Genomic DNA, 112,915 nt, shown 5'->3' with positions numbered 1-112,915 from the left:
ACGTCCCTGTAACTCATTGTCCGATGTGTCATTTACAACCAGAGACCTGCAGGGTTTTGTTTTCTCTCAAAGCTTTAGTGATATTTCAGTTTGTGACTAGAAGAGCTGTAATTAGGTTTTTAAACTTTTTAAACCTGTGAGAACTGTTTAGGTAACCATCTGTAACTGCAGTAAATGTGTATGTGCAACTTAGGAGCTGCATCGCCTTAGAGTGGATTCACTGAGGTCAGGCACAGACTGATTGATTTGTAACCAAAACACCTTCGATCTGTATTGAAATCTTGTCTTGGAATTTTGCATTACTAATCTATCTGCCTGGGACCTCAAATGCTCTTATTGTATAATAGGTGATGGAAATATTTTCTCTTTAAAACCACCAAAGTGGAGAAGATGGGTAAGACTTCTGGGCTGTTCTAGAATTTAGGTGACATTTTTATATGGGACACTACAAAATCATGTTAACTACGCTCAGCAATTGTACTCTTCTTGAGGCTTCTCTTTCCCTTCTCTTCACTGCCCTAAAGCTAATAAGCCCTTTCATTTACAGGTATTTTTGCACTCTAAAATCTAAGTTCCATGCCTTTGGAGATCAGTGTGCTGTGCAATGTCTTCTGTCTCCCTGCAATGCCAGCTGTTCTTACGTGGTAAATGTGATTGAAAACAGAGTACACGGGTACTTGTCTTTTGTGAACCTCTGTCCTAGAGGTGTGCAAGAAAACAAACACCTGTAAGACAGGTGTATAATCTGTGTGAGGGAGCTAGATATGCATTGCATGGCCTGATTACTTGAAGAGCCAGTGTTACCAACTGTTAGTGCTTTTGCTTTTACAGACTCATCTGGAAACAGTTATCTTGGATATTTTTTCTTGAATGGACTTCCATGTTTTGTATTGTAATCTTGTGAATATTTTAATACACTTTTTTTTTTTCCCATTACTGGTTTGCTGGATGAATTTTACCTGGGTGAGGATTGGGAAGGGAGGGGGACTGAAATACAACACCTCTGTCTCTGGCAATGTTCTTCAGTCGCTGCAGTCCGTGTCCACTCAGCAACAACACAGCTGGAGAGCTCACCCTTGGAATTCACACCTTGTGTTACTGCTCCAGCTGGAAGAGCCAAGGAATGCAAGTGGAATTGTAGCAGAACACTACTGGCTTCACTGTGGGACAGCCTTTGAAGAAGGGGAGCTGACAGAGTATCAGGTGCATGCCTTGTAAGAATGGAAAATGCTTTCCTTGGAGTGTCCTGCACAGATGCTTTGCACAGGATAACATAACATTGTACAAAGAGTGAAAAAGGAGGGGACCATCGGTGCCACAGCGAGGTGCAGTTCCTTTCCACCACTGCCATGCTGGAGTGGTAACTCACATGAGGCTAGGGGAGAGTAGGGGTGGAGAGAGACATAAAATAGGACCTTGCAAAACTCCAGTGTTTCAAGGCATTTATTTTCATGAAAGCTCAATCCTGAAGAAGCTACCTGGTCCCTGTCATCTTCTCCCCTGGATATAAATTCCTGAGCTCTGGTACTTCAATGCAATGCTCTTCTGCCTCGAGTTATAAAGGATGACAGAAGCTAAAACACCAGTGGCACATACTAGTTTGTTCTCCTTTTGTTAGAGACAGCGGTGGCTGAGAAACAAATGAAGATACACATAACTGAAGCTGAAAAGAATGTCCTTAGCTACCAGGGAAGAGCATCACAGGGAACGAAATACGAATGCTACTGTTGGTTTCTGAAAGTGTGGTAAACCCCTGCCCAGGTCTGAGTGTGACAGGAAAGATCACTTCAGTCTGAGGCTCTGGCTGTCACTCCTGGAGTCAGATAAGGTGAGACCCAGCAACTCATTCCAGGCACAGTCCACAGTCAGTGTCTCTTTAAAGAGACAATACAAACACACGGGTTTGCTTTGATTTAAAAGGTCGCCCTTTATTTAAATGTGTGGTGATACTTTTGTTATTTGCACTTAGAAAACATTTGCTCTCTAGGCATTTAAATTTCCTCTTTGATTTTTCTCTGAGGAAAAGCACATTAAAATTAGTGAAGCTGGGTCCCATGGGGATGGGTTTGTGCGTTGTTAGATTTGACCTGTTGGGTTAAGCATCTCTTTACTGCAGCTGCTCTTGTTGTTTTGCTTTTAGCTCCTGATTGTACCTATAGGAAAAAAAATAAAAGAGCACAGGCTAAGAATAGAATAGTTACAATAACAGTGTCTTCCTAACAATCTGTTCAGCAGAGGAGGTTTAAAATTACAATGGACTTGAGGGTGGAAACTCAGCATAGGATAGCTTAATTCATGTAAAAAGTTCCAAAGTAGCTAAGTTTGCTGCATTCCTGGCCAGTCCTGAAGCCAGAAAACTCCAAAGTTTCCCTCAAGAAATAATTAAAAAAAATTGAAAAGTGCTGCTCTGCTTACGAATCCTTTGATGCAGCTGGAACTGACAAGATTCAATGCTCAAAGCTGATAGAAGTGCACAGCTTATGAGGACAAAGTCTAGGCTGTTTGTCAGTCAGAACCACAGCTTTTAAATGCCTTAGACCCAGAAACTGCAGCTTACATGGAGCATTCCTTAACATGTGCTCTAGTTGGACTGCAACTATTTAAATCTTCCCTCCGACTTAACTGGAAAACTAACAACGTAGCAAAAGAGTTGTGCAGTGTTTAATTAATCATTCAGTCCCTCTTGCCTGATGCACTGACATTGAGGCTGGCAGCATTTATGAACTCCTAGTCAAGAAGAGGTGGTTTGAATGCTCAGTTAGAGAATGTGGAGAAGCCCTTCTTAACACCCACCTCCATATCCGGAAGAGCTGAGAGCCACCGGCACAGCCAACAAAGAAGTTCACAGCAAACAGACTCCAGTTTTTAGGAATAATAACTAGAGAGTATCGTGACCAAATAAGGCCTGTTGAATCAAATGGAAGGTTTAAAGATGTTAATCCTTTAAAGCAAAATACTCGGACATTTCCCTAAGTTTGGAGACTGATACGTGGGCCACTTTAAGTAGACAAGTTTTACAACTTCATGTTAGACAACTGCTTTTTTCATAACTACCTGTTTCTCAGTGATAAGTGCAGCAAGTGCCACTGGGGTGGCTACAGGTATGTACTGCATTTTCCCAAAATAACTAGACAGTAAGGTCAATTGTAGTCTGAATATCAAACGAAAATCTCTGTACTCTACAGAGTAGAGACCTTAATTCTCCAGCACAATTGCAGGGTAGTGGTATTTTGCTGTAGTATGTCCAGCTTGGATAGTTTAACCTGAAGAAAAGGAGGCTCAGGGGTGACCTTATCACTCTCTGCAACTCCCTGAAAGGAGGTTGTAGCCAGGTGGGGTTTGGGCTCTGCTCTCAGGGAACAAGTGACAGACAGGATGAGAAGAAATGGCCTCAAGTTGCACTGATGGGGTTTAAATTGGATATCAGGAAAAAACTTCTTCACTGAAAGGGTTGACAGCATTGAAACAGGCTGCCAGGGAAGTGGTGGAGTCATAAGATGTGTAGATGTGTCATTTAGGGACATGGTTTAGTGGTGAGTTTGGCAGTGCTGGGTTATTGGTTGGATTCAATGATCTTAGAGGTCTTTTCCAACCTAAATGATTCTGTCATTACAGACTATTGCTTCTGCCAGTGTGAACATTCTTGGCAGATAGCAGTGCAGTAGTCCATGTACCACTACTTCCAATTCCTTGTAACACTTGCAGATTCTTTCCAGTTAGTGTAAATACCCTACCATTCTTTAATCCCTAAAGTCTGTTTAAAAAAAGTCACTATATCCTGGCCTGATTTCAAAATTACTTGATCTGAAGCAAAAGAGGTCACTTAGAGGAATGAGTGGTCTCATGGTAACTTAAGGGATGAAACTCATGTCCTAACTCTTAGCAATCTGGTCTGGACAATTCCAAATTAAGACACATGTAGAAAACTGTTACATGATTACAGAACACTTACAGGTTTGATAAAAAGTGTACAGCTGTTCCAGAACTATCATCTAACAGCAATAGTGAGAGCTGGCATGTTATAGTTAAAGCCTTTCTGTAGAAATGGATTAGTGCTGATGGAGGATTTGGAAAGGAGTGTATTCAGGTTCAGAGATGGCAAAAACATGGAGTAACTGTGGCTTTACCTGTGGCCATTAGTACTGCAGACTGTGCTGTGCTGAGCTTTTCTGCTGGTCTGGCCATGTCAGCCAGTCCAGCACACACCAAACCCTGTAAAGAGAAATTCAGTGAGCACCAGTCCAGGACCTCCTGTAACGGGTCAAGGGATTTACAAGGGGAAGTTGTTTCACAGGTACATGCATTATGCAGGAGATGGGATGCATTGTGTGAGCAATTAGACTCTTGGAGACACCACCCACTTCCAGTCCCTTGTGGTAGGGATAAGGACACAGTTATGAGGGTTTCAACTGGCTGGCAGTAAAATCCCAGGCAGTGGCAATTTTTTATTAATTCAAGAACAAGGTTAATTTTAGCACAGCTGCTTTCTTAACCAAACCTGGTTTTTTTGCTGTAAGCAACAAGTAGATGCTTATCTAAATAAGGCCCTTCTTCCTACAGTTCAGGCTAAGATATTGCTGGTAAAGATGTAGGTGCGACACCATATAGTCTTCACTCAGCTTCATTTACAGGGGATAAAAGTGCTTCTTTTTAAATATAATTTCAGTAAAAGTGGAAAACTTCCAGGTGAACTGAGAAAGGGCTTGGCTGATCTACTTGACAACATTAGCAGTAAACTGCCTGATTTGTTTGTTGTGTTATTGCCCTCTACTGGACATATAATGTCATAGTCATGTTACAGGAGTTCACAAAAAAAATCCACAAAAATACCCCCCAAACCAAAATCCCACAAATAAGAGAGTCCTAATGCTTTTAATTCCATGACTGCCAGTAAGGACTCCATTGGCTCCAACCAAGAAACCAGTTTTCAAGGGAAGAGACTCCTGTGTCCTGCCTCACTTATGGGACTGGTGCCATGGGAGGGATGGACTTTTAGCACTCCTGGCTACCTGCAGTAAATGTGCCTTGGCCATCTAGAGGGAAAGTCTTTTTTAACTTCTCAGTGGAGACACCCACTGTGAGCTTAGAGAAGTATTTCTGTGTGCTCACAAGAGAAAAGGCAGCTGTGTATCAGCTCTTTTGACACGGCAGCAGTTGACACCAGCCTGCTGCTCAGGCTCAGGAAAAACCTCTGAGGAAGGGGAGGGTTTGACCATGGTTACTGCAGCTCCAGTCTAGACTGACAAAGAAACCAAGCTGTTGCTTAGACCATAAGGCAAGGCCTGTGGCCTGTGAAAAGCTGGAGTTCACAATGGCAAAGTGAGGAACCAGCTGGCAGTAGCAAGAGCAGGGGACATCCTTGCCGGTTATCAAACAGCTTTGTGGGCTTGGAGGTCGTTTGTTTTATCTGTGCCAATACAACAACTAGGAGGAGTACAGCGAATTAGGAGGAGGCAAATACTTCACCTGGGCACAAACAGAGCCCAGAGGTGTAGCCAAGTGGGAAGTAGAACCTCACGGGAGGCAGAGAGCCACTGACAGCCAAAATGGCAGCTGCCTTTTTCTTCTGTTTTCTCAAGACTACCTTGCACTCTGACATGCTTTAACCTACCTTCAAGCTTAGGAGGCCTAGGAATTTAGCTTCCCTAAGATCCTCTTCAAATTCCTCCATCTCTGAAGAAATACATGCTTTAGGAGTTTTGCATTATGCCAGCTCATGCCTACCTGGAGCTAGTGTTCCACAAGAGAAAGCTTTTGTGAAACTTGCAGTGAAAAGTACAGTTTTTCCACAAAGCATTTTCTCCCTGCATGTTGTGCTCTGGGTTACCAAGGTTAATTTTGTTCCTCCACATATATTAAAAATTAGAGCCTCAGTGTTAAATCTTTCCATAGGCTCAGATATCTGCTGGGAAACTACTGCTTTCTCAAATGGATTGCTGCTGATTGACACCCTGACACCAGCTGGGATCTTATACTTACCCATTTCATAACTGGTGCCCAGAAAAACACTGTCTTGGGACCTGAGGGAGTGGGGGAGGAAAGAGAAGAGAAGTTAAATTATTCAGTGAGATGTAGCTATTTTAATACCCACAGTAAGTTTGGGTTGTTTTGGGGCTCTTTTTAATAATGAATTGTGTGTATTAGCACAATTTCTACCACTGTACAAGCTCTAGCACCTTATATCCATAGTTCATCAACTCAGTGCATCAACCTTCAGTTGTGTAATCACTTCTGCAACAGGTGAGTAGGATTTTGCATGTCCATTTTTAAGCAATCAAGGACACCAGAGCAGGCAAAGTTGATTTATGAGTGAAAAGAGTTAGGATAAGGCCTAGGAATAGTGAAAACAGTTTCCAAAGAATGATTAAAACTTACTTTACAGCTGGACTAACAGAAATAGTATTTTAAATCTTTGCAAACTGAATATTGTAAACTAAAACTCAAAAATATTTTATTACTAGGACTGTAACAAGCCAGTCCCTCCTTCCTTTCCGAAATCACAGTCCACCTCTTCACGCTACAGGCATTAGATGGTTCAAGTGAGAGCACAAATCACAAATAGAAGCAGCAGTAAGTGTCACAAGGAGAGTGTTCTCTGACCTGCACCTCTCAATAGCCTTGTCTTCCTGGCAGAAATAAGGCTTCAAACCCACACCCCAGGAATCTCCCAGGAGGCAATGGAGGATTATGGGGGAAGAGTTAAAAATCTCCAGGAGAAAGGGAGAAAAATCAATGCAATGGGGTCTGGGGGAAAACAGCTCTCTTACAAATACATGTATCTTGCAGTGGTGCCGAAGTGGCAACTGGTTGGTTAAAACAAAGCAGTGTAAAGCCACAGCTACAACCATGCCAGAAATCATTAATCCAAGACTACTGCTCCAAGTCTTGAATGGGAGCCCATGACCCAAAGCACTAGGAGACAGTCAGGACACTGGTTCCAGTTCCATCAGAACACGGGGTTTAGGTCTCAGTGTGCCACTGTTCACCACTCTGGTAACATCCAACATGAAGCCAAGTTTTCACTGTAACATGTAACAGGTGTAAAACACGTTATATATGAGTAACCACCAGGACTTTGCTTGCTTTTTATGTGAGCTACTTTTTCACTAACAATTCAGCCTTAAAAAGACCTTGCAGCAACTCTTTGTGCTCCCTGTTTTAAGCACCCTCAAGTTTAAAACTGTGACTTGGGGAAAATGTGACCGCTGGGTTTCTATGGCAGGCACCTTGTGAAACAACTAATAATTTTGGGGGGGATAAGACTGTTAAAAATATCACCTGCTCTGTCACCTTAAAGGCAACTAGGACCTCAAAAGGGCAGGGCAGAAAGCAACAAAAACTGGCCTGGCAGCTTCGTATAAAGCCCTCTTTAACCCACACTGCTTGCGATCAAGCTTCACGCTGCAGTTAATAACTACTACCATGTTACTTTTTATCTAATATTGCTGAATAAATACAGTATTATCCTTTAAAGATACAAACTTAAGTTGCTGTTCTCTTAGGCAGCTGCTCGGTGTAGCAGTATCAGGCTGCAAATACAGATTGTAACAAATCAGTCTCACAGAGGCCCTCCGTAAACGGCTTTAATCCCTATCGGTTCATTTATTCTAAAAGACAAATTCAGATTTGGAGTACTAGAGAATGTGGGGTAAGTATAAATTATTAAACTGACATTCCATAAACAGCCACTAAAGTTCTCAAGAAGACTGACGTTAATTTTTATTCATAATAGATAAATAACTTGATCATTTAAAACTGCTGACTACACAAGTAAGAAACAGTGCAAGAAGGTACAAAGGGAAGGTACCAATCCAAGCTGGTAATTAGGGAATACTGTCAAATGCCTGGAGCAGAACACCTCTCCTGGAAGCACTCCAGCAAGCACCCAGCCATGGAAAGCTCTTCCCTGGTCCCGACATCCAGAATTTCTCAAGGAGGAATTCGACAGCAGGGGGAATAGCAGAGGCTCACCTGGATATCACAGGTGTGACCAGTTTATAGGATTTATGACTTCTATTAAATGCAAGAAGTCTTTGTGCTGAAAAGTTTGGTTTAATCAGGCAAAGTGAACCCAAAAGGCCAAAGGGGAGGGGAGACAAGTTGAGCCCAGGCTTTCCTGTGGCAGCCTGGGGAGTTGTTGTGCCAGGCCCTCCACTGTCCTCCAGCAGTGCCAGCCAAAGAAACAGATTTTCAGACCAGGCATCAATTATCTCACTGGAAGCTTTCTTTGTGCCAGGAAAGAAGAAAGCACATTCTCCATCCCTCACAAGTGATTCATAATTCCATGACAATGACACTTATATTCCTAAATTAGACTAGAAATCAGGATATCACCAGAGATAAAATGCCAGCCTTTCATTTTTAACCTACTTTTTTTTTTTTTTCTAGTCAGAGTGACATCTATTGCATAACTTTCTCACAGACACACCTTCAGGATGTTCAGAGCTGAATCAGAAATGGCAAAGGTTCAGTTTCAGGACCTGCTTAGGGCTATTCTCATGCAGATAGATATGTGTGTGTGCGTGTGTGTGTGTATATATATATATATATATATATATATACATACATACATACACACACACAAAGAGTCCATAAGAAAGGATTTATTAATTACAACATTATGGTGGTGAACAAAAGTGGCCCATGGGCAGTTCCATGAAGTGAAAAGCACTGCAAGAGAACCCCCAAAGCCTTATTCAGTTACTACTGCAGGTCTGGTGAACAAGGAACACAGATATTCCCAGTGCTTTCTGTGCCTTGTATCCAATAAAAGCAGCTTCCAGCTGCTTTTCTCACAGATTGAATGTGTCTCTCAGCACCTTTACAATGGAAGTGTTGGATATATTGACTTTTCATATATAAAAATACATTAATATTAAATATATTGGCCTAGTGAATTCAGTATAAGCCAAACATTTTGAGAACTGCAGTTTTTTCACTCTTTGTGATTTCTGTAGAGAAACAATTTTCCTCTTGAGAAAGAGCCGTTTCAAGAGGACAGACTGAAAGCCAAAGTCCATTTTCACAGTGCATATTCCAGATGGGTCAAGAGTCAAGGATGCCTAACCCATAGACAGGAAACAGTGGGAACAGCAGCCTATGGAATTCCAGGATTTTATCGAGCACTGCTTTTAATTGCCCGACACAGTTTGTTTACAGGACAAACACCACGTAAATGGCACCGAAGGAGATCATTTTACAAGAGGCTTCTCCCTAAGTCCCCCCTGTTTGCTCATGCAAAGGCAAGTCGTAGGTCAGGCGAGGGGAGCTCATTCCAGGGAAATTCCTTACCCACATCAGCCCTGTCAGCGCTCTCCCCCGTCCCTGGAAGTGTCCAAGACCAGGCTGGATGGGGCTCCGAGCACCCTGGTCTGGTGGGAGGCGTCCCTGCCCTTGGCAGGGGGGTTGGAACGAGATGCTCTTTAAGGTCCCTTCCAACCTGAACCATGCCGTGATTCCACGAGCCTATTTTCCATTCTGTTTCCCCAGCACATCCACTTGGCTGCGGGGGCCTCCAGGCTCCTTTGGAAGCATCGAATTCCCCGGGACGGGCTCTGGCGGCGCCGCCGCTCCCCGCGAGCGCCGTGACAGCGACACCCGGCTGGGACCATCCGTGTGGCGCCCGCCTTTTTGTATTCCCCCTTCCTAGACACATCCACGTCCCCGTTAAGGAGCGGAGCCACCGCACCCGCGTCCCCGCTCCCGCCCCCCGCCCAAGGTGACCCCCCGCGCGTTACCCGCCGGGTGGTTGTAGAAGGGCCGGAACCGCGGCGGCAGCATGAGCTCGATGCGGTCGAGCAGGCGGTGGTAGGAGGCGCGGAGCCCCGCGACGGCGGCGGCCATGGCGAGACGAGCGGGGCGAGCGGGGACCGAACGGAGGCGACCAAAGGGGACCGCGGAGACAGCGGGGACCGACTGCGCGTCCTTCCCCCGCCGGCCGCGCCCCCGCCGGCCCCGCGCGCTGATTGGATGTCCCCGCAGGGGGTGGGGCGGGGCGGGGCGCTGAGCGCAGCGCCATTGGCTGAGCGGGCTGGCCCCGCCCCCTGAGGAGATCTGGCGCGCCGTCCGCCCGCGGGAAGGGCACCGGTGCCCGGATCAAAGATGGCCGACGACGGGGCGGCTTCACTCTCTCGCTCAAGATGGCCGGCGCGTTGGAATCCTAACCTACCCAAACCTAAGATGGCGGCCTTGAGGCTTCGCCCCGGTTTGACTCCATAGAGCCGGTTCGGCGGCCGGCCACGCCCACGCCTGCCCTCACTTGGGGGCGGGGTGACGTCACGGTCTCTCGCGAGACGCACGTCAGTCCCGGCGCCCCCGGTCCCCCCCCCGATAGGCGTGTCCCGCCGCGTGCCCGGTGGGCGTGTCCCGCTGCCGGCCCCGCCCCCCGGCTCGCGGTCGGCGGCGGGGCGCGCGGCGGGCGCGGGGCGCGCACGGGGCCCGCTCGGCGGTTCCCATGGTGATCGCGCGCGCCGGCCCGTCCCGGCGCTCCATCGACCCGACCCTCATCCCGATCCATCACCGACCCGCTCCCCCCGACACCGCACGGGGCCATGTCCCGCGGGCGCTGCCCGCACCTGCTCTGGGACGTGCAGAAGCGGAGCCTGGGGCTGGAGGAGCCCGGATTGCTGCGGAGGCACTACCTCGGTAAGGGCGGGCGGGACGGGGGGTGGGAGCCCTTCCTGGCGCCCCGCGAAAGTGAGGAGGGGGCCGGGAGCCCCTTCCCGGCGCCGCCGCTCCGCCCCTCGGCCGCGCTGTCCCGCGGCTCCCAAGTTTCCTTGGACACCCCCCAACATTCCACTCGACCCATCCCATCCCACCCCGGGGGTGCTCCGGGACCTCCGTCCCCCGCCCCAACCCCCGGCGGTGCCCCAGGACCAGGCGGTCCCTCCGCTTCCCGGAGGAACTGTTGCACGCGGGGATCCAGCGGGGAACTTGGGCGGCGGCGGCTCGGGATAGCCCCGGGATCACCCTCGGAGGCCGGGCAGGGTCCGGGTTTGCCGGGAACAAAGCGCGTGAACGCCCGTGGGATAATGGCGCGGGCGATCCCGGGGTGTTCCCGGGGGTTCGGGAGCCGGGACGCGCCCGGTGCCGCCCGATCCAGCCGGGATTTGTGTCCCCGGCTCTCCAGCCCCGCGCTGCCCTCGCTCCCACACCCCATCCAGGTTATTTCCACTTTGGAAGTTAAACCCAGCGCTACTTTCAGTTCGCGAGGCCGCGGGGACGTTCCCGTGGTGTGGAAGGAACTATCGGTGTGTTCTTTGTCATGGCGCAGGTTTCGTGCGAAACGTTACCAAAAATATTTAAAAAACCCCACTCCACAATATTTATTCCCGTGGCTTTGGAGGTGTGGCGATCCATCGTAGTGCCGCCGTGGGTTTTTGGGGAGGGAGGGGGTTGCTCTCCGGGGAAAATGGGTTGTTCTTTTGTGCTCGAGTGGCAAAACAATTCCTGCCTTTGAGTCGAAACCTCCGAGTGCTCGAGATGGAGCTGATTTACAGCGCTGTAAAACGTGTGTCTTCTTGTGCCTCCCAGGCGTCTCTGACCGTGGACGGTATTGGTTTTCCTCTTGTTTCGTGGTGGAATTTAAGGTGGGATATCACATTACCGAGCCTAACTCGGTAGTTTTCTGCCCGTGGTCCCTGAGCGCTCAGTAATCCACCGAAGGAAATCAAGGTCATTGCTGGCTGGTTTTCACACCAGCGAGGGGGGGGTGTGTGTGTGGATGTGTGTGTGGATGTGTGTATGTGTCTGTAGCACCCCCATGCACAGAAGTCCCTTGGAAAGGAATTTTGAAGTCCTAAAATTAAAAAAACCCTAATGGTCTAACTGCTTTTGACTTTCGTTATGTCTCGACAGCTGCTTTTGGTCAAGTCTTAGCTGAGGATTGTCCTAACTTTTAGTGATCAATCCTTCTGACTGAATTTGGGTTTTTTTGGAGGGGTTGGGGTTTTTTTTAGTTTTGTTTTTGTTTGATTTGGGTTTTTTTTTCTGCTCCAGTCAGAGTAGAAAAGCTCAGTGTTAAAATTAGGACTGTAGTGTGCAGATTCTGAAGAAGCGCTGTAAGACCTTTTTGGTCTTTTCCCTTTTGCTATTGCATGATTGTGTCTCTGACAGCTGAAGTATTAAGATTTGATCAGTTGAAATCATCCTCCTGGATTTACTAAGATCTCTTTTCTGGATGCTGCTCCAATAAAATGTACATAACTTTAGCTAAGAACAAAATTCCTCTGGTGGCTTAAGGTTAAGGTCTCGCATTTACTGTTTTTCATTTAACCTAAACAACTTCAGCAGCTTTATTGCCTTGAGAAAATAGGACCTGGGAGAGCCTTCCCACTGAATTATGTTGAGATCCATGTTGGTGGTGGCAGGAGATGCTCAGTCCTTACTGACTCCTGCTTTTAAAGAAGAGGTTGGTACATGGTGTGCTTGTCTTATGGAGCCACTGCACTTTTGCTCAAAATGGTGTTTATGGCCTTAATAAACCAGATGTAGTTGCTTGTGTGCAGACTTACAAGACAACAGGCCCATTGTTGTGCCTTTTTGTCTGTAGTTTAGTGTATATGTGGGTCTTTTCCCTTTCAGACTTTGGCAGTTCCACGTAGGAGCTTTGTTGTTTGGATGGGTAGCCCTGGTTGTTGGTCATTGCTGACCTGATCTGAACGGGAAGGAAGGTTTCTTCCTATTCATAATTTTTTTAATAACGTTTCAGCAGTGTGGCTGACAGAACAAGTGCAAGTCAAGCATTTCATTTTGACTTAGAAATAGTATTGGGAGACTTGAGGCACTGCCCACGTGCATTTGTTTTTTGCTTTTTGTTTGTTTGGGTGGATTTTTTTTGGTAAATTTGTCAAAGCCATTATGGATGTCAGTACAAAATTAAGAAGTTTATGTACATCTTCATTGTCTGCTGCTGTTTTTCAGCCACCAAATCAGATGAAAACCCTTATAGCAAGTCCATAACGAGCAATGCAGTTCACAGTGTGTTGGAGGGAAGAGGTGTCTGTGTGGATGGTGACGGCATAGTGAAACATTAATTGGGATAAAATCAGTGTTATGCTGCGATGCAAAGTACCAGAAATATTGAAAGCGACTCTATATTGAAGGAAGACATCTGAGAACTAATTGCTGTTTCCTATTTACTCCGTGTTTTAGTTTCATGTGAACTGGCAATCAAGTGACACTCTATTTATAGCCCCTTTCAGCTTTTGAAAACAGCTGCTCCAGGAAGGATGTGTGCATCGTATTGTACCTTTCCGTGTGGGTAATTCACCCGCAGAATTTATGTCCTTGCAAAACTCTGTCTGATTTTGCAGGATCCCTAAAGAATTGCTCTGAATCCTAGTCAGTTCTGGGCGGAGTTCCACAGAAACACCTCGAGAAGGTGGGGCAATCCAAGCATGCCTGGGATGTGTCCTTCAGAGGTTGTCCCTTGGTGAGAATTCCCGCTGTGGTGAGAGAGGGAGAATGTGGGTCTTAGCAATGTATCTGTTAGCTACGTTTTCTTCAGCATTTGTAGGCTAATTAGTCTCAATTTCAGACAGTGCTTGTGTCTGTATCTGAAGTCTCCAGAGAAAGCCAATCCTCAGGGAGGGCTGTCAGTAACTCTTCTTCTCTTGGATTCAGTTTGGGCGTCCTCTTAGCCCAGTGCTCGTGGGAGGAGTCCTGCTGCTGGGTCACGGATGGAAACTGGGTATCGGAGGACTCGCAGTTGTTAAAAACATCACGTTGCTTTTACACTGGAAAACATTGATAGGAAACTGTAGCACTTAAATTAGTGAAGCACTTAAGTTCTGCTTTGAAACTGGCAAATGTAATTATCAGCAGCGATACTTTCAGAAGACTCTCAGAACCTTTGTTGCAATTTTGCATCGTTCTTTCAGTGACTCCTGGACTTGTAGGTTCTCATAACAGGGGAAGTGTTCAGTGCCAGCACAATAAAAGGCCTCTACGTGGATTAAATGCAGCATATAATTATTTGATTGGAGAAATGGTAGCATGGGTTTCTTGCAAGAAAGAAGGGATCCATAATTTCCCTGAAGTATTTAATGTGATGGTATTATTTATTTGTATTTATTTGCTTTCCTGTGAAGGGTTGTGCTGGTGAGAGTGGCTCTGTTTAGCCAGTAGGAACAATGAAGACTTTTCCTTTTCTTTTACTCTTTTTGTTAGTTTGTTTTGGGGTTTTTGTTTGTTTGTTTGTTTGTTTGTTATTTTTCTTATCTGACATATCAGGTTATCCAGAGAAAGTCTGCCAGTCTAAAATAGTCTGTAGAGAGGAACTGATGCTGGTTTTTAGCTTGGAGTTGGAAGTAGTGGTGCTTGATAGAATGGAAGCAAATATCAAAATAATCAGTTCTTCCCAATCTGTGATATCCTTGTTCACATACTATATTCTGAAATCTTCTTGTGATGTGAAATTTTTAAGCTTACCAGATATCTTAGAGATAGAGCTGTGATGTCTGAGCTTCCACTTCCCCCTCTTTAAAGATTGTTTCATATCTTACTAAGTTTTTATCATCCTGTTATTTAAGATTGGGGAAAGGTTTGAAATGTACAAATTCGCTGTAAGAAAACCAGTAGTGAGGTTCATCGTGGTCAAATTTTGTAAAGTTTCAACAGTTCTTACTAAAAAGACAGCTGTGAATACATTATGTAGGTAGGGAGAACTTCCTGGGAACTACTTAGGTTTCAGTAGTTCCTCCTCTTTACAGAGATGAACCTTAGTGAAAGCAAAACTAATTAGAGTTTTAAAGTAAGTTGATTGCCCGGCTCACGGGCAGGCTTGAAAAACAGGAAAAACAGGCAAGAGCAGCTGTTTACATGCATGGACAACTGATTAGTTTTGATATTGACTGTGTCACATTCATTAACATATTAGTTTGTAAAACCAGTAGTGGTTTGTGGAATGTAGATAGAATTTGGTTCTTCCTAAAATATATTGCGCTGGGTGCTAGAGTGAAGTCAGTTCCTTAAAGTGCTGTAAACTTTCATTCTCTCTTTTGCTTTTCTTGACCAAACAAACAAACAAACACAAAGCCCAGCAGAATGGAAACTAGAACGCTAGGGAGAACAACCAGAAAGAGAGGTGCTGTTTTGCCCAGTTTTTGCTCCAGCTATATTTGAACATGTGGTGTCTTGGTCTTTGAAAATAATGCAGAGTAAGAAGGGTTAGACAGCTTTGCTATGATCAGCTTTGTAGCTGGTGCTCTTGCAGACTTGGCAATGGTCACAGTGTATTTAATCAACCTTTCTTCTTTAATTCTTTGCATAATACCTTTGGTGTTTAGTTATTTTCAGGTGGACTGTTACATTTCGTATCCTAAACCTCCTGTATTAATTTTCTCTTCCAACATGAGTTAAAACCACTCACCTATCACAGCTAAGCTCCAGAGGGGGTTTATGTTATTTTTTTTCTTCTGCAAGTCTATCAAATTAACTTCTGCTTGAAGAAGGACCATTATAAATTAGCCTGATTGCCTGATTATGAGGACACAAATCTGCTGTTTCAATGTAAACAGTGTAACTTCCTGATGTGCATCATTTTCCACTGCACTTCAGGGTGTGCCCAGAAACCAGTTCTGCAGTGATATATTCTGTCACACACCAAATGGGAAACTGGACTGACTGAAGATTTGGGAAAGATATAGCTCAGCTATATCTTCTTCAGATTTTTTTCATCAGAGATGTTTTCTGAATAATAGAAAAAGGCAGAGTCAGAATTGAAATTCACGGTGTAATAAATGAATTAGAGGAAAATACATCTGTGAGACATCTTTAACGTGCTCGATCTAATTTTGGAAGGAGGCAGGAAACATGAGGAAAGCAGGAAATTTGGTACAGTCATTGGATTTTCACTGGTTGTATAGAAAAATTTAAGACATATAAGAGCATTGCAGAAAAGAGATGTTACTTCTTAATTGAAATAAACACAAGAGAGTACAGTGATCAAGTATTGCCTTAAACTGGATATGTTTGGAGTTTTTTCCCTCCCCTGTTAATAAAAGCAAGACTTAGTGACTGCAGTCCTTAAAAAATTACAGATGAGCAATTCCAAGAACAATGTGTCATCGGGACCTGTTGATAACAAATTGAATTTGGAGGAGTTTAATAAAGAGACTGTGTCTGAAACGAATTCCCTGATATTATCTCGTTTAAATTGGTACCGAGGAACAGAAAGGCACAATGTGTACATCTCAAACAGCTTTTGGGAAAAAATGTAAGGGCTGATCCCAGCATACGAGATTAATGATTTTTTTTTTCCTCTACTTCAAAGTAAATCACCTTAGATAATAAATATGCCCAGGTTAAATGCTTTAATATCAGTAAAGGAAAATAAAAGCATAGCATAGGAGAATCATCTGGACAAGGCAACAAATCAATGCTGGGTGGTTACAATTTGGTACATAGCAGAAAACCAGAAAGAGATGTGAGCTGGGAGGGAGGATTAAGGTTGGATGAGTATTCCTGGTGCCTGAGTGCTGAATACTTAGTTTTAATTTCAGTCTAATCAGCCTTCTGTTATCTTTAGGATTATTTCCCTTGTAGACTAACCGAGCTATGGAGGTGGAGGTGCAGGAGCCAGTTGGACCTGCAAGTAAATTTGGACCTCTAAGTAAATTTGATAGCTTGTTTTGCTATTATCTCGGAAATCTTTGCTTGTAGTTAATATCATTGACCTTTTCTCAGTTACGTCTTTCCTGTGTGTTTTGTGGTTTAATTGCTATGGTTTGTGCTACTACTTTTGTCTTCTCAGTGTTGTCCAATTTTGCTACTTCTGTGACAACATGTTGATGATCATTTTTAGGTATTTTTTTTCTAAAAAAAAATACATGCAGGATCTGGGATTACTCGGTGCCTTCTGTCACTCTGCCCTGAATAAAGAGAATAAATTCCAGTGTTTGTTTTTAGGATGCTGGGGATTGATAGGAGTACAGTTTCTGGTTTTTATGTATTAACATCAATTTGTAAAAAACTGTAGACCCTTACAGATCGCATTTTTATATTCTTCAGTGGCACTAGTTTGCAGAAACTTGGTTTTGGGGTTTTGTTTTTTCCTTTTCTTTTTTTTTTTTTTTTTAATACTACTGTGTAGATCAGATATTGTTATCAATTAACTTATTGAGTTTTGATGTTTTAATTTAATAAATGACCAACATTTTTGCTGCTGTTGTATTTTGACATATGACAACAACATTAATGGAAGGTGGATTTCTGGCTTTGCATTCAGCTGGAAGGAAATGATCAAAAATTGGTACAGCTGTTTGAGATTGCTGTTTTCCGTCCCTCAAAAATTCAAGAGGCATTTTGTGTTTTTGCAGTTTTGCTTGAAATGGGCTGAAGTACGCAGATGTACTTGTGCTTTTTGATTTTAAGGGATTAACCTTACGTGTAATGTCTGTGCACTGAACATTAATCATGTGTGTTAGTGGCTGCCAAGAAGTGTGAGTGTGTTGTAGGCCTTGTATGTATAATTATAATATTTGAATTAGTCTCAGGATGCAAATGTATTTGCTTTATATTCTTTGGAGCCTCAGTGTTCTCATGCAAACAGCTGGAAACTGCAGAGATTTGTGTGCACTTCAAACATATTTTCATTTTTGATTGCAATATTTCATTGAATTTACATTGTGTGCTATTAAAGACAATCTTTGTACCAGGAATGTGCTTACTTTGTAAACAACTGCCTGTGTCTTGATCCTGAGTGTTTCAGACAGCTCTGTAGTTAAGTTGTACCTTGATCTTCTAATAATGAGCTTTGGTTACATGAAAGCTGTCTCCTGCTGCAAAAACAAGTCGTGTACAACGTGTACTGGATTTGTATTTCAGGATGAGGCAGTGATGTGAGAGATCCTTCAGATCTCTTTCTTTTATTTATTTATTTTAATACCCCCTCCCACCCAGTATCCTTCTTCCAGTTGGATTGCTTCCATTAACTGCATTAGGGTAGGCCATTAAACAAATCTGTGTTCGGTCTCTTTTAAGTTGCTGCACTGCAATACTATGAGTTCTTGTGACTTTGCATGTGATTTCTGATCTTCTATCCTTGAATGTCCCCAAAATAGTCTGGTGGGATATAACTGATCATGTATCAAGAACCTGTTGACACTTGAGACTAGTCCTGTCCCAGCAGTAAGGAAAAAGATCAGTCCAGACACAAAGTGGGCCAGCCTTCAAACAAAGGTCGATTTTTCACAGTTTAAGTGCAAGTCTTACTGTTTTCGTGTCTTTGGGGCTTAGTGAGTTGCTGATTCAGACATGTCCCAAATGTTTTAGCGTGTGTTGAATCGTTAAATATTGAATGTGAGTATCGTGAGTCTGATCTGCGTCACATCAGTGAATTTTAATATCCCCCTTTTTCCCTCCTTTTGTTCTTCAAGGATTTACAGGCTTTCCTCTGGGGAAATGGAATGTGTCATTAATGCTGACTGCTCTCTACTTAGTAGATATCATGAGGCAGATGAGGATCCAGCCTTCTCTTCCCTGTGAACTGAATGTGTTCAGACTCATTAGTGACGTTTGTTCAACACTTACTAAATTATGAACCTTCACTGATATAGAAATTAAAACCTTTATATCTAAAACCAATACAGAAATTAAACCATTAAACCAAACCCACCTCTCTACTTAGGTTACATGGCTTTGTTGTTACTGTTATTGCGATGTGTTCCTGTTATTTACCTTTCCCTGGAAATGAGGAAAAATGTGGCTCCTTTTCAATTTCTTTTTATTTTAGAAACACTGTTATGTCCTGAAAACTCTCTTCAGTGGAAAAGGAGTCCCTTGAGTTAAACAATAGGGTTATTTTGTCATCTAGGATGTTTAAGGCAACAAGCAGTGTAATTTTTAAGAACAAGGGTGGTTTTTTTTCCTATTTGTTTTTAAATGCTCAATGATAATTTAACCTATGTCACAGTGTTAACTTAATAGTCATCTACCAGCAAGACTCAGCTTTCTACTTGATCTCAACTTTTGACATCATCTATCTTCAAACTCTAATCCTGGGCAAATTCCAAGTGTTTACACTTGGAATCTTACGGGGTTATGACCCGTATCTGTTGTGGTACCTAAATCTCTATTTATAATTTCTCATGTTCCCTCAAACCCAGCAGTGTGCAGTGCCTCTAGTACTCAGGGTTGAATGGTATGTTTAATTAGGTGGGTGTGCAGAATGGTAAATGCTTTAATTCAGTTCCCTGTGTCCAGGTTCTTGTTTTCACTGGGACACCTTTGTGGGAAAGGCAGGCCCTGCTTGGTTTTTTTTGCTAGAAGACATGTCTCTCTAGATACCTTGGTAAGCTCCTGTATAATCACTTAATCTGTTTAAAAATGAGTATCCAGTGAGCTTAAACAACTTTAAATAGTAGGCTTTTGTTTATCCCAGAGCCTTTGTCCGAAATTGGTGTGAGTGGTCCTGGTGGCTGACCGGGAGGATCAGCAGCCTCTCCCGGACACTCGGAGGTAATGGAAGCACTGCAGCAGTACTGGACACACACCTCTTCAGCCTGGACATGCCTGCTAGGAATGTGCCCCTCTTAAAAGCAGATTCCAGTAATTTTTCCTTCTGCTATGATTTTCCAGACCCCAGGACTCATTTTGGGTGAGAGTTCGCAGGTGACAGATCCTGGTTCTGCTGTGAGCGGTTCAGACTTTTGTGCTGGGGTAGAACAATCCCCCTGTTCCAGCTTCTTGGAATCATCTTCTCTTGCTGGAAAGTGGAGCTCCTAATTAACCTGGGGTGTTACACAGATAGGTAGTGCTTGAGAACACGTACCTGATGGGTGTTACCCAGTGTTGTAAGGATTGTCTGGGTTACTACGTTGATATCATTTTTATAAGAAAATATTCCACATACATTGCTGTTCCATGTAACAGTTTCAGATGAAGACTTTTCAAAGTCAACAAAAAGAATTTCCAAAAACATGTTGAAACCTGCAGTAATGCTCCTTACTCTGATTTACAACATTCTGCATAATATTCCTTTTTTGCCTTCAGTTAGTGGAAGCCTCCTTTGATTCTTTTTGATGAGAAGAAAGCAGGGCTCAAGTGTATTTTTCTTCATCTGGTGACTCTTTGGTTTTGTGTTGCCATCTGTTTCAGAATTTCGAGGTGTTTCCTTGGGAGACATATTTTAGTGCTGGTGGAGAAAACAGAAGAAACCTTTTGCATGTGGTTAATCCTGGATCCAGTTAATCACTTGAGCTGTTTCAGATAGTTTTGTGTTGAGAAGTGTAAGGTGGTACGTGTTATCTTTTTGCCTTTGGTTGTCTTTTACATAGATACAGCTTCTCTTTGTTTTGTCACATGAATAATGAATTTTGTCCTCTGCTCTGTAGAAATTAGAAATATTCGTGACATAATATAAAAATTTCAAGTGCCTTTATCTCAGTGAGCAGTTTGTATATGATCACTGGACTACTTTAAGGGATCCACTAAATATCAAAATTGCTGAAAACTGGCATTTTTTTCTCCTGTTGCAAAACCACACCTGTTTTACCTTCTGCTCAGCTGCAATCTGTGGCAGGAACAATACAGAAGAATTTACTATGGGCAGTGTGAGGGGGCAGGAGAGCTGTCAGAATATGGTGTACTTGTGAATGAAATCCACTTAGCACTAGTCAGCACAGCACACTCACCTGACAACTAGTGCTTGGAAAGAACAGATAAAATGCCTCCTCTGAGACAGGGAGTTGTACTTTATGCCACATTTCTGTCACTGAGAACACATTGAACAATTGATATTAATACAGTTGGATTTTAAGTGTTGAGTATCTTTCGGGCATGATAAAACATGGCAAATATCAAACAGAAATTAAACACATTGGTGTGTGTAGCTTGTAGCATGTAGTTTTGGAGCCCAATGGGAACTTATATTCAAGAGTGAACACTTGATATCTGAAATGTGTTTGCAACTTAATTACAGCCTTTGCCACAAATGCAAACAAATCTTATCTGATGTTACAGCAGAAGCAAACCTAAGCAGGACTATTTTTCAAAATGCTTTTTAATTACCCTAAAATGTATAAAACATTGCTGAGCTGCCTTTTTTTTGTTGTTGTGGGTTTTATTTGAGGTAAAATTTTGTATCAATATATTCACCATGGGATATTACAGGCTTGCTGGGTTGCAATTGAGGGCATAGCATCCTGTCTTCTGTAGTTTCTGTCTTAGTGTTGAGAGCTGAAGGTTTTGTGTTTCTTAACACATAAAGCTCATTCCTTAAGCCTGTCTTAGGATTTGAGTTACCAGCTTGATTAACACCAAGTTGTTTGATGCTGGGTGTTTAGTAGCAAAGCTCTTACGTATTAAAATGATGAGTCTCTTCTGAGACACTAAAATATCTTGTGTTTTCTCTGTAGTGTTCAAATTTTCAGACTGTGTGATGTATCATTAAGAGCAGAGAAAAAATCAGGTTAACCTGTTTTGAACTTAAACCATAGTAAAGTAGTTGTTCATAGTCACTTGAAAGGTATTCTTTTAAACACTGGCAGAGCCAGGATTATAATTTTTTGGCATTTATACAGTAGTACAGAACAATAAAGAAATATAACTCAGGGCCTTGTTCAAAGGACTGGAGGTCACACCGATGGATTTGGTTTCTGGCAGCACTGCTGGTTCACTCTTTCCTCTGATAAATTGCTTCAGTTTCCCGTGTCACAGTTTGAGTGACTATAAAATGGGGCCACTGTCAGCCCATACAGCTAACAAATTATTTTCAGGATTTTAGTTCATCTTCAAGAATTTTAACGTACCTCGATGAAAGTTAATTCAGTGCATATTGTGTGTAGTCCTGCTTACTGTGTGGTAGATGGAGAATTCTGGTTGCTGAAAAAACAGCCTGTTGAGGTGTGGATCAGAAGTTATATTGGATAACGATGTAGAGTTTGAGCAGAATAAACTGTATACAGAAGAACTGGACTTGCCATCTTTTCGTGGAGTTGCTTCAGAAACCCGTAAACTCTACCCTGAAAAATCAGGAGTGGTTTTGAAATGCACTTAGAGTGCAAGATAACATGTGCTCTGCATTGGGAACAGATGTTGGCTCCATTTCAGTTTTAAACTAGGGCATTCCAAATGTCACAGCAAGCCAGCGCTGAGGGACTTGGCCTTGGAAAGAGCCAGCTTGATATAAATGAGTGTTCATTTGATAAATGGGATCTATTACTGAATAAGGGTTGTCTTTTAGCGTCTCATGCCACGGTGGTGCTGCTTTGGATCAAAGTGTAGTTGTATTTCTGTAGAGCACAAATGTACTTTAAAGCTAAAATGTACTTTAAACCTTCATTGTGAAATGATCTGTACTTCTTCAGTGGGAAATTCTGGAGCACAGTTTTAAATATAAGAAGGTTTTACATGCTCAAAGCATTTAACTTCTCTGCTGTCATCAGTTCCAAAGCAGCTTTGACTCAAAGTTGCTTACAAAAGAAAGGCATGTGTACCTCTGCCAAAATAGCCATGTAGAAAGCACCTGATCAGCGATTCCTGAACTGAGGATTGTGACCTAAACGGTGCCATAAGGATGGTGAGCCGGGAATACAAGGGACACTGTGGTATTTTGGTGTTGCTCCCTGAAGCGAGATTAGAGCTGTGAATGCTTCCAAACACCCAAGTTAGGTAATTCTCCAGATGGGAGCAGCAAGGCAGCCTTTGGTTTGACCTTGTGTGTGCAGTGGATGTTTTGTAGCAATAAAGTTACAAGGAAGCAGCTGCAGTTTCTCTTTTGCCCGCTTTTCCATCTTTAAATTTATATTATGAATGACTCAAGGTGGTGCTTCTTTCACAAATAGAACATGGCCTTGGAAATGGTCCTCTAGTCTCTAGATCAATATATACTAAAAAAAAATACTATATTGAGGGTTTCACTGTACCTTGAGGCTTCAGCAGTGCATAATGTTTGGTGAAAATGGGTAGATGGATAAAAACTGAAAGTATTATTGATCGTTCTGCTGAGAGTGGTACTGGACCTTGAGGCTTCAGCTGGTGCACAATGTCTAGTGAAAATGGGTGGGTGGAGCATTAGCTTGATAGCTTTCCAAATTTCAGCTTCGTAAACACTTCACAGGGGGCTCATCATTGCCATTTGAAATTTAAGAGGGCTTTTTTTGGTTTGTTTTATCGGATTCTTGTCCGTAGCTTTACCTGAGCAGTTTCAGAGCAAACCCCATGTGTGCTCCACTGTCCAGTGAGATAATCTTGGTGATGACACCTTGGTCACTTGATCCCTGTCTTAGAGAGGCCCTATTTGAATATAGGAAACGATATATTGAAACACCCTCACAGAAAGAAATGATTCTGTTTCTAGTGGCAGTTCTTAGTTAAGGGGACAGAGGAATAGTTTCTGGCTCTCACAAGAGCCTGCACACAGTATTGGGTGGTGAAAAACCAAAACATGACACAGGTCTTGATGCTGATTTTGAAAGAAAAAAGTACTCTCTGGGGTTTTGTCAAAGACTGGGGTCTCCTCCATCGTCGTAGTTCAAAGGGGAGCCAGGAGGGCTCAGGTATCCGTGGGATTAATGGGAATGAGAGTTAAGGATTGTGAAGATTCTTGTCACCTGTGAGAGCAGAGTCTTTGGCAGTCCTTTGACTGTTAGAACATCCAACAATAACAGTTGTGATGCACCTGAAGAATAAAACAAAACAACCCAGAAAGGATTGGGTTTTTATTTTTTTTTCTGTGATAAAAATGGGTCAGTGACAAAAATAATCAAGTGAAAAGTACTCTAGTACTTATTGCTGAGCTTTGTTAGCAAACCAGTGAACCTGTGGAAGTCATTGCTGAAGTACAAGGAACACAAATTCACTGACTTTACTCAGCTTTTAACAACAGCAAATGCAGAGGCAATATTTTCTTCAGGTCAGTTTATTAGAGTACTTCAGTTTTTTCTTTCACGGTGGTTCTAGTTTTAAGTGATAAGACAAATTAGAAACAATCCATTCAGTTGTCTTATGGTGTTTAGTACTTAATCAAATAGGTTTTTGGAGGCAAAACATTTTAACTGTTTTCTCCCTTGCCCCCTCTTTACTTTAGGGAATAAGGAAACCATAAGTGTTGTAGTTTTGCTTGTATTTAATTCCTTCCTCGAAACAGTACTTAGATAGATGGTGATCAAATGATAAAAAGCTAATCACATATATAACAAATAACATATACTAGCATGTGCAATCCCAACACATGTTTTTAGTGTTTTTGAAATGGGCAAGTGTTAAATATATGAGTCACCTTATGTCTGCATCTCAAGTTAAACATTTACTGAAACTTGTATAGGTACAGTGTCCTTATTAAGACCAAAAAATCCTAATCTAACAATGAGAGCAAGTCAGTTCATATCTAATTTTGTCAACAGACTTCTCTAAGGAAATAAAAATTGCAATTGAAGATGGGATTGGAATACAGCTATTGCTTCTCACTTGCTGGTTTAAGTGGTTTGGATTAAGACTAGAGCACACAGTAAGGAGAGAAGAGTCTGTTGCTCTGCTTGTTTTTAAAAATTAATTAGTGATCTTCAGTGTGTGTGCCCAGAGCATTCTGAGCAAGCACACCTCACATCCAGATCTGTGATATGCAGTGCCCAAGAATCACCCACTGCTGTCAAATGTTTTTGTTCTGCAACTGAAAGTGTGATGGGACTGGCAAACACTGGATTTTTGTGTTGGCCTGTGGAGTATGCCTTTCTTAATGAAGTTATGCTTCTGGGGGTCATGTCTTACTGTATTTTGCATTACAGTAGCAGCCCAGCAGCAAATTGTTGGGTTTCTGTCATGCAGAGTGAGATACAAGGATGCAGCAGGTGATATTTCCCACCTCTGTATTCACACTTACTTACAAACAAGTGAAATCAAATTAGCCTGAAAACAGAAATCTTCATTGAAAATACAGAAATCATTCTGTGATTTGTAAAAATAATAGGATTTAACTGAAAGGTGGAAAACACAACCATTAAGAACCTATGGTCAAATCTGTTCCTCCAGGGGAAAAAAAAAATGGATAAAGAAAGAATAGTGAACTAGAATCACAGAATGGTTTGGATTGGAAGGGACCTTAAAGATAATCTAATTCCAATCTCCCTGCCATGAGCAGGGACACCTTCCACCAGACCAGGTTGCTCCAAGCCCCATCCAACCTGGTCTGGGACATTTCCAGGGATGGGGCAGCCACAGCTTCTCTGGGCAACCTGGGCCTAGGCCTCCCCACCCTGACAGCCAACAATTTCTTCCTAATATCTAATCTAAACCTGTTCTCTTGCAGTTTAAAGCCATTCCCCCTTGTCCTGTCGCTACATGCCCTTGTAGTTCTTTTCCTGATTCGGTTGTTTCTTCAAAGGGAGGTCAATTTTGAGTGAATTCCATAGTTTCATATTTGAAAACAATGCGGCCGAGCATAGATCTACAATTTGATATTTTTACCTGGAATTTTGTTCTGACAGTTGTACAAACACAGAGAAAAAAAGTTTATGATCCTTGAGTTTAAATGCTTTTAGGATTCAAGTAAAAATATCAGGTTCATCAGTATTTCTGAAAGTGCTTTCAAGGGAATATTAGGTTCATTATAACTTGCTTTCATAGAATGGGGGCACTCTGAACTAAATGAAAGCTGTGTGCTTAAACATCTAGTTCAGGAAAAGACCACATTTTTGTCAATATACTTTATTTTTCCCTCTTCATGTGTTTTGTACAGTGGTGCTTTTAAGTGCAGTGGTAAATCAGTTTGTATATGGGGAATAAGTACATAAATTTCTGGGGGCCTTGCCTTATTCAATATGCATTTATAGATTTCTTGTTTCCCCTTCATTTCTTTCTCTCACATTATCTTTCCAAAAGTTTCCACTGCATTTTATCCCTTAAATATATGGGAATGTTACTGGTCTTAAATGTTACTTTTCCAAATGCAACGTTAATAACAAAATTGAAGCTGGGTTTTCTCTGGTTGAAGAGGAGATGTAGATTTGTAGGCAATGTTTGGAAGATCACCTTTCAGTTCTTTACTGAAATAACGATACCATATGAATTGTTTCAAGATTTACGTTTATATTCTAGTTCTTTATTTTTAGGTTTTAAGCTGTGAGTGCTCATTAGCAGGGTCTTAATTACTTCTTCAGTGTTACTGTTTTTAAAAAGTAATTAATTGGTGTTTTTCTTTACAGGGAGAAGAGAATTTATCCAAAGATTAAAACTTGAAGCAACCTTGAATGTGCATGATGGATGTGTAAGTCACCTGTCGCTTTTTTCTTTGTTGAAAGACGTTAAATTTTGATTTTGTTGCCATGGTAATAGTTCCTTAACTTAAAAATGCAAATACTATGCATTAAAGCTGAGCAGGACAACTCTGTTTGCTGAGACCTATATCTGAATTCTCTAGGTATTTGTTTCTTAAACATCTGACACTTTATCTTTGAACCAAAGTGTCTGATCCTTGTCTGTGTCTAGCGCTGAATGAATTAATACCCAGTGCCAGTAAAACACATTCGTGCCTTTTCAGTTAGGACTCATGTTAAAAGGTATTTTTAGCAGTTTCTTGCTATGTTGATATATTTTGTATTAGTGTTTTGAGTGATTTATTCTCCAAGTCTAAAAAGCAAATGATCAAGTGCTACATGCTTAGTTAAAGAGACAATGAAAACAAAACCAAGCCTCCCCTGAAAGGCAATACCATAACTCGAAATATTGTTTATTTGAGTACTTAATTATTGAAAGTGGTCCAAATATTTTAGATCATATTCCTTTAAATAAAAGGTTTCACTTAAACTAGGTAGAGGGCAAAGAGGTTGCCATGTTACCTTCGATGAATAGAGCAGAAATTCATGACTCTCTAAGTCTTTGTTGTACAAGATATGTGAAAAGTGAAAGTATGCTATAAAAAAAAAGAAAATTTAAGGGTAACTTTCATACTTTACCATCTTTATTTCTAAAGCTATTCAAATGTAAGGATTATTTTAGCTTGAGTTGCTTGCACCTATAGTTTTAAATTAAGGAATGTTATAATTGCTAACTGGCACAGGAGTGGTTTTAAAGAAAAAGTGTTGTTAACGGATGTTAACAACATCCTTCTTGAGATCAGAAGGATGATTTGGATGTGCCTATATTTTTGAGAGACTAGAGAGACTGGAGAAGGCAAGGATTAGAATTGCTGTGCATAAAATGTCAGCTACTTCTCCTGTACTGGCTACCACTGTAAGTTTAATGTTCTGGTACAGATGGTATTGACGTAATGAAACAAATGCATTGATTTCTCTTTTTTTTTTTCTTTCAAGAAATGTTATAAGAATGATGTAAGGCCTCTTCCAACCCAAACCATTCTAGGAATCTATATGTAGAAAGTTTTTTATATATCAATTTTTTATATTCAAGATTGTAACAGTGTTTTTTTTTTTACTTTACAATTTCTCTTCTGGTAATTTTTCTTCTCCTCAAATACTTAAGATGAAATTTTTCAAGTTTCTTTTCCTGAAATTGATTGGGTTTTTTATTTTTTTTTCTTAGTTGTCTTGTAAAAATAGTATTTTTTTCCTCTAAAAACAGAGGACAGGAAAATAGGGTTGCTTCACTACCTGTTAAAAATGGAGTGACTGATCTCTATTTTAATTTACATCTGTTTCATGTAATGAAAATTGCAGATTTGGTGTTGGCTATTTGGTGTTTCTTGGATCTATCTGGTGGATATGTATTTGAAAGCTACTTTTGATTTGACTGTCCTGGCTTTTAAAAAATGCTTTAACATGTGGCTTAACTTAATTGTTTCCACGGGAGGAAAATGTTTTAATTGCGAACTTACAGCATCACTTGCAGGTGTTTAAAATACTGCTACAGTTTGAAAACAATGTCTCTAGAAGGTGAATTTGCTCAGAACTCTTCACCTTTAAAGAATGGGGTATTGGGAGTTCTGATGTCCTTACTGTGTGGTCTTTTGTGAGGAATAATCTTGTATGGCCAACAACCACTCAGTGTCATTTCTTACTATTTGCTTAAAAAACATCTGTGAAATAAAAGTCAGAGATATTACAATGCTCTTACTGATTAAAGTCATTATACAATCAATGGTAATTAGGGTCTTTTATTTTTTTTATTTCTCACAACTGCTGAGTCAGTATGCATTTCAAATATGGGGAATAAATGCCTTATTGTCTTATTAAGGGTGTTCCTGGATTTGGGTTTTTTGGGGTGGTTGGGGTTTTTATGAGGGTTGGATGGCAGGGGTTTGTGGGTTGGTTTTGGTTGCTGTTTGTTTGTTTGGATGGGTTTTTTAGGAACTTTTGCATTGTTCTGTTGGATAAGTTGTGACTTATATTTTCTATATAAAGCACACTGTATAATTGGACAAGGTGGACAACTTACTTAAGGCAAGGAACTTTTCTACTAATTGAGGATAAAAGTAAAGCCCAGATTCCTCCCTGCCATTTGGTCTCTTGTTACACAAAAGAGAGATCTGATGGGAAATACAACAGTATAGTCACACTCAGGTGGGGATATCTGTGAAGAAAGGACTAGTTGTTGGAATTACTTCAAGTATACTTGCTCTTGTAGCACTAATATTACCACAGCACCTTCTTGTTTGAGGTGTATTTTCATCTCGCAGTTTAGGTACCATTATCTTTGAAACAGTCCAGTTTTCCACTTGGTTTGAAGTCACAGTTCCTAACAGCAGTATGTGAGGTAATTGAATTACTTTACTGATGTCTGCTTGTAACCTTACCATCCTTCCAGGGCACGATTTCCCTCTTTCAACAGGATTCACATTGTCAGATTCAGTGAAGTCATACGTGTGCCAGAAGTTGCCATTTTCTAAGCTCTAAAGGGAGCTTAAGGTGATGAGGGAACATATGGAGCTACGTGAGCTGTTTTCTTCGTTAAGTAATTAAATCCAACGGAGAAACATTAAAAGCCAATCAATTTGGACCACCAGCAACGAAGCCTGAGGAAAGTAGAGGATAAAGCAACTCTGAACCATATTGAATTGCATTTAAAATATGGCTTATTTTCTTCCTGTTTTGGCCCTTTGAAAGCTGAGGAAGGTAGAGATGCAGAATGTAGATGGAGCCTTTGACATGATCAAACACTACATTTTTAAAGTAAAGAGGATTACCTGGAAGAATAATTTTTCATTTCTTTGTATAGACATTTAGATCAGTAGCAAACAAGCATTCTTTGTGGCACACATCTCCTTCAGGATGGCACTTGGGAGGCATGACTACATTTTTAGATGTAGTCCTCAAAGCTGTGCTTGAATTAGTACAGGAAGTTTGTATATTGTTAGAATGTGCAGTTTTTACCTTGTCCTCCACAGATGAAAAGCACTGCCTTTTCCACCCCTTTCCTTGCTTGGGAGATCTTCCTGGTATTCCGAATATCTACAGTCATTTTTATTTCCTTTCCTCTATTTCTTGTATTCTGTTAATTCATCCTGTTCACGAAAGAGTTGATTCTCCTGCCACTTGGCATAGAAGTGAGGACTTTGCTTTTTCAGTTTTTTTAAGATTGGCTGCACTGCCTCCTGCATTGTCTTTGATAATAAATTTGTATTTGATTAATTGACTAATGAATCAAAAGTGCCCAGTGCAAGGCTAGATGAGTGACAAATTAAATTAGATACAATTAATAACGTGGAATACTTAATAGAAAAAAGCTAATTACACACACTTTCTTACCTTGTTAGTAACTGTCTGCCATTGGTGATTAATCTCTCCTTTCTTTTGGCTCTAACACCTTTTCCCAAGAATTCCAAACCCTTGGTGGAGTTACTGTTACATTATGCTTTTAGTTGGGTGTTAAGTGGCTGTGAAGGCAGCACATATGTAGCTTTTCTACAGGGTTTTGAAACACAGACCAATTTTCTAGCTAGTCCTCATTTTAGAGGATATTTTAAAAGTGGGTTTGCTACCAGTGGAACGAGATGAGAACTTTTATTTATCTGCTTTTATTGAGCATCTCTTTTTAGTGATCCTTGTGCCATTTTATTTGGGTTATTCAGAGCTGGTCAATAGGTTGTCCTGAGAGCTGTGTATATTGACTGATCACTTATTGGAAAGTCAGTGTTGTCTGGAAAAAAAAGATCAAGCTTATCCCACTGAGAGCCTTTGTTATTTTTTGGTTTATTTATGGACAGCAATATCGAGAAGGTGACTGGGTACAGAATAAAAAGCCTGTTTAGTTATAGAGCTCTAGTACACATCTGGTCATGTCATCTCACTTCAAGATTTTTTTTGCACCAACTTTGGCCTGGGTAGAGTGTGTTGAAATTGCTCCACTGAGGCAATCATTGCAAAGAAATTGGAATTTAAAAGGAGAATGATTGATGTCTTGAGTAGGCTTGTGATGCTACAATTTATATAATCTTGTCTCCCCTTTGCATCTTCAATGCTTTCTCTGCTTTCCTGTCCTTCTGATTTTGATTTTGTACATAAATATACACATCCACCCCCTCAATTTGTTTAATTCCTTTGCTAACTCTTCTTTCTCACATCGTGTTTTTAATTCTTTTTGGTAGCTTCCTCGTTTTTTTCAGTATTTTGTTTTGGTTTCTATTCCTGTATTCCTATATTAGCATTTTGGTTTCTTTAGGGCAATGATAACATTTTTCTGCCTGAAGGGAAATGTAGATGAAAACAAACATTCTTGGGTTTAGTGCTTGCTCTAGCTGTAGTAGTGTGCTATGTTTGACAACACTTTCAGAGCACAGTCGCTGTCAGGACAGGTTATTTCGATGGCAGATGGTTCTGGGGGCTGGTTGAATGAGTGGTTCTTGGTGATTGACAGCCAGAGTTATAAGATCATAAAAGTGGCCATGCAAGGTCACACCAATGCTCAGTTGAGCCCAATAACTTGGCCCTGAGAGTGGCCAGTACATATTTTTGAAGGAAGTTGAGACAGGGGAAGCAGACAGTGCTTGATGGGTATTTTAGAGAACACATCAGACTTCAATGGATAGATGGAAGTAAAGACAGTGCATGCTTGTTTCTGATAATTTTTCATTTTTCTTTGATAAATATGTATATTCTTCCACTTCTGATGTTTAGAACGTTCCATGACAATGATTTCCAGTTTCATTAAAATGCCAAGTGTGTCATGTGATGGTTTAATTTAAGGCCTTCCATTCCTATACTGTAAAGATCCACAGAAAATTATTTCTTACTTTTTCCCTGTCAGTCAGGATTTCATAAGCATCAGGGTAGTACAAATTATTTTGTTCTTGCAATAAAAGTTGTTAGATATCTCTGAGCACCCTGGTAACTCTTCGTCACAATTTCTCTTTTCGAAGGGGCACTAAATAGAAAAGGAGAATATGGGAGCAGGACATGAACCAAAACTGAATAGTGTGGAAGACATGGAATTGCCATGCATGGATGTATACTCTGGCAGAATAGTGTTTGCTTTTGTGTGCATTGCCTAATGAGCCCTAACAATATTTGACTGCTGCTGAGAGCTAACTCTGGTAACACAAAGGTCTCTCCTAAAGTTCCTAGACTTGAGTGTATCAAGGTGTTCTCCATGTGATCCACCTGAAACAGCTAACTCTGATTGTGCAACTAACCCCAACTAAGCTTGCAATTAAAGCAGTAACTAAAATGGGTGTATTTATTTTAAACAAAAATTGGTTTTGTTTTTTGGGGGGCTCAGAATGAAACATTTGAATTAAAAAAAAAACAAACAAAAAAACTAGCAAAACCAAAAAGAAAAGGATTTAGAACAAAGTTCTTTGTTATTAATTTTATAATCCATTCTGATTCATCATACTAAGGCAGTTGTTCTGCCAACAGAATATAGCCAGCAGAAAATGATGATGGCTGCAGTTTGGCACTTGAAGGTATTTTAGAGGCTACTTGAAATAATAATGGTCATGCATGCAGTCCTTGGTGCTTGTGCATGAGCTGCTGCTTGGAGGATACTTTTTGAGCTTCCTGGACTTTGAGTGCTTTCACAGCTTTATTTCAGTGACACCTTATAAAGCACAGGCTTGTGAAAAGGAGAATTGATAAGGAAATATATTGTAAAGCTCTTCCAATAAGATTCTGTACCTTCCTGTAGGATTCTTCTTTCCCAGCATACTCTTACTTTTCCAAAGGGATCTGGGATGGATGCTGCTTTTCCCTGAGAAATTGTGGTCAGTGAAAAGTGCACAAAGCAATGGATGGTCAGAATTTGGATATGGTGAAGCCACAATAAAGATTGTGATGCCCTCCAGATCAAATTTGGAGAACTCTATGGAGTAGATTTGGTACATTAAAGCACCTGAATGTGTAAAATTGTGGCTACTGAGACCCTTGTGGGAAGGCTTAATTTACCTGATGAACTCTTGAGAAGCAGAGGGAGTAATTGAGATGCCTTATCAATTTGTTTTAAAAACACAGATTTTTTTTTTTATTTTTTTTTTTTTTTTTTTTTGGTGCTAGCTACTTAGAAATGACATCATTTCATTTGAATTTCTTAACTCCTATTTCTGTAGTGTTGGGTGAATATAGATGTTTTAATACAGGGAAAATTGAATTGCTCTAAGCCTAAACAAGTTTTTTTTAATTCATGCAGGTGAATACAATTTGTTGGAACGACACAGGAGAATATATTTTATCTGGCTCAGATGACACCAACCTGGTAATTAGTAATCCCTACAGCAGAAAGGTAGGTTTGTTTCTGTATACTTGCTAATTTTAAAATAAAGTGTAAGTTATTATTTTTCAACATATTAAAGTTCTTTTTCAATATGTTGGTTTTCAGATAATAATTGTCATCTGACAGAGATAATATCATGCACTTCACAGTGTTTATAAATGAGAATAGAACCCCACAGTGCTTTAAAACCTTAGTATTCTAATCCCTTGCGACATAGGTATTATCCCATTTTACGGTACGTGGTCTGGCACAAAGGGAACATGGTCTCACAACAGATTAGTGTCAGGACTAGAAATAGGATTCAGTAATTCCTGTGAAATCTTATCGTCAGATAAATTGTTTTCCTTTCACTTTCGTTTTAAAATATTGTACTGGCCTTTGCTCTGTGTGATGTACTGAGTTGGTGTCGTCGAGGCGTCAATCTTGATTCAAAGGGTTCACTCCCACTTGAAATTACATTGCCTTGTGTGTACCTGTGTGTGGATGCAGCAGAATTTGTACTGATACAAGGGAAGGAGGTTTGTGAAGCAGAAGGTGCTGTAGAGGTCTCTGCCTTTCCACTCCTTCACTCACAGGGGTTACGATGCAGTTGGATGGTTTCCAGAAATGCCAGCTGGCATCCATCAGGTAGTAGCAGTGTCCCACACTTTGCTCTTTAAGGAACCGCTGTGGTTTGATGGAACAGATGCTCTGAACTCTCTGTCCTCTCTCCCTTGCTCGCTCAGAGGCTGAGAACTAAACCCTGAAGACGTGATAAAAAAATTAAATGTGGTGAGAGAGCCAAAACGTGTGGCTGTGATGGTGGAAGAGAGTTTGAGTAGAAGGTGATATTTTGCTTTCCTGAAGAGTTTTGGAGGGAAAATGCAGTGATTTGGAGAGTTGCCTGTGCATATAGATAAGGCCATTTTCCTCACTTCCCCAAATAAATCCATACCTTTCAAACTTCATCTCTTCCTTTCAACTCTTGGTGTCAGTCCGACAAAGTTCAGATCAGTGTCATTAGACTCGGATTTCTCTTGGCCTGGGAGTTCAGCTGAAGAAGAAAAGGTGTCTAAGACAGCTATGAGGTAGATGATGGATATATTCCAAAGTGAGTGGTGTTGGAGAGATTTGCAGAGTAAGAATTTTTTGTGCAAGTAAAGGATGTTCAATATTACTTATTGTTCAGGGTTTATTTTAATATCTCACTATCAGGTAGTTGCAACATTATTATCTTACTATATAACTATTGCATTAAAATATTGTATTGTTTTAATAGATGCAGCAATTGAAGCTTTATGCTTTCATGGGACAATTTTGGGTTTTTTTCTCCATTGTGTACTACTGCTTTACTTAAGCCTAATAAGAAATATAGGAGATGTTTTGTTTTCTTATTTTTTACAGTTACCTGAGTTATTTATTTTACATAACTTCAGAGGAGGAGATAGATTTTGTTTTAATTACTATTATTTTTTCCCCCCAATACATGCAAATGCAATTATAAAACAGCAGGTACTAGCAAGAAGACTTAATAATCAGTTTTGTTCCTGAAATATCTAGACATGGGATTTTTAATGACTGTTAGAGCTGTGTTAGCTGATTTTCTCTGGCTTGAATAACAGAATCAATACAGGAAAAGGGAGCAAATTGGTATTGGTATTAGAACTGTAGTGTAATCTGTCATCTTGGCAAACACCCTTATCACCATATTTTCTGTTATGAACTAGCTTGAGCAGCAAAAATAGACTTCAGCCATCAATGCAGTGTCCTGTGTTACAAAAATATCTAATTCAATAAGGAAGCATTTCACAGAATGGGCGAGGCTGGAAGGGACCACGGTGGGTCACCTGGTCCCACCTCCCTGCTCCAGCAGGGTCATCCCAGGGCCCAGGGTTGTGTCCAGGCAGTTCTTGGGGATCTCCAGCGAGGGAGACTCCACACCCTCTCTGGGCAACCTGTTCCAGTGCTGGGTCACTGCACAGCAAGGAAGTTCTTCATGTCCAGGTGGAACTTCCTGGGCATCAGTTCCTGCCCGTTCCTCTGGTGCTGGACCCCCCCCCCCCCCGAGCAGAGCCTGGTCCATCCCCTGCCCCCTCCCTGCAGCCCCTGACGGACAGAGATGAGGTTCCCTCGCAGTTGTCTCTTCTTGAGGCTGAACGGGCCCAGCTCCCTCAGCCTTTCCTCATGAGAGAGTTGCTTCAGTCCCTTTATCATCTTTATCAGGACAAAAATATTTATTTCATGGTAGCAACAGTGTGAAATCAGAGGTGGGGTTGACTCCTGACATCTTTAGCTGTCATCTGAACTAGGATACCTTATGGACTTCTTGTTCTGAGTTGCTCTGATACAGAGTTCCTAATTTCTGTTGAATATGTGTTTTTTAAATGTTTTCAGTAAAATGCAGAGATCTGAACAAACCTTTATTTATTGAAATAAAATTAATGGATTATATTTCCTGAGTTTGATAATTATTTTTTTATTTTTACCACTAAGCCATGTGTACCATTCAGAATATGCAGATACACTGTTAATCTTTCTTTGTGTGAATTATTTAAAAGGTGGGAAATAGCACTTCTGAAATGTTAGGCATGAGCTATTACTAACAGAACAACTTCATTTGCATAATGTTTTCTTTGATTAAGTTAATTGAGTGGAAATTTGGAAGTAATTTTCATACTGTAAACAACTTGGGAAGTATTTTTTTCCCTAATAGAAGTGGTGAAAAATGCAGTTTGGTTTAAGTGCTGCAGCTGGGGGAAATAAGGTAAGAATAGAATGTTCACTAGTGCACAGAAAAGCATATGGAGGGTTTTTTCAGTTTTGATAGTCTAATAAGAAGTATGTTAGGAAGTATAAAGGGTCACCACAAAGTGTTTAAAATCAGCTGTGATGGTGAAGTAAATCATGTGCTTCTCTGCTTGTACTGTAGATGAAAGACATTCACTGTGACCAAGTCTTGGTTATTGCCCTTTAATCATGTTCTTAAATGTTTATTTATTTATGACTGGTTTCAAAACATCCTTCCCTGTAAACTTCAGTTCTTCTTTTTAGAGTGAGTTTATTTTATGAGTAACATCAATTTTTAAAGGCTATAAAGTTGGCTTGAATTACAATGCTTTATTCTTCTTGACCTACAATGTTCCAGGTCTTCTAAATCTCTGCTCATGGCCTGTTGGCTGCACCATCACCCTGGACTAACGTTTCACTTCGAGAAACCTGATGTGATATATAACAACCACTGTAAAAACAAAAGGTGGCACTTGCATTCCAGTCCTTTTATTTTGCAGACAGCTTCATGCAAGTGCCTAAGTGAATGTCTCTTGTGGAACCACTTTGTTCTTGGAAGAAATTCAGCGTAAAAACAGTTTCTCTGCTCTGTTGCATTGCGCTGCAGGTCACTGGCAGCCTGTGCATAACTCATGTTTCAAAGTACCACACTCTGTGTTATTGTCCCATTCTTTATTTGCTCGGAGAACATCAGCCTGGCACAACCTTCCTTTTTTTCTTCCTCCCTCAGGTTTTAACGACGATTCGCTCAGGACACAGGGCCAATATTTTCAGCGCAAAGTTCTTGCCGTGCACAAATGACAAACAGATTGTATCCTGCTCTGGAGATGGAGTCATTTTTTACACCAATGTTGAACAAGATGCAGAGACCAACAGGCAATGCCAGTACACCTGCCACTATGGAACCACCTATGAGGTACCTCACACGAGTATAGGATCATTTAAGATGGGGAAAATACATATTTTCTTGCGCTGTTGCCCAAGATTCTAACCAGAGCACTGAAAATTTTATTTCAGTGAGAATTATAGAACTCTTCTTCTATCTTTTTTGAGGGTTTTTGTTTTTCCTTTTTTTCTTTTTTTTTTTTCTCTTAGAGTAGGCTTTAACAAAGAAATGTACTGTCTAAATTAAATAAATGGAGGACTTTCCAGTTGTTAAGACACCCCTTTTTTTTAAAAATATGAATTCACCTTCACTGAATGAATGTGCTGCAGAGCAAAACCGATTTAAATTGTGTTGTGAATTCCTTCCTGAAGTAAGCTGGGAGGTGGGAGCAATGGCTGTTTGCATTTTTATTTTTATTTTTATTCTTCCCCTCGTGTCCTCCCTCTTCTCTCCCCCCCCGAACTTTTCAGCAGTTTAATGCCTTTTTCACAACTTAAATCCTTCTAAGAAATGCTTATTTCAGCATGTGTGAACAGCTTAGTCTGAAAACTGTGTTTACAGTTTTAGATAATTTTTCTATTGTGTATTCTAGTTAACTCTTTAGCTGTAAGTTTAATGACAGTGTTTTCAATCCTCCCTTGGAAGTTTGGTTCATATAAACCAGGCAAGTGAAGGAGCAAAGTGTTAGTTAGCTTAGGAAGATAATAAGATTTATTGATCCTTTTTTTTTTAAATAATTGATCTATATATTTTTTACAAGTAGCAAAATGTGCTGCTTGTAAAACTTAGTGTGGTTAAAATAGGAAGAAATACTGCTATTTTCTTCTTAGGTTATAAATGTTCCCCTTTTTTAATTATTTATTTGTTTGGGGTTTTTTAATACTTCCACAGTATACACACAGGGGAAAATAATCCCAAATCCATCTCTTTTTTTAACTATTTAGCTCAGATTTCATAGCAAGTTGTTAGATCTCTTTCTTTGCATGTTAAGTGAACAAAATATTTTAAAATCTCTGCTAAAAACAATTGGAGTGTATGAAAAAAGAAAGTGGCTGAGGTACTGCCATAATTAATTTTTGATCATGGAGTAAAAGTATCCTTATGGTTGTAATTACACATGTTCCACTAACGCCTTTTGTCAAAACACATCCTGTCTGCAGGGTCACTTTTCAGGTCAGTCGAGTGAACCCTGTGATATTCCCTCTGTTTCTGGGATTTGTGGTTTGGTTTGGTTTGGTTTTTTCCCTGGGTTTAATACAAGACTGGGTATTTTCAGTTTTGCAAAATGTGATTCCGGATCCCAGGCTCGCATCGCCTGCTGTTATTTTTGAGGGTTTTTTTTGATTGAGAAACTCCTGTTTCCTCTGAACACCATCAGTTCTCAGGGCCCCCAGCCAGAAGCCTGAAGTGCCTCTGTTCTCTCTGAGGTTGACTATATATAGCAGTCTGTGCTGCTCTGGGAACTGCCCTCGTCGATTGGGTGTTCTCTGCATCGGAAATAAAAACCTGCCTTTTCACAGCAACATCTGGAGACTGAGATGCTGTTTCCTAAAGCTGAAATGTCCTTGTAGGGGAGGGTGTCTGCCAGGTCATTGTCACTTCCTGAGGAAATCAGAACTGAAAGCAGCTGCCAGTTGTGGTTGTGGGTGAGGAGCAGTAACAGGGACCAGAACTGGCCTGGTCACAGGAGATGCAAAGATTGTCTCTTTGCAAGGTGTTGTTTGTCATCAGCGGTGATGGTGTGCACACTGCAAGCTACTGAGCCAGATGATAGATACAAATTTCGTGGATACAACAAGTTAAACTTGTCAAAACAAACTAGTAACAGTTTAAAAAATATTTTAGAAGAAATATGGAGAGCCCAACTGTCTGGCAAATGGAGATGCAAGTTTTATTGTTGTCTCTAGAGAATGACTATCACTGAACAGTAACTAGTTGTAGGAGTGTAGTTTTTTTTCTTCAAAATCATTACTTGAAGAGGGCAGGGACATTTGCTTGCTATATTGCACAGTTAAAATGGTCTTATTTGGGATGATTTTTATTCAGCAATTTGCTTTAACAAAATGCCACACAGTAATGCATGCATTTAATATTCAAGTGTCAGGTTTAAGACACAGTAACAGAATTTATAGCCTTTATAAAAAGTATTTCCCAAGATGTATTATAAACCTTTGTTATTGAAGAGAGCTCAAATTTAAATATGTTAAACATATGATTATTGTTGTTTTGAATGACAGTAATGTGATACAGTTTGGTTGTTTATAGTTTTTAAACACAGTTAATGGAAGGAATATCAAAATCCCTGCATGACAATGATTATTTTAACAACTGTGTCTCTTTCTGAAGTTATTTTTCTTATCTAGTTTTGCACTGAGGTTTAACATATCTAGATTTGAGCTCCCTTCAAAAACATAGGTTTATAATACATTTTTGGGAAATACTTTTTTATAAAGGCTATAATTCTGTTGCTGTGTCTTAAACCTGACACTGGAACACCAAATGCATGTATTACTGTGTGGCATAGCAGACCTTTTTTTGATCCTTGGCACATCAAATATAATAGAGCAAATAGCAGGGAGTTTTAAGCAAATGGCTGAGATGCAGCTTCAGCTTCTGACATAACCCAACCTTGTCACTGGGAGTTTTCTGGAGTGGGAAGATAATTTCTAACTATCGTGATGTTACTGCCCAGCTGTATGTAACCACATCATCACATTAAATATAGAACTTTGACTCACTGGATCCTCTAAATAACAAAAGCTAAGAGCTGCCCCTGAGGTACTAATTCTAAATTTGAATGTGGTTTGAATTTGAACTGCTCTTTAAACTTGGAGTTTGTGATTGTTCAAGGCATTATAAAAACATCCAGTGAAACAGAGGAATGTGGAAATTTGTTTAGATTGTGCTAAACTCTGAGATAATTGTACGATTGTTTTTAATTCTGGGTGAGAAGAGAATAAGTAGAGAGAGAGGGAGAAGTTCTTGAGACATGTTTCTGAAGAATTTGTTATTTATACAAGGCCATGACAAGTTTATTTTTACTCAGCCAAATGCTTTTCTTTGTTGCCCTTCATTAGGAATTGCATTTCAGAAAGAGAATGTACTTTAATGGACAACTCTTACCTTCATATTTTAAATACAGTAAAACAATCACATAGCTATATGCTTTTAAAGTTAAATAGAAGACTTTTTTTGTAGTTATTATAAAGGATTTTATACATATATAATGTGTTCTTGTTGAACTTAAATGTAGTAACAACGACTCTTAGTTATTGGAGTCTGCAGGTCTCTGTTTTGGTGTTTATAAATTACTTAACAGATTTGTAAACACCACACATGAAAGTTGGTACGTGCAAGTTATGTTACAGGTATACTGTGAAGTAGCATTAGTATGAACAAAAACAAAATACAGCTACTAGAAATAAGAGCTTCCCACATTCAGCACCACTCCTGGAACAAAGCAAATATTTTCACTGCAAGCTCTGCCTGGGAATCCAGCAAACGTGCTGGAAGAATTTAGTGGACTGAAGAACGATTGATGGCTTTTATAAGGACACAAATAACGTTAATTTGAATGAAATGTGCAGTGAAAAACAGTCTTTTAAATATGTTACACTAACATGTAGAGGAACAATGGTCACAGCTCAGAAGTTTGTTGTTCTGTCGTTGCTCAAACCTTGGCTTTGTTCTGCCTGTTGAACTTCTCGTTGGTCAGCACAACGATTTGGCACAGCACACATTGTCTCAGTACTACAAGAAATGCTGAGTCCTGCAGTGATTACCTTTGTAATCCCACTTTAGGTTACAAGATTTATAGATATCCTTAAGTTACTTTTAATAAGAGTTCGGGGGGGGGGGGTGTGGAATAAATCATCCCATTCAAAACATTAAAGAATCACTCATTTGCTCTCTGTTGAATGAATGTATTGCACTATTAACCATTTTTGTGGCTTTATAAATTTCTGTGAAGTTACTGGTAGTAGCAGCAGTGTAGTTCTACCACGTTCTCTGTTTCCTGTTTGAGAGGCAGAGTGTGAAAAACGTGACATTTCCTGTGCATTCACTGACCTGTGGAATTCAGCTTTGACATTTGGGCCTCTTGCCTTTTTATTTTGTCTTAAGGAGGCCTTCTTGAATTAAGCCATACATGTGGGACTCCATCCAAGCTTTCCCTACTTGGAGTAGGGCTGAGCTTAGGAATACAGTTCAATACAGTGCTCTCCTAAAAAAAAAAAAAAATTAAAAAAATAAATTGCAGTGAGGGGGTAGGTTAGTAACAGCCTTTTTTGCAGAGTTGCTTCAGGGGACTACTTAGAATGTAAAGGAATGGGCAATGAGAATAAAACCCATTTAGTATTTTCAAGTCATTCAGACTTGAGGGTTTTGTTTATTATTGTCTTCCATTACTTGATAGAGAGTAAACTGAGCTTTTGTTGAATGATTACAGGAAAATCGATTAGTTATCTGAAAACTGATAGCAGTAAATGTATGTTGTGTGTTAAAAGATAATAGAAATATCTGTAAGCTTTGACCTACAGATATTTAATCTTATGTGACATTTAATAGTCTACTTCAGTAGTTCAAACCTTCTCTTGAAAATAAAGAAACATCACCAGTTTTTTGGTTTTCCTCTATTTCAGTGGAAAACTGGACTTGAGTAATAATTGTTTCAGTCTGTACTGCTGCTCAAAATGTTGATGCTTTTATTTTTAAATTAATGCTATTTCTGGCTGTATTCATACTTCTATTTTTTTCATTCTTTCTTTTGTGCAGATTATGACAGTACCAAATGATCCCTATACTTTCCTCTCTTGTGGTGAAGATGGCACTGTAAGATGGTTTGATACTCGAATCAAAACAAGTTGCACAAAGGAAGATTGTAAAGATGTAAGAGTGAAATCTTTTAATAAAGATGACCTAAATGTAGAGCTGTACATCATACAAACATAGGATATGAATTCTGGTAAGGCTTTTAGAAATAATAGGTTTCAGGGTCGTTGGTGGAGATGACAACATGTTTCCCAAGAAACAATAACAGTTTGGGGAGTCTTTTTATTTTTTTTTTTTTTTATTTTAATATCTCCTTTGGCATTTTTTAGTTTACAAACTTTGGTGTGAGGCTGCAAATAGGTAGAAAATATTGTACATTGAAATGGAATCTCTTGACCTGGTTTACATTAGTACTATAGAGTGCAGAGTTGGAGGCAGAAAATGAACCTAGAAAATCATCTACAGCCTTGTGTCCTTGAGCATCCTTTGCCCCTCTGTGAGAAAAGATTTGGTAATGAATTATACTACCTCACTGGTATTACTCTCTACAAGGTAAGGTATTGGTGGTGTCCACTGTGCTTGGATTTCAGAAACAGTTTTAATATTGAATTGGAGAAAAGCTACCAAAGTATGGATTGCTATTCTTGATCAATTTTATTCTACTTTGTGCATATTGACCAGTTCTAGGGATTTCTTTCCTTCCTTTCCTTCCTTCCTTTCCTTCCTTCCTTTCCTTCCTTCCTTTCCTTCCTTCCTTTCCTTCCTTCCTTTCCTTCCTTCCTTTCCTTCCTTCCTTTCCTTCCTTCCTTTCCTTCCTTCCTTTCCTTCCTTCCTTTCCTTCCTTCCTTTCCTTCCTTCCTTCCTTCCTTTCCTTCCTTCCTTTCCTTCCTTCCTTTCCTTCCTTCCTTTCCTTCCTTCCTTTCCTTCCTTCCTTTCCTTCCTTCCTTTCCTTCCTTCCTTTCCTTCCTTCCTTTCCTTCCTTCCTTTCCTTCCTTCCTTTCCTTCCTTCCTTTCCTTTCTCCCCTTCTCCTTCCCTCCCATGGATGAAACCTATGCTGGTCCTTTAATGAATTTAAACTGTTTCTGTGTATTTAGTACTCTCCTGACTCAACAGTTACTATGTTTCAATATGAAAATCCAAAGTGCAAGCTAGTTTATAAATCTGTGGTTGCTGTATTTGTCTGTTTTTAAATGCTCCTTCAGTGTTTCTGTTTTGGTTTGGTTTCTTTTTCAGTCGATCTGGAGCTAGTTTTCTTTCTCTGATAGTTCTCCTTCTCTGCAGTGGCTTTTCCGATAACACATTTATGCTCAAATCTTCACAGGGCCAGGCTTAGTTTTTCTCAAAACCTCCTTGACTAAGGGCCCTGTGTCCTGAAGTAAAAAAAAACCACAGAATCATACTTCAAATGTTCAGAGCTACTATTTGAATGCTGCGTTTTTGTTTGTTGCAGGATATTTTGATAAACTGTCGCCGTGCTGCCACCTCTGTTGCCATCTGTCCCCCCATCCCCTACTACCTGGCTGTGGGTTGTTCTGACAGCTCAGTAAGGATATATGACAGGAGAATGCTTGGCACAAGAGCAACAGGTAGGAACCAAACTTTGGAGTAAGCTTTTCTAACCCTTATAGCATTTCCAATTTCAGGTTCTTTTTTTTTCCATAGTGGATGGTGGATGAGAGAAGTGTGACACTGCATGAAGTGTAGTTTTCTGCTCTGGGATCTGTGCTTTGTATAATAGTAATTTCACTCTAATATTTGCTAATGCAGAAATCTTCAAGTAAGTAAACTTAATCTCTTCATGCATTGAACACTGAATGCAGAAAAAGACATTTTGTAATGTCTCTTCTTTTGTCTCGAAACACCTGATTCCAGTATTGCAAAAAGCCAATCATTGCAGCCTGCAGTGGTGCACCTGAATTTTAATTAAGTTCTTATCTTCTTTTACTCTACCAGGCTGGAATCTCTTGCTTCTTGTGGAAAGAGATCTTAGGAACTCCATAATATCATGCAATATGCTCAACTTTGCAGTAGTTACTGCTGTATCTAATGTAATTTCACTGGAAAACCTCAAATTCTCCAAGTGAAAGCTCAGTGTGCTTCAGATGCTTACCTAAGCATTTTATTTAAAAATTGCAGGTGGCAAGCAGAAGTGTTTTATGTAATTCTAACATATCTCTTGCTTAAAATGTATGATCAATGTCTGTTTGGACACACAGGAATTAATACACTTAGCTGTGCACACACATTCCTGCCCACAGTCAGTCACAAAATCTGTCATTTCGTGCAGCATTTTTCTGTTTCTGATTGTGTTAGAGGAGAAAGGGAACACAAAAGATCACTTAATAAATATATATAGAAATATGTATATATAACTAAAAAATAAAAAGTACCCTTCTCATCAGACTGAAATTCTATAAGAGCCCTCCCTTTCATCAGAGAAGTCAGCAAAATTCTGTGAGGACTACCTGAGGAACAAATCCTGGGGCTTGACTAAAAAGTCCTGTATGTGCTCTTGTATTGTAACAATACAGGAATAAGATGAATTTGGTATGCTGGCCTATACAATAAAAGAAAAGACAAGATTTTGAAGACTGTAATTTTTTGATATATTGGTATAGTGTTCTGTTGTTTGTTTGAGTTTGTGTGGAGTTTTTGTTTTGGGGGGTGTTTTGTTTGTTTTTTTAAGAGGTAAAGCGTTCTGTGTCTACTTGTTGATTTTCATTTAAAGTTTTCTGTTTCATTCCTTACATAATGTGAGATGATAAACTTTGAACTTGTCTGTGGTGAGGACAGACTGTTGCAACAGATAGGCCATGTGGGAAACAGTTACATGTCAAATTAGGGGATTTCGGGACAGTCAGTTTTTCTCAGTTTTAGAGCTTCTTATGGGCAACTTTTATCTGCTCACAAACTTGTAATTTTAGACTTTAAGACTGTTTTAGTGTGTGGATTGGAGGTGACTTGTCAGGAAAGTGTGATAAGTCCAATGTAGTGTATAGTTCTGCAGCTTCAATGTGACGGTATTATGCCTTGAAGAAAAATTAGTGTTTTTTTTTTTAAAAATGGGTAGAAAAGAGAGGTATGTCCTAAATTTTCAAAGTTTCATATAATGAATCCCTTTCTAACTTACGTGTAGATACAGATTTGTGTTACTACTTTGTAAATGTTTTTCATTTGTAAAATTTCCATTTGTTCTACATTTGACAGATAGCATCCACACACCATCATGGGGTGGGTATGTGACATTGTGTGTGTGTTTTCATATTTTTATACAGATATAAAGTTTGTAAGCAAAAATATAAAAGAGCAGTAAGATCTGATGTGTCATTCTTCAGATAAAATTTAATGCAGGAACTGCAGGATACGTAGCTTTTCCCTGATTGTCTTTTGCTGGATATTAAAGAAGGAGTTTATTGAAGCTGTTGAAAATTCACAATAGTAAACATGTAATTTCTTTTTCTTCCTTCTCTCCTCCCCCTCCTTTTTTTTTCCAATAAAGGGAATTATGCTGGCAGGGGCACTGTTGGAATGGTGGCACGTTTTGTTCCTCCTCATCTCAATAACAAATCCTGCAGAGTAACATCCCTTTGTTATAGTGAAGATGGGCAAGAGATCCTCGTTAGCTACTCTTCAGATTACATATATTTGTTTGATCCCAAGGATGACACAGCACGAGAACTTAAAGTTCCTTCTGCTGAAGAGAGAAGGGAAGAGGCAAGTGATTAAGATGACCTGTTTTCTCGTTTTATATTTGTTTTGCTGCAGCACACAAGAAATACAATCAGTTGTATTTCCCTTTAAATTAATCTGAAAACAATATTGCTGTTCATAGACTAAGACGTGGCAAGTAGATTGTGTCACAAAATTTGTGTATTTATAATATGTATTTTTTATATATGTATTTGTTTACAATACTTTGCCACTCTGGTTTTCTTTCTTGTCTGGTTTCCCTCTCAGAGACGAGAAAGCATCTACATGAATCTTGGGTTATATGACCAGCAAGGTCACTCTTGTAATTGAGGTGTATGCTCTATTATTTTCCATGCCACCAAAAGCACGTTCCTTGAAATCAAGTATTGATACTCCTTGTTAAAAATTACCATTTAATGACACATATGAGGGAGTACAAGATGTTTAGATCGAGGAGGTGAGCCACTGTTACTGAGCAGTATTAAAATCTTCTGTAGTGTAGCCAAAACTCAAGCAGCTGTTTATCAGCCCAGCTACAATGTTGCTGACCCTTCCAGTCTAAATTTTCTGATCAATATAAAAAACTGTCTTTAACTACAGCAAAGTTACGTTGTGTCTCTCCCCCTGCGCTCCCTCAAGCATCCACTACTTCTTTTTTCAGGACAGCGTGGTTTTGCTTTTAAATGCTTATTCTTTGTCCTTGCTGTCATCCCTGAAACAGTTGTTGTTTGGCTCCAGCCTTTACAGCACAGGTGAGGTGCTGAGAAGGTGTCTCTGGTATCCTCCTGTATCCACCCCTGCTGCCAGCCTGTGCCTGTACTGTAGGTATTTCTACCTCACACAATCTAGTTAATTGTTATTCCTGTATATATCAAAACTGTTAACAAGAGGTTGTTAACACCACACGTCTAGGCAAATCTAAGCAAAACTAAAGCAAATTAGATGGTAATTTGACCTGGTCACTGGACAATCGCTGCTGCAGCTAAATGAGCTAAAAGGATGCTCCAAGCAATTAAAGTCCAGCCAAAGCCTGGCAAGTGTCAGGCTGGTGTTGCTTCAGTGCCACAGCCATGGCTGGGCTGTACTCACTGAGCCAGGGGCTGCCACTACTGGCACAAATATTGTTGATCAGAAGGGCTTTGGATTCGTAGGACTGGGGAAGAATGTCTGAGTTACACTGAAGCAGGAAAAAGCAAACAGGAACCCAGAAAAACCCATGAGATGCACGGATGGTTCTGCACTTCTTCCTTTTTCCTGTGGAATGTTAATCTGGTCTGAAGCAGTTTGGTGGAGAATTGACTGCCCAGTTACTAGAGAGAGAGAGAGGATTGTGACCACCTGTTACCAACAGATCCTATGTATTCTTTTGGTTTTTTAGGCACAGAATATGTCCTGTGATCTTTTCTTGCCAAATCATTTTCCTTAAATGTTATTTTCATTTCAGCCTGGCTTTAAGTTCTGTAGAGTAGAAGAAATGTAAAGACTTCTTCCTGAATCTGCTGGCTCATGGAAGTTGACACTTTAATATGCTTTCACCACAGGGGCTTTGCATTTACTTTTAAAATTGTCAGCACAGCTATTCACTTTCTTTTTTTTGTTTGTTTGTTTTTTGTCTTTTTTTTTTTTGTTTTGTTTTTTGTTAAAGCTGAAAATATCCAGCCAATACACTCAATTTCAGACTCAGAGCTGCCTTTCTGAATGTTCAAAGCATTAGCTGTTTCTCTTCAAGTCACTGAAAGTAACACTCCCTATAGAGTACTTCTTTTGTACTCTATATTTTGTAATAAAAATATTTTAAAAATTTAGAAGAAAATAGGTTAAAAATAAACTGGAGAGTTTATTTTCATAAAATTTTCTTGTTTTGTTAATGTCTGACTTTTTTCCTTTTTTCTTAATTGGAATCTACATTTCACATAGTTTTTAATGTGAAGAAATTAATAGTTTTGCAGAATTCAGGCTGAATTCGGAAAACCTTAATTGTTATTGTTGGCTGTGGAAAGCCTCAATTAACATAATAATGTTAGTATGGCATAAAATACAAGGTGAGTTAGTTCTGAGAGGCATTGATTTAGATAGTTGTACTCCTGTGGAGGTAAAACTTGCATTCTGTCAATGCAGCATTATGCTTATTCACAGTCCATCTGAACATGTGGCTGACACTCCATTTTTTGGTGACGGATACAAATTGATGTAACTTAAGAAAATCGTGGTAGTGCATTTATATTTAGACTTTAGAATTGTGTACTGTCCAACATGAATAGCTTTAATGCTTTTTGTTCTTTTTTTTTTTTTTTTTTTGTTCCTTTTTTTCTCCCCTCCCCCCCCAGTTAAGGCAACCTCCTGTCAAACGTCTGCGGCTCAGAGGGGACTGGTCGGACACTGGGCCAAGGGCAAGGCCTGAGAGCGAGAGAGAGAGAGATGGTAAAAGCTTTTGCACTTTTGGGTTTTGTTTTCCATTTTTTTCCTGGGGTATTCCTGAAAAATGTGCTTCAGATTAAACTGTCCATGCTTTCAGAATCAGCCGAGAAGGTTTCCTTAGAATTTAACACAGAACTGCTACTGTAAAATGATTTTTAAAAATGCCTAAATTGAAAATATTCTTACCAGAAAAATTATTTTGCTTCAGTTAGGCTGATACAAATAAAGGGGAGTCTGTTTCATTGTCGTTGGTCAGGGAGTAGCACAAACACTTATTTCTTTTTATTTTGCAGTCAAACCTCACATGCAATCACAGTTACAAATGAATTGCTCTTTAGTGGTTACATTAGGGGACTGGAATTCAAAGCAATAGGATTCTAATATTATATCTTTCACTGCCTTAATGTCATTTGGTTGCACAGGATGACTAAATTTTTATGCTTATATTTTCATGTTTATAATATATTACTCAATTGCTTGGGATTTCAGGAGATAGAACATTTCCAAAGCCAGGCAGAGGATGCTTTGCCACTCATCTTACTCTTTATCTGTTCCTTTTTAAATCTGACATGTTGAGGGGTTCCAAGTACTTGATTCTAGTTCCCTTAGATCTGTCTCTGTTTTCTGCCTAAAGCTTCCCTTTCCAGGTTTTCTGTGTTGTTTTTCTCATTTTCCTGATTCCCGAGAGTAGAATAGAAGTGTTTAGCTGTGTAAGATTAGTAGCGGTGCATGTGGAGTAGGATTCTGTATCTGACACAGGCAATGAGAAATGCTGTTTAGGGAGAGAACATGAGTCTGTCCCCTTACCTTAGTCTGTCTTTGCTGCTCCCCCAGTATTTGGAATTGCTGGATTAGAAACGTTAGAGGGTGTGTTCCCATCTCTTCCTTTAAAATCTCCATGTAGTTCTGTTGCCTGTGAGTTTCAGTCATCTTTTTTTGAACCTGTTGGTATTATTTCCTATGGTATTATTTCCTATGGCATCATTAGCCACCTTTTGTCTGTTTTCCTTGGCCACTGCTTTCCATTTTTCTGTGTTTCAAGGCTGGAGCTCCTCCATTTGGGGTACAGGAAGAGAATGAGGGATCCCAGCAGAGAGTCAGAGTCCTGCAGTATGGAAATGAGGATAGACATTGGGATCAGGTGGAAGGGCATTGTTACTTGGCAGGGGGTGGGGGTGTTGATGTGTTCCCCTTCTCCATTTCTGGAAGAAATGAGGGGGGGAATGTGCACTTTGGTAAACTCGTAGGTAAAACTTTAGCATTACTTATTTTACAGGGGAGCAAAGTCCCAACGTGTCTCTGATGCAGAGGATGTCAGACATGCTGTCCAGGTGGTTTGAAGAAGCCAGTGAAGTTGCACAAAGCAATCGAGGGCGAGGAAGATCACGGTCCAGAGGTGATTTCCTTCTTTTCCAGAATAATAATTACAACAGAAAGTATGTTTGTACTGGATGTACAGGCCTTGAATATCAGCCTTCCTGGGGTGTGAACTAAAATCTTTCTAGTGCACTCTGAAGAGCTGAGCACTTTCATTTGCCATAGGAATGGTAATGCAAAGAGATCTTTAGAGATAGAGTAAGTTTACCTTTGGGCTCTTGTTTTTCTTGCTTTTTTGTTTTATTTTTAATCAAAGGTGGGACTAATCGGACAGATGCTCCTGCTACCAATAACATGCCACCTAGTGCAGAATCAGAAACTGCAATGGAAGTAGATGGTACAGAGCAGCTTCCATCATCTTCCTCCTCTACGATGTCAGCTCAAGCTCCTTCAACATCATCTTCAACGGAAAGTCCCCCTTCAACTTCATTACTGTCCTCTCCTGATAATGAACAAAGGCCTTCTTTAGGGGCCTCAACTCAGCCTGTGCTGCATCAGTCTGGTGAGAAGAAATCCATCTTGTCATTGTTTCTGAAAAATGCTTCCAATAAGAAATGACTCTATTTTGGGATATTTTGGTTAATAGATCACAGTCTGCTTTCTTCCTTGCACACCCTTAATGAGACTAGATATTTTGTAGGTACCAAGGGATTGCAGCTGTGGTTCAAAGAAAGAGTAAAACATCAACTGTGTACATTTGTCTCACCTTGCATGACATTCCTTTATTGGTTAATGAATTATACTACGTATTGGTATTTAAGTTTGTACATCTTGAAGAAATTCATCTGTATTTAATACAGACTTACATTCTTATTGTGGGAAAAAGACAAAAGTATATCCCACTGTTGATGTCAAAAACTAATTTGGGCACCTTATGGTTTGACTTGACCTTTTCCATCTCAGTGCGGGAAAAGATGCCACAGCCTTTAGAGTTGAATATTTGCACAAGAGTTTATTTTTTTTAGTTTTTTGAAGTGAGCTTCTAGGCCTCACAGTTGTGGTGGAAAGGCTGATGTGCTCTGAAAGACCTACGGGGTCAGACCTTTTGTCTTATTCTGTTGTAAAAATACCAAGCTGTTTGTCACTGGAAAAGATGACTGATAAGCATCTTCAGGCCCTAAATTTGGTGTTCTGGAGTATAGGAGAGATGGGGATTTTCCCAGGGAGAGTGTGCCATTCAGTGTACTGTGGCTGCTGTAGCCAAAGTCTTTGGGACACGTGAGAAATGGTGGGGCACCTGGTACCTGAAAGACAGGGAAGATGAAGACATAAGTTGAGACTCATGAGACACGTCATTTTTGCTTTTCAAACCTTGCAACTAGTCTGATACTTATTTAGAGGAAATAAACAGTGATCAGAAGCATGACAACACACGCAGGAAATTCAGAAAATGCCAGAGGGTTTATTTAGTATCAGAGGCTTGTAGTCGCCTATGATTTTTATTAGTGTTGGTGTGAGCTTGCTGCAGTGTCAAGTTTTTTCACAGTGCACACACAAGATGATTAAGGGGTCTACTCTAATTCAGTATAACCCACTTTAGCTGCCATCTTGGTCCAGAGGGATAGCCACTAAACAGCACTCATACCATTACCAAAGGTTCATTTTGATCTATTTATTTATTTTTTAAAATATGCAGTATATTCTGGAAGTTAGAGTGACCAGGAGAGTACCTACCATATTAAAAATAATTGCTTCAATTATTTGCTACATCATTGAAACTTTGTGGGTTGCATAATGATAATGCACTAGAGAGCATTTTTGGAATTGTGATGCATTTTCTAGCCTGCATTTTAAGGAATCTGTGGTGACCAGAAAAATATTTTTCTCTGAATCTGCCTGCATTTCTAAGTAAAAGTTTATTCTGCTAGCATGAGGTTGTTATTTCTTGATCCAGCTCTTCTCTGAGAACATTTCCTCTTTCCCAGTGTTACTTTGGACTTACAATTCTCCATGTATTTAGTTTTGAAAGGGGTAGTGGTGATTGTTTTGTTGGCAGACAGTGGATATACTTTGCAATTTGCTGTATAATATTTAGTAGGCTCTTTGACTGTACCTAAACAGGGTGTCAGATTGGCTGCTTAAAATTGTCTACAGGACTCCTGCAGGAGCAAACTTAATAGTACTGTGTGTTTGCACCTGAGGTTTCAAAGGCAGTGCAAACTGAAGTTGCTGTAAAAGAAGCCCTTGGGTAACATGGGTGAGTTTGGGGAGAGGGGAAGCTCCTGGGCAGAGGGAGCAGCAGCTGTGGGTTTGTGGATGAGGAGGCTTGGTTGGGAACGTCCATTTTGCAATGTTTGTATGCTTAGGTAACCCATGAGTGTGCTCAGTTTTGAGATTTTATTTACTCCTGGTTTGTAGCCCGTAAAGGTGGAAACACTGCCCTCTGCATCAACAGGATCCCCCGAGTTTGTTCAGCTGCATTTAGATGTGATTAAAACCTGCTGCTTTTTCTGGGATGAGGGAATGGGGAGAGTGATAATGGGAATAGTAGTTTAAATACAGTGGGGTTAAGTAGGAAGACCAGATAGAAAGTGTGTTGTAAAAGATGGATGGCTGGGGAAGCATTTTGGAAAATGGAAGAAGGAAAGCGAGAGGTTTTCAGCCACCATTTTATGTGAAGTGGTGGGAGATACAAGTCTGAATATCATAGCTAAGAGTTAGCAAATATGGAATACGTTTTCAGGAAATTACTTCTTTGGAATCAGAGCACGAATTCCTAATACAGCCTTGTGAACAGCTTTCCCTAAATCAGCCCTACAGATTTCTGTACATGGGCACCCATGGTAATCCTGTCTTTAAAACAGCAATACCTTTGCTTAAGTGTTACAGTTCAAATATACTGTTGGTGTGGTGTTCCAGAAAATGTGCCATGTGGTGAGCATTTGAGCCTCTACCTCCCAATTACTTTTTTAAAATAAATAGATGAACAGTACATGTTCAAAATAGAGTCAGTACAAAAATGGTTCAGTGCTTGAGCTCGTTAGGATAAATCTCTTTATCTGTATATTCTAGAAGTTGGAATGTCTGAGTAAGTTACAAATAAACAACAAGATCAGTGCAAAATCTCAGTAGCCTGTTTTTGTCAGTACACTTGAATAATTTTTTTTTTATAATGAGAACAATTGCTGGAGATTTTCATGCCTACCACTAAGGAAAAATATAACAAATTTACTTTCAGTGGAAAGCTTCAATTAATTTTTTTGCATTAGTTTTAAGATGGTGACGTTTTAAACCACTAATGAACATCAGATACAACAAACAGTATAATATAAAAAATTTTTCCCCCATAAATAAAATTCACAATGGTACCATTGAAGGGGATGCAGAGGGGCAGTTGGCTAATTAGTACAAACCTTAATCCTAATAAGTTTCTGATATAGATTTTGAATGGGAAAGTGGCAATAGCTGGTTTTTTAAATTTATTTCCATTTCTGTTTCCTCACTCCATTTGCTGGCAAAATAAACATTTGCTTAGGTATTCTGAAATGCATTGAAAGGTCTTGTCATTGAACATCTTCAGGATAGTAGTTATGTCTTCACATTTTGTACTGTAGTTCTTGTTACATCTTAAATTGTGACTGTCTCTGAACTGAGTGGAACTGAATCAGCAGCAATTTTAGGCATCATTGAAATTTCCTTAAAAGCATTGTCTGGACTGGTTGGATTTCTAATTTCTATAAGTGTTCATGGAACATGAAAACTATTCATAGAAAATCTCTTTGATTTCCTATTCCTTTTAGGAAGTCTATCTTTTTATTCTTGTTATACCTCATCAACCCTAAACTGGCAGGATGCTTTTCCCAGAAAATGGCATTAGAATGAGGACATTAGAGCTCATGACCATTCAATAGGAACTGGTGCTTGCCACTGACTTTTCAATTATTGGATTTTGTCTCTGGGTTTGTTTCTCTTTATAAATAAAAATTTAGGATTTGTTTGCTTCACTGCCTGGATAAGGGTTACGGATTATTTGTTAAGCCTTTGTTTGGATGAAAGGTTACATGCCAGCATAATGCTCTCAAGTATTTTAACATTGCAGCTTGATTTCTTTTTTATTTGCAGATTTCCTCATAGCTACAAAATATTTCTGAGTGCTCTTCATATAAATCCTTTCAGGATAGGTCTAGACAAGCAGTTTATAGCAGAACTAGCTGGAGCATTTGATGTGAATATTTGAGCCTGAATTAGCTCCTCTGCCCCATATGTCATAGATGGGACTAGTTCAGCAGTGCTTCAGGTCCATGTGCTTCTGTTACTGCCAATAAAGACACAATCTGTGTTGTATAAAGAGAAGCACTTCCTATCCAGCACTTGTGCACGTGGAGAAAATCTGCAAAGAGCATGGAGAGAATAAAAGGTTACTTGGAAATGTGGTTTTATAGCAGTTTGCAAAAATACTGTTAGTCAGGCAGTGAACTGGTACATTCCAAAACAGTACAAGTGACAGATGAATAAAGACAAAGTGATGAAAACAGTGAAGCCTCAAAAATGGAACTGAGAGAATAATCTATTAGAGAATGATACTAAGAATTACTAATTATCCAATAAATTACTGTCTTTGTAGGACCACTTAGCAGTGTTTTCAGACTGTGAATCCTCATCCACTGGGAATTTCTGAAATTAAAAAAGAGGGTTCAGAGTAAAGTTGTTGCGGGTTTTTTTGTTTGTTTAGCTCTTGTTCTGCCACCTATTTCCATAGTCTGAGTTTACTTTTGGCACAGGTTTGCTGTGATCAAAATTGTTTTGGTCACATCAGGAAGATATCACATTAATTTTGACAGCTTACCTGTTTGCAGGAAACCACAGTTGCATAATTTTACACCACAAACATACTAACTTATTCTACATGTTAGGAACATGGAAATGAATACTTCTCTTGTTTCCTTTGTTTTGACTCAGTCAGGCTGTATCTATTTTCATTAAAGAATTCTTCGTTAAGTAGTTTAATTCTTGGAGATGGGGAGGGGTTTGCACTGAAGGACATAAACCCTCAACATTTAAGTCCTGTGATTTGTGCCTTTAGGGAGAGAAAAAACAATTTCAGTATTTCATTTTATAATTTCTGGATGTTAATAAATTACTCACATATTTTTTTTTCCACTGTAATTGCATCTAGTATCTGTTATTCACATAATTTTTTTTCACTGTAATTACACTCAGAATCTGTTGCTTCTCTCTTCGGTCAGTCCCCCTACCCCTCCTCACTGTTCTATATATGGTGTGTTCAATTATTCTTTCTTTTACATACTTTTTTTTTGTTTGTTTTTCCCCCTCCCTGTTTGTCAGAGTTGATGGGACCTGAGTTAGCAATAATCCGTAGGGGTCTGCAGCGACTGAGGCTTAAGAAAGAACAACAGAGACAGCGAGAACGAGAACTAGCTGAGGGTTCTGCTCCACAGGCATCCTCCTCTGCTCAGTCCTCCTCTAAGGGCTCCTCACAGGACCCTCAGGCATCAGGTTGTCCTTTGCCCAGGTTTCTTGAGCAGATAACAAAGCTCCAGTTTGTGCTGCTGTTGTTTGCTGAGATGCTTCTCCTCCAGAACAAGGCAGTTTAATGCGTTTGCTGCTTGTCTTGCCTTGCATGTGGTGGTGTTTATCATCACATGGTTAGGGGAAAGAGTTGTGTTGGCAGGTTTGATTTATCTAACATGTTTGGATTACAATGATAATATGTGGAAAAGGTGTTCTAGGTGCATGGTATCAGGTTTGTGCAATGTTTGTCAGAGCAGCTGAGCAAGAAATTGCCGTGCCTTGAATAGAATAAGAATTATATACTTGAAATCTTATTTTGCTGTTAATTGTATCCAAAAGCAACATTTGAGATTGGGCTTTGGGTTAGCATATGTTCCAAATCAGAGTAACAACTCAGTAAAACAGAATTTTGGCTCTCCTAAATGCTATGGTTTTGCAGTAAGTACAGTGAAAATACTTGTAACAAGCCAAAGTCCCCAGAAATGCTCCCCTTCTTTGAACAGAGTGACTTTTCCTTTCACCACCCTCTCTCTCTTGTTTTATGGAGTATAAAAATTACTACAAGAAAGCCTCAGATATGTTTATAATAACATATTTGAGAAAGTTAGGGTAGAAGCATGCATATGAACCAAGAGGCAAACCCTAAAGCATAAACTTGAAGCAAACTTTGTCATGGCACTATGTAAAAACTAGTGAGCTGCATGCTGTGTGAAAAATCAGTATATTTTGTGTTGAGAAGTCGTGTCTGGCAATGTTTCCTCTTTGGTAAATTTTGTGACAGTTGAGATGTGGCTAAATTGCTTATTACAAGGATTGTGTCATAAATTCACAGCTGTCTTGCTATAGTTCAGTCCATTCCATTCCTTTGTCTAGAGCCTTCCAGAACAGCTTGTTATAACAGTGGCTAATGCAAATATGGAGTTACTGAATTTTGAATCACTTTCTTCACTAGAAAATTCTACTGTGAGTTTTCAGAATGTTTGGAAACCAGTATATCCTGGAAGGATATGTGCTTATCCTAGGGATGGCAACCATGAGTGCCTGTTACCTGTAGGAGAAGAGCAAGAAAAACAGTGTCCTTGGAGGTGACTGCAGTTTCCTGCCAGACCAAAAAAAACCCAAAAACCTGAAAAAACCCAATCAAAAAGCTACCAATGTTTGGGCTTTTTATTCAGCAAACCGAACATCACAATTTCTTAACTCAAAGATATTGAGTGATGATAGAGGCAAAGCCATAACTAAAACAGTCATCAGGTCTTGATCTTCCATTTGCTTTTCAAAACGGCTTAAAAGATTTTTTTTCCCACTAAATTGCTTCCCATTGAATTGAGGTCTGTGGGTATTTTACTACCTCTGAAGTGTGTGTTGGTCTGGATTTTACTTGATACATCTTGTCCTTCTCTTTTAGTGCGCTTTCAAGAATGCAGTGTAATTTTTTCACTCTCAATTGCTTGTGGATCAACATCCTGTAGGATCCATAGTGCCTCAAACTTGAAGGTTTAAGCTGAGGAATTGCTTTGGCTGGGAGTCAGAGGTGTATTGTACTTGGCTTGGAGCCCCACCACTGCCTCTTGTAGTTGTGAGCTTGCACATGTTCTGAATTTTAAGGGAACTAGTGGGAATATCTGATCCTTTTGTTTGGAATCACCAGCAGAACACATACATAGCCTTGGAGGAAACTGGCATTCAAAATTTCAATATTCAAGCATTTACCTCTTTCTTGAGGTGATGACAGTGAATTTGCAAATTAAACCATTTTATTTAGTAAGTAATTGCTTTGAAAGACAAATTCACTCAGCATTATGGAAACAGTTATTTCTGGGGAGAGAAAGAGGGAAGCATTTTTAGAGCTGACCTCCAGATCCTGAGGATGTGTATCTTGAGGTTTGGTCTGATGGGTGGAATTTGTTGCCTTCAGTATTATGGACAGTGGAAGACTTAAAATGAGGAATTCAAATTGAAATATTTAATATGTTTGGTCAATTATTCCTCAAGAAATTTGATAAAAGATTGCATTGCCTTTTCCTTTCTACTTGTCTATGTAAATACAAGAAATTCTTGTTGCACTTCATCAGCTTCTTTCCTTGTATTCCTCCTACCCCTGCTGTGGGAGGGAACAAGTGAAGCTCATTTCTTTGGATTGGGGAATCCTTATTTCCTTCATAAGATTTCTGCACTCTGGACATGGAAATATTCTCTGTACTTGCTCATTTCTTTTTATGCAAGTTACTTTGTTTTGTTACCTTTTTCTGAACTCCCAAGATTTATTTTTGGAAGTTGTGTATTCACAGTCTATTCATTTGGAAAACCAGAGCTTCAGACTTTTGGTCTCTCGCTTCTCCATAAACACAGTTGGTTTCTAACCCTGTGGTAAGTTGACATTTAAGAAATATGGTAAGAGAAAAAGAAGTTATTAGTTTTGGGTTGTTGGAGGGTTTTTTTTTAATAATAAGTTCCTATACAGAGACAATATCTATATTTTATTTTTTTTCTGCAAGGCTACCTTTGTTGCTTCGTCATGAGGCAGATGTTCAGTTTTCAGGCACATATTCAAATTTTCAAACAAAAAATTACACTCCAAAATGTGTCTGCCACTTTGTGAAATGGCATCAGAGCCTCTAGCCCAGAGCTGCAAGTTCTCAGTCCCTACTCTGGTAAACTTGTATAATTTGCACTTGCAATTTTGGAGGGAATTCAGTGTGAAAATGAGACCATTTCTTTCAACTTGTATTTCATTTTTAATCCTTACCTTTGCAATCACAGAAGCTCAATTATGAGGAGAAAAAAAATTATTCCATCCATGTTAGAAATTACCCGTTGAAAACGTCAAGAGCTGAAAGCTTTTACAGTATTAATATAAAATTAGACTGTATGGTAGTTATTCTGTCTCCCAATCTAATGAAGTGTAGTAATTCCATGAGGATTTGTAAGCTCTGTCTGTGGTAGTTAACCTTCACCGTTTAGAAAAATATGGCCCAAAGTTTGTTGTTGTTGAAAATGAAGGTGAGTTAAGTGAGTAATGATTCACAGTGGGACTGTTTGACACTGAGAAAAAAGGTGGTACTTCCTCAGATGGCAGTGAGCCTTTGTTTTAGTGGATACTTCTCATAATTATTGTGTTAATTTGGCTGAATTCTAGAAGGTATATGCTGGTCTATTTTATCTTCAAGCCTTTGCTTAGGTATTGAACAGATTCAGATTTTTTTTTTGATAGCCAATTTAATTAGGGGAGCTATGGTAAATTTTTTGGTTTAGTTTATTGGTTTTGGGGGGGTTTTTGTTATATACTTTCTCCCACAAAGCCTAGTTTTTACTTACATTTTTGTGGCATTTCATAATATTTAGATCCTGTGCAGTATTTAAACAACAGCATCTATGTGCTATATGCAAACAACAAAGAAAATAAACCTTTTTAACATGTTGTTGTTGCTGCTCTGCCCAGTGCTGATATCCAGGTATGCATCACCATTACCTTCATCACTTCTCCTTTTGAGAACTTTTAGGAAATCAAATGCAATTTGAAAAGTTACAGAAACATGAACCAGCCAAACTTGAAGAGAAAAAACTCCACATTATAGATCAGTGTGCATCAAGGGTTCCTGTAGTGGTCAGTGTACATAATCTTACCCACAAAAACTAGTGTGAACCCTTCTTTTCTGAGGAAAAGAATTTGATTTAGACCTCATTTATTGTAGAATAAAGATATAGACATGTGCATGCAGGCCTGTTGTAGAACCTGTGTTGCAAATCGACTTTTTTTTTTTTTTTTTTTTTTTACTCTTGGGTTGTTTCAAAAGTCTATGTGGTCCATGTCTTTAAAGCAGAACAAATTGGACCTTCATTTCTGTGTTAAAGCTTTTGGAGAAGAACAAGGGAAGGACTGTAGCTTTTCTTACTAGATCCTTTGCATTCTTTGTAAACACCCGGGTGTAAAAACGTGTCCATTTGAAGTCCAAAATATGTAACTGAGAGCTTATAAATCCAAAATATGTAACTGAGAGTTTATAAATCCAAAATATGTAACTGAGAGCTTATTCACTGTGAAAAGCAGTTATTCATAGTTACTAAAACAAGTATTTAATTTTTTAGATTAAAGTCCACTGTATACACCGTGTCTGGGACTTTTAGAACAGGTCCCACTGCTTTAGGCCTGGCTCTGACCCTGGAGCTGGTGTTACAGTGATGTAAGGAGGAAATTTTTTTAGCCAAAACAACAGAGGTGGCATGCTAATATTTTGATGAAGTCAGCTGCTGATTGCCCAAACTACAGGAAGATCCTTCAGCATGTAACTGACCTTAAAATTATCTTCTATTTTCTGTTTGAGGTTCCCCAAATTTATGAATCTCCAGTTCCCTCTTTAAGTGGTGCTCCAGTTTAGAATGTACTGGTGACATTACAACCAGTGGTGAACTGCATTGGGATGTAGACTCAGCCTGTGAAGGCTCAGGTAAGAGTTTGGATTTTTGTTTGTTTTTTTAACTATATGGCACAGTTTTGGTAATACTTTTTTTTTTTCCCCAAAAGCTTTATAAGAAATTACGAAAGTATTTTTTCAGATTTTTTTTTTTTTTACAAAACAAAGCCATATATTAAAAAAAGAGGCATTTACCTGAACTTCCCTAGGCTGGTTTCATGGTCATGGTTGTTTCCCAGACTGCAGTGCCACTTCAAGAGGTGCTGGTGATCTGTGGCTTCAGGGAACTTGGAAAGGACACAAGTGAGTTTAAAATTGCTACAAACTGAGCTCTTAACAATGTTAATTTGAATATTTAGGATGCTTCCTCTGTGTTGATTAAATATTCTCTTATTACAAGTAAAATGCATTCACAAAGTTGTATGAAGACATCAAAGTCATAGTGAGATGCAGGAGGTTTAAGCCTACACTGGCATGGACTACTACCTAGAAAAATCTTCATTTTCACTTGCTGTGATTCAATGATGCACATGGTAAAACACACCTGCTTTGTTACTGTTGCATAGCATGAGGTCTTAATAAAATCAGAAGTGCTGATAATAGGGTTAATAAGTGTAATTTCTTATGCTTCTAATAAAAATATGTTAGTTCAGTCATGTTTCTTCTGTTCATCGGGGTCAGAATGAAAGAGCTGATGACATTGGCTTTTCCAGCCAAGTGGAATGTTTGGCAGCATGATAAGCATTTTAAACAAGGGCATAAAACCTACGGAAAGAATTGGAGTGCAGGAGCAGAGCACGACTGGGAATCGCTGTGCTGCCTCCTTTGGTTTCTCAGCTTTCAGTCCAGCACCTCCCCTCCCTTTGGCACTTTTGATACAGGTTAATCTCAAGCATGGACTTTGTGAGTCAGAAATCAAAGCCAGCCTTGGAAACCAGGCAGCAGATTGATTCCTGTGCTGAGTCAGCTGGAATACAAGTAGATCATCTTATTACACGAAGCATCTACACATCAGCTTTTTGCTCTGATTTATGGTCCAAAAAGTGGTTTACTACTGCACTGGAAAAACTACACTGTAAAGACTTCTGTTCTAATTTAGAAATCTTATGTAAAGCACACTTTGCTTTTGCAGAGTGAAAAGTGTTAACAAGTCTGCTACTTAAGAGCTGCATCCCATCTGAATCTAGGGGGTAAATTCTGTGGTCTGGCTTGGGTGTGTTTGGTGCAAGGCAGAGGCATGGCTGAACAAAGAAGACCAAGCAGAAGCAATTTTATGTTCCTCAGTTATGGAAATAAAATCTATAAGCCCAGTTACCAAAACAAGCCAAAACACAGTGCCCCAGACTGTCCTGGTCTCTGTTCTTTGCTCCTTCTCCCCTTCCCTATTCCTGGTATCAGTGTAAGCAAGGAACAGACTGTGATTCTTGCACCAGTGGCTGGGAGTGACGTATTGCTTGAGGATATATATATATATATATTTATTCAAATCAGCTTGACAATTTAGCAGGTTTTATGGCTGTACTACGAAATAGGTCATGCTGGTGATTCTGGCCCAAACCTGGAAGGGAGCTTTGTGTAGGAGAGAGCATATTATTTCATTGCTTTCCTTGTGTAGGATTTAAATTTATGTTAAAATTCCTTTAGCATGCCGTGATGCTGATGAACTGTGACTCAGTTTATAATACAGGGTATTAAATCCTTTTAGCTTAGGATGAATTTGTTTATAACAGAAGATTAACAAGTGGAACCAAAATATGATAGTCTAGCCAATATCTCTGAAATACTGCATTCATTTGTGTACATCAGCTCATCTTAAGATAATACAGAAATATGATCTGCTCTTCAGGGGTGACAAGGAAAAGAGATTCCCAGGAGATACCAAATGTTGCATCTGTCACGTGTCTGCACAATGAATGTAGTGCTGGTGATAGTCATTAACTGGTAGTGTCTAGGGGAAAAAAAGTGCACTTAACTGCTGGGGAGGTTGATTATTTTATTTATTTATTCATTTATTTCAATTGGTATTTTTATAAGACAGAGTGGTGGGGTGCTGTGATAAACTCGTAGACTTGTTCTCGGTTATGAGGTGCCTCAGAGGTGCAGCATCTAGGAATGCAGAACTACCAAACTCACACAAGTGGGATTATTTTGGTGCTTTGATGCTTTAAAACATTATTATTAAAACAGTATTTAAATATTGAAGGTGCTGGTATGCCATTGAGTATTCTATGTTGAAGGATAAGTATTCTGAAACTTACATTTACCACATGGTTTGAAATAACTGTGTCATTTGGTAGTTGGAGCAAAGGCTTTACAAGCCATGACTTTCCAGTGTTTTTCCTGAGGTGTTAAAAATTTGAAGAACACAAATCTTTGGTAATGGACAGGAATTTTCAGTATCAAGATGTCAGCAAGCTTCAGGCTGTTCAGTGAATAAATAATGACTTGAAACAAGTGGCTTTGCTTCTGTCATGCCTAGAAAATGCAATATGGCTGGCTGCTCATAAAACAAACCCAAAGCTTCCTTATGTTGCTGCTTTTTTTATTTTAAACTAACCTATGATCGTGACATTGCTGTGCAGTTCTCTGCTGCTTATGTTTTAAGTTGAAATCTCGTTTTTGTTTCAGATTCTCCTTCTTCAGTGGTTAACAAACAGCTTGGATCCATGTCACTTGATGAGCAACAGGGTGCGTGTGACAGGAAATGCGCTCTCCCCAGCCATAGCTGATTGCAATGCTTCCTTTTCAAATTGCCTTTCATGATGATAAACAGTCTAAAAATGCTGTTCATCTGCATAAAGTAGAGTTCTGTAAGCAGATCTGCTGGAAACTCATTAATTATTTAATTCTCAGTATGAGAAACAGAGTAAGGTTTTCAAAAGCCATCCTATGCTCAGTGCTTAATGCAATTACTAAAGTTCAATGTAGGTGCAGTAAATGTCTTATGTACTCTACACACATTTAGAATAATTTTCCAAAATAATAATCAAAATTACTTCTTTAAGCAGGTTTGGTTTTGGTTTTGGTTTTTTTTTCTGCATGGTTCTTGGATCAGAATGCAAATACCAAGATTGAAGTAACGTTTAATCACATAATGCCAAATTAAGTTTATCTTACAATCTCAAGAGAGATGTGCAGCTTTGTTATTCTTGCAGTTTGAGTAACTGAGGAGCACCTGTGGCACTCGGGTGCATCTTTACCCCTGTAACCCCTTGTCCTGCCCCCCTCCTGCTAAACAAGGACTGATGTTGCTCTGTAGGACCCCTGTGGGCTGGGGGTGGAAAGGACATTTGTGAGCTTTCCCTATGCCCAGTCTTCAAATTGTGAGCAGTGAACTGGGTCATAGGTGACCCCAGTCCAGCTGCACCAATGCCACCTGTGCGGAATATTTACGCCTGAATAATTAATGAGTGATAGATGCTAATTTAAAAATAGATTTCCATACACTCTGCATTATGCTCTGTAGAGCCTCTGTAGAGATTTGATAGCTCAAATCCCACAGAAGAGCTTTCTGTTGTCTTGTTGCACATTCTAAACTAGAAAGCCGTTTTGAAATCCCACTTCTGAAAAATAGCCCGTTTGGCAACTGTTGAAAGTGTGGTTTATTTTAGGGTGCCAGAACAGAGGAGGAAAAAAAATAATCAAGCTGTGTTTCATATTGACAAAATAAACTCAATTTGTGGAATTATATTTTGCGATGAAATAGCTTTAAACCTCAGTGTGTAAATTTGCTAATTCTTCATGGTTCAGTAGCCAGCATCAATCCAATAGTCAGGTTTAGCTGGAAAACTTGCTTATAATGAGTGACCAAGTTATGCTTTTCTGTTAGGAACACAGGATAACACATCATTTGATCAGAGTAGAATAATGTAGAATTAACGTTAAAAGTCTATGTGTTTACTGAGGTTCTTAAAATTGTAAAAGTTTTGGAAAGCTGTTAAATTGTTCTATGAAGTTATGAAATCAGCCCAACTGACAACAAAGATAAAACCAGAAGTTTTGGTCCCAGGAATCAGTTGCCAAGTTTGTATCATATTCTTCTTCAAGCAGGATCAGTTGTCTTAACAGCTAGTTTGTATTTTTAGTTGCATAACTGTAGTTTTAATAGACTCTTAGGGTTTTTTTTTTCTAGTAGTTTTTTTTCTGCATTTAAGAAGTTACTTGAACCAATGTGAAGGGATTTCCTTTTGTAGGAAACCTTTCCTTTTTGTAGGAAAAACCTTTCCAGGTTTTTCAATATGCAAAAACACCTCCCCAAAATACATTTGTTTATCAGTACACCAGTTTTTCTGTTTCATTGGTAGACAAAGTTACTTCTAATTTTGAAAACCAGGAATTTGAAAAGGGAGCAAATTTATTAGGAAATCCATTGTTCAAATAATAACCAGAAAGAATAATTTGCTGATGTCCAGTTGGATTTTTGAAGTTAAACTGCTTTAGTTTCACTTAGTATTGAACAGAAATCTCAAAATACTGTAAGTAGCTAATGAAGGAATTTATAATAGTTCTTTTCATATAGATATATAAATATTTCATTCTTATTCCTATCTTTTCTTAATTTAGTACTGAATCAGCTGCTGTGTTCTGTTGAACCAGTCTCTCCTGTTGGCATTTATGTTTTAAGACTGGTTTTGGGTTTAAAGATCTCCTATTGGAAGCACATACATTTATAAAGCCATAATTCTGGCAGTCCAGCAGAAGCTCTGAGTCATTCCTGTCTGTACAAAATGCTTTCAAATGCATTACAGTGACCTACCCTGGATTTTTTTTTAAAAATTTTGGGGATTTTTGGACTGTGATTGTAACAATGGAGAGTTGGCTGTTGGATCTCTTGCAGTGTTAGGACTTTAAGGTACTGCCTGAATTGGAATGAGTGAAGAGGGAACTGTAAATGTGCCCATGTATCCCAAACCATCACAGTGCTGCTTCCTACAGACACAGAAGCCATGCTGTTTACTGATATTTCTAGATATTACTGTGAGGGTTTAGTAATCTGTTATGGTGATGGGATCATCTAGACAAAGAATTTATATTTTATTTTTATTATTTGATTTTTCAGTCTTCCCTTATACTGACTGGTATCAGTGTAACAGTGTTTAGTCAGAATTCCTCACTGGATAAAGGAATCTCCACACTTCCCTCCAAGTTCAGCTGCCTCTGATGAATTTTCATGTGCTAAGCCTTCCCAGTGAATTCCTATTTTCTGAAACACAGCACCTATTTTTTTTCTCTTTGGATCAATTTTTCTGCCTTCAGAAGAATCTTTCTTTGGTCTTCACACAGAATATAATGCTGTATAGGAATTATTTTGGGGTTTTTTTCCCATGAGAAATCATCTATCCTCTTCTCATGGGGTTGCCAATAGACTAATGACTAGGACAGCATTTGAGATGTGGGAAACCAGCTCAAAGTTCCTTAGGGTGTTAGTTTAACTAGGAAATGCACTCTGTAAGCTTGTCTTTATGCATTTCCACTTCATAGCTGGGAGCCCCGGTCTTTGTGAAGTTACACTTGCAGAGGTTTCTTTTCTAAGGGAAAAAGTGTCTCTGAGGGGTATTGTTGTCAATTGTGCAGTTTGGGTTTGTGGTTTTTTTTAATCTAGGGTTATGAATGAAATTCTGTCTTCAGTTTTTAAGGGTGGTAGTTTAAAAGTGCTTTCTTCCTGTAGGCACCTGGAGAATGGACAATTTAATGGGAGTGTGCTTTAGGACAGGGCTGTTTATGAAATAAGACTGTAAGTTGTTGGTAGTATCTTTAAAGTATAATGTGTTTGGCTGTAAAACTAAGTAAAGTTTCAAGGCATTTTTGAGGAATTTGGAATAGTTGAGTAAGGTGTTGACAAGCTACAACTTCTCCTTGAAGCAGTTTATTACCCTACTAGAGCTTGCAATCAGAAATAGTTTTGGCAATAGCTGTCCCCTAAAAAAATGGCAGAAGCTTTTGCTCTTCTTCCCTTCATTATCAGTGTGAAGTAGATCTGCCCTGATGGGATGAACAGAGTAGAGAAAGAGAACAGTTCTTCATTCAGCTCTAGGCTGTCTTTGGCAATCATATTGTCCTTTCTGAAAACAAAGAGTTCATGACTTCTGGGTTTCGTGTGCCTTCTCTGAAAGAATGTTCAGTTGTGTATTAGGCAAAATTTATTTGTTTTCTTCACAGAGGCTTCCATTCAGCTTTCATAAGCAGTGTAAGTTTTATACAAAATATTGAACAGCACAACTAATTCTGTGCAGTTTATTGCCAGATTGTCGTCTCATCTGTCTTTTAAAATGTCTCTTGTCCTTATTAGTGTCTATGCTATGCCCTAAAGCTACCTTAAAGAAAAAACTGACCCAGTCCCAATTGTAGCTCATGTTGTTGTAGGTTTAAGAAAACTCTATTACCCAATATATTTTAACAGCTCTCTGTTTCCAGAAATTTGTCAAAGTAATTTCTCAGTCAGTGCCCCCTTTGGATAAGTCTACAGCAAATCTTCCACCTGTTTGGGTGTGAACAAATATCAGCATTGCTTCCAGGGTAAGTGTAGGCACAGGACAGTCTTTTGGTTAAATTTTCAGGTGTTGAGATTTTTGAGAGAGGAAAGCACTGTAATGATAATGTTATCTGAGCTTTATAACACAGGCCTAATATTGAATTAAATTCATTATAGCGTAGCAATGTTTGGTTACTGTGGTTGGTAACATTAACTGGGTTTGTGCTGAAGCAAACATTGCACAGCAATGTTGAAGTCACAGCACAGACATTGTTTGGTGCTTGTCTTGGACTGTTCACAGCACTGAGTGGTCTTTCTTTATCTGGGTTCCCAATTCCAAGATAGGTCTTGTCTGTACCTATTAAAAGGGAGCTAAAGAATTCCCCAGCTCTCTTTTGACTCTTTCAGTGTCAGCTCCTGATGACTTGTGCAGTGATTGGAAGGATCAGCATTTGTACCTGTTTAGGGGTGTTTACAGTTTGACCAGACTTTTATACAAGGAGATGTTTGCTCATAGGTTGTCCAAAAATAGAGAAAACACCTGTTTAGTTAAGAAAGAACATGTCATTTTTGTTCAAACTACCTATATAGAACTATAAAATATTTTCTTAGATTTTTTTTCTTAGTTTATTTCAAGAATTGGAGACACTGCTTTTGATCAGTTTTATCCACTCTGACAAGAATGTAACAGGAATCTTTAGTTTAGAAAGACTATGAACTTTTCTTTGCACAGAGTGAGGCCCACACCATGTGCATAATTAGGATCATGGTTGTAACTGGTTAATTCCCTTTCACATAAAAATATTTTATTTTTTCTTTCTGAGTTTTTGTGGTATGGTTTGGGTTTTTTTAATTTCTCTTCAGAATGTAGACATAAGTATTTAAAGTTCTTTGGCACAGTCGATCACAGCTCTGATCCTGTGAGTGGGCTTCTGCTTGTCAGCAGTTTAAAAATATGAGCATTGATTGTTAGGTTAAATTCTTATTTGCTATTTCACAGTTACTATAATTTAATTGCATCTTCTAAAATAAATATCCCGTGGCAGTATTGTAGCCATTACTGGTATGATAATGGCCTTTTTAGTGCGGAAATTTGTAGGTTTGTGTTTAAATCAAATGTTAAGTTTTAATGGATTTACACAAAGATGATCTGAAGCTGTTACTTTACTATACTTGTCAGAGTGCTGCCAATACTGCAAGTATTTTTATAGTCAAATTTCTATATTCTATAGGAAAATATGGGATGGTTTTGTCCAAATAAAAAGCTCAATATTCATGAAAAGCAAGACTTACATGCTCACATGCAGCAGAGGACTCATGGACTTGCTGTGGTTTCAATGTGATTCACTTCTGTTGCTTTTGGACATCGTGCACAGTTTGTTTTGCCAGTGCTCCCTTCTGCTTCCAGTTCTTATAATATGAAAGGGTTTTTTTTTTAAACATGAAGCTCTTGGAACACGAACTTACAGTGTTTTATGACAACTGGCTGACAATTTACAGCAGATCTAAGGGTATTGGTAGTTGTCTGGTTTCTAAGTAGGCAGCAAAGTAAAGGGGATGGTGATTTTTCTAGACTGCTGGTTGTGTCTAGATCTCATCATCTTTTTTTCCTGTGTATTTACTGAGGCAAAAGGGCTGAACACCACTTAATTTATAGTCTTCTTATTAATACATTTATTAGAAAAGGGTTCTGCTTATTAATGATTAGATTGTGTGTACACATACCTATCTGCAATTTTATTTACTTGCATGTTGAAGGACAGCATCTCCTTTGTTTGCTCTTATAATTAGAATTAATTTTAGATGGTTTCTCAAGCATTGCAAATTTGGTGTGTTCACTCTGAAACTTTTTAACTTTTTGCTTGGCCTGTAAGAGACCTTAAGCTGATATTATACATGTTACTGCTACATTTGGCTTTGCTAGGATAACTAAATGAACCTTCAGAATTAGAACAACTTTGTGTGTGTGTCACTAATTCCCATTCAAACTTTATCAACCCCATATTTACAGAGAGTGATAAGCCACGAGCAGGAACAGGTGAACCAGTGTTAAGTTTGCACTACAGCACAGAAGGAACGACGACAAGCACAATAAAACTGGACTTCACTGACGAGTGGTAAGAAGTTAATTTTGGTTTTGAGTGGTTCATGATCAGCACATCAATAATACTTGTCAGGCACAGCTGTAGGTAAATCATTTTCCATATGATTTATGTCTGGTTTTAGGTGTGGATAGACAAATGAAATGGCTGTAGTCCATAATGCATTCAGAACATAAGACAGCCATACTTTAACATCACATTTATACAAGAGGGGTTTTTTTGTGTGTGTATTTACTGTGAATCTCTTTAATGCAAACATAATTTGAAATGTGCTATTTTCATCAAACCTGGCATAATATCAGTGGCTTATAAAGCAGGGTAGTACAGGGATGGAAAGGTGGTCCAGGGGCTGGTGCTTATGTTTTAATTCTGTGCTCTACTAGACTTCTCATATGGTATTCTGCAAATTAGTCTTTCTGTGGCCCAATTCCTGAGTTGTAAAACACTGAAATTAGTATTTCTGTGTCCTAGGAGTGTTGATGAATGCATAAGGTTAAGATATCAACTTTGTGGACTGCTTAGATGTTACACAAAAGTGATGACATCCTTTTCAGATAATAAATGCACTGTCTAATGGCCTGACTTACTTGGTTTTGTATCAGTCTATCAGCAGAGCATCTCAGGATCTCCCAAAATAACCACAATCCTTACTTTATTTCATCTTACTTCTATTCCTCTGCTTATGTTTTCAAAATTATTGTAGAAGGCAGTAAATAGAAATGCTTGCTGGCATTTGTTATTGAGAGGGGGAAAAAAACCACAAACCCAAGCATATTTAGCTACTCTTAAGTGCTGTGGCTTTAGACATAAAATATACACTTTGATCACAGCAGTTTGGAAACTTCAGACAGTGATTCGTAAGAACGAAGATTTTGCCTGTGTGAATCTGAAATGCTTTATTTAGAGTCCAAATCCAGCAAGCTTTGAAAAAACCAGTTGTGCTGTAATGCTTTTAAGTGATTCTGCATTTAGTTTTGTAGTCATGTTTGTGTAATGCTTTAGGATAGACGGATTTCACGAGAGAAATCAATAAAGGAAGTGAACATGATGGTCGGAGAACTGAACGCAGCTTTGGTGGTGGGTGGTGTTGGCAGAGGTTCAAAGAAGGGTTGTGTGGAGAACTGGGGAAAGGGAAAACCTGCTATGGAAGCAGACAGCAGGGCTTAATGTAATGAAAGCATAGGGGCTTATTTTGCTCTCTCAAAAACATCCTCTTCGTGTGACTGGTGGGGTGAAAAATAACATTGAAGTCAAAATTAAAGTAGGGTAATAAGTGAATGCAAATTGAGCATTGGGCTAGAAAGTAGATTACTAAGAGTTAAAAAAATCTTAGTGTTTAGACCATGATTAAGTTTATAAATGAGGCATGAAATAGTAAAAATGCTCAATTTGGTGTCTAGCAGTACCCTTGTTGTCTGGCCATTCAGAAACAATGCTGAAAATCCTTGATTTAGAAGAAATACTAAAAGGACTACCAAAACCTTCCCTATGTTCTGCAAATTCAGTACAGCTATGACATGAATGAGCAAAGAATATTGCTAATCAAGACGAGTCAAAGCTCTCATTTAATTTAAAAAATAAAAGTACTGATTCTCAGGTGCTAGATTGTCAAGAATGTAGACTAAGCATGGTTTGTGCTGCTTCTAGCAGTGTAGCATATGAAATATTTATTGATAACCTACACAGGTAAGAAGATATTTGTAAAGAGTCAGTCTAAATTCTTGAGAATCATGCTTACAATTGTCATAACTCATCTTTGTTTTCTGCTTTTGTCCAGTGATTTGCATAAGTTTGAGGCCACATCACAGAAGTGGGACAGGAGAGACTGAGAGAGCTCAGCAATAAGACTTTGCATTTCCTAAAAGAAGATCTTTGCTAGAAAGTCTAAAAACATTAGTTCTGATGACATTCAGGACAGCATTTTACACATATCCAGAGGAATCATTTGCCTTATTGTAAACAGAAATTGGTGTTCCGCAGTAGTTATCTAAATATGAATGGGGAGTAAATGTCAAATACCAGCTTATAATAAATCCTGAGAAATAACAAAACTTTGAGAACTTAAAGTCCACACCTCAAAAGGTACAGGAATTATAACTAAGGGTGAAGGGCCTGGAGAATTTTATCTGAATCATATTTTTTAATTGAATGGGATAAGGTTATTTATTAGTGCTCAGCTGATAGCTTGTCATACCTCTAATAAGACCTCTGAATATTTATACGTGTAAAAAATGTGCAAATAGTGAAAAAGACTGAATCCTTTTGAGTTCCCACAATAGTTGGAAAAGCAATGAATAAATTCTTTGAAGGTTAAAAAAAAGGTAGGAAGGAGAGAACAGGGTTCTGTGATGCAGGGGAATAGAAAGTGGGATGAGTGGCAATGGACATAATAAAAGAGAATTTTGTAATTGCTGTGGAGGTTGTTGGTTGTAGCTGCTGCCAGGAGTTACAGAACAGTGGGACTGCATGAGAAGGACAATGGTGTCAGGCTGTGCTTTGCAAGGATCTTCTCTATTTACATGATTGTAAATTATTTTCCTTTCATGTGTACGTTGACAGGAGCAGCACAAATTCGAGCTCTAGAGGGAGTGGAACTCACTGCAAAACCGAAGGCCAAGAAGACTCTGTAAAAACAAAAGCTCTGGACGAGTCGGGGCCTGAAGGTGAAGAAACAAGTAAGATCCAGCATTATTTCTGTATTGCCAAGGCAAAAATGCTGCTCTTGTGTGTTCATGACTATCAGTGGACACAATGGGAGCCTCACAGACGTGCATGTGAAGGCAGAATGCAGCCATCACAGAGCATGAGTTTTTTAGGAAAGAAAAAGACACCAACCTGAGATGGTTGCAAGTAAATGGAAACAAAGTTAACTTACCCTGTCTTGAGTTCTAAAACCATTGTTCTTTTTTCTTAAGGGCATACTGTGCCACAACTTGTATCAAAAGACAGGACAACTGCACTTTGCAATCATAAATGAGTGCTCAGTGTTTTGTTACATTTCTTCCAAGCTCTCACTGGATGTTACTACATGGGGCTGTCTTGCTCAATTCATTGCCAAAAAGGCAGTCAAGTCAAATGACTGGTTCCAGAGAAATGTTTAAAAAAAATAATTCCTTTTAAGAGAGGGATAACTTAATTTGTCTTCAGAAATAATAGCTTTCACTAAGTGATCATCTGTATCAAGAGTATTAATGCTATTTTTGCAGCTAAAGTTCTCATAGGATGTCAAGTAGATTAAGAAACAAGAAAGAAATAGTTTTTTCTTTGTAAATGTATTGACCTGGTCAACTGGATAGGTTTATATATATTGACTTTTATGTGACTGATATCTGAGATTTCAATAAAGTGACACATGGCCTTTGAGGGCATTGCTTTGGTTGGTTTGACCTGGGAACACTGGTGTCATTGCATTATAGATGTGCATCCAAATAAAATCATGTGATTGACTATTAAATTGTTTAATTCAGGAGTTCCTGATGAATCTCACAAGGAAGATGTGAGTGCTGAAGAACTGAAAACTACAGATGAAGCTGTAGAGACAACAGAAGCAAGTATGTATCTGTACTCTTTCAAATAGTTATAGGAAGAAGTAGAGAATGAAAATCTAAATTTTTGATAAGATTTCAGTATGCATAATTTAACTTCTGTGACTTTCTGGTGTCTTCTAAAATAGACTGTAATCATTAATGGTGGATTTATATTCCCCAATATTTTCTGTTAGCTGTATCAGATAAACCTGGTCCTGAGCATTCTGGAACTCAACCAGAAAAAAATGGTCCCGACGCTGCCGCTGCCTCTGGGAATGTAGAGGAAGAAGCCTCCTATGAAAGGAGTGTGAACCAAGACACTTCAAATCAAAGTACTGAATCCACTGCCAACTTGCTTGCTGCAAGTGATGAACCTCAGTCACACCCAGAACCCTCAGGGCTTGCAACTCCAGAGGAGTCCTCCACCAGGACCTCAGCTCTCCAGGAAACCGATGACAGTGACGATGATCCTGTTCTGATCCCAGGGGCGAGGTATCGAGGAGGACCAGGACACAGGTGAGGGGAACACTGAGCTCTGCTGGTGCTTGGCAAAAGGCTTTTTTAATAATTTTTTTTTAAATTGTTTCGTCTGTTTGTTCGAATGAAAGATCTAGAAGCTCATGCCTCATATCATTAATTAAAATAGCCAAGAGCTTGATGGCTGAGTCTAATTTGCCTGTATATAAGACATGTATAGCTATAATTTCCCTCCTACCTCGGCAGGCTCTTACAGATCTAATACTCTTTGTGGTTATTTCATGACTGCTGAATACCTCAGTGCCAAATATTTGCAGTTAATTTTTTATTATTCTCCCTGTAGTCATAAGTATAGAAAGTTCATAAATTTGTATACAGGGTACAGGGACTTATATTTTCTTTCAACCAAAACTTTAGATGTTCTTACTTTGACAAAGCAAGAGCTTTTAACTGCTGTTGTTCAGCAATGCTGTGTTTGTAGTACATAAATTAAGACTGGTGTGTTCAATTTTTCACTCTACTTTTTCTCTGAAAGAGAAACTGTAATCCTTTTACTTTTGTTGGTCAATGAATATTAGTGTGTATGCCAGTAAAAAAAAAAGTAGACTACTAGTTATTATTAATAAAAGGCATTTAGTAAGCTTTGTGCTTTTTTAAAAGATGTATTTAGTAAGCTTTGTGGTTTTTAAAAAATATAAACAGCTGTACATACTTGTTTAATCATTCAGTGAATTCAGCCCCCCGTTTGGTATTGTTGGTTTAACACCTCTGTTCACTAATTTCAATTCTTGGACTTTTTAAGAACCGTGATAATTATTTAAGCAACATCTTTATTGTGTGACATAAGACAATACCTTTTTTACTAGTTTCAGATGTAGCCTGGTGTCAGGTTCCTTAGCTTTACTCCTATCCTGTTCAAAGGCAGCATCATCTTGCTACTAATTCCTTATGCTGGCAAAGCAAATTCTTTCCAGAAATTTACAACATGTATTCATTAGGAAATCGGGAAGAATTTAATAGTTGTGTACAGAAAAGGTTTTGAATAATTTGCAGTTCAAAGTTGTAAGCCACCACACTGTCAGCAGTGACAAAAAGAACAGTCAGTGGTTGTTTATTACAAAGCACGAGCAATTCTGCTCACCAAAGGACAGTTTTTATGAAGAAGCCAATATATACAGACCCTGTCTTAATCCATTGGCTTCCCATGCAATACCAAGTAACTGGAGATAAATATCAAATGGCAGAAATATTTTCCACCGCAGAGCCAACGTTCATTATGATCCAGTGATTGAAGAGCAAGCTGTGAAAAGCCCTGCAATTTAAATCCCATTTCCATTTCCGAGCAGGAGTTAGAGCTCCTCTCCATGCACCACGTTGCCTCTACAATGTAATAGTTTTTGTAGTAATGTGATAAGAATGACACTTCCAGGTATCATAGAGCAGTTACAATTTCCCACTAGTGGGGACATCTTAAATGAAGTTGCAATTCATCTGACATGCTTCTTTGTGTGCAGGGAGATTTCTTCCTGTAACAGTTTAAATTCATCATAAAGGAAAGAGCATTCAACTAAATGAATGGTATAATTAAAATTCTCTGTGCAGCCCTCTGCTCCCTTATTCTTTCCCCAGATAAAATCTGAAAAAAAAGTAGTTTTTTAATCAGTGTTGGTTTAGGATTGCCTGCAGGTTTCCATCACTCAGGTTTAATGCCTGACCAATTCATATTGTTCTGCTTTTGTGTGTGTGCAAGCAGTGAGGTTTTCTAGTTTAACTTCCGAGCATTACGTTCCCTCCTACGCCCTCTGAGATACTGAGGAAAAGTAAGACATCCTGTGTGTGCTCAAAGGAATTTGGATTTCCACAGAGAAAGCAGGCACTGGTGGTCTTAAGGGCTGGCTATAAGCCCTCTGAGTATTTATATCTCATATGAAACAGAGTGAAAGGAACTGGAAGTCCTCTCTACTACTACGATGTTATAGCCTATAATCCCTTTCACAAACTGATCAGAATTATATAAAACCCCCCTGGCTCCTTAACGAGTAGGAAGCCAACTCAAAACATTGCTGCTGTGATGGGCATAAATTAACTAAAATTAGTCATTTTGTTCTGTGCTAACATACTGTTTGGATTGAAATAATTTTTCACACCCAGTGCTTATCATTTGAATGATGCTCATCCTGTCCATTTTCAGCTTTTGTCTCATTAGACTTAAGAGTGCCAAGTTTTTCTCACTCTTAGCAGTAAAAATCTGTGGGTTTCCTGCCATCCTGCTGGTTCCTGTCAGTTCTCCTCCATGTTTCACATCTTTCCTGAATATGGTAGACCAGCCCTGTTTGGATTCTGCTGGGATTAATTCTGTGAGTGTTACTCTTGGTCTAGAGAGGATTCTCTGAGACACAAGTGAGCTGCAGTTACATCCTTCTCCCCTCTTTGCTTAGGGCTGTCTCAGTGGTGGCCCGTGGTCAGACACCAGCTCAATTAGTGCACTGCAGTCTTTCCCACTTCGTCATTTCAAATTAATGTGCCTTATCTTTCACCAGCAGGAAGCTCAGAACTGTATAACTCAGTCTTATACTACTGATTTTCCACTCACCTTTTTTTCTCAAGATCCTTCAGTCCCCTCTACATTCATAAAGTTCCCCAGCCTCACAGCCTGCATGAATACATTCCTACATCCTGCTCAAAGACTATTAGCAATATATTAAACAAAACTGCCTGCAAGACTGGTGCTTAACTCCACCAGTATGCTTTCTAAAGGCTTATGTTTCCTCTTTTCTCACTTAGTAAATTGTGTTACCTAACAATTCCTTTACTAAATCTCATTTTCTCAAGTTTACCTAATAATTTAGTTTCCAATGTGTCATCCTATAAGATAATTAACGCCGTTAATATATGAGTAATAAAGTAGATTTTTCTCTCTCTAGAATATCTAGGGGGAAGCTGCTTTGGGCTTTTTCCTTTGTGGTTTTGTTTTATTTTCTCTTTCTGGTGAAGGTTATAATACTGGCCTGCAATAATCTACCTTTTGTGAACATATTTTATACAGTGGAAAAAACATGTTTAATTTTTCTATAGGACAAAAAGATAAAAAAGAGGCCACAGCCTTCTGAAACAATTCTAAAAACTGTTTGACTAATAAACCTCTTCCAGTATGTAACATTACTTTCCTTTTACTACAACCAATTTATTTTTCTTTAGGCTATGTTTTCTTATTAACCTGATAGCTCTTGTTTACATTGAGGAGAAACTCCACAGTTGGAGAAATTAAGATAAAGGAAACTCTCAGAGTAACTTCCCCACTGTAAAGTACAACTTTCTCCACTGAGAAAAGAAGAGTAAACTTCTTCTTTTGTACTCTGAAATTATGATCTTTAGCTTCCTCTTAAGGAAAGGAAGTGGCAGAAATATCCTTTTGGTTGCTCTGTTGGCAGTACCTGCAGTTAAATAAATTGACAACTTCCTGCTGCATCAATGCTGCTGGTCTCACTTTATTTTTAGTAAGGTGGATGTAGATTTCAGATGTATAAACAGAATGTTGCCCATTTTGCATATCTAATGTTTACAAGGCTTCCATTATTTGAATTTTATTCAGGTACAAATCCAACTTTTAATGTTCTCAAGCTGAGGATTTGATCTTTTTCTCTCTTTAAATAATCTAAAAATAGATACAAGGCACATAATATCTTTTTGGGGATGCTCATAAATCTCAAGACACAGATGGTTTCTCACCAACTCACCTGAAACTGAACTATCAGGAAAGATTGTGCAAGGTTTGCAGCTGCTTTAATATTTTGAAAAGGACTTAAATACTATCAACAAAATGTGTGGGAATATCATGATCCTTTGGTTGGTTGGCTAAGTCAGCTGCATGTTGACTAGGAATCAGCTGGGAATAGTTTTGACACCTAAGGACATTTCTTTAAAAGGAATAACTGAGGATGTGACACCTGATTTTTTTTCGGTAGAATTTCTAGAGCATCACTATAGGAATGTCCTTCACAGGTGACTAAAAGAAGTTAAACAGTTATTTCATTTTTTCACATCACTGGGCTAGTCAGTACATGTTCTTTTTAAGAAATTATATAAGGAAATGCACAGAATATTTTGAAATAAAAAATAATAAAAAAAAAGAAACCTGTTTTGTACAACCAAATAGTTTTGCCAGATACTCATCAGAGAAAATAACCTTCTCTACATTTAGGGGAACCCAGAGGAAAAGATCCCTTCTCTTACAAATCTGAGGATATGTATAAATTACGAATATGTGCAGGTCTGCACAAAGCATATCTTGTTTAAAACTTACTGAGTCCAGCAAGTTGAGTTGGAACAGAGACAGGGAGCATGGCTTGCCTTAGCACTGTACATTGTAATCTGTGGGAGGGGGAAGAAATCTAGGCAAAATGTATGTTCTTCTTGTCCAGAGTGCAGTTTTTAATAGATTGATCTTAATTTTCACAGATTACTCAAAAAAGCTCTCTGGGGGCTACTTTCCTACATAAACAACTGAATTAATTTTGTTTGGACTTTGACAGAAGCTGATCTGTGAGCAGAGGCTAAGCCTGGAAAATGTTACAACTAGCAGGTTCAAATTTAAAGAAATATGAATGTAAAACGGAAATGATTATGCAGCTGCTTCCATGTCTGCTGTGATCTATGAAGAAGTACTGTATCTTATAAGATCAACTTTGTGTACTGTTATGTCATCTGAATATTTTTGCTGAAATCAAAGTAGTCTTATATACTGACACCCTGAGAAGGAATCTTCTCAGCTGGAATAAATACATAGAGCACATTTTGTAATAGATGTTAACCTTTAAAAACATGATACCCAGCATTTTTGAATGACTTCAGTTGTTATTCCCTTTACTAGATATAATATCAGAGGAACAGCGATAGGTGATAGAATAATGAGGTAATTAATTATTTTATTCCTCCCCTCCTCCTTTTTATTGCCATATATTGGATTTCTCAGGTTCTTGTTTTTCGTATCTAACTGGCATTTTAAGAATTGCTATACTTCAATTGCTATGAATTACAGAGCATATTGCTTGAGTTATATTTAGCTGCATGTGTTGCATGGAAATTGAAAAGAAATGGCAGTGTATACATTTAACAACCTATTAACCTGTTTACTGTGTGCCATAGAAATTAATGGAATTTGAAAAGTGTGTAGTTTGTGAAAAGAAATACCTTTTTTTTTTTTAAATGTAGCTGCTGAGGAACGAGTTATATTTGCATGTGCCACTGCTGAGTTGCTTTGTCTGGTAGTAGAGAACATCCAGTTCTAGACAACAATATAAAAATACATGTATCAGAGACTATTTATATTTGTCTGAACAAGGTTATGGAACTGAGCATAATTATTAGAGCTGTATTTGGCAATCCATATCGAGCAAGATACACGCTGGATCTTAGACAATACTTCTTTTAATGAAGTTAAATGAAAAAGTCACTCGCTCTCATATTCTTCACTGAAATACTTGAGTGAAGTTGTAAGAACATATAAGGCAATTTGGGTAATTGTGTTTGGCCACATGCCTTAGGAGGGAGAAACTCTACTGTGATTGAAGTCAAAGGCCATATACAGGGGAAATGGCACAGAGTCACTCCACTGGTGAGAATTAACATCTTGGCCTTGTGTGGCTGGAAGGGCAAAGACTCAGGATGTGCTTCATAAAAGACTTACCCTGAGTCCTACATTTTAAATGCCTACAGGAAAATAGTGCAGACGTGTAATTCTTTGTCTCATATTTCCATCTTAGCTGCAATTAGAGGTTCAGGAATCTGTGTACTTTTTGTACTTTAAATTTCACAATAAGCATTCTTTGAACACGCTTACCATGGAGTTCTTCAGCTCTTCAGCACAGCCCAGGGGGACATTTATTTCATATTGCTATGAATTTAATATAAAGTGAATGATGCATCCAGCATACAATTTTTTTATCAGTGGTTTTTTTTCTTTCTAATTTTCATTGTCATTTGGCAGCATATCAGATGAAAACTTAAAAATGTTTTGGAGCTGAGAATAATTGAAACATTGATTGTGTTTGAAGGCTGGGAAATGATCTAGGAGTGAGTGACAGTAAACATTTCTTTTCATATGATCAGCAGTGAAATAACTTGGGCTTTAGGTTAGTGTCAATGTGCTGTTAACATGATGGGTTTGCCTTTGGTTTTGAATTATCTCAACGCTTGAAATTTGACAGCAGTAGTAAATCTCTTCCATAGGTTCAGAGGCTTCTAAAAGAAGATGGTTATTTAGTAATTAATATCAGAAATATAATCAAATCTTAGTATTTAGAAGAGGGATCTATCTTAATATGGTGGTTGTGGGTTAACTGCAGCAGGCAGCTCAGCCCCACACGGCTCCAGGATCACTCTCCCCCAGGGAGGGAGAAAAATTGCAAGAGAAGCCATGGGTTGGGGTGCAGACCAGGACAATGATTAATTAGTCATCTTCCCGAGCCAGATTTGACTTTGGTGCTGATAGCCAGCTTGTTACAACAAGCCTTTGGGAGTCTTGGGCAGGAGCATGGGAGCTGGCAAGTGGATTCCTTTACAAGATCAACAAAGAAAAGGCAGAGCTTGATCAAGGGTTTGCTGTACTGGTCTAGATACACACACACTCACAAAATATTATTAGAAACACAGAATATACTGAGTTGGAAGGACCCACAAGGATTATTGAGTCCAACTCCTGGCCCTGCACAGGACAAGCCCAGGTATCACACCCTGTGCCTGAGAGTGTTGTCCAAATGAGCAAAAGGCATTGGAGAAATAGGATCTAAATTAATGGATACAAGCCTCAGGTTCCCTGCAATTGTTTTGGACAGGGAAAATAGTTCAAACAAGAAGATGGCAACAGCATGGGAAAAAATAATATTTTAAACTTGAAAGAGCATAAGAGAAGGAACCAGGGCTTGTGCTAGGCACTGGTCTGGTGGGAGGTGTCCCTGCCCCTGGCAGGGCATTGGAACCAGGTGATCTTTAAGGTCCCTCCAAGCCAAAGCAGCCTGCCAGGAAAAAGAGAGTTTGTGTGAAAGTAAATTTGGAAACTTCAGAAGTGGCAAAAAGCCTTAATACTGGAGGAATCAATACTGAGCTCAGCACTCAATGCAGAGCTGAGACAAGAGGGATGGGAAAAGAAAGCAGGTGGACGTGAGCTTTGCATCCAGCTCTGCAGCCCAGCTCAGGAGATGGTCAGTCTGGGATAACGGGTTTGGAAGAGGCAGGATTATCTGGGGTACCAGATTAATTTTATGGCAGCAACTGCATTATTGTCCTTTAACACTCTAGTTATTTAACTGTGCAAATTGTACAGATTTTTGTATAAAAAAATATCCTCATTACACTTTAGAAGTTCTAAACATACAGAAAATACCCCATGTGACAATTTAGTTATTTTAAGGCTTAACTTCCATGTTTACATCTTTTCCATTTCTCTCCATGTAGGATATATAGCTGTGCATCAGTCTGCATCACAAGATCTTTGTGGGGTTTTTGTTGCTGTTGTTTGTAAGCTATGTTTAACTGAAAAAAAATAACAGCTTCACTTCTAAATCCCTATTCCCCTCATCTTGGGCTTCATTTAAACAGGCTTTTGATAATTAATATTTGCAATTGACTTTGCAGACTTCAAACCTGGCTGATCATAAGGGGAAAAGCAGTGAACACATACTACAGCTGTATCCATTGATGGAGCTGGCTGTGCATAAACCTCCTTGTCTGACATTTTGTGCCTGGAAGAGCATGCAGTTTGGAAGGGAAGCAGCACCTCCCGGTCAGGCTTAGCTTAAGCTGAACTCCAGAACAGAACACATTGCACAGCATGCTTCTATATCCATTGATGCTCCAAGTGACTAGGCTGCTGTCTAATTTCGTGTTGGCACGGACAGGAATTGCTTACCACAAATACAAATGAAAATTAAAACACCAGGAAAACAGATATGCTGGATTTTTAACATTTTTCTGTGCGCGCGCGACAAAAAAAATGTATAGAAAATCTGTAGTCATGAAAAAGTAATACCTCTCAGGGGGAATCCTTTTTCCTGTAATGTTCTTTGTTCTGAAAAGCCATTAGACTGGGCTCATATTTATCTTTTCTGGAGCAGACTTGCCTCTGCCAGGTGTCTGCTTTTTGCAGTATGTTGTTAGAGGGCTCCACACAACAGTCTCACAGTTAGAGCCGTGTGTGCTTGGCTGCATGCTCCCTGTTGAGGGTAATCGTTCCCTTTACAAGACAAATAAATGTAAATCCAGTCATGCATTTTAAAATAAGGCCCAAAATCAGGATTTTAAATTCAGAGCTCAATTTAGTTGGAAGACAGCTCTTACCAAAAGTTGCTTCTGTGCTTCTGCTTTTATTTAAAAACGCGTGATTCGGAATGCTGAGTAGTATTGAGGGTTTTTTTGAAATGTTTGCATATTCAAGCCTAGGGGAATTTAGAGGAGGAGATTAATTTTTCTAGAGATGTTTAGATGAAAAAATGTGCAAGAAACTACCCTGCCTTACCAGTTAGTTACTTTAAAACCACCTTCTAATCCCAAGACTTGTTACTGCTATCCAGCAAGTCACCCTTCTGAAAGAGCTGGACAAGTCTACTGGTTTGTCAGTCCTAATGATGTTTAACTTCTCAGCTTTTTCACTGCACATCTTTAATTAATTCATGTGAATAAATACAGCAAAAATACAAATAGCAATCACAAAGGGTCTCACAGTGCTGAAGAGCTGTGTGTGCCCTTTCCAAAGCCGTGGGATCACTGATGGGATTGGTAGCAGAGCAGTTATGATGTGATTCTTGCTTTTACTTTCTCACACAGAACCCATCTTTTTTTAAAAGCAAATACAAACCCAAATATGCACAAACAATGGTTTGAAGTTTCTGCAAGTGTTTGATGTAGCCTATCGTGTACATGCCACCCTTTTTCCTTCATGTAGAAGTAAACTGGTGAGGAGAATATTCTGTGATCTTTAAAGCATGGTAGATAAAGAACATGGGCTTCTTTTTTCCCCCCCTCTATTGTATGAAGATGTTGTAAAGAACCCTCTTCTTAAATCTATTGAAGATCGAAGTTGAAACTCTATTATAAGGACTAACAAATACAATGTGTTTATTTAGTGTAGTATAAGAAGGAGGAACCAGAAAATTTCCTAGACAGGAGATTTTGAGGGGATAGAAAACTCTCACCAAGGAAGTAGCAGTAGTCTATTTTCCCTGGGACTGTTTGCTAGGCAAACATCTAAGAAATATATTATAATAAATAGCCCAGTGTTAAGTGGATCTATTGGTTAGTGCTTTCAAATCTCTTCTAGTTTCTATTAAAAAAAGTATTAAAATTTATTTTAAAAGCTTAGCAGTATTATCTGTCTTCATATGACAGTTTGTGGTTTGTTTGTTTTCATAATAAATCTGTATTAATGACCCATTACCTGCATTCATTTTCCTTCTTTGCCTGGCTGTAAGATAACACTTCACTTTAACTTTTTGGTGCAGCTTTCTTCTGTGGCAAAGATTAAACAAAAATCTAAGCAGACCACTGGCTGAGAAAATGAGTGATGAGATAGATGTGGTGGGGTTTTTTTCTGGACTAAAGGACTTGTAGCTGGAGTCTCCAGGATCAATGACTAAAACACTAGACCACATTACCTGTGAACAAATTCAGGTTACTTTCTGGAAGCAGTGTAATCAGGTTCCAAATATATTCTGTTCTGGCTCAGTTTACTTCTTAGGATCATATAAATTCCTGTAGTATTTTGACACCTTGCATTCTGCTAAAACCTGTACCTGGTCCATCTTGAGAGTGACATTCCCCTGGGATTGTGTTCCGGACTTCAAAGCCCATAGCAACCCTGACAAGGAATGATGGAAGGAAAAGAAGTAGATGCAGGTGCTGGAATGTGATGGTCTGGTTATAGCTGGAATTATGAGGATCTGCAAATTAAAGAGCTAAAGAGGAAAAATTTGGCACCAAGGTCTTTTCACAGATTAATCAAAAAACAGATTCCTGCAATTAAACGTTCACAAAACAAAGTACGTAATTTAGCTTTTTTTCCTCTGTCATTCTAGGAAATATTAGCTGCCAACATAAGGGATAGCTGCTGCAATAATTGATCTCAAACCATCTTTTGCCTTAGTAGGAACTTTTTAAAAGCTGCCTAAATCTTCAGTCTTCTCATACAGAAACAGTGAGGAGAAATACATTGAACAAAATTTTATGGAAAAACCAAATCACTCTGGCAGGCTCACCAGATCCTTAATAACGTTTTAAAATTTAAAACCTTCTGTTCTGGCAAAGGTTTTTCACTTCAGAACCTTGCTACCTCATTATGGGTGGAGGGATTTCCCTAGCACTGAAGAATAAAATAGCATGTGAATTTTGCCAACAGCTGAAGTTTGTTCTACAGAGGGGGAATAAAACCTGGCACCACTTGACATTCCACTGCCTTGCATGCTATTCTTGTTCTAAGCCAGGATGGAAAAAATTCAACTCTGTAATTTTACATTTGGGATAATGTTGATGTCTGTTTCAAACTCATGGAGAATGTGTTTGAGTGCCTAATTATTATTTTATAGTCCTTTTCGATAGCCCAGCTCAGTGTTTAGGGGGGGACTCTCAGTGCTGTTCTCTTTGTCTGCACTTTGTAGACGATCCGCTGTCGCCCGAATCCAGGAGCTCTTCAGGAGGAGGAAAGAAAGGAAGGAGATGGAAGAACTGGAAACATTGAACATCAGACGTCCTTTAATAAAGATGGTTTATAAAGGTCATCGGAACTCCCGGACAATGGTACAAACGCTTTGTCTCCTTTGGGAACTGTACAGGTTTGAGGGACTGAATCAGTGTAGCTGCTCCATTGATGTGCTTCCCAAAAAAGGGTATTGCAGCGCATTACAAGCACTTTTTCTTCTGTATTCATTTATAAGGCACATAATTTGCTCTAAGTGAAAATTAAAATGAATGTGACTCCTGTCACTGTGCTCAGCATTTAGCGTTCTTGAGTTTAAGACTCTCTCCTCTTAACTTCCTTTGAAATTTTGGGTATTTTTTCTTGACTTCTTTTTCATTTTGTCTGTCATCTTAAATGGTATAAAACGTGCCTACCTTCCAAATTATGATTTAATCCTCACTTTCCCTTCCAAGCTCTTTAAAGTTTAAGATTAAATAATAATTTTGAACAGCTTGGAAGGGAAAGTGAGAATTAAATCATAGTTTTGAAGAGACTTGACATCTCTGAATTTAAAAAAGGAACTAGTGCCAGTTATTAAATCACAACCTGGCTACCAGATACTTGGTCTTTTTCATGTAAAATACTGCATTTTAAGAAAAATGCAACTACTGTGTTTGTAAAGCAACGGTGCATGAAAAACAAATGCAGTTTTCCTTGCTATTTCTTGTTTTGCTTTTTACAGTAATTTGAAGCTGTGAAGTTCTGAGTACTAGGTGGTGTTCTGTAGAAGTAGCTGGTGTGTTATTTTGCAGATGATCTGACAAGTCCCCCAACCTCCGAAAGCAATTTTCTAGAGTTTGTATGAATAGCTTTGATTACGCTGGGGAAAATGCTTCAGTAAATGCATATTTCAGGCTATGTAAGCAACAGGGCTTAGAATAAACTTTGATTAATGATAAGGAGTTTTGCACTGTATTTCAGAAATCAATTTTAATTGCTCAAACCCCCATTAATTTAAATGTTCTAGCATGAAACACTTTGTGGTTCAGAGATATTAAAGGAGAGCTCATCTAAGGGGTCTTAATTCAGTCTCCATCTGCATATGTGTTATTATATAGATGATTTCACAGATTTTGTTCTTTAGTTTCTTTGGGTTGTGTGTTGGTCTTTTTGCTTTTGTTTCACATGAGCACCTATGACAAGGAACACACAACGAAAGACAATGTAATGTTCCCTGTTGGTCTCTATGGTCTCAAACTCCATTTTGATTTATTGTTTTGAGTGATCCCCTCTTTCCTGCAAGGCAAGGATTGATGACATTTCCCTTCCAATATATATATTAATTAAGTGAATTAAGATTATGAAGGCAAATTGAATAATTCTGATAGTTCCTTACTTTTGAGAATTTAATTTGATAATCTTAAAATTTTTTTTAATAAGCATATTCAAGTGTAATTCTTGCATTGTCAGAAAGCAAAAGATAAGTACTGTTATACTGATCTTTGCTTGCATCATTTGTGGGGTTGGAATGTTTCTATAATCTTATTTTTTTATACATATGACATTCTTCCTTTAATCCACTTTTCCTAAGTCCAGAGTCCCCCTTTTAAAGTGTGGATTTCAAAGTAACTTTTCTTCAATAGAACATCAGAGTGTAAAGGATAAATGGGATAAGTTGTGTATTCATACAATAGGAGTGTGTATATGAGCTTGAAAAAAAACTCCAAAATTTTTAAATGTGAATTTCAATTCTGTTTATTTCTGTGATGCTAAAATTGAATTTTTTTAATATTAGAAAGGTAAAATCAGCAGTTACATAAAAGAATACGAATGAAACAGGAAGAGGTCATAACTGAAAATTAAAATATTAAGTTATTTATTACTGGGGATAATTTAGATGTAACAGGATAATGAAAATATGTACTAAGAGGAGCTATAAGACAAAAGCTGCCAAAAGTTAATATATTGGAATTCACTACAGAATTCAGGAATGCAGTTTCTCTGGCCTATTTTTAGACATCAGGATGACTTTATTGCACTGCCTGCAATCACTGGTACATATTCTGTAGACAAAGATCTACCAAGCCTGAAATTTAAAACTGGATATACTTGTGCTGGAAATAAAGTACATATTTTTAACAGCATTAATGGTTCAACTTACTAGTGATTCTGTATCAAGACAGCTGAGGCAAAGCACAGGGAAGACAACGTCCCTATCCTTTTCTTCACTGCATTTTCTGAGGAAACTGCAAAAAGAAATATAAGGATACAGGCACTGCCTTCTTTAGAGCTTTATTACGAGGCATTACTTGGAAAATAATTCATAGTAGAATCCTGTGTAAATAGTCTCAAATGCAAAATTCTGTCCCTTATGCCAGTATTATTCTTAAATACCAAAGTAGACTTCGAACACTGGAACTCACCTGTGTGAACTCTGAAAGCTGCTGCACTGGGAACTTCTGTCCACACAGAAATGTAAACTTGCCCAGTGTGTGTCAGTTTAAAGAGTTTGTAGGAGGCACTGGGAACTCTTTAAACAACAATCCTGCACACAAGACAACACTTTAACCCTCCAGGCTCTTTCCTCCTGCACGAACATGAGACTGTTGTGGAGCTCAGAGCTCACATCTCGTGGCTGAGTGTTTTGGCTGTTGTTGAAGCAATGTCCCCTCTCCTTCTGCCACCCCCTCCACCCTCTCACCCTGTACATGACACAGTTGCATATATTTAACAATGGTTATTTTGAAGTCCTGCTCTGAGTGAAACCAGAAGTGATTTCTGAAGAAGATTCTTCCTATTAGTGAGGGAAGTGACCCATTTTTGTTTATTCAGACTAATTGCTGGGCATCATTTGGGTTACAACTTTTTTAGGAAGGGAGGGCAAGAGGGACCTTGGCACAGAAAGATCACTCTACATTTAGCAAACCTAAGAGTTGTTTCTTGGAAAAAAAATATTCTAGGGTGGCTTTTTTTGGCTCAGAAATTGAATAAGCCACATTCTTTCAGGCTGTGATCATCAGGGTATCTTGAAACTAGCAGGTGTAGCATAGTATCAACATTATATTTCAAGGAAATGGATATCTGATACTACCACCGTTTTTCCTGGCTTGCGATTTCCGTCATTTCCATTCTAATGCTGCTCTGTTTAATGCACAGAGGCTGCTTCAGCTGCTGTCAGTTCCAAAACTCCTGAGACTGCAGATCTCTGAAACTCTCAAGGAGTAGTAAATACACAATTAGTAAATACACAATTAATAGATACTACATTTACTACACAATTAATTACTTATAAATAACATTTAAGAAATATAAATAGTATAGTTAATATAAATAATAAATGTGTGAATCCATACCAAAGTATAACTCATATTTATAAGTTATCAGATAATAACGTTGTTCTTATAATACTGTGGCAATACCACATTTCGGGGATAGGGATGGGAACAAAGGGGGGGGGGAAGTGTAGATTTATTGACTCCCTTGTCTCCCAAAGACTTTTGCAAGTCAAGTACACGTCAAGTTAGCTGTCTTGTCATTGACTATCTCTTCTGTTTTGTTTAATTCTCAGAGTAAGGGACAAGACAGTCTGACCATCACAGCATTGTCAGCAAAAGTGTGCCCAGAACAACCAGGCTGATGAGCCCAGGAATATCTTACAGAGCTCAAGAGCCCTTCACAAAAGGAAAGGGAAATAGATTATGTAACAAATCATTATATAGTATGGTAGCCTGGAGCACGAGCGTAGTGTTTCCTAAAACCCCGGGATCTGGTTTTCTGGAAGCCTTCCCAAGGACCCTGGACCTTTCTCCAGTCCCTTCAGTCAATGGCACATCCAGCCCAGTTGTGTTCACTCACAGATGAGCACACTTTAAATCACAGTTCTGTGTTTGTGAATTGCCTCCCAGATTTTCTGGTTTATGAAAAATTCTCGAGTAATTTGTGCACCTTTCATGCAGAAATGATTACCATGTTATTCTCAGAGCTCTACGATTTCCTTCTTCAAATGTTCTCTAATCAGAGAAGCCTCCCTTGAATGTTTAATTACAGCCAATTCTAATCCAGGGTCAAACTACTGCATTAACAATAACATTATAGAGGATTTAGCTGTAGGCCAAACCCAAATATCACCCAATTATAATTTCTGACAGGTGATTTAAGAATTAATATAATTTATGTGATGCCAGTCTAGTCAGTGCAAAGTAAAATTCCATAAACTGGCCCAAGGTGCTGGAATGACCTTCAGTGTGAACTGTGGGCCCTCAAACAACTCAGTGCCTTTGCAAGATCAGTTTTACCTCACTCTCTAAATTTATACACAGCAATATGTGTCATTTAAAAAAAAAATAAAATTGAAATAATAAATTGGCCATGTACTCTTTGCTGATATCATGGGGACACTTCTGATAAGTACGGGTCACTTCCCTCACTAACTCCTTTTTTTCCTTCTCCTTCTCCTTCTCCTTCTCCTTCTCCTTCTCCTTCTCCTTCTCCTTCTCCTTCTTCTTCTTTCTGTTAGCAGCTACTTTGCTCTGGAGATCTATAACCTTCTGAACTTTCTTTTTTTCCCAACCATTCTTTTTTAAACGTTTCCTTTAAATTTTCTTGAATCTTATTTCTGCATATGCAGGGCTTTTCCTTCAGCAGCAGTGTTGTTGCAGAAATGGGAGCGTGCTCTTAGCTTCTCACTGGATAGTCTTACAAAGTCATTTTTGTTTTTATTGCAGATAAAGGAAGCCAACTTTTGGGGATCTAACTTTGTCATGAGTGGTTCAGACTGTGGCCATATTTTTATATGGGACCGACACACTGCTGAGCATCTCATGCTGCTGGAAGCTGATAATCACGTGGTGAACTGTCTTCAGCCTCATCCCTTTGACCCAAGTAAGATCCTAATTTTTCACACTCTGCATCTATAGTGTAGAGCATTTTAAAGCTCACTCCTAAACTCTGTGCTCAATAGAGAATTGCAAAGATTAATGAACTATTGTTCATTTTTTCCCGTATAAATTAGATAATACTGCTTTTAATTTTGCCTCTTGCTAAAGGACCTTTGGCCCTGAAAACCCTCCTTACTCAATAATGTATTGAAATGAAGCTATTACTGACATAGTATTTATAGGAGTATTGTCAGATGTAGCAAGAAGAATCTCCATTTCTTGCTGCCCTCAATATATCAAATGTTTTCCATGACACTAATGAGGGAAACGTGGGGTCACTGAAATGCCAGCAACACTTTGGGAATTTATATTGGAATCTGGTCTCTGCTTGGCTCTATTAAAAAAATTGAGTGAAGTGGGTGTCTCCACCTCACTGGCTTTGTGAGATTAGAAGAATTTAATAAAATTCATAGAAATTCTATTAATTTATATTTAGAGGAAAATATTTATTGGAAAGATGGACTAAAGCAGTAGAAGGAATCACATGTAGCTGGAAAACCTGAACCATTCTGTAGCCTCTGACACAGTCAGAGAAAGTATTTGTGTTATTTCTTCTTTCATAGCTTACATAGGAACAGTCAAATTAGCAAAAAAAGCTGTTATAATGATACCAAAAGAGGCTGAGGGTTTTTTGGACAGTTTGGGGAAACATGGAATACTGCCCTACATTGGATAAGCCTCGAACTTTTAAATTTTTAATTGAAATTGAGTTCCTGGATATGTGTTGAGTGTGTGGCTGGGTTGGATACTTCCTTTGGAAGCATCTTTCCAGGTGCCCTCACTGTTTTGCTCATTTCTTGTTGGAGTGCAACTCTCCTCCTGTCACACACTGAAAATGTAATGGAGAGGTCAATCTCCTTCTAGGACAGTTAATCTTGTACAGTTTTCCAGCTACTGAGATGTTTCTATGGAATTTTAATTCCTGTCGTGGTTTTTGTGCAATGACCTAGAGAATGTTCTGCAACTTTTTGGTTTTCGTATTTTAATAAGTGTTTATAAGAACATCCATTGCATCTTCATATTTAAATAGAAAATAAATTTACATGAAATACACTGAAATGATCAAATGTCAAAATACATTTGAAATTATCTTGGTTCTGCTTTTGTATCTGGGTCTAGGAATCCTAAGGCTTTATTATTAATGTATGTAATGTATTATCAAGCTGTCAGCAGAAATGCTTTAGTAGTGGCTGGGTTTTTTCTTACTTTCTGCTTCTATCTTTTGCAAAGTCTGGTGCTTTTTTAATTTAAAACAGAAGGCTATTGATGTTTGCATGTGTTTTCTTCATGTAATTCATAACACACTTAAGAATTACTGTTACTTACTTCCAGTTCTGGCCTCTTCGGGTATTGATTATGATATAAAAATCTGGTCACCATTGGAAGAATCCAAGATTTTTAACAGAAAACTTGCAGATGAGGTAAGAACCTTTCCTCCTTTTTCATAGTAATGTTGCATCTTCTAAGGCTATAAAAGCCTTTGGTACAAATTACTAATATTGAATTAGCAGAGTTACTTAATGCTCAACAAATGAGCTACAAATAAAAAGCTGCCCTTTAGAATAGTTAACTTTCACATCCTTGGCAGCACACAGAGGCACTTTGCATTTCATCAACTCTCCTAGAAATGTATTATGTGCAGGGAAGAAGTGAACAGGCAGATTCAGAAGGAAAACTGGCAGGAATTAATAAATTAAGGTAGTGTCTGTTTCTAAACAAATAAATGAAGGGAAAACTGAAGGAAATAAACTGAAGGAAATACAGTGATATACAGGAGAATGGAGAGTGCAAAAATCAATCCTCTTAAATGCTCAGTGGGATAAAGGGGAGTTGAGGTTAAGATTGCAAATTGGGAACTTCCTGGAATAAAGCAAACATTGCAAGCCCAACCAGTTATAAAAGTCTGTCTGTATATGAAGTTATGTAACACATTGCTTTTGTGCCCTCAGAGCAATAACTGTATATAGCAACTGGCCTGGGGTGATGGTATAGCTGAGTGCTGAATAATCATATCAGTGTCTTACATAACATAATTTATTAAAATATTATGTTATTCTGTAACTAATATTACAGGACAGATTTGGTTGTGGGGTGGCTAGTTTGGGGTTTTTTTTGTGAAATCTCTTGGGCAGCAGGGATATAGTAAAGGGGGGGTTTCTAATTGTTATAGATAATATATATATATTGTTATTAGTGCTATACATATTTTAAACAGAAACCCACAACCCTTAGTCACTACTCTACATCCCCTGAAAAAAACCCAAACCATCCACTGATGGGTTTTGAACCTTTCTTGTTCTTTTAGCAGCAGCAGTAGCACTGAGAGAAGCGACACTTCTTTGTAATGTTGTGTGACAGCTTTAGTATGTGATGTGTTTTGGAGTCTTTGGGGTTTAGAAATATTGCTAAACATAAACGTGTGCTAAAAGTAGTTAATGTACTGTTACTTCTGTCATTTGATTTTTAATAATAGCAAAACATTTAGAGATTTGATTATTTTTTTCTTTACTAAAAATTGTAGAACTTTCAGAAAAGTCGACTGCAGTGCGGTTTGTAATTTGACATGGTTTTTGTATTTTAATTTAATCCCTGTATTGAAACACCTATGTAGAGGACAGGAGGTGTTTGTAGCAATAAAATAGTTTTCACCATGTTAAGATTAGCTAGAGAAAGTGTGGAACATACCTAAACTGAATTTTCCGTGGAAGGGAAGACCTAGGTAGAAGGTGTTGTGTTTGGGGAAATTGAGAGAGGCCGTGACCTCAGTGAATAGGAAAAGACAGCAGAGACAGGAACAAACCTCTGAATAGAGAAAAAGCATCAGAAGGAGGTTGTCAGGGGGTGTTACTGATGATGCACTGGAGAAATAGGGGGTGAAAGAGGAAAAAATGGCTTCCTGCTGCCTTCTCAGCTTGCTTCTGTTAGGGAGTTATCAGCTGTGCAAAGTACCTGATGAACAGCTGAGAATGACAGGGAAGAGCTGATTTGGTTTGGCTGGGAGAAGGGCACTGCAAACATTTGCAAGAACTTGTTCCTTACAAGAGGAACAGGCTTGGAGGAGTCTCAAGGAGAAAAAGAAATGCATTATTTTCCTGTCTTACAGCAGCTGATCTGGGAGGAAGGACTGAATAACAGGCAGAGCTTGTCTCCACCTAAAGAAACTTTTGTGCTTAGTGATAAATGGAAGAACATAGTCAAAAAGCTGAGAGACCAGCAACAGTGTGGGATTAGAACTTAATGGGGAAGAAAGAAGGATGGCAAGGAAGTACCATGAGGAAGGAATGAGGCAAGAGAGCTAAAAGTATTCATTAGTGGATTTTTTTCCCTTTAAACTGAGACAGCAGGAACTGGCTCTTTCAAGTAATTTAGAGGCAAGCTGTAGATCTGTTTAGAAAGAATTATGGAGCTGAAGAATGTTCCAGAACTGGGATAGAAAATTGCTTGTGTTCCTTGGATTTTCTCCAAAAGTTTCAGGCAGCATGAAGGTAGGAGTTTAGGGTAACCTCAGCTCTTTTCCTTCCCACATTCTTGGCCAGCACTGGTGCTGGAACTTGTTCTCTCCAACAGTTGCCATCTGGAACAGCACTTTCTCTCATCACTCTGCTTTACTTCATGCAAGAACTCATTTCAGAAGTTTTTCTCAGATATCTACCGTGCATGTGGACAATGAATGATGATCTTACTAGAATGTTCTTTAGACAGACAGTTAGACACTGTAGGCAGAGTCTGGCTTTTCTTACCATATACAGTTGAAGTAACTGTATTCAATAGTAATTATTAAAATATTGGTCCCTTATTGTAATTTTGGCTTTTGCGTAGGAGCTTTGTATCTATAAACCCATACTGATGCAGTACAATTTTGTGTTTATTTCTGGTGCTGTTTTTTTATCCTTCCCTGCCTCCAGGTTATAACCCGTAATGAACTAATGCTGGAAGAGACCAGAAACACTATTACTGTTCCAGCTTCTTTCATGCTACGAATGTTGGCTTCGTTGAATCACATAAGAGCAGGTGAGAGACTCCTGAACAGCTCGCCCATGACGCTGGTCTGTGAAATAGCAGATGGACTGGAGAATCATCAAGACCTTCAGCTGTCTGTGGCTATACTTGGGGCTGGTGAAAAGATTCAAGGGTTGTTCAAGGTTCTCTTAATAGAAGTTCTTAGGAATTGCTTTTTAGTGTGAGGCTTGCAACATTCTTGTAGCTGTTTTTACCCCAAAACAAAGATCAAAATGTATTTTTAGACATTCACCATGCTATCCATCCTGACAGAGCTGCTGACAGACCTGTAGGTGAAGGTGAAGGGGACTGTAGATATTGAATATGGGGAGTCTCTTTGGAATAAAACACCAAAAGAACTGCCCAACACTTGAGTTTGCAACAATTTCAGCAAAACTCTGTTATGGCTGAGTGGAGTGTTTCTTAACCTGACAGTGCATGTTGTTTGAGGGATTGATGTTGATCCAGTCATGTTGCCTCGCACGTTTCTGTATTTGCCCTTTTCTAAACATGCACATCAAAAGGTACTTTTTCTGATGCATTCAGTGACAGACAGTGATCCCCCAGTTTCTGGAGTATTCAGATTTCTAACTGCAGCTATTCTAGTGTCAGTTCCCCAGAACAGCACTTCAGTCCCTTGTACTCGCCATCTCATTTTAATGTTACGCTTGCATTCATCTTCCCTGTGCTGACAGCCAGTCAGCAGCTACAAGGTTTTTCCTTCTGTACACAAATTTCCCTTTTATGCCTGGAAATCCTTTAGGGCTTTTCTCCTCTTCTCCTTTCTTGTGGCATCATTCCTACCCACTCTCTGCTTGTCAGTCCACACAGACTTTCTTCTACCGTATAACCCACAGCCACCGCCCCTTCTGTAACAGCCCAGGGAGAGAGTATTTTATAGTTACCAGAAAAAGACAATTTTGTAAGTTCTCTTTACTAAATCTCTGTGTTTTACAGACCGATTGGAAGGCGACAGATCAGAAGGATCTGGTCAGGAGAACGAAAATGAAGACGAAGAGTAACTGGCAGTTGTGTGCGAGCACCGAGACGTCAGTGGAATTTGTATAAGACATTAATTATATTTTTCCTTACAGAGCTTTAGTGCAATTCTAAGGTATTGCTTTTGGATAACCTAACCTTTTGTTTTCGAATGACTGTGTGCATGACTTGGGGAGAGTGTGCAAGTTAAAATAAGCAAAAATGTTTTTCAAACGTTTTGCCATGTATGAGGGGTGCTAGAAGATGCAAAGTGCAATATTTTCCTTAACCTGCAAATGTGGGAGCTTGGATCAATGTTTTAAAGTAACTTTCATTATAGTAAAAACGTTGGTTCAAATAAATTTCTATACCTGCTGTTTGCATGTTTGTTGCTTTCTAATTAAAAGATTTGGTTGTTTTAAGTAGTTCTGTGGTTTTTTCTTTGCGATTTATCACCTTGTAACTATAACCCCATTACTGCCTTCATTTGCATTCTTTCTTACAATGTTTGTGGAGTGACAAATACAGTTATTTCTTACAGTGAGCACTGGGATTCTCTGTGACTTTGGGATCCCATATCTCTCGGTTCTTGCACTTCCGCAGGCAAACCACACATCTGTGGGTTTTATGGTGCCATCAGTCTTATGGTGCCACTTCCCATTCTCCAGGCTTGAATCTGTAATGCTGGTGAAATAGTTGTATTTCACTGATCTGTGAGTTTCCATTCTTTGCAACATCAGCAGATATATCTTCATTTCCACTGGATTTAGGAAAGGCTAAATGAAGTGCAAAGGAACGTGAATTTGAAAGTTCCCATGCATTGCTTCATAGGAGTACTTACTTGGGAGGAAGGAATATTATTTGGGAATTTCCCAATTATTTGGGAAGGAAGGTAGTTCAGTCTGCATAACAGGCTTTCCCCTTTCTCCACACGTTTTTGGATGGCAATGGGGGAGAGCAAGTGAAGGAAGGAAGGTGGAGCAGTGGAGAGTGGTTTGCTCAATGGCAGTTCTTGCCAAGGATGGCAGACGCTGAGAGGCTCCTTTGGGGATTACAGAATGCTGGGAAGAATTCTAAATCAGGGGGGTGAGGGTACTGGAGGCTTTATTTTGTCATTAAAATACACATTCATCACACAGCCTTCACCAACTTTGCTTACCTCAACAAAAAGAATTCCCCACACTAAATGAAAAAGAACATTAGCACAACTTTCTGATGTCCTGATTCACAGTGCAGGCAGGCTGAAGGGATGTGGGGAAGGGATATAAAGCACAGAAGTAGAGGGAGGTGGGAACACTAAAACAATTGGAAGAGATGAAGAGGAATTTGTGAGGGAGGAGAAGTGGGAATTAACATGGAACTCAGCCACCAGTAACAGCGAAGATTCTTGGGCAAGAGAAGAATAACATGAGGGGAGAGGAAAAGTGTGAGGAGATGGATGAGGGTGAGTGGGTGGGTTTGTTTGTTTGTTTATTTTAAAGAAGAAGATGAGAAATTACTGAGGAAGAGCAAAGTATAGAAGCCTTGAAAGTGATCCAGTGAAGAAAATTTAGAAAAGTAGAAGAGAACTGTTGGGAAAAGAAGTTTTGGAGGCAGGGGGTGCTGAGAAGAATGGCTGTCTAAAAACACTGGAGCCCTGTGGAAAACAGGGACCCAGAGGAGGTCACTGCACCAGAGGATGGAAATCTGGTGTTTGAGAACAGATCTAATGTGAACAAGGGACAAGAAGTCAAAGTAAGTTGCTTGTTTGTTAGGGAAATGGAGTGAAAATAACAGCTGATATCTGTCTTTTCTGATGGAGTAAGTGGCCCTTTTGTTGGAGAAGGGAGCAAAACTTTTGTTTTTCCTCATGACATAACATTTTGGGCAAGCATTTTTAGAGCAGCAAGAAATTAAAGATATTTTATGATTTTGTGGTACATCTATTTGGGAACAGGGGGAACACAGTGGTCTAGAATTATTCGAATCTTGCTGAGGTTTGGCTCACTGCACTGAGCAATATTTTTAATACAACATGTAAGTTAGCCTTGAGATTTTATAATGGGAGTTCTCCTCTTATTAGACTTAAAAGAACTATACGATAAATACATATGGGATACTTAGTATATACTTAAGGTAGGATTGTCTGCTCCACTTTATCTGTTAGCAGTAAGAGGAATAAAGCCATGTTTCTGTGTGGCAAAGGGGGACCTCTTCCCCTGTTGGGCCCTCTGAGCAGTTCTGTGAATTAAATCCAATAGCACAGTGTTTGCTGCAGTTCTTAGGTCCTCTATAGATGATATTTGAGATGTATTTGCTTTCAAAAAGAGTGACCGTGGTGTTTCAACAGAAGCCTGACTGTTCTTATTTAGAAATTATTAACTTTTGCCTTGAAAATGAATTCTTCCTGAAGTAAGTATCTGGAGAGGATACCTTTTGTCTTCCCTAGAGAGGTTTAATAAATCACTGCGGATGTCTTTCTAAAAATAACAAAGCTGCTTCTGCCACTTCAGTTTTAGTCACAGCAATTGCCAGTGAAGATCATAGAATATAAAACAAAAGCAGTAATTTTGTACGTCTTTTTTTTTCCCAGAGTTCCCCAATAAGCACATTATTCCCAAAATGTCTCTTATTTATTCAAAGGCTAAATATTAACTTTAATTCGCAATGCTCACCTGTGGGTTTACTGATTAAAAGGAGGGTTGAATCTCAATAAGGGAAAAAATTGAATACTTGGAAGATTTCTTAAACTTCAGTGAACCTTTCAAGCATTTTTTCTAAAACTAAGATATCCATAGTGTTTGAGTTAGCTTTTGGTTCATAAACATTTAGTTAGTGGGCTAAATCCTAGTTCCTAGAACCATGCAATCACAGGAGCTGTTGGCAAGAGCACAGGGGATGCTGGTAATTCCAGAGTTTGTAGCAGCAAAAAAACCATTTAAAAATGTTATTCAGATGTTCACAGAAGGTAATATAAGGAATAAACCACCAGACAGTCCAAACCTTCACAATTTTAGAGGCAAATCTTGTGATCTGGGTCTGGTTCCAGACTGGGGGGCTTGGAGGTGGGTGATGCTGCCAGAGCTCCCTCTAGTGCCACCATTCCTGCTGCCCCTGTAGACCATAATACTCCTGCTAAGCATCAAATGACCAGGTGATTTGGGTGGAAGCTAAAAGACCTATCCAAACCCTTTACCTTCTAATAACAGCCAAAATTTGATGGACAGGGTGGTCATAAGAGTACAGGGAACACCTTCTCTTCCTGCTTTGTGGACTGAAGATGTGCTAAAGCTGGTCCTTGTGTCCTGCCACAACCTGCTGTCAGTGCTTAAGTCCTGGGAAGAGTGAGGGTTCAGGTGTCACTGAGCTCACTCCTAGGACAGATATTCCTTAAGGCCATTGCAAAGACCAAAAGCAACTTCTTTGATGTGTTGCTACAATTCCTGGTAAATAAACTGGTGTCCCTGTAGGACACAATCTTTTGTTTAAGTGTAGAAGATGCTGAGCTTGTTCAAACCACTCTTCAGTTCTTTGTGCCTTCCCCTGATGGCAGGAGGACAAGGTTCATTAATGGCATCCTGCATCACTTTTATTGTGAATTTTTCCCACCTAAGCAGTAGATAAACATTGCAGTGAACTGTTGTGTACACCTTCAGGTCTCTGAGAACATCCCAGATGATATTTTCGAGGAAGAAATTCCACAAGTAAATGTTCAGTAGAGGTTTCACTCTCCTTGGACCAGCAAAATAACTCTTGAGTCTGCGTGCTTGTGTGTAAGGGATGGATGGATGGATGGATGGATGGATAGACACACACACTCAGAGGTGCTGCCTTGGAGATCTGAGTGGCCGTGTCTACAAAGACATTTTTTTTATGGAAAGGTTCAGTCCCTGAGGCTCGGGCCTATTGCTAAGGCCATCACTGACAATCCTTAGGGATATTCCAGCCAGCACTGTTTCATGGGCCAGACCTGGCAACACTGTTGAAAAATTGAGGTGCAATTAGCACCAGTTGGGTCAAAGCCCATATTCCTCCTGGTCCCCAGTCACACACCCCTACAAGAGGCCAACTGTAAATCCTCAGCTGAAGTGCAGGACATGACACAGAGGCAGGTGTGAGGTCATCTGCCCTGCCTAAACAGAGATTGATTTAGTCTTTGAAATGTGGGGTGAAATAAATTTTAAGCTATTTTCATTAATTGTAACATGCACAAATGCATGTTATCTGTGTGAGCATCCAGTTTGCTTTCTCAGCGACACTCTCTACTATTGAGTCCAAGTTATTTAGGGTAATAGAGATTTATTTTCCTTAGGTTTAAATGTTCCATTTCTTGTTTGCAGTTGGTTTGTTCTTTTGATGAAAAGGTACCATCTACCTTCTCAGTGCCTTTTAAGAACTTTCTATTAATATTCCCCTCTAGAATAATTTCCCATTACTGAAGTCCAAAAAACTGCAACTACTAAAACTACGGAAAGACACAACAAAGTGTTTTGATAGGAAAAACAGGGATATGCTACTCTTAAAGCAAGTTCCTTTTTTTCTGATTGTGACTCACTGCCCTTTTTTTTGCAGGAGGAGGGCTGTACACTGGTATAATCCATGGAATTTGTCAGATTCACTCTCCGAATAAGAATTGATGGCTACTAATTTAGGAAAATCTCACTCAAGTGTAAAACCATCTAAATAGACTTTGTTAATGTGCTTTGTTACTAATTGGAAAACAAATCCCAGGGGATCTGCAGCTGTTTGCAAACAGCAGTGTAGATCTTCTTCTTCTCTGTGGGATGACTCCATGCTCAGACCCCATTCCCAGTATTTTCTCCTTCCTGACCTGCCCCAGGCAATCCGGCCACCCATAGCCACTATTTTTATTCCTAGTGAGTAGTGAAAGAAGGAGAACTGGGAGGGAGTTGAAGGGATCAGGAGCAAATGGGCTCTGCTTTTGCCTAGCCAAGGAGGCAACCTCCAAAATCTTTCTGGCCTCTTTACCCCCAGTGGCCTCAGAACCCTCAGCTCCCTAACTCCTGTCTCCTAGTGACCCTGAAGACTCCTTTCCTAAGCAACACCTCAAACATGGATGGTGAAGCTTGTGTCAAAAAGATGAGAGTTGCAGTGGTGAATTTTTAGCAGCAGCAGACAGTGCTGTGCCCCAGCCCTTGCCAGGACCCTCCTGCTCTGATGAGACACCAGCAAACCTGATCTGGTGCAGCCATAGCAGTGCCACAGCCCCGTGACAAACAGTTCTGGCCCCCCTCTGCATCTTTGAAACCAGCTATGGTAGACACAAATCTTCTAGTAGTCACTTGGCCATTTGTTTCTAACTGAATAGAGCTGCTTCGTGTTCTATAATAATAATAATGGTTAACTGGCCTTTTTGTTCTCTGGCTCTCACTTGTTTCCAGGGGTAGATGCACCACTGAGAAGGATTCACCAGTTCCTTATCTATCTGATGTTCCTTATCTATCTTATATGTAATATTTCTTGCATATCTACTCTTCATTGTTGTCCTGGATCCCCATGCAAACCTAAAGGATTTTGGTTAAAAACGATGTACATTAAAAACGAACCTGTAACTGTTAAATCATCTAAAGAAATTATAATTAATACAAGGTACTTTTAATGGAGGGTTGAATGTCACACTTGCCAAGCTGCCAGGTGGGATTTCTGTTCCTCAGAGTGTGATGACCCTTAGGTAGTAGGCGCAAGGTGAGTTGGTGATCTCACTTCAATTCTTGCCGACTTAAAGTTGTCATGGTTGTCAGTAGCCGGCTCTGAGGGCATAGGATGATCCATGCACCACTTCTGCTCATGGAAAAAACATGTCTGGGACCATTATCTGTTTAATTTCATGAACATTTCAAAGGGAAAATACTGCACCTTAAAATAAAATATGGTTATTTTACTCAGGATTATAGAGAGTAAAGAAGGGTTCTGTAAATCTTTAAACGAATATGGCTTTTAAAATAAAGGTAGGCACTGTGACAAAGCCGTTTGGCTTGGATGTTGGTTGCACTACAGAAGCTTTACAGGCTCAAGGATGTTACATACAAGACTTCAAACTTCTTTTCAATTTTTCTCAAGTGAATTTTCTCTCTTCAAAAATATAATTATATTGTGCACCTGCTACTGTTGCTGTGCAGTGAGTACTGTGAAGAGTGTGACTCTCCCTGTGGCAGCAGCTCTTGCCCAGTCCAAGTGCAGGGAGACTCTCACACAGCCCCAGAGTTCCAGCCATCACCTCCACCAACACCCCCTCACCGTGGCAGGAGCAATTCCCAGCCCCTCACCCCCTCACAGCCACAGCCAGGCCACGTGTGCCCGCTCCGGGTCCGTGGGTGCCACCGAGGGTGACAGTCGCACGCCTTCCCCCGCCACTCCGAAAATCCATGTGATGGCTCAGGAATTCAGCCTCACTCACACCACAGGAATTTCACATCCCTGTGCTGAATGGATTTGATTGCAATCTGGAGGCTCTAAATTTGGTCTGTTACATACTCTTACGGAGGAGAGCTGGGCAAAAGATGCAAAAATGAGAAACTGAATGAGATTCATCATTTAATTTCTCTCATCCCACTTCTCACACTATCTTTCCCCTCTGGCATTCTGTTTACTGGCATTCCATCAAACGGTTCAGAGTAATGACTCAAAAGTGTGAGAGAGTGAGCCTGAGATGCAGGGGTAGCTGGACCCCTGGCCTTTTGGACTGTCAGTGGCCAGGCAGAGAGCAGACAGGAGGAGCAGGAGAAGAAAGGACTCCACTTCCCCCTGCGTGTTCATTCCCTGGAAAGCAGAGAGCAGCTGAAAGCAAGCAAGATGAGGATAAATTAAAGATGAACCAGACCCAAGGAAGGGGAAAATTTTCAATGCAGCAGTGATTTTTTTTTTTGGTTCACTGAAGGAGTCTAAAAACAGAGGGATACTATAGGGAAGACTGTTAAGTGTAGCTGGGCTGCAGGGAAAGCTCCAATGCCACCTGTCCACGGCATGGCAGGGGGTATCCTGCATTTAAAGCTGACCTGTCAGATTAATGTGACCTCCTGTGCTGCTGTGTAATGGCCATATGACACTGTTACAATAAAATATTTTCATGTTGCAGAGCTATGCAGGATAACAAACTGCTGTGCTATGTATCTACAAGAGAAACAGGCTCTTCTTTCCATGAGAGTGTGGCTGGCACCTCAGTGACACTGCAGGTTGAAAAATATGGGACATCCACTAGGATGTATTACTGGAGAAAGGGGAGATGGGAAAGCAAGGCTGGGAACCTCTTCTGTCTGGCAGCAGAGCCCCAGATTTGTGCCCACCAGGGTTTTGAAGTGTATAGGTAAATTTTCTGGTAAAAGAGAGCAAAGGGGATGCTCAAGCATCCAGATGTGAGGCTCTGAGTCAAATGCTGCCATTCTCTTCTGACTGTGCTCTGGGATCAATTAAATGATGATGTAAGTGGTCATGATGCTAATAATTAGCTTTTATGCAGCTTAGCTTTAAAATGGTGTCAGATCCAGTTTACAAAGAGAGACACCAACACCAGAATTCCCTTTCAACAGGTGGAAGAATGGGCAAGAAGGAATGAAAAATTTGCCCATCATCCCTTAACAGCCCAATAATAAAACCATAGTTTGGACCCTTTAACGTGTCTGAGGCAAGCCCCCATCCCATCATCCTTTTAAAAATAGGAGGTGACTCAGTCTGTAACGATGTTCCTTCACCCTGGCAACTTCATATTAACCTCTGGAGGTGAGGGAAAAAGTGTATTCCTTGGTAAGCCATCAGTGGCACTGCTGCTGCACAGATGTGCTGCCTGGTGAGCTGTGTGACAGCAAAGCCGAGTGCTCCAAGGGCTCTTTCTCAAAACAGGAAATGTAAAAAGGCTGGTACAAAAAAATGTAATTACTTGTCATCAGTACGGGAGTATCAGCTCTGAATGGGGTGGGTTAGTGCGGGTGTGACCTGAGCTCTGTATTCACCTCAGACCTTACAATGAAGACCATGAAATATGTCTTCCATTCCTTAGAGATTTAGCTGTATCCTGACAGCAGCAGAGTTGTAGCAGGATTGACGTCTGACAGTCGGGCCCTGGGTTGCCATGGTAACTGCCTAGGATGGGGTGCACTTAAGAAAAACACAACTTCTGGGCTAAATTGTGGGCTGGAGGGTGGCAGATGGATGGGATTCAGCTGCCTCAGAGGGTGGTGCTCCACAGCCAGACACGCAGATTCAGGAATCTACCCAGGTGGTCGATTTGGCACATCAGAAGCAAAATTTAATTTAAAACATCAGTTTGTTCCCAGATTTGCTCACTGAGCCATGAAACGTGCAGGGTTAGATAAATTCCCATGTAATCCAAGCCTGGTGGATTGCCCAAGCAAAGGACTCGGTGCACTCACAGCCCTTTCTCAGGAGCAGCCAGCAGAGACAGGGAGGGCTTCCCATTTTTCCTGGGAAGTTAAGCTTTTGGCAGCCTTACACACATGCAGAGCCAAGGACTCCAGATCCAAACGCAGCTGTGAGCTGGAATTGATGTTGTTGGAGTCACCGAACCTCTCTTAAAACACAGGCAACATATTTTGTTGCAGAAATGTTTCCAAAACTAAAGGTCCTTAGAATTTTCTGTTCACAAAACAATTTGAAACGGAAAAAAAAGGAGAGAAGAAACATCTTGTTACAACATGGCCCAGCCTCATGTTTTATCCTGTTTTGTCAGCCAGCTGTAGGGAGTCCTCAGGACCTGAGCATGGGGGAAACATCTGTATCTAAGGGCAGAAATCAGGAGAAAAACAACCCAGCCATCGACCCAAAATAACCAGCTCCTTAGCTGTATAAAAAAGTCAGCTTAGTTTTAAATAATTGCTGCTCTGGGTCGGGGGGTTTTGGGAACCACATTTATTGTGGTTCCTTTATACCATGTGCAGTGTAAAGCCCATTGTAATAAATGTGTTGTTATATTAAAATTCATTTTCCAAGATTGTTTTCTGAAACACAATATGCCTCAGTATCCAAAATCTATGGAAAACTTGTATGTACCACCTTTTCCCTGCACTGCTCAGCTGCACTGCTGCTTTCCACCTGCAGCACTTCTTAATTTTTTCCCGTTTAAGGGCATCTTGTGTTAAGTACATTGGATAACAGATTTATTATCATTCAAAGGTAAAGAACTCATATTTGTTTAACAGGTCAGAATAGACTTCCTTTGAACTAACCAGATTATATACAGTGCACTCTACACTTTCAAAAATGTAAATAAATTTTAGGCCGAGCAAACAAATATTTTTTTGCAGGCAAATATTTCAATTCTTACTCATGTTTTCATTTTCTGAGAAAGAGGAGGAAGTAAAAACTTCTTCCGTGCCTTCTTTTCTTTTTTTTTTCCCCCCGAAGAAATTTGACATTCCTAATTATGACAGAGCAAAGGGAAACGAAAATCTATTTCAAGAGATGATTCTTCTTGTAAACAGTGCCTGGGCACTTCTGCCTCATCTCATTGCATTTGGGCTGTCAGATGGGCACAATAAATAACACGTCCTCTGACCCCCGTTTTGTTGTTCTTTTTTTTCTGTTGCAAATAAATGTCAGTTCTAGTCTTTGCCTGCATGTCACTGAAAGAGTTCCTAAATGACAAGGATATGGGAGCCTTGGTTTAGCTGGAGATAATTTTAGCCTCTCTCTTCTGACAAAAAATTGCATGGGCTAAATCTGGACACCGGTTTCTTGCAGAAATAACGTTCTGTTTATCTTTTGTTCTGTTTTTATTTTTAATCCATTCAACAGCCCCCGTTATTTGCTTTTCAAGTATTTATTTCAAGTATTTATTCAAGAGAGACCATCAGTGTGGGGGTTTTTTTTAACCAAAGTATCTAACTATTCTGCCAAGAAACATGATAAATGTTAGTAATTTCTAATAAATTTTCCTGGCTTTACGAGAACATTAAAAAAAAAATCAGATTCACTTGCTGAAAAATGCAGATTATGAAGAAGTGAATTCAGTCTTCAGGAAAAAAGAAATCTTTTTTTGTTTACAGCACAGTGAACTTCTCTTTACCCATCTTCTAATTGTACTTAGAGCTCAGCAAACCCACCTGAAACCCTGCACGTATTCTATCCTTTCAATTGAATTCACTTGTATTTACTGAGTTTCTTGATTTTTAGTCCTAATCCTAAGAGTCATTCTGGGCTCTGGGGTCCAGCACAAGCTCTAATGCAACTGAAAATGCATTTCTTGTCTTAGTGGTTTCCCAGGGACAGACTGTAGCAATACAATCTTTTTGATTTTAGGTGAAACTGGACCAAAGTATCATCAGGACTGCAAAACATAAGTCTAAAGCACCAAAAATCAGTATCATTAGACAGGCCACACAAAAATGATAGATGAGAGGTTAAAATCATGGGGGATGCAGCAGAGATCCCAAACTCATGTAATAGTTTGTTATCATTATCATCAAACATCAAATGGAGGAAGTTTTCCAGATGGAAATAGCAAGCTCCAATTCCCCAGCTGGAAACAAGGGTGGTGTGTGATTTTCGGTGTGCTCTTTAGAAACTACCTTTTGTTGGACTCCTCTTCCTTATATTCCATATGCAGTAGATGAGTGAACATGTGAATTGTATCAGCTGCTTCCCCCAGCATCCTCTGGATTTGCCAAGCTGTACTTGAAACTTCTCATCTGTGAACTGGGTTTTTAAGAAATGACAGAACCAGGAAGGTCCCTCTGCTAATGGAGGAAGGAGAGAGAACACAGGAGAGGACAGGAAAGGGAAGAGTTAAAACCAGCCCTTCTTCCAAGTAAGTGACTAAAAATCACCCCATAATAGCAGCAGCATAGAGAGGCTTCTCAGTTCTCTACATAATTCTATGTGCTTGACTTTGGGTTCTTCCATTGTGAACAACATGTGGTCTTGTTATGTCAAAAAAAAGAAAAAAAGGCAGATCTTTTTTTTTTTTTTAGGCAGTAGTGGAGGTGTTGGGAAAAGAAAGTGTAGTTCCTATTTTCCCAGTTTCTGATGGGAGGAAGGACTTCAGCTCTGGCATCTCAGTGCTCATAATGACATTGTGAAGCTTCAGCTTTCAAATACTGTGCAAATGGAGTTCCAGCTGCCTGGGAGAGACCCTCACCCTGGCTCCCTCATCACACCTGGGCTCTGTTTGGGTGGTACAACCTGAAAAGTCCAGGACAAATACACCAGGTTTTTTTCATTTATCATCATCCCTGCTTGAGGGATGAGTTCAGGGGTCTTATGTAGCAGAATCTGCAGATTAATTAATCTGTATTGAGCGAGTACAGATCAAATTCTAGGCCTTTTTTATAGATTAATGTTCAATCCTATAACCAAGATTGGGGGGTGGAGCTCTCAAAAATCAGCAGTTGTAAAAGGAATCAGGATTTCCCAATGTCATAGTGCACTTTGGCTTTCAATGAAAAGTGAAGAATGCACCTGATTTCTTATTATATAACACAGAGAAAAAAAATCCAACCAACCAAACCCACAGAACTTACTGTTTGCATGAGATAAAGTTTTTTGCTTGGTTTTACTGGAGAGATCATCAGCAGTATTTTTCTAGCCAGTGGGAAATTATGCAGCTTGACATTTTTTGCTAAACTGTCAGTTTTTAAAGGCACAGGATCAAAATCCTACTACTAGTCAGAACAAATTTGGATCAAAACCTGGCATCACTGTTTTTTTTGTCATTTTTGTGAGTATGACTTATTCAGTTCTTCAGGCTACTAGGAGACATGCTATTGTCTTGCATAAAAAGATCACTTGCCCTTATGCTCAGGATATTCCTGAGAAAATAAAATACAGAAAAGACAATCAGGTGTTTGTGTGTTTCTTTTTAAACCATGCATAACACTTTATCAGTTCAACATCCTTTAGCTATCTTCAGCTATCTCTAACTTTTGTACTCTTTACATTGTGACTGCATTTTAGGTCTGTTAGGGTTATGTGACCCGACCTGGGCAGCAGGATTTCACTAAATCACTGTGAAAATATTACTGTATCTGTTTCCTGATTTTTCTTTTCCTCTGGGAAAAAAAAGTAATAATCTGTAACTTCTATTTGATATACAATGATTTGCATATACATTATCTTCAAGTAATATAAATTTCCAGATACCATTTTCTCACATATATCTACATTTATTGAAACTCTTCTACCTCGGCACTAAACAGAGTTGAATTTCAGGCTAACATTACACTTATCAGTCCATAGTTTCACTTGTAAAGATGAATAATTATGGCATTGTCTACTAGGATGTATGTAATGCTGAATTTAGGGTTGTTTTTTTCATCTGATGAGCCTGGTTAGTTCTTTCTGCTATAAAATATGGTACTGCATTTGTGTGCATTGTTCCTGGCCTTTTAAACATTGTCTATATAGAAATGTCACTGTTAAGGGTCTGTACTGCTGGTCTGCACCAAGACATTCATGTGATACCTCTCAGCAGAGATATGTTGGTGTCAGCTGAATTCCATTTTGGCTGTCAGTCTCTTTCTGTTGTACCATCAGCTTGGGGCCGTGGTAGTAGGAGAGGCAGTGGTAAGTGGCAGGTTGGAGTCCAAACTTAGTCTCTCAATGATTTCTTCTGGAAAAAAAAACACCAACAAAAACCCATACCCAAAATCTGTGGAAATAATGGATAATTTGAGATATTGTTTCATGTTCCTTTCTTAGGCGTTTCTTCATCCCCTCCCAAGCAGAGTTGATGCATTTTCTTTCACAGGGTTAAATTTCAGTCAGAAAGCATTCCAGACCTTATCTTTGGTATCCTCAATTCCCTTGGTGAACAGTAATGCTTCTTCTCACTTTCTTTTGCTGTCTTTTCACTTGCTGAGTGAAGACCATTTCCAGGTGTGGTCTCCAATCAGACCCTCTGCAACAACCCCAAGTGCTGCAATCTGAGCTCACTACTGTGGCATGAAATATAGCCAATGGAGCAACAAAAAATGACTTGTGTGTAACCACTTGTGATAGGTTTCCTTTTCTCATTCTAGTTTCATGTGTCTTGGAAGGAGTGCTTGAAGAGCTCTTATTGTTTTCCTAACTGATCTACCAGTTTAACAGATTTTAAAGCTTGAAGGTGCCAGGATAATCCTGCTGCCCCAGGCCACGGAATTTTTCTTCAGTTTTTCGCCATTGGATCTTGCATGCATTTTTATGAGAAGTCATCTCTGTGTTAGAATGCTCTCACTGCAATATTTTAATGTGTTTTTATTCTTCCAACACCTTATGAGAGAGGGAAGCTGGTACTCTGAACTTGGATATAATATCCCAGTGATGATCTCCATGAATTGGCATACTAATGCAATCACCTTCCTATTTCGTGGAGTAAAGGATCAACTCTAGATTTTTATAGACAATTAGCTTTTAGAATTGCTCTTTCATTACTTGGATTGTATAATGCATATTTTCTTGGGACAGCTGTAATAAGGTTTCAGAGGAAAATGGAATGAGACAATGCAATTATCACCCATGATTCCTCTTTTTGTCCCTGTCTTAGTCAACTCTTGAGGGAAGGGAGGGCTTCTTGTTCAGTGTTTCATAAATTATCTCCTGTTGTAATGGTTTTAAGGCTAAATTTCATTATACGAATCAAAGTGGTGGAGATGTCAGCACAAAATAATAATGTCTCAAACAGAGACAGCTAATATGAAATGTAATGTACACTGAGAACTAAGGAAATGCAGACCCTAAAAATAATGATAATGTATGGAATGATGCAGATGAACACCAACTTTACAGCAGAAGAAAAGCAAGATGAAGTACACACATTGGGTTTAGAGAGATGTACACATAATGCCTTTGCATATTATACATGATGCTCTCAGGAGGCTCTTCAGTGTCTGTAGCATTTGATTCAAGGTATCAGCAACTGTACTCTCAGATATGAAAGTTTTACAAATGCTGCCAACAAGCTGCAAAATGGAAACTGCCTGAGGTCATGGCTGGCCAGTGATAAAAGGTTCCTGATCGTATCATGACTTTTCAAGTGAGCAAGCTACTGCCAAATCAGCAACACAGGAATAGGATTTTCCAAGCCTTTTTGATGTCTCTGAGCCAGCTGGTCACCTCCTATCTTTGCTTTTAGCAAAACGGGTCCCCAGAGGCAGCGCACGGCTCTTTCGGTGCCACTAATGTTTTCTCCAGGAAAAATATTTTCATTCTTAAAAAATCCCAATGGACTTAATTTATAATTTACAGAGATATTTTAGCATAAAATTTGTATAACTGCTGGTCTCAAAGTGATATCACTTGTGTGGCTTGTTGTAGCTACTAATAAATATTGTTTTCTGGAGACTTACATCCCTCATTTTTCTCCAGATGACTGAAACTAGAAGAGCTCATAAACCACAGAGAAGAGGACCTGAAGAACCTTTAATAATCCAAATTATCTTCTTAAAGAATAATTAATGAAGAAAACACATTTTCTTGTTAGAAGCCTGCAAAGATACTGAAGGGTCTTGAATGAATTGACAGCCAACTACGAGTTGGCTGAGCAATAGAAGAAAATAAACCTAAGGGAAAAAAACCCACATCCAGTTAAAATTACTTGGATCTGTTAATTACTGACAGGGCAAAAGATCTGTAAGGAAATTTCATATTTAAAAAAAAATGCATTAAGCCAGCTTTTTCAAATTATGTTAGTTCTTCCAAACCAAACACTGGGGAAAGTAAGGTGGTTATTTTGTTTGCTTTGATTTTTAATTTAAGGAACTGATCCCCAGTATCTCTGCCGAGGAGATGTGAAACATGAAGAAATTTCTCAAGAAGATCATGATTATTGCTTTTTGTTTGTTTGTTTATCAGTAATGACAGCTCACAGAATTATCACTTTGATGGTTTCTGGGACACAGATTGAAAAAGAAGTGAGATTGTGTTAGGATGGGGAAAATGGACTGCTGCTGCTAATTGCCAGATAACCTGTTTACAGTCTCATTTGCAATGTGTGCTAATTGCTAACTGCAAACACTTCTCAGTTTCCCCTCCAAAGCACTTGCTGTGCAGCTCTGTTGGTGCACAGCCTTGGGAGAAGGGATATCCATAAGAGGGAGAGTTTGGCACACATCTGACCTTCGCTTCCTGGTCATCTGCGAGCTTTGGGGAGCCATGCCCAGGGGATGGGGTTTTAGGGTGGCAAAGCCAGTCCCAAACCTGTGTCTTTTTAAGCATCCAAATGCGTAAGGAAGCAAGTATAACCATCAGCACTAGTACTGCTGAGGACCCTCAGCTTTGGCACCTGATCTTTCCTCTGTGAGAAGGGTGATTGCTCAGTAAAATCTTAACAGATTTTAAACCCAATTCTGTTTTAACTCACATCACCAAAATCCCACTGCACATTTGGTTTTTAATTTTGCACCAGCCATTGTAATTAGTGTGATTCAATACAATGTACTTCAGTATTTTATGTAATGAAATACTTCTGAGAAAGAAACTTGTCTTGGTCAAACAAGAATTGCAAAAAATTCATCAATTTTAGTGCAAATGGAATAAAACTATTTTCATGACCTTATTTTAATATAACATCTTACTGATGCATTTTATATAATACAACCCTGAAGTTCAGAAATCTTTTCTGTCTTTGCCTAAACAAGGAAAAATCAATTAAGTTTTGGATGGTTTTGGGGCCTTAAATCTTTATCACTTTTAGCTGGGAGAAACATGGGGCTTGAAAGTGGGAGCTGGGAAAGAGGCAAACAGGGTTGTGTCCTGTTTAGGAGGAGTGTTGAGTAAAGAAAGTCTGGACAGGGGAAAGTCGTGCATAAGGGTTGTGCCACTGTGAGAGGGGAGCTGTGTGGTTAAGAATAAGGCAGAAAGAATGCAAATGTATTTTTAGTTGAAATTAGAGCCACCTTTCTAAGTCTACAGCCAAATGATCCTGGCTCCTCTTAAGCAAGGCAACAACTATCCTGGGGACTTATGGTGACAAATGAGCCTGTGAAGCAGCTAAAAAGCTCACTCGTGTATTGTTGAATTTTAGTGTTGTACATGCAGGGGTTTCCTCCTGTTTTTACTTTCTCCAGAAGAAACACAAGTCAAAACTTGCAGAGGGATAAGACAGTAAACCAGCATGTTATTTCTAGGTTTCCCGAGCTGAGGAGCCGCGCAGGAACGTTCAGGTTTCTGTGGGCTGGGAATGTCAGCTGGGAGCAGGGGAGCCACTCAAACGTGAGGCACGGGAGCTATTTAGAGCAGCAAGAAGCCGATAGCTCTGATACTGCACAGCGAGGGGCAAGGAATCTGCAGTGTGGCTGTGGATGGAAACTGCTGCGAGTGTGGAGCAGGCAGAACACTGCTAAGCCGATTACAAACAGCATTTTGAACAATTCATTCAGAAGACAGGACATCCAGGGGCCTGAGGGAGGTAGTGAACCAGGCCAAGGCCATCAGCATGGACCTCCACTTGGCCAGGGTGTGTCTGCACATGTTTTTTTTTCCATTACTCAACAGGTGCTTCCCAGTGTTCTCAAAGATGTTTAGAACAGAAACATGCTCTCCAGAAGCTGAGAATAAATGAGATTGCAGCGTGCTCTCTCTGGAAAGGGGACTGACAGCTAGATAGTCATGAACCACAGCATTCTCTGAGCAAAGAAGAGCCCAACCCGCTGCCTACAAAAATCACTAATAAAGTGGGGGACTTCATTTTTTTTAACCTCTGTGGGATTAGAGGATTTATTACCCCATAGCGGGTGAGGAGATAGAGCCTTGCTGACCATGGCTCCTTTTCTCACTCTAAATCAAAAGGCTTTTTCAACCTTAATTTGCAGGGGCTGGACCTACTACCTCTGAGAAAATCCGATCCATCTCTGGTCTACCTTTGGACAGCAGAGACTTTGTTTCTTGCTGTGCTCCACCCAAGTGTCCCTCATTTTTGTCCAAGCTACAGGTTTGACATTAGTACTGTATTCCTGCTGTCTGCAGAAACAGCAGCTACAGAGCACCATATCCTTGTGGTTCAAAAAGTGACAAGGCAATTAATGGAACAGTTGATTAAGTTTTACAGGCCTGCCAAGCCAAATGACTTCAGACTGCATTCTGCTCATACTGCAGGAAGCTTGGGCTACTCAATAGGTAATTTGGTGGTCTGCTCACCTTCATTTTTTACCAGATCCTCCTTAGGTAAGAGTATCCAGGCTATGATGATAATAATACTTTTTAAAGCCCTTTCAAAATCCTGATTTGGCTGAAGTGCTGAACATTAGTAATAGCTGGTCTTCTACCCCTACTGCTGGCTTGCAGACAGACACCTCCCTTGTGGAACAGTTAATGACTCTAAATGATCTTGGAAAATATGAGAAGCAATCTTCCTCAACTGGCTTTATTAGAAAACTAGGCAGTAAGTCTACAACACTGAGTTATGAAATCTGTTTTCTGACTCAGCTGAGCTGCTTAAACTGTAAGGGAGGAGTGTAAAAGCTGAATTACCACCTGCATTTAGCTATCACACCTGGATCTAAAAAGTAAGAACTTTTTAATCCAGTTTTGTGAGAGATATGGGTGAGAAGATGCTCAGCAAATGGCTGGAAGCACAAAGCTATCCCAGGCTTTGGGGCACTGGGCTAAAGAGAGATGGATTTGGCTGTCAGCAGCATAGAGCTGCTGGGTGAAGTTAGGGAGTGAGAGGGCTCCAGTGAGAAAATGTAACAAGTAAGAAAGGGGAAACACTGCTGCTGGCTGAAAAACAACCAGAAAGTTGCAAAACTTCAAATCTGTCAAGCGGGAGCAGTCTGTGAAGCAGAGAGGATAAAATGAGAGCAATCACTGAGAGCCAGGGAAGGAATGTTCGTTGAAGTGGCAGAACAATCAGGTACAACAGCACCAGAAATGTCTCCTTTCGCTCAGCAGTCACTGTCCAAGAGCACTGCAGGATAACCAGGACCTGAGCTGTCAGGGAAGACAAGGTCCCACAAACAGACAGGTTGCCTGTGACCTGTGGAGACAGCTTGAGGAGAGATGATCACTTCTGTTGTCATGGAGTCACCAGCCAATTTATTGAAAGTCAGAAAGGTAGAGCGTAAGGAAGGGCAATCTTTTCCAAGATTAGAGAAGTAGAGCACTTGTAAGCAAAGAAGATAAAGCGGTGTAAAATCATGGAGAGAACACTAGGACATGGAAAGGCAGAGGGACAGTTTAAGAAGATGCAAAATGGATTACCTTCCCCTGAGGTGTTGTAAAGACAAAGCTCTTAGCACAGTTGATATATCTGTAGAAAACGGAATCTCCTGAAAGCTGAGAGCAACATCTACCAGATCATAAATTGCTAGAAAATATCTGCTTTACTTGATTTCAATAATAACTAGCAGTATTCTAATGTACAGACACTGGGATGACCAGACTGTCAGAGGGATCTATTCCACTTTCCATCACCCCCCAAACCACTTAAGATACTGTAACCTCCACCTGCTCTTCACGACAAAGAAAAGCAAAAACCTGTGGTTTTCCTTAGAAGGAATAGAAATTCTTCCTCTTTTTCATGGTGATGCTGCTGGGTAAGACTAGTCTTTGATCAAATAAGAGCTTCCAAGACTCTTTTCAGGAGTTAAGCACACCTTAGAAAAGAAACACTATCACCAATAGAGCTTGTGTCAAGGATATGCCCCAAAGTGAACATCTCATTCTGTGAGAGCCTTCACATTTTTATATTACAGCTGTCCCTTTCATCAGCTTCTCTCTGAGGAGCACTTCTTCCCTTGTCTGCTTGTGGCACAGAATTTCTTTGTTTTAAGGTCTTGTGGGCATCCAAACTTGCCAGTAAGTAACCTGGACATTAGAAGTATATTTTAATATATTTAGTTATATAGGGCCTTTACTCTTTAAAAGAAAACACAGAGAAAATGGAAGCATTACCTTTAAACTTAATTTGCCTCACTGCACCTAGGGATAATGGCACTAAGGGGATACAAGATCTTAACTGGAGAGGTTTTAAAAAGCCTTTGATAGTTCAACAGAGAGCGGCAGTAGCAGAAGTGCCAGGCACTCACCGCTCTCCTTTTCCTCGCTAGCTTTTCCTTCACAGAAAGGAACATCATCTTCTCTGGAGTGACTGGTGCTTCTGTAACTGCTGAGGGGTTATGTTATTTCCAGGATATCATCCTTCCCAGTTTAGGGGGGCTGCTCCATGGCCCACATCTGCCCGTGCTGTGAGTCTCGTCCCTTCTCCCTGCCTGCCTGGGATCCGCCTGCTCCTCGCCTGCAGCACAGGCTGCGGCTGCAGGAATGAGGTGGGAGTGGGGAACAGCGATGCCTCCCGTAGCTTTTCAAAGGCTCAGAACGACTTGTCACTCGTGCAAGTAAACATCTGACAGAAGCATATGGCTCGGAATGAGCAATAGCCCCCCACGCTCGCTCACACGGGAGCTGGCAGGGCTGCTGGATGTAACAACGTGCGCAACAAAGGAAGGGGAAATGCGTTTCGTAAAACCAGGGAATTAAAATGTTCTCAGAAGTGATCTGTGCAAAGCAGCTGCCAATTCCAACGGTTTGCCTACAGTGTTCCTCTCTCTCTCAAATTCTGCCTCTCCTGGACCCCCACACTGACTATGGCAGGTACCAAGCAGACACATACTCACTTTCTTCATCCTGTTGTACCTTGCATTTGAGCTGGTGATCCCTGCTCAACCCTTCTGCTGTGCTGGCTCATCACTTCTGGCTGCCTGGTTCCAGCTGCAGAGTACCCGTGTAATCCTCCTCCTGTGAGTTTTGTCCAAACATCCAAGCTTTTCTGAGCCTGCCTGGGTCAAATATGTGTTTGTTTGTTTGTTTTTTTTTTTATAAGTAGTAATGCTCTTCTGTGGGACCAGGAGAGAGAACTGCTGAGATTCAAGCAAGAGTGGAATGGCAGCTTTATATCGGCATGTCTGGTCAGAGGGTTGTCCCAGAGACTCCTCCAAGGTTCTGAGGAGGAGAAAGTGCTGCTGGAACAAGTGGTCTTGGGCAGCCCCAGCCCACAGGGAAAGACATGAGGATCCAGGCAATACCCAGCATCAAAATTCTAATTCAAAAATAGAATGGGTTTTTAAACTTACTTGTAATCAGTGTGATTCCTAAAGAGACAACATAAACATCCCTAGGTTTTCACCCACACTTCCAGCTCTTAAATCCTCTGGAACCAAGAGCTTGCAGGGGACACTTGAGTTGTTCTGGGGTGTTTGCACGACCATGGAGTCTGAAGAATTCCAGGGAACTGTGTCTCAGACTTCTCAATGCTCGTTGGGTATGCTGTGCCATTAATTGGCAGCAAATCTCATTAAATCAGTGGAGAAATTGTGTCTTGGTTTCAGGCCAGACTAAATTTAGGAAAAATTCTGAATGAAAGAGACTCCTTCATTTATGAGGAGAACCATTAGGAGAAGTTTAGCTTTTGAGAGATGTTTTTCCCTTATCATCCTTCACAGATGAACAGGTATCTGTGGTAGAACATCACCACTTTATCTTTTATTTTTTTTTAAGCCCTAGAGCCAGGTATCTTTAAAAAAAGTGTTGGTATTTTGATGGGTATTTATTTAACAGCTCATTTCATGGTGGAAACCCCTTCATATCAGAAACTTTTGAGAACAACCTCTTCCATCAGCCCAGTTCACTCTCCAGAAAGGCTTTTCCTTTCCATGAAAACTGTATTTTCTGGTTTTGAGAATACGTAAAAGTGCCTTTCTGTAACTCTTTTTTAATCTTGCTGGAGGCATAAAATGAGATACAAGCAGATATTTGATTAATTTTAATCTAGATGCCAGACTGAGGCAAACTTGTTACGAGTGTGTTGCCTTCAGCTCTGAGCTAAGTTTAACACGTGAAGTGTCCATTTGATGGTGGCTCCTCCTTCCTCCTCCCCTCACTGCTGCTGGGCTCCCCACGGTCCTCCACGCCGGGGAGATGCCTGTAAGCCCTGCCTGGCAGAGTCAGCAGCGTGGCTTAGCTCCACACAGGGTGCTGAGGGAAGAGAGCTGTGGTCCCCTCCCTGCCCGTCCCCACAGCCTGGCGGCTCTCGGACAGGGATTAGGAAGCAACCGCGCGAGTTGTGCTCCGGCAAAGTATTTTCTTTGACAACAGCAGAGAGGAGGATATTGCAAGAAGAGGAAAATCAGTTTCCCCCTTGCAGATTATTGTAAAGAACGGCCAACAATTTCTGCCTGGTCTCGCTTCCATGAGACACTAAAGCTGTCCCAGAAGCTGGAGTAGCCACGATGGCAGCTCGTTCCCACTGCCCTGCCCGAGCTGCCAGGCTGCTCCTGGAAACCAGCCTTGCTGGCAGACCGCTCGTGAATCCCTGCCTTTCGGGGTCTGCAGCATCAAAGCAGCTCCAGGTGGTGAGCCGGCAGCAGATCCATAGATGGATGGATCACAGGAGTCTGCAGGCAATGACACCGAGGAAATAACCTGCTGCAGGCAGCTCTAT

At 39.5% G+C, this 112,915-nt stretch overlaps 2 protein-coding genes and 1 long non-coding RNA gene across 7 annotated transcripts in view; 1 reads left to right on the top strand and 2 right to left on the bottom strand.

Moving 5' to 3' along the window:
• Nucleotides 1-1,429: 1,429 nt before the first annotated feature.
• On the bottom strand, nt 1,430-9,931 carry MPC2 (mitochondrial pyruvate carrier 2). The gene is made up of 5 exons (XM_027722335.2): nt 9,738-9,931; nt 5,980-6,020; nt 4,128-4,212; nt 2,794-2,905; nt 1,430-2,153 (listed from the first exon to the last, which is right to left on the bottom strand). The coding sequence occupies exons 1-5, from the start codon at nt 9,841-9,843 to the stop codon at nt 2,108-2,110; spliced, it is 390 nt and encodes a 129-aa protein (XP_027578136.1). The 5' UTR covers nt 9,844-9,931; the 3' UTR covers nt 1,430-2,107.
• A 471-nt stretch (nt 9,932-10,402) lies between these two features.
• On the top strand, nt 10,403-91,976 carry DCAF6 (DDB1 and CUL4 associated factor 6). 3 transcript variants are annotated; one of them, XM_027722358.2, is made up of 21 exons: nt 10,403-10,644; nt 26,142-26,203; nt 32,515-32,607; nt 36,095-36,280; nt 41,024-41,137; nt 42,472-42,607; nt 44,521-44,735; nt 47,039-47,132; nt 48,406-48,525; nt 48,763-49,008; nt 53,793-53,963; nt 61,022-61,081; nt 66,877-66,982; nt 69,527-69,642; nt 70,435-70,518; nt 70,689-71,010; nt 81,618-81,756; nt 86,362-86,518; nt 87,907-87,995; nt 90,480-90,585; nt 91,531-91,976. In XM_027722358.2, the coding sequence occupies exons 1-21, from the start codon at nt 10,551-10,553 to the stop codon at nt 91,593-91,595; spliced, it is 2,775 nt and encodes a 924-aa protein (XP_027578159.1). In that variant the 5' UTR covers nt 10,403-10,550; the 3' UTR covers nt 91,596-91,976. The 3 variants fall into 3 exon arrangements, with proteins under 3 accessions (XP_027578159.1, XP_027578198.1, XP_027578194.1); XM_027722397.2 differs by lacking the exon at nt 53,793-53,963; XM_027722393.2 differs by lacking the exons at nt 53,793-53,963; nt 61,022-61,081.
• A 2,350-nt stretch (nt 91,977-94,326) lies between these two features.
• LOC113988681 overlaps nt 94,327-112,915 on the bottom strand; it is a 22,833-nt gene continuing 4,244 nt past the window's right edge. The window contains exons 4-5 of one of the 3 annotated variants that reach the window (XR_005565497.1): nt 102,072-102,239; nt 94,327-97,407 (exon numbers count right to left, since the gene is read on the bottom strand). This is a non-coding gene — a long non-coding RNA (uncharacterized LOC113988681). Of the gene's footprint in view, nt 97,408-99,400; nt 100,141-102,071; nt 102,240-112,915 lie in introns of those variants that run through there. The other 2 variants (XR_005565496.1, XR_005565495.1) reach the window with 2 other exon arrangements.

Source organism: Pipra filicauda, unplaced genomic scaffold, assembly GCF_003945595.2.
Source record: "Pipra filicauda isolate LSUMZ 115617 unplaced genomic scaffold, ASM394559v2 scaffold487_size526621_pilon, whole genome shotgun sequence".
NCBI lineage: Eukaryota > Metazoa > Chordata > Aves > Passeriformes > Pipridae > Pipra > Pipra filicauda.
The sequence above is the reverse complement of the archived record's forward strand: the minus strand, read 5'-3'. Positions and strand labels throughout refer to the sequence as shown.

Bases quoted from the DNA above. Each gene is read 5' to 3' on its own strand.
- MPC2 (XM_027722335.2), bottom strand. From the start codon at position 9,843: ATGGCCGCCGCCGTCGCGGGGCTCCGCGCCTCCTACCACCGCCTGCTC. The intron at 6,021-9,737 runs GTAACGCGCGGG...CCACTCCCTCAG, and splicing joins CTTCTACAACCACCCGGCGG to GTCCCAAGACAGTGTTTTTC. The intron at 4,213-5,979 runs GTAAGTATAAGA...TTCTCTTTACAG, and splicing joins GGGCACCAGTTATGAAATGG to GGTTTGGTGTGTGCTGGACT.
- DCAF6 (XM_027722358.2), top strand. From the start codon at position 10,551: ATGTCCCGCGGGCGCTGCCCGCACCTGCTCTGGGACGTGCAGAAGCGG. The intron at 26,204-32,514 runs GTAAGTCACCTG...TAATTCATGCAG, and splicing joins TGAATGTGCATGATGGATGT to GTGAATACAATTTGTTGGAA. The intron at 90,586-91,530 runs GTGAGAGACTCC...TGTGTTTTACAG, and splicing joins GTTGAATCACATAAGAGCAG to ACCGATTGGAAGGCGACAGA.